This window comes from Tenrec ecaudatus, chromosome 9 (genome assembly GCF_050624435.1).
Source record: "Tenrec ecaudatus isolate mTenEca1 chromosome 9, mTenEca1.hap1, whole genome shotgun sequence".
Taxonomy (NCBI): Eukaryota; Metazoa; Chordata; class Mammalia; order Afrosoricida; family Tenrecidae; genus Tenrec; species Tenrec ecaudatus.
Window position 1 is genome coordinate 74,999,548 of NC_134538.1, and position 144,179 is coordinate 75,143,726.

Sequence of the window (144,179 nt, forward strand, 5' to 3'; positions counted from 1 at the left end):
CTTCAACACCTCATGAACCAATTCCATACTTAAAACCCTTTCCCATTGCTTGATTCCTACTCAGAGCAACTGTCTGTGGAGTTTCTTGAGTCTGTAAAGATTTACTGAAAGAGGTAGCCTCATCTTTCTTCCAAAGAGCAGCTGGTAAGTGAACCACCAACTTTGTGGTAGCAGCCCAACACTTCTCAAACAGTGTGTAGGTAGTTCCCACCTCCGACTGAAGACTAAACTTGCGTTAAAGCAGATAGCCTGGCACGTGCGTGTTAGAGTTGCGTGGAGGGCTTTGCCACTGAAACCAGTTGACAGTTGTTGATCCAATGAGAGCGCTTTACCTCTGTGTTGCAGTTCTTTCCCAGAGACTTCCCTGAGTAGTTTATGATGTACTTCCAAAGAGAGCGACAGAGATGCAAAGAAGACTAAAGTTAGGACCTGCATTCTTTGTTCAGCCCCTTAGTAAGGCAAAGATTAAAGCTTTCATCATCTCCCCCTAAAATGAAGACCTTGTGAGTACTTGCTCAGGCCTCTTCTAGCCAGTTCCCTGAGAACTAACAATTGCCCAGCGAAATCTCATGACTCTTCCATTGCACAAGAGTGAGTCAAAAAGTATTGCTACAGGACAGCCAAGCAAGATGGCAGTTACCATAGGCTCGGGTAATTCAAGGAAACCGGATACATGACCTTAAAATAAGATATGACCTAAATGCCCAGAATTACCCCCTTTGTAAGAGCTGTAAGGAAACGTAATATGAATAGAATGAACAGTTCTAATGGAGTGGTGGACCCAAGAGCCATCTCAGTGCTATCAAGTTGGCACATTTCACACAGCATCCAAGTTGTCCTTCAAGATCTCCAGCACCTAATGATGTCTGCAGAAAATATGAAACCGGGCCAGCCAAAGAAGGTTGCACACCCCGACCCCCAGCCTGGCCTGTTTCATTTAGAGAGTCTTCAATTTTCACAGTCGTCAAATACTTACGGTAGATACTTCTTGGAGACCTGAAAGTCTCCAAGAAAGAAAACTCTCATTCAAGAGCAAGTTATCTTAAGATGCTATAAACTATATTAATTTTTGTCCGTTTGAAATATGCTGTAACAAATCATCCTGTCAAGTGTAACCACTGTTCATGTAGGTGAACTCCTGAGATCAAGAAAATTGATCCCGGGAGAAAGGGGGAGCCCATCACAAGGTTAGATATACAGCCCACCCCCCCCTCCAGGGGGCCGAATATCAGAAATGTGGTTGAAGGAAGACAGTGTAAGACACAAAATAACAACAATAGTATATAATTGATCAAAGGTTCACAAAAGGGAGGGGGAAAAAGAGGAGCTGATAAGGGCTCAAGTAGAACATGTTTTGGAAATATTGATGGCAACATATATACAAGTGTGCTTAATACAATTGAATGATGGATTGTAAGATTTGTAACAGCCCCCAATAAAATGATTACTTTTTTAAAAAAAAGAAAAGCTGATCCCCATAATGGGTGGGGCACATCTAACTCAACTGTGAAAAGACCCATCACACAATCACCTTGCTGCTGATGATCTGGCTTGAGGCCTCTGCCCCGCCTCTTCCCTTCCGACCCTCACTTTCAGTTTAGGGCTTTGACTTGCTGTGGACGTGTCAGGTGGAAGGCGACTGCTGGGTGTCTTAGGGGCCCACACCATTCTAAGTCTCCTTCCCATTCCCACAACCACCCTCTGCTGAAGCATGAATGTAAAGCCGCTCCCCTCTGAAATCGGCCTTCAGTGAGGAAGTCAGGGCTCCCTCCAGCTCATTGAAGAGTAAGTGCTGCTTCCTCTTCCTCCTTCCAAAGTCCCTCCCTGCTCTGTCAACACCTGCCACCCTCCATGACCTCTTGCTTTGGCTGTGAGCCGTCAAACAAGGTTGTAGCCTTTGTCCTCCTTCACCTGCTTCATAACCACTGTCATTTCCTCTGCACCAGCCTGGGACATGACCATGGGGGCTTCAGCCCTGCCACCCTCTGCTGTCATTGTCAGCTGTGTGTTGTTTTAGCTCAGGTTGTGATGTGGGAGCAAGACACTCAACCGGATTCCTCAGACCTGTCAGCTCTGGGGTTAAACTCATAGGCCATAGGGAGACATTTGTAACACACACAATCCCTCCGGATGTTTTCCATTCTTGCCATTATTTTGCTTTTAAAAATGGAAGAAGTGTTATACTGGGCTCTTCTGGAGTCCTCGCCGTCATTGGGGTCTAGTTTGGTGTGTGATCACTGGGACAAAAAGAACCTAGAACTCGTGATGCGGCTATTCCGGTAGAGTAGGCTTGTCCCTGAAAATGGGTGGCCTTGACTGCCTGGCAAATTGCTGTTTCTGTTCAGGACCACTGGAGACTGCCACGTGGGTCACGCCGAAAGCCACACAACGAGTGTGCTTTTCTGACTGGGTTTTTTTCGGTTTTTTTCCTTGTAAAGGAAAAGCCCCTTTGTGGCAGCAGCTGCCAAGTCTGAAAAGCAATAGCTCTTTCCATCTATCTTTTTCTGAGGCAAATCTTCATTCTAAGGATTTAAAATCCCATAAGGAAAGTTTTAAGCAGCCTTTTTCTTGTCGGACCGCAGCCCAACTTTTTTTCATGTCATTACAATGAACGTATCCATGAACCAAAGAAGGTTGCTTCAAAATCAGAACACTTTATTAAACAAAAATATCACAATGTGAAGCTATTGTTTCACAACATCCGCCATCTAGGTCTATGCCCATCGGAATGCAAGGTTTCCGTCTCTACCCCTTCCCGCAGGGACTGTGCACTCCTCCACTGACCGCGGGTCAACGCAGCAGCGTGGGCGCCCTCACGGGACACACATCGTATTCCTTTTACACGTTCTCTGCGTTTGGGAACGTCAAGACGCCTGAAAAGGCGAGATCAGGGCTGGATGATGAATGGGTTGAGGCTTCCCAATACTTGGAGGACAGCCCTTGTTCCCCTTGGAGAATGAGCAGGTGCATTCTGACGTGGGAAAAAATTCCTTGGCACAACTTTCTGGACCTTTTTCTCACCAACGCTCTTTTCTATTTTCATAAAACTTCCTCCTATGAAGCCTTGGTGTCCGTGTTGTGTCCTGTTGCATCCCAAAAAGCAGTCACCATAACCTGAGCAGACATCTACACCTTGAATTGAACTGATCCGGCAGATTTTTGAGACTTAAAGTCTTCTTTTGTAAAAAAAAAAATCACTTTCATGCTTTAAAAAAGTCATTTGTACAAATTTTAGTTTTTTTCTTTTTAATAATTTTATTAGGGGCTCATAGAACTCTTATCACAATCTATACATACATCAATTATGTAAAGCACATTTGTACATTCATTGCCCTCATCATTCTCAAAACATTTGCTCTCCACCTAAGCCCTTGGCATCAGCTCCTCATTTTTCACCCTCCCTCCTTGCTCCCCACTTTCTCATGAACCCTTCATAATTTATAAATTATTTTGTCATCTTGGACTGTCCAACATCTCCCTTCACCCACTTTTCTGTTGTTCATCCCCCAGGGAAGAGGTTATATGTAGATCCTTGTAATCAGTTCCCCCTTTCCAATCCACCATCCCTCCACCCTCCCAGTATTTCCACTCACACCACTGGTCCTGAAGGGATCATCTACCTGGATTTCCTGTTTCCAGCTCCTATTGTGCCAGGGTACATCCTCTGGTCTAGACAAATTTGTAAGGTAGAATTGGGGTCATGATAGTGGGCGGGGGGTAATTAGGAACTGGAGGAAAGTTGTATGTTTCATCGTTGCTACATTGAACCCTGACTGACTCATCTCCTCCCCGAGAACCTTCTGTAAGGGTATGTCGAGTGGCCTACAAATGGGCTTTGGGTCTCCACTCCGCACTACCCACCTCATTCGCAATGATTTGATTTTTTTGTTCTGATGATACCTGATCCCTTCAACACCTCGTGATCACACAGGATGGTGTGCTTCTTCCATGTGGACTTTGTTGCTTCTGAGCTAGATGGCTGCTTGTTTACCTTCAAGCCTTTAAGACCCCAGACACTATCTCTTTCGATAGCCAGGCACCATCAGCTTTCTTCACCACATTTGCTTATGCACACGTTTGTCCTCAGTGATCGTATCATGGAGGTGTGCACCCAATGATATGATTTTTTTGTTCTTTGATGCCTGATAACTGATCCTTTCAGCACCTCACAGGGTGGTGTGCTTAAAGGCTTGAAGGTAAACAGTGATTGTGTCGGGAAGGTGAGCATCATGGAATGCCAATTTAATAGACAAAGTGTTCTTGCATTGAGGGAGTACTTGAGTAGCGGCCCAATGTCCATCTGCTACCTTAATCGTAAACATATAAATATATGCACATAGATCTATTTCCGCATCCTCATAAAAATATATTTACATATGTATATGCCTTTATTTAGACCTCTATAAATGCCCTTTGCCTCCTAGCTGTTCCCTCTATTTCCTTTGACTTTCTTCTTGTCCCACTATCATGCTCAGCCTTCATTTGGGTTTCAGTAATTCCTCTTGGTCACACCCTACCAGGCCTCCTACACCTTCCTCACCACCGATTTCGATCACTTGTTGTTCTCTTGTCCCTGGGTTTGTTAACACCACTTCCTCTTCCCCCACCTCTCCCTCTCTCATGTCACCCCAGAACTGTTGGTCCCGCTGTTTTCTCCTCCAGATTGTTCATCCAACCTGTTTTATTTAGACAGACCTGCGGAGATAATAACATGCACAAAAACAAGACAGAGCAAAACCAAGCAACAAAAGCCAATGACAAAAACAAACACAAGAACAAGAAAGAAAAGCTTGTAGTTAGTTCAAGGACTGTTTGTTGGCCTTTAGGAGTATTTTCCTGTCGAGTATGATGGGGTGTGGTGCTAAGCCCTGGCCCCAAAGTCTATTTTTGTTACTCCCTGGGGATTTCATTGCTCTGTTCTCCTTGCTGTTCTGTTGCACACCCTTAGTGTTTTACCTCACTGTGGTGGCATCAGATCAGGCACAATTCCCACACTGTGTCTTCAGACAAATTTTAGGTTTACTGAGGAGAGTCTGAAGATTCATGCTACCTATCCAAAAATATGATCTGATTAGTTTTAATCTATGTCTTAAAAATATAAACACGAAGACCATTATTACTGTGAGAACATGTCTGCAGTTATCCATTGGTCACAAAGACATAGTTAAACACATATGTATGAACTGAAACCCTACTAGCAATATATTATTTTAAAATGTATTATTAATTGGGATTTAATACATATATCATCATTCCATAGTTCAATCATATCAAGTAGAATGTACAATTGCTACCACAGTGTCCAGACATTCTTTTTTCTACATGGACTCCTTGACATTGTCTCCCTTTTACACCTTCCCCCAACCATCACCACTGTACCCTCCTCCCCTCAAACCTCTTATTCTACTTGCTGTCCCTATAGGTTCATCGATCCTGGTTTTCATATACTGAAAAATGAAAGAAAAGAACATATAACACAATTTCAATAGGGTGACCTCCAATGACACAAACACCTCTGAGGTACACTCTAATATGAACAAACAAAACAATGCAAACCCCAAATACAGAAAATTTTGGAAACTGGATCAGGTCCAGCTGCATCACAGGGATCTACTGACAAAGTTCTAACTATTCAAGTCGGATTCCTGCCTTTGATCTTCTGTACTCTCTCCCACACACTCTGCTTAGTGACCACTTCCCCCCCCCACCCATACCTCAATTTTAGATGAGGGGAGTTCTTTGGTGGCTTAGCAGCAATATATTTCGACCTCCCTTCATATCTCTAAAGAGAGAAAGACAAGGTTTTTTTTTTATTCCCACAAAGAGTTACAGTCTCAGAAACCCACAAGGGCTGTTCTATGCTGTCTTTTGGGGTCGTTATGAGGTCAGAATTGATTCCATGGCAGTGAGCCATATACCTGACCATATCACACCTTTGTGGCACTTAACATCACTGATACTTAAAATGTTTATATTGAAGTTTAGTTTGATTGCAGCCTAATTTAGATTTAAAGCTGGGATGTGACGTTAGACTTCCTGGACACGACTCCTCTTGCAGACGTATGGAGAGGACAAGTGCTTTAATCTACCTACCTGTGTCCCAATCTGCAAGATGGAGATTTCTATAAACCCTCTAGATTTGCGAGGATTAGATGTGGTAGTCTACATAAGGTCTAGTTCAAGTATAGTCATCTAATATTGTCTGTTATTCACTTATTACAGCACACACTTGCTGTAAAAGAACTACAACTCAATGTAAAGAATATCGGAATCCTCACAACTGGGCCAGTAGGCAACATTATGGTAAATGGAGAAAGGATTGAAGTTGTCAAGGATTTTGTCTTACTTAAATCCATGATCAGTGCTCATGGAAGCAGCAGTTAAGAGATCAAAAAATGTGTTGTATTAGGTCAATCTGCTGCACAAGACCTCTTTGAGTATGAAAAAGCAAGGACGTTACTCTGAGGACTAAGGGGCGTCTGACCCAAGTCGTAGTACTTTCAATTACCTCATATGCTTGTAAAACTTGGACACTGAATAAAGAAGACCAAACAAGAATTGATGCCTTTGAATTGTGCTGCTGGAGAAGAATATTGAGAGTACCGTGGACTGCTCAAAGGACAAACTGATGTCTTGGAAAAAGTATGCCCAGAGTGCTCTTCAGAGGCAAGGATGGTCAGACTTTGTCTTACGTGCTTTGGACGAGTCCCGGGAGGTGGCCCTCGTGTTTGGTAAAGTAGTGGGCAGCAAAGGCAGGAAAGGCCCCTCAAGGGAACGGATTGACACCGTGGCTGCAACAATGAATAGGCTCAAGAATAGGAACCACTGTGAAGCTGGGGCCAGATGAGGCCAAGGTTAGTTCTGTTGACACAGACAGGGCCACGATGGGTCGGAACTGACTCAGTAGCACTAACATCAGTAGCACCAGCCATTGTATCCCCCAGCCCAACGTCTGATGGAATCAATGAAATACAAACACTGGGAACTACCACCTTCTCTGAGGAGCCTCACATGGACTGGTGGTTTTAGCTATCTTCAGATCTTGGCTCTGAAGCAATTTTGAGCACTAGAATTCACACTTTTGATGAAAATGAAAACTACGGTTACAGACGAATGATTGCACAAAGACATCGATGTCCGTGGTGTGCTTAATAGACACCTGGACAAGGACACCATGCTTGGTCAGACAGGAGGACGGCAACAAGGAGGAAGAGCCCGAGGCGATGGACTGACACTGGCTGTGGGGATGGGCACGGTTTCTTCCTGTCGTGCACAGCCGCACTGTGACCTGGAACCGGCTTCACAGCACCTAACAACAACGAGGTTTACGAAATACATTAATGTCTTCTCTTTTTTTAAGATCATTTTACTGGGGAGTCTTACAGCTCTTATAATAATCAAGTGTATCGAGCATGTTTGTACATATGTTGCCTTTATTATTTTCTAAACATTTTCTTTCTAGTTGAGCCTTGGTATCAGCTCCTCTTTTTTCCCTCCCTCCCTACCACCCACTCTAGTGATAAATTATAACTTTTGTTCATATCTTACACTGAACGCTGTCTCCCTTCCCACATGGCTTCTGTTGTCCGTCCCCTTTGAGTGTGGGGATTACGTGTCTGTCCATTATTAAGATTGGTTCCCCCATCCTCCTTCCCTCTCCCCTCCTTACCCCTACCCTCCTGGTATCGCCACTCCCACTTCTGTTCCTGAGGGGTTTATCTGACCTGGATTCCATGTGTCATGAGCTCGTATCTGTACCAGTGTACAGGTTCCGGTCTAGCCAGAACTGAAAGGCAGGACTGGGGTCATGATATGGGAAGTGAGGAAGCCTCAAGGAACCAGAGGAATATTGTGTGTTTAATTGGTGCATACTGCACCCTAATTGACTCATCTCTTCCCGTGACCCTTCTGTGAGGGGTTGTCCATTGTCCACAGATGAGTTTGGGGTCTCTGTTCCAACAGATTAATGTTGTCTTTACATCATTTTTTCTAGCCCTGGGGGCTCAGTGGGCTAAGTGTTGGACTGGTATCGACAGGAGTAGCAGTTCCAACCCACCAGTAGCACTGGAGGAAGAAGATGACGCGTTCTGCTCCCAAAAAGAGTTACAAATTCTAGGGTCTCTGAGTAAATTGATTCCATGACAGTGCGTTTTCTTTGGTATGAAAAATGAGGGGAAAGATCTGCATGTTTTTGAATAACTAATCTTGAAATTCTCCCAGCTTCCCCCAGGTACAAGCTGCTTCAATCCTATGTTTCAATACACGTTTATTAGTTAAGATAAAAAATGCCTGAGGGAGTTGGGGCATGGGCCTTCAAGTGCTCAAACTCAGCTCTGTGTCCTGATTCTATGACCTGGAGGAAACTTCTCACTTTTCTTTTTCCTTTTTTAACTTCTCACTTTTCTAACCTTTATTTCCTCATCTGTAAAATGGATATTAACTTGAGAGGGGAAGAGAGAGTCCTATTTCTCACAGAAATGATAGCTAACAAATCAAACTCCCTGCTCTCAAGCAGCTCCTATCCCAGTGAGTGAGGCTGCCCACCCTCATTAAAAGGAGAAGAAAGCAGACGTACAAATAGGGCAAGTGCTGTGTAGAAACAAAGGCCAAGGGGACTATTTTAGGTAAAGGGATGTCTTGTTATTTAGGGCTGCTATAAAAGGAAATACAAGTGGATGATGTGAGCAAACATTTATGTTTCGGTCTAAAACAGCGGTTCTCAACCTGTGGGTCACGGCCCTTTTACAGAGGTCACCCGATTCATAACAGTAGCAAAATTACACTTATGTAGCAAAAACAAAAATAATTTTATGGTTGGAGGGTCATCACAACATGAGGAAGTATATTAAAGGGTCGCGACATTAGGAAGGTTGAGAACCACTGGTCTAAAAGAAAACCAACTCATAGTAACTCTATATGGCAGAGTAGAACTCCTTAGGGTTTTTTAGATTAAATATTTACAGAGTAGAGAGTCTCATCTCGAGTGGCTGGTGGGGCTAAACCACTAAGGTGGCTGGTAGCCAAAAGCTTAGCCAACAGTGCCATCAGAAGTCCAGATTCAGAGTGCTGGCTCTTGGGACAGATCTCTCTGCTCTGGAGGAAGGGCCTTCTCTAGCTTGTTTCTTTGGAGACCCCCAGGTGTATCTTACCCCACCCCTGCTTTGCTCCCTTTTAAAAGATCTTTCTAATCTCAGAAGAGATTGTTCAAGACACACTCTTACACTAATCATGCCTACACGCATGACAGTGAGAACACAATCCCAAACGGGAGTATAACCACAGCCATTAGAGGCTAGGATTTACAACCCGTATTTTAGGGGTACCCAATTCCATCCATTAGCAGTGGTATGAGATGGTTTCTCTGAAGAGGTCATGCGTAAGTCCAAGCCTGAAGGTCAAGGAGGAGCCAGTCATGTGCAGGGTTGAGAGAGTAGCATTCTAAGGAGAGGAAATGGCATGTGCAAATGTCCCAGGGAAACGAAAGTTTGGGGCATCCAAAGAACTGAAAACTAGTTTGACAAAAGGTGACAGAGTGAAACATGGTTTTACCAATAAGTGGAAATGGGTGAGTGGATGCATAATCAATTGACATCGAGTCCAATTCAAGTCATGATGGCCCCTATGTATCAGAGTGTACCTGAGCACCAAAGAGTCTTTGTGACTGATATTTCAGAAGTCAATCTCCAGGCCTTTCTTCTGCGATACATCTGGATGAACTAAAAAGTCTACTGGTTGAGTTGGCAGCCAAATGCATTAACTGTTTGACCACCTCAAGACGGAACATTTGGGGGGTTTCTCCTACAAAGGGAAGTCAGACCAGTGGGAGAGGAGGTTGCCACGCTAGCTCTTACTGACTTGTGGAGAATGGCCTGGACTGGTGGAAGGTAAACCAGTTCAAAGGTGTCTTACCACACCAACCTGTGTGATCCAAAGAAAATGATAACAAAATCCAAATATGAAGAAGGGAAAAGTAGCAGAGCTTAAATTGTGAATACCCAATTTGTAGAAGGCTATGGAGGATGGTGGGAACTCAAAACCCATCTGTAGTGTCTGGTCAGCTCCCCTCTAGTCACAGGTGAGGCACTCAAACAGCTTTACTATCAGAGTTTATTATAAACTTGATGTGGTGAATTGAACCATGGGTTAATATGATACTTGGCCAGATTACCTCTCTCTTGATCCTACCTGATTTTACTCCATGCTTAAATATTTCTCAATTGTTTCAAGAAAGAAACTTCTTCTCTGGCTTTTTAAATATTGTTGGTGTTTTTTCTTTCTGACTCTTATTTTTCTTTATATTATTGTTGTTGTTGTTTTCTTCTTTTTGTTTTGTCTTTGCTTTTGATAGTTTCTATTGGGTCTCCCAGTTTAAGAAGCACAAACGGTGTGTGCATGCATAGAGACAATAACTAATGCAATGGCTTATTGGGAAGGGGAGGAAGGGGGAAGATTGGGGCGCAATCAGCGGATGGGGATGGGGGAGACATCAGAGTTGATTGCGATGATGTCTATATACTCTTGTGTTGTTGTCTTGTATATACGGTTTATTTTGGTAGATACAGTGTGCTAAAATATAGAGAACATAAAATTGACCACTTTGAAGGGTGTTTCAGTGAAATTATATTCTCAAAGTTGTGCAATCGTTGCCATCTTTTTAGAAAAACAAAACTTTTGATCATCTCAAACAGAAATTCTGTACCCATTAAACAGTAATCTCATATGAGTATGGGAACATACATCATTGTTCTCAGTGTTTAGCTTATTTCACATAGTAAAATGTTTTTAAGGTTCATTCATTCAGTGGTGTGTATTAGAATTTTATTTTACTTTGTCTTTGAGTAGAATTTATTGAATGACTGTACCATATTTTGTTTATCCATTCATCTGTAGATGGTCACTTGGGTCATGTCTACCTTTTAGCTATTATCAACACTGCCATAGTGAACACTGGTATACAAGTACATATTTGAATCATGCATTCAACTCTTTTGGATATATGCCTAATAGGGAATATTTATATTTTAACTTTTTGAGATATACATTATCTTTAGAAGCAGTTTAACTATGGAAGTGTAGGATATGTGAATACCAGATCAAGAAAACTACTGGAAAAAAGAAAGAAAAGAAACTGAGATAGTTAAGGTTTATTGTGCCAACCTGGCTGATAGACACATGTGGGGTTAATTGAAGGATAGAGGGAAAAATGGCTGGGTGAGCCTCGCCTTTCTAGTTCTCAGGTCTCTTGCTTTCTGATGGTCAGACCAGGGTGCAGCTGCCTTAGGCAGTTCCCTGCTTTAGCTGGCAAGGCTCACTTCCTGCAAGACATCCCTGAGAAGAATCCACATGGACCTACCCCGATGCAGCCCTGGGTGCAGGAGCACCCGTGTGGAGACCCCTGCCAGCACTGAGATATTTACACGTTCACTGACTTGGCTTTCGTCCTGCAGTTGGCATCATTGTGTACGTTTTGTGAGATGGAGGAGGACTTTGTGGATTGGTGTTGGGCATATGGGTTAATGATGTTGGACTTGTGGGCATGGGCAGCACTGGGTTGGGATGTTTTCTTGTTGCACACTTAAACTTTATATAAAACTCTCTCTTATACATGAGTTTCTGTGGATTTGTTTCTCTAAAGTACCCAGACTAATACAGAAACCATACTTGATGTTGGGGGGAAAGTTGTTTTCTCCTTAGGCAAACATGACAGGATCACCACCTTCCAAGATTTGTGGTCCTGTGAGAGCTTGCTGATGACTCAGCCATGGGTGTTGATGAAGCAATGGCTGGCCTGCCTCTCTGCCTCAGATGAACAGACACTTGCTTCCTGTGCCCTGACTAAAGCTGCAGAAGACAGGAGCCTGAAAACGTATCGGTTTACTTCATATGCCCAGCCTCATCCTCCCCTCCTGTCTGAATAACTTGCCGATGTGTTAATGCTTCTTTGTAAACCTTCAAAGAATTGTGAACTGCCCCTTTGTGTAAAGCTGTCACTTGTTGCAGGCTATGTGTAGCAAGGCTATTTAAGCCTGCCTCTAATAAAGTTCGGATTCTGCAGGGACTCCTGCCCTCATGCATCCTTCATTTTCCTTTTCTCTCAATTTTCTCACTGCAGACTGTGCTCCTCTCGACCCTCTTAGATTTGTCAGGGAAACGCTGGTCTCTATTATCTGACACTGCCCTGTGGTTACCATGGGTGAAGGAGGAAGAATGTGTGCTTAGGGGGCACCGAGTTCATGTTAATGGTGGTGGAACAATTTGGAGAGGAATAACAATAATGGTTGTACAACCCAAAAAGTATAACCAAGGGCACTGAATTGTACATGTAGAAGTTGTTGGATTGGCAAATGTTTTGTTGTATTTTTGCCAAAATGGAAAAAAAAATTACATGAATAGCAATGAGTAAAGGGAAAAAATTGATTGTGGTAAAGATTGTACGATTCTAAACCCTATGGATCCTTTCACCATACTTGTCACATCTGTATGCTGAGCAAATCATCCAAGAAGTTGGGACCTCTGAGGGAAATGTAGCACCAGGATTGGAAGACTTATTAGGAACCTGTAATACATGATGCAACCTTGCTTGCTGAAAGTGAGGAGGACCTGAAGCACTGGTGAAAATCAAGGACTGCAGCCTTCAGTATGGATCACAACTCAAAGTAACGACAGCCACAGGCCTCACACCTGGACCAATCGGCAGTGTCACGATAAATAGGGAAAGATTGAAGTGTTCAAGGGTTTCGTTTTGCTTGGGTCCACTATCAATGTTCATGGAAGCAGCAGTCAAGAGATCAAACAACATATTGTATGGGGGGGGCGGGATCTGTTGTTTGAGACTCTTCTTTACAGTGTTGAAGAGCATACATGTCAGCTCGAGGACTACGGTGCACCGTGTGGGACAGTTCAGCCTTTGTGTCAACTTGGCTGCACCAGGATTCTCAATGGTTTGGCATTGAATACCTAGTAACACCCCGTGGCCCGACCAAACACAGAGTAATCACAGACAACCAGTTCTAAGTCTCCGTAATGGGATAAGAATAAGGTGAAATGCAAAGCCCTTACTCAGCTCTGAAATAATTATAAGGAAGTTTCTTTGGGTTGTGGCCTCCTTTTTTCTGGTGCTGTCTGTATCTTGCATCTGACTTATCAACACCTGGTGCTTTGGGCTTGAGCCATATTACCTGCCAATCCTGGGCATCATCAGCAACTTGTCATCTGACCTGCTGAGCATGGATTCATCCTCTTCTGCAGTTACCAGCCTGTGCTCTTCCTTCCTATCCTCAGCTCCCACAGCTACCCCAATTAGAAGCCGCCCCCACAATATCTGACTCAGAGACTTGGAACCTACCTGACCTAGGGCTTGCTGATTTTATAATCATTGTCTTGATATAAATCAATCAATCACTCTCTGTCTCTGTCTATCTCTCTCTACCTACACACACACACACACACACACACACACACACACGACTGGACAAGAATGCATTTGAATTATGCTGTTAGCAATGATTGTTAAAACACTGTGGACTGCAAGAAGAGCAAACATCTTTCTTGGAAGAAGTACAGCCAGCACGCTCCTTAGAAACAAGGCGGCTAGACTTTTTCTCATGTACTTTGGACATGTTTTCAGGGCATGTTATTACTTAGTAGAGAGGCACTGAAAAAGAGGAAGTCTCTCAACAAGATGAATTAACACCGTGGCTGCACCAATGGGCTCACACATAGAACAATTGTGAAGATGGTGCACGACTGGCCAGTGTTTCGTTCTGATGTATATAGGGTCACTATGAGTCGTAACTGACTCAATGACACCTAACAATATTATGTTAATGAGGCAGATGCAATTTGTAGAATTAGGTTGCTTCTTTTTAAAACAAATTTATTGGGGGTTTGTACAGCTTTTATCACAATCCATACATCCATCCATTATGTCAAGTACATGCGTGCCTTTGTTGCCATCATCATTTTCCTTTTTTTAAAACATTTTATTAGAGACAACTCTTATCACAATCCATACATATACATACATCAATTGTATTAAGCACATCTGTACATTCTTTGCCCTAATCATTTTCAAAGCATTTGCTCTCCACTTAAGCCCTTTCCATCAAGTCCTCTTTTTTCCCCTCCCTCCCCACTCCCCCTCCCTCAGGAGTCTTTGATAATTTATAAATTATTATTTTGTCATATCTTGCCCTGTCCAGCGTCTCCCTTCACCCCCTTCTCTGTTGTCCGTCCCCCCAGGGAGGTCACATGTAGATCCTTGTAATCAGTTCCCCCTTTCCAACCCACTCACCCTCTACCCTACCAGTATCGCCCCTCACACCCCTGGTCCTGAAGGTATCATCCACCCTGGATTCCCTGTGCCTCCAGCTTGTATCTGCACCAGTGTACAACCTCTGCTCTATCCAGACTTGCAAGGTAGAATTCAGATTATGGTAGTCGGGGGGTGGGGCGGGTAGGAAGCATTTAGGAACTGGAGGAAAGCTGTATTCTTCATCGGTGCTACCTCACACCCTGACTGACTCATCTCCTCCTCTAGACCCCTCTGTGAGGGGATCTCCAGTGGCCGACAAATGGATTTTGGGTCTCCACTCTGCACTTCCCCCTTCATTCACTATGGTAAGATTTTTTTTTGATGATGCCTTATGGAGGTGTGCACCCAATGATATGATTTTTTTTGTTCTTTGATGCCTGATACCTGACCCCTTTGGAACCACGTGATCACACAGGCTGGTGTGTTCTTCCATGTGGGCATTGTTGCTTCTGTGCTAGATGGCCGCTTGTTTATCTTCAAGCCTTTAAGACACAGACACTATCTCTTTTGATAGCCGGGCACCATCAGCTTTCTTCACCATATTTGCTTGTTCACCCGCTTTGGCTTCAGCGGTTGTGTCGGGAGGGTGAGCATCATAGAATGCCAATTTAATAGAAGAAAGTATTCATGCATTGAGGGAGTGCTTGAGTAGAAGCCCAAGGTCCTTCCGCCACCTTAATACTAAACCTATAAATATAGACACGTAGATCTATTTCCCCATCCTCAAATATATATTTGCATTTACATGTCTTTGTCTAGACCTCTATAAATGCCCTTTGCCTCCTAGTTCTTCCCTCTATTTCCCTTGACTTTCCTCCTGCCCCACTATCATGCTCCATCCCCACCTGGGTTACAGCTATACCTCTTCTTTACATTAACTTACCCTTGATCATTCCCTACCAGGCCTGCCACTCCCCCCTCACCACCAATTTGGATCCCATGTTGTTCCCTTGTCCCTGGGTTTGTTAACACCACTTCCTTACCCCCCACCTCCCCCTATCCCAAGTTCCCCCAGAACTATCGGTCCCGTTGTTTTTCCTCCAGTAGTTCATCCAGCCTATCTTATTTAGACAGACCTGTGGAGATAATAACATGTACAAAATAAGACAGAGGAAAACAAAGCAACAGTATACAACAAAGCACTGACAAAGAACAAAACACATCAAGAAAGAAAAGCTTGTAGTTGGTTCAAGGATTGTTTGTTGGCCTTTAGGAGTGTTTTCCAGTACAGTCTGTTGGGGCACCACATTCTGGCCCCAAAGTCCACTTTCAGCATTCCCTGGGGACCTTGCTGGTCCATTCCCTTGCTGTTCCGCTGCACTCCCCCAGTGCTTTGCCTCGGTGTGGTGGGATCAGGTCAGTCGCAATTCCTACACTGTGTCTCTGGTGCTGTCCCCTGTAGCACCATGGTTCAGTGAGGGGCATCATGTCTCATATGCCATCATCTTCAAAACATTTTCTTTCTACTTGAACTCTTGATATCAGCTCATTTACTCCCTCCCCCACCATCCCTCCCTCATGAACCCTTAATAATTTATTTTTAAAAACTTTTTGTTCATGTCTAATAGTGACCACTGTCTTCCTTCACCCATTTTTTTCTGTTGTCCATACCCCTGGGAGAGGGTTATATATAGATCACTGTAATCGGTTTCCCCTTTCCCTCCTCACCTTCCCCTTCCCCTCTTGGTATTGCTACTGTCATTATTGGTCCTGAGGGGTTTGTCTGTCCTGGGTTCCCTGTGTTTCCAGCTCTTATATGTACCATTGTACATGCTCTGCTCTAGCCAGATCTGTAAGGTAGAGTTGGGGTCATGATAGTGGGTGGGGAAGGGTAAGAAGCATTAAAGAACTAGAGGAAAGTTGTATGCTTCATCGGTATTATACTGCACCCTGCTTGAGCCTCCATTTTTACGGGTGCAAAATGGGAACACTGACTTCGTAGATGTTGTTCTTAGGAGACAACAAGTGGGTTCCTACTCAGGAACAGAAGCAAACCGCACCGGCCCCTGCAGCATCCTCACAATTGTTCTATGTCAAGCCACTGTGGCAGCCGCTGTGGCCATCTGTCTCGGTGCAGGTCTTCATCTTGCTGCCCCTCTATTTTACCGAGCAGGACGTCTTTCCCAGGACTGGTTTCTTCTGAAGTCCAAGAGGCAAAGTCTAGTCACCCTTGCTTTTAAGGAGCCTTCGGCACTACTTCTCCAAGACAGATTTATTTGTTCTTCTCAAAGTAACATTCTTGCTTTTCAACACTTTTAATAGGTCGTGTGCAACAGATGTATCTAATGCAAAGTGTTTCCATCTTCTGGAGGTTCTGCTGAAATCTGTTTACTTGGATGACCCTGCTGGTATTGGAAATGCTGGTGAAATAGCTTTCATCATTAGAACAACACATAAGCGCCACATTATGACAAACTGAGGGTAAAGTACTGGTATTAACAACACAGAGGCGAGGATGTATGACACACAGGATAATTACATCACATCACAAAATGGAAGGTTATTATAGCATAATATTGAGAATCGCGGCTGCGCCAATATGACACAATTCTGTAACAGTATCTCCCTGAAGCACACAAATTAATTCATAGCAAAGGGTGATCCATGGTGACCCTGCGGTTGATGATCTCACTTTATTCCCCTGTGTCCATGGGGTAAATGCCATCTCCACAGTCTGTCACGGTGGCAGTTACATAATCTAGTGTCAACTTGCAACTAAGAGTGAGGGATGAAGGTTAGCCTATCAATCAGGTCCCAGCTTGATGACCTCATTTGGAGGTGCTACAGATCTAAATAGCTCACTGGAGGCCAGACCCATACTTTCTGCTTCGTCTTCCTGCTGACAAGCCACATGGAGCTAAGCTAATGGAGCCAAAGCCCTGGAGCTGGAGGAGCTACTTGGAGACCTCTGCCAGTGCTGAGATGCTTCCACTGCCAATGGATCTGTACGACTTTCCACCCACTGGCTTATGGTCTTCCTGCATTTGGCATCATTGCATGTGTTGCATGAATCTAAAGAGGAATTTATAGACTGGTATCAAATATATGGGCTAATATTGGACTTATGGACTTGATTTGGACTGGGCTGGGATGTTTTCTTAATGTACAATTACTGTGTATAAGCCGAGTTTTTCAGCACACTTTTTTATGCAGTTCTTGTCACAAAATTAGGTGCCTCGGCTGATATTCAGGCTGGCTTATACTTGAGTATATACGGTACTCTTTATATAAAGCTTTGTCTGAAACATACAGGAGTGTCAATGAACTTGTTTCTCTAGTCTACGCAGACTAACACAGTCACCCTGTCTCATCTCATTAGATATCCTGATTCCCTCCCACCAGTCACACTTCCCCTCTCATAGTCTGACCCTTTCACTAAGCAAGGTAGGAAGACATTTGTTTCTATCCATCACCCTCAAGTTCCACCTGGTCTCATCTCCATGACTAGCAGGAAGGTGCCCCATGGAGCTCGGTTGGCTGACCTGGATAGGTTAAAGGGAAGCAGCAGCCAGGGAAGGAGGGGCATACCTTTAATCTCCTAGAGCCCAGGGGTCCCTAAAGTCACTGCTTCTGCAAAGAATAAACAAGAATATTTATGTTTAAAACGCAATTACATGTTTGTGTGCCTGCTTAAATGTTGCCATGTGTGACCCAATACGACAAGGTAGAACTGCCCCTGTATTTTTCTAAGTCCAAGTCTTTACAGGAGATTTCCAGGCCTTTCTTCCTTGGAGCTCCTGGGTGGGTTGGGTTGGAGTTTACACAGATAGTTTTCCACTCAACACTTCTTATGCAATCTGGACTGTGACACTGACCGCTGGCCCCATGAGGTAAAAGCACTCTTCCTACTTCCTCCCTGTGTTTACCATTTCCGTTCCTTGTCCTCCTCCCCAGTTTCTTCTGCCTTCTGAGTATTTTTTTTAAAACTAGTTTTATTGGCATACATTTCGCATATCGTACAATTTAATTATTCAATCCTATTAAGATTTGTGCAATCATCACCACAATAGATTTCAGAATGCTTTTTTTCTTGTACTTATTGCTTCCATCTCCCATCTTCCCCTGCCATCCCCTGCAATAATTATTTATCCAGTTACTGTCTCTACAGATTTTGCTATCCTGGATTTCATATACAGAAATCATACAAAATACAAACAGAAATCAAGCAAACAAACAAAAACTGTCAAGTGACTAGACAGAATATACAAAAACCTCAATTAATATTAAAAACGGAATCTTTTAAAATGGTTAAAAGGGAGACCAAATTATATATGACATTTGAACTTAACTACATCTGCCATAATCGACTCTCCAATGCCCTCTAGTAGGAAGGCTATTCAGATCCATGAGCCATGGTTTGAAGGTATCCACCTTTCTGTAAACTGTGTTCATAATTTAAGTTCTGATACCATTTCTTCCTTCAAATTTGGACTTGTATGATTTACAATCCTTTTATCACATAGGCTGCTGTGTTTCTTCCATGTGGACTTAGTGGATGCCTCACTGCTTGTTTTAGGACAAACCTTTCAGACCACAGATGCTATTCTCGTGGATAGGCGGGCACCGTCTGGCTTCTTCGCCACACTGTGGCACTCATCTCTCTGAGATCACTTCACGAGGGCATCAAGTAGGGCCATGCCACAAGAGCTAATTGTTCTGAGAAGAAGGCTAGAATTAAGTATGAGCCCAAATCCATCTATACATCTTACTCTGGTTTACTTTAGAGACACCATTATCATTTCATGACAGAGAACATAATAAATCATCTCCTTGGGAATTACCAACTTTTAAATCAGCAGCAAGCTATCCATCAGGCCATGTGCTGTGTGTGTGTGTGTGTGTGTGTGTGTGTGTGTGTGTAAGGTGCTCACCGCTGACTGAAAGGTTGGAAATTCAAGGTGCTTTAGTAAGTCTGATGATCTACTTCCCAAAAATCAGCCAAGGAAACCCTATGATGCACAGTTCTCCTCTGACACATGGGCGTGCCATGAATCAGAATCAACTTGACCATAACTGTATGGCTACATAGCCCTAGCGTGGTCATGATAGTACGGGTCTATGTACCTAGCATGGTTAAGGTAGAGCTATCTCTTCCCCACCCCCTCATGTACCAGTTCTCCCATTTCTCCCATTTTAACCCCGACCTTAGGGTCACTCTGACCTTGGTGCCCAACAGACGGACCTCTGAGAACTGTAGCACCTGCATTCCCTCCCCTCAGTCACTTGAGCCCTAGGAGCCAGTGGTAGTGGTCACAGTCACAGTAGGCTCACAGGAAGGATGGGGTATTCCCCACCCCCACCCCATGTTCCCTACTTCAGAGCTGGCTGGGCCCTTACTAGGCTCACATAGGGCCACGTGCTCACATCAAGTTCACACCTGTCACTCATTTGATCTCTTTCTCCACCCACTGTGAGGCCCTGGGTACTAACAGCTACCTGCTGTGGCTGGCCAACATCTCTGTCTCTGCTCCCTGAGGATTAGGCTGCCTGCATCTCTGGATGTTGTCCTTTCATTGGCTTCTCTTCCAACATCCCTTGTTTCCTTCCAGGAATCTGACCAATACACTCCCCTGTGTACAGTCCAGTGCACTGCTTCCAATTCACCGAAGTGCAGCCTGTCATTTCCAGCAGGGGGTGTGTGTGTGGGGGGGGGTGGGGGTGGTGGTGACTGCACGATGCCGCTTCGTAGGATCCTCCCCACCTTCAAATAAAATAACAACAAGCCAGAAGACAGAATTCAACATTTTATATCATAAAAAAAAAAATCCGTTTCCCAACATTTTTTGTTTCATGGAACGAGTGCACAGCATTTGCAGGGTTGCATCAGTACAAAATCATTTAAATTAGTCAAACAAAGCCGTTTGTTCAAAAGGAAATGCCCTGGATGACGTCAGGGGAAGTGGCACACCACTGTGGGCCAGGGGCCCGAGACAGCAGTGTGGAAACAGGCAGGCAGGGACTGTGGTCGCTTTCCAAAGACAGAGAGAGGTCTCAGCCTAATCCAGGTCACAAACAGCAGAAAATTGCCACTTGATTGATCTCAAAAGCAAGCCTTTGCAGATGGACACTGCAGGCCTGCCGGGTGCCATGGGCAGCCATCTAATGGGGCCCACTGAGGGTGAGAGGTGGGGGACCTTCCTACAGGACACAGTGAAATGAATAGGAAAGCGTCCTGTGACAATCTAGGGGGCAGCTGCTGAATCAAATTCTCTGCGCTGGTCTAAGACCTTCTTGGTTTGCTCCCCTGGTTTTCTGTCCAGGAGCTTCTTCCTAACCTCAAAGTCCCACTGCCCATCGGAGGACCAGCAGGGGGGGAGTCACTGGAAAAGCCGAACCTACCTGCCAGTGAGGGAGGCCGGGTGTCACCAGGTCATTGACAAAGGCTTTTTGTCACGGTTGCTTTTTGGGAATCGTGCCAATCATCCTTGCCCATCTGGAGAATTAAAAATACTAACAAGTTGTTTTTTTTTAAAGGGGCTGTCTTTACATAAATACCCTGGTCATTTCCCCCCTCTGTCCCACCCAAAATGGTTATAATTTGTTTTCCTTTCACTAACAAAGTGATCCAGAAGGCTCATAGGGCAGCGTGGCCTTTTCCATACCTGACAGGTCCCCCGCTAAGGCACTACACACTGGATTTGTTTATGACGACTACCCGTTGGCCTAAATTCTCACCGTGTGGGCCACCCCCACCCCGCTGTACACAGCAGGTACAGGGACCCATCTACCTGCTTGCTTGTTACTGATGCGCCCGCTGAGAGCCCCTCCCACTGCCCTGGCAACGTCCACCCGGTGGCTTGGTGTCAGGCCCTCCCGGGCACCACCGCCTGTGTGGAGGTTAGAGCTCATCGTGCTTGGTCTCCTGGTCTTTGAGTTTGAACTCCTCAGCCGTGACCTTGCCATCTCCGTTCCGGTCCTGGTTGGTGAACATGTTCTTCACGATCATCTCGGCATCAAAGCCAGGCGCGAGCTTGCCTTTCCCAGACGCCACCTGGGCGCGGATGTATTCTGAGAACTGGGGAGAGAGCAATCGTGCAATGTGAGGTACATGCATGCGGGGGGTGGGGGGTGGGGAAGGGGACAGGGTTGGATTTGTGATCTCCACTAACGCAACAGACACAATCTGGTGCCTCCCCACACCCCACACTGCCTTTTTTAACAGTGATATATATATATAATCTTGATAATTCTTTCTATTTATTTATTTAAATCATTTCATTGGGGGCTCTTACAGATGTTATAACAATCCATAAATCAATTACATCAAGCAAACTTGTGCATATGTTGCCATTATCATTTTCTTTTATCCTTTCATTGGTGCTCGCACGGCTCTTCTCACAATCCACACAGCCATTATGTCAAGCATATGTGTACATAGGTTGCCATCATCCTTTTCAAAACATTTTCTTTCTACTTGAGCCCCTGGTATCAGCTCCTTTTTTCCTCTCCCTCCCTCACGAATCCTTGAGAAATGAACAATTGCTATTATTTTTCTATCTTAGGGCTCAGAACAGACACGATCTTCTCGGGTTTTTTCTCCATCGTATGCCATGCCATTGCGGTAGGGTCGACGGGCTCCTGGCGACGTCCCATGTGCCTGAGTGGAAGGTGCTCACGGGGTTTTCAGAGGCTGATTTCTAGGACGTAAACCGCCAGCTCTGTCTCGTGAGGCACCTCTAGGTGGAGTCTAGCCTCTGAGCTTTAGGTTGGCAGCCAAGTGCATGAACTGTTCATCCTGTCCAGGGACTTTTCATCTCCATATGCGGGGTCAAAACTTCCAGATCCTGTAGGTCCCAGATAGTGGCTCTCTAAGCTGCTCATCTCTCCCCACCCTTCTTTCATTTCCCACCCAAGTCTGACCCCCTAACCATTCTGCCTTCTGATAACACTGCTGGGGCCACACAGTATTCATTTATAAACACAATAAATGCCTATGGCGTGTCTGCTGTCCACCAAGCACCAAGGATCAGAGATGGTTGGGATGGCTGCATCCACAAACAAACAGAACACAACACCCTGCCCCTGTAATGCTCAGATTCTAGTCGGGAGGGCGCAACAATGGAAAAGGACAGGATGGGTATGCAGAACCACACAGTGAAAGGTCATGGAATTTAGTTGCATAGAAATTGTTCAATGGAAACCTAATCTGTTATATAGACGTTCACTGAAAACACTAATAAATGGGGTTTTTTTGTTTTTTTTTAAGATCACGGGATTCTCCCAAGAACGTTTGGAAGCCCCCTGGCACGCTGTGTTAGAAAGGGAAACACTGCCAGAGCATGTGACTGTGCAGCCGTCATGTAGGAAGACCAAGAGCACAGCAGGCGACTGGGTTGAAGCACTGAGTTCAGGGTAAAACCTCAGTGAAAAGGGGACACTCGTAAAATGGTTTGAGGACACAAAGGAAGGAGCCAAGAAGTTAATCAAGGGACCCATTTGCCGAGCAGTGAATACAGCCTGTGAAAAGACCTGAGGTACACAGATCCCTGGCTTGTCCACAGAACAGCAAGGGGAGGGTGAGGCTGGGTGGAGACCTAGGGGGAGAGGCCTTAAGAAGGAGGTTACATTGCCCTTGATCAAGCCCCACCAGACCTCCTACACCCTCCTTGCCATTGATTTTAGATCACTTGCTGTTCCGCTGTCCCTGGGTTTTTAACACCCACTTCACTAAGAGGAATTACTGAAACCCAAATGAAGGCTGAGCATGATAGTGGGACAAGAGGAAGGAAAAGGAAATAGAGGAAAGAGCCAGGAGGTAAAGTGTATTTATAGAGGTCTAAATACAGGCATGTACATATGTAAATATATTTATATATGAGGATGGGGAAGTAGCATATACTTATAGGTTTAGTATTAGGGTAGCAGATGGACATTGGGCCTCCACTCAAGTTCTCCTTCAATGCAAGAACACGTTGTTCTATTAAACTGGCATTCCATGATGCTCACCTTCCCAACACGATTGCTGAAGACAAAGCAGATGAATAAGCAAATGTGGTGAAGAAAGATGATGGTACCGGGCTATCAAAAGGTATAATGTCTAATGTCTTAAAGACTTGAAGATAAAAAAGTGGTTATTTAGCTCAGAAGGAACAAAGCCCACATGGAAGAAGCACACTAGTATGTGTGATCACAAGGTGCCAAAGAGATCAGTTATCAGGCATCAAAGACAGAAAAATTTTATCATGATGTGCTCACTTTCCTGATATGATCGCTGAAGACAAATGGTTGCATAAGCAAATGTGGTGAAGAAAGCTGATAGTGCCTGGCTATCAAAAGATATAGCACCTGGGGTCTTAAAGGCTTGAAGATAAACAAGCAGCCAGTTAGCTGGGAAGCAACAAAGCCCACATGGAAGAAGCACACCAGCCTGTGTGATCATGAGGTGTCAATAGTATCAGGTATCAGGCATAAAAGGACAAAAAATCATATCATTGTGAATGAGGGGAGTGTGGAGTGGAGACCCAAAGACCATCTGTAGGCAACTGGGTTGCGGGCAGGAGATAAGCCAGTCAGGGTGCAGCATAGCACCACTGAAACATACAGCTTTCCTCTAGTTCTTTCATGCTTTCTCCTCCCCACTATCATGACCCCAATTTTACCATACAAATCCAGATAGAACAGAGCATGTACACTGGTACAGATAAGAGCTGGAAACACAGGGAATCCAGTACTGATAAACCCCTCAGGACCAATATTGAGAGTAGTCATACCAGGAGGGCAGGGGAAGGTGGGGGGGAGAAAGGAGGAACTGACCACGATGATCTACATGTAACCCCCTCCCAGGAGGATAGACACATTAAGTGGGTGAAGGGAAACATCGGTCAGTGTAAGACATGAAAAAGTAATAATAATTTATAAATAATCAAGGGTTCATGAGGAAGAGAGTGTGGCAGAGGGTAGGGAAAAATGAGAAGCTAATACCAAGGGCTCAAGTAGAAAATGTTTGGAGAATGATGATGGCAACAAACGTACAAATGTGCTTGACACAATGGATGGATGTATGGATTATGATAAGAGCTGGATGAGCTCCCAATAAAATGATTTAAAAACGGGGGGGTTACAATGAGCAGCTGTGAGAATTGGACAGGCCACTGTCAAGGCTTCAGAAAGATGGGACTGTGTGGGACTCTGGTGAGGAGGCACATGCCGATCCTGGCTGCTGTGTGGGGCATGGGGTGAAAGCTGGAAGGTTGGTAAAGAGGGAAATGCAGTCACCCGCTGAGGGGACAGGCAATAAATGAGGACGGTGTGAAGTGCAGATAAGAGAGCAGCAGTCCATTTCTGGATGCTTTTTCAAGGACAGTTCAAGAAGCAGGTCTTGGTAGACTTAAAACAGTTTGCTCTGAGTTACTAAACCTCAAGGTAAAGGTTGGCAGTTCAAACTCATCCAGCAGCACAGCGGAAGAAAGGCCTGGTGGCCTGGTCTTAGTTAAGAAAACTCTAGAACAATCCTACTCTGTAACACACAGGGTCACCATGGGTTGGGATTACTCAAGGACAACAGATCTGGTTTTGTTGGTGGGGAGGGTTATGAAAGAAAGAGTGGAAGCTAAGATTATGGGGTGCTGGCCTCTTGGAGGGTGGCCCTCTCATAAGGAGAATCTCCTTTCCCATCCTCACCTTCCTACTGACAGTGGCTTTCCACTGACCTTGGATGCACAAGACTCTGCACCTACCAGCCTTTGATATGCCAGTACGCTGCAACGTTGAGTGTGGCTGCATGAGTCTGAAGAGGGAGTTATGGACCAGTATCAGACTTATGGACCTGAGCTGGGCTGGGCTGGGACGCTTTCTTGATATAATTAATTCTTATTATAAAGCTTTTTCTTCTGCATAGATGAGTGTCACTGGAATTGTTTCTCTAGCCAACCCAGCCTAACACGAGGTCTGAGAGGAAGGGTGTCTTGGAAGTCACAGACAAAAAGAGTGCTGCCAGGGAGTCTGTCAGCTGTGCTGCAGTCCGAGGAGAACCAAGAACAGCTTTTGGGATTTGCAGTATGGCAGACACTAGCCACGTGGATAAGACCAAGTTCAATGGCATGGAGGGACAACTTCCCAACAGGAGTGAGTTTACAGAGAGAAGGGGGGCAAAGGAGTAAGAATGGAGTAAGATCTTGTAGGGATGGATACACAATATTATACAGTTGCCAACTTGTGTAAGTGAACTCTTGGATACATTATGGATTTAAATGGATAATAACACATTAATGTTAGTAACAAGTATTCCACACCAGTATGTTAATAATTGGAGAAACAATGAGTGGAAGGGGCAACCCCCCCCCCCACACACACACAAAGTCAAACTTGTTGGCTACCCCATGTGAGACAGAGTACAACTCTTCCCCAGGGTTTTGTTGGCTGCCCTCTTCCTCCTGAAGTGCCACCGAGTGGGTGTGAACGGCCAACCTCTCAATCAGTAATGGAACATAAACCATGTCACCACCCAGGGATCTGGGAGGAGGTGGGGGATATATGGGAGTACTGTCCTGTCCGATGAATTTTTCCATGAACTTTTAACTCCTCTAAAAAGAAGTCTATTCATTTAAAAGAGAGACAAAGAGGCAGACATCGGAGGGAGAGTAATTGGAAGCCAAGAGGACAGACGATTCTGAGAACTGCTGTAACAGGAGCTAAGAAGTGTTAAGAACTGGGTAGAGAAGCATTAAGAGAAGGGCAAATAATGGCATGCTTGCAGATGGGAGAAAACAATGAAGGAGAGGAAGGAAAGAGGGCTGGAGCGATGTCCCTGAATGAGCAGAGGCTGCAATTCACCAGGGCGCTGTCTGGACCAAACGCTCTCCTGGCCAATGCCGAGAGGGGGCATGGGGTGCAAAGGAGCAAGGCGGTGTATCCTGGCTCATCCCGCAGGGCAGCTCTGTGCCATTCCCTGTGCAGTTTCTTCTTTTGAAAGAGGGGATCTATGGTGGGCGGTCTGAACAAGATACTACCTGGGTCAATCCTTCACTCAGTGCAGGCACCCAGTGGGCACCAGTTCCTGGGAACTGAGTCTAATCCCTACACCTGTCAGAGGCTCAGTGCTACAGTGCTGTCTGTCACTGTCACAATTCGGGATAGCAGCCTTCCTCATTCTCTCTGAGTGGCTTCACATTCCAAACAGGCCCCTGGCTCCACGAGGGGATCTCCCTGGGCTCTTTCAGCCCCACTTCCCTTCGCAGGCCGATTACCTCTTCGAGGAGGACTTCTCCATTGCCATCCTTGTCAATTTCTTCAAAGAGGTTGGGTGACACCTCGTCATTCCAGATGAACATGTACCCGTCCGGCAGGCCCGCCACCAGCTCCAGCAGCTCAATGTCAAACACCAGCACAGCGCTGCCGGGCACTTCTCCATCTGACACGCCACAGAGGAGGAGGGAAGGCGGGGGAGACTGTCAGCACCCACAGCATGGCGGTCAGACCGTCTCAACCACCCACGCCACAACCCAGGGTGCCAGCTGCCTCCTGAGGAGACGCTGTTTCTTACGAAAGCAGGGACATGTAGGGAAGGCAAATACTGACTCAATAGTCATGACGTCAGCTTAGCCGTGGCTAAGGACTAGCGCAGCGTGTGCTGCACACAGAAAGGGCAGGTATCAGTTCAGGAAACGCTTGCTTCATTCTCTGTCAAAGGAACGGTGTCCCTGTCAGGACTGTGGACTGGTTCAAATGGGTTTGTTCAGTCCTGGCCAATGAGGTGAAATCAACATAGACCTGAATTTGTCAGATGTGGGTTTCACAGGATGGCGACCAGAATAGGAAAACTCCCAGACTCAGGTCCTAGAATGGAAGATCTAGAAGAGGCGTGAGGCCTTTAGGAGCCTGCTATGGGAGCCTGCGTTAATGCCAGGGCTGTGAGAGTGAAAAGATTTGAAGTAGCACACCTGGCTGCCACCTCTGATTGGGCACCGTTGTTTCTGACTCTGCTGGTCCAGAGACGTGGCTGCTGTGAAATATGCATGCTGCCTTTGTTTTCTAAGAGGGAGATTTACGTTCTTGCCGGGTGCTGATCTGTAATTTCTCTGGCGTGATGATCACTCCAGCACACCCACATCCAAACTCAAGCCTGGTACGATTGAGCCGGGAAGGACTGGCGGAAAGCCCTGGTACATTTATACAAGGGAGATTTAACAAGGGTGTGGAAAGTGGAATGAAAAGAAACTGGACTTTTTCCACAAGATTTTTTACAGCCCCTCAGATATATTAAGTGTCTGTTTATATGGAGTATAAACTGAGGAGATAGACTAATTCTTTGCCACGTGTCTTAATGAAAACAGCCTGATAATCACTAGGATAGACTACAATGGTAAAACTTCTTAATAAATCTAACAGCAGAACTTTAAGAATAGTACCTTAATAGGATGACTAGAGACCCATATAGGAGGGGCATTCAAAAAGTTCATGGAAAATGGAATAAAAAGAAGTAGGATTTTTCCACAAATTTTTAAGCTCCCTCCTATATAGTAGGATACAAATGAAGTTATATATATGTATGTGAATATGAAATTGTAATGGATATTAACTTAATATTTTAATTATATTAAAACTTATATATTACATACAATAAATTATATAATTATTTACAATATAACCAAATAAAACTCCAGGCATCGAGTCAATTCTGACTGATACTGACTGCATAGGTTTAACAGAACTACTCTACAGGGTTACTGACGCTGTCAATCTTTGTGGAAACAGATTTTAAATATTTATTTATATTCAGATTTATAATATAATTTAAATTTATAACATAAACTTGTCATATTTATATTTATTTGAATTTATCATATAAATCATATTCATAAGCCATCACATCACAATGATAAATTATCATATTCATGTTTATAATATAAACATTTATATACTTATAAATATTAACTCATCACATTTATGTAATATAAACTACACTTATCATTTCTGGTTTTGTTATACTCATAAATATAAACGAACAAAAAAGTCTTAAAGGGCACACAACATGATTTTTAATAGGTTTCTTCTGGGATTGGCATATGTTGGTTTTTATAGTTACTTGAGAAGAGGAAGGCCCAAGTACAAACTGCCTTCATCATCTGGGCCTTTCCTCTGCCTCCACTTCCAGAGCAGTATGGGAGGAAGGGATTCAGGAATCCCTGGGGGAAGGGTTCACCCTGGCCTTGGTGACAAAAACATTCAAAGAATCTTTTAAGTAAAAGATTTTATTTTAAGAGTATGAAAAAACTTTTGTTGGAGAGCTCACTGGCTCAGGAGGACAGCCAAGGCCTGGGCAGCCAGCTCTCCCAGAAGGCAGTTCGAGGGACATGCTCTGGGCTCCCTGCTAACTCACCTAGAACCTCCCCCAGTCAGGGGCTTAAAGGTCCCAAAGTTCTTTCACCAAAGCCCCTTCTTTCTCAGCAGGGTAGTGGGGGTACTAATGTGGCTACTCAGAATTCACTGAAGTCTTTCCACAAAAATGCGAAATAGTCAAAACTACAAACTCAGTTGGTTTTAAGTGAAACAAATATATTATGGCTGTCAACTGAGTACCCTCCAAAAGGACAAAATTCAGATGGTGAAAGCGTCCCAACACTGTTGGTCCTGCCTCTTACTCACCTACTCCAGCCTCCCCGTAGCCCAGATGGGGCGGGATGATCACCGTTCGTTTCTCTCCAACGCACATCTCTCGGAGACCCATATCCATTCCCAACACAACTTGTCCGGATCCCAAAACGATATTATACGTTTTGCCTAAATTCCACCTGAAAATGAAAAAGACTGCCTGATGAGGTCCCCAGCCCACCAGGCTTGAGAGTGTTCCCATGAAAAGAGCATAAGGCCCCTGCTATGGCCTTTCTGCCAACGTGCATTATGAGCAGCACCCTACACAGTAATCAGCCTGTCCTCTCCCCAGGTGTCAAGTTCATGACAGTCCAGGAAAGGTCCAACGTCCAGTGTGTGAGGCAGAATGGAACAGGATCCTTCTCTGTAAAGCACTTTATCGGGGGATATTTGGCAAAACTTGAGTAGAGTTTGAGGACTAGGTGGTAGTGCTGGACCAATATCAATAAAGAGAAAAAAAAAGAAGTTTTCAAGGATTTAATTGTATTTGGTTTTACAATCCATGCTCAAGAAATCAAATGGTGTGTTGCACTGAACACAGCTACAGCATAGGACCTCTTCAAAGTGTGAAGGGGCGAGACAGTCACTTGGAGGAGCAAGATGCGCGTGACTAACGCACACAAGGCAAGGCATGTCAACCACCTCCTATGCATTTAAAAGCTGAACACTGAATAAGAAGACTGAAGAGAAACTGCGGCATTTGACTTACGGTGTTGGTGAAGAGTGTTAAATATTGCATGGACTGCCAGAACAATGAACAAATCAGTCTTGGAGGAACTATAGGCAGAATGCTCGCCAGAAGCAAGGATGGCAAGGCATCATCTCACATACTCCGGACATGTTATCAGGAGAGATTGGTCTTTGGAAAGGGGCAGAAGAGCAGAGGAAACCCCTCAATGTAGTTTCCAGCTAAAAAAGCGGAAGACCCTTAATGAGATAGACTCACTCCGTGGCTGCAACAACGTTCTCACAGATAACAACCATTGTAAGGGCCGTACAAGACTAGACAGTGCTTCATTGTGGTATGCGTGAGGTTGCTATACATTAGAAAGGACTCTACAGCACCCGACAACGACGTAACCTCCTGAGTTTCATGGTTATGTTGAGATAGGGTAAGGTGTTAAAGGTTGACCTTCATTAGTAGTTCACCAGGCCTTTCTTCCTAGTCTGTTTTGGTCTGGACAACCCTCTACGAGTGACCCCGCCCACTATGAGTGACCTGGCGGTGTCTGAAATAACAGTGGCATAGCTTGCAGTGTCACAGACTCTCAAATGGACAGAACGGAGGAGAATGGTTGTTTTTAAATAAAATATGCACAATGAAGTATTCAGTGGAAATGTGGCATCGTGCTGGTAACATGTTCTTCAATGATATAGGGTAAAACATTTTTTTTGCACTGGTCTTATAAAATCTGAATTTATTTCAGAGATTAATTTACCCAATGTTCTGGTCATGGATTTTCACAAGAATTTTTAAAATTTAGAGGCTGGGGCAGGGGCAGAGTCCCCAATAAGCCAGGTTAGTGCTGCTCTACTTGTGCTGCTTTCTCTTATTTAAATCATTTAAAACTCTTATCACAATCCATACATCCATCCATTGTGTCAACCACATTAGTATATATGTATATATTTGTATATTCTCAAAACATTTGCTTTCTACTTGAGCCCTTGGTATCAGCTCATTCCCCCCCTCCCTCCCCATTCCTCTCTCCTTCGTGAACCCTTGATAATTTATAAATTATTATTATTATTTTTCAAGCCTTGCACTGTCTAATGTCTCCCTTTACCCCTTGTCTGTTGTCCACCCCCCTGGGAGGCAGTTATAGGTAGGTCATTGTGATCGGTTCCCCGCTTTTCCCTCTACCTCCCCCTTACCCTCCTGGTATGGCTACTCTCAATATTGGTCCCAAGGAGTTTATGTGTCCTGTATTCCCTGTGTTTCCAGCTCTTATCTGTATCCTTGTACATGCTCTGGTCTATCCAGATTTGTAAGGTAAAATTAGGGTCATGACAGTGGGGGTGGGGGGTGTGGGGAGAAGGAAGCATTAAAGAACCAGAGGAAAGCTGCATGTTTCATCGGTGCTATACTGCACCCTGACTGGTCTGTCTTCTCACCCACAACCCTTCTGTAAGGGGTTGTCCAATTGCTTATAAACTGACTTTGGGCCTCTACTCTGCATGCTGCTCCTCATTCACATTATGATTTTTTGCTCTGGGTCTTTGATGCCTGATACCTGATTCCATCGACACCTCATGATCACACAGGTTAGTGCGCTTCTTCCATGTGGGCTTTGCTGCTTCTGAGCTAGATGGCCGCTTGTTTATCTTCAAGCCTTTAAGACCCCAAATGCTATATCTTTTGTTAGCCGGGCACCATCAGCTTTCTTCACCACATTTGCTTATGCACCCGCTTTGTCTTCAGCGATCATGTTGGGAAGGAGAGCATCTCAGAGTGCCAGATTATTAGAACAAGGTGTTCTTGTGTTGAGGGAGTACTTGAGTAGAGGCCCAATGTCCACCTGCTTCTTTAATACTAAACCTATAAATATATGTACTTATATAAATATATTTGTATATGTACACTCCTATATTTAGATCTCTATACATGCCCTTTGCCTCCTAGTTTTTTCCTCTATTTCCTTTTACTTCCCTCTTGTCCCACTATTATGTTCAGCCTTCATTTGGGTTTCAGTTATTCCTCTCGATTATATTGTCCTTGATCAAGCCCTACCAGACCTCCTACACCCTCCTCACCATTTATTTTTAGTCACATGCTATTCCCCTGTCCCTGGGTTTGTTAATACCCACTTCCTTTCCCTTGCTTCCCGCTCTCCCATGTCCTCCCAAACTGTCATCCCCTTGTTCTCCCTTTGGCTTGTTGATCTCGCCTATCCCACCCAGACAGACACGCGGTGACAACAATATGCACAAACACAAGACTGAGCACAACAAAGCAACATTAGAAAATAAAACAATAGCTACACCAACAACAAAGGCAACAACAACAAAAAAAAGAAAAGCCTATAAATAGTTCAATATCTATTTGTTGTCCTTTATGAGTGTTTTCCAGTCAAGTCTAATGGGGCGCCACACCCTGACCCCACATCTATTTTTGGTGTTCCCTGGGGACTTCATTGCTCTGCTCCCCTCGCTGCCCTGTTGCAAGCCCCCAGCGTCTCACCTCAGTGTGATGGGGTCAGGGCGGGCACAATTCCAGCTGTGTGTCTCCAGTGTTGTCCCCCTGTGGTGCTACGGGGCAGTGAGGAATGTCTCATGGTGGGGCCGGCCCTTTGGTTCTCTCTATGCATTGGCTGCTCGCAGCAGGAGTAGTGCCCACTCTTTTCCTGCCCCCTCGTTTACTCCCATGCACTCTGACCAGACACGTCCCTCTCCTTGAGCTGTAGCTTCAGTGCTGTCCTCTGAAATGAATTCTTCTGGGGGGAGGGGTACTTGTGCTACTTTCTCATCTGTAGTGAACAACTTCACATGGGGAGAAAACATCTAAAACTGCCCACTGCAGTTCAGTAAGTAAACTCAAGTAAACCTGTGCTTACCTCCCTTACAGGATAGTCTGCCCGTCAGGGACGTTAAATTTGAAGAGGTCTTGATTTTGTAGGAAGGTGCTGTGGGTTTGCTGTGGGGAGAATCAGGTGCCAGCCCTACTCACGAGAATCTTTTATGGGGTGAAAAAAATGTAGACTGTTGACTACAGATTCATAATTAAGCATCAGTTGGCCCATGCTTACCTTGCCTACTGTGGGTAACGCAACACTGACCGGGGTTTTGGATTCAACAAATCTGAGTTTGAATCTTACTTCAGGCCTTTACTTGGACACGGGGAAAGGAAATCTTTCAGCGCCAGTTTACTCGTCCGTAAAGTGGAAATAATAAAACTTGCTCACCGCAGTGTTCTGAAGGGTCAATAATAAAATGATACACTGATCAAGTGCAGAGCAAGAGTCATAAATGGATGGCCAAGGGAGTATTGAGTACTTGTAGCAGCCTGTGCCTCTGGGGAAGTAACTGAGTTTAACGAGGACCATCGTTTCCATAATTCCCGATCTCCATGGTCCCCAAGGGACCCACACTCAGTCACTACTGAAAGCAAACCTCGGGGATTTCTATCACTTCGGAAGGGCAGCCCACAAACACAGTCCATGTCCAAAAAACAAGGCCCCGTGGTGTCTGGAGCCCCTAATGTCCACCACTGGGAAATGACAGGAAGTGGGAGTGACCGGTCTGGTGGGATACCTTCTTCCCAGCCTTCCCCAAAGCCTGGACTTCCAGAAGCTGCTTCCCAGGACCAGGCTGGTTTTCTGGGGACAGCAAACCAAAACAAGGTTTGCAATTGTCCTACCTGGGGCAAAGCGTAAACAACGCCAGCCCTGGCACAGGGTGTCTCTTTGGCCAGTGCCTGAAAGCGGGCGCCCTCCTTTGCTCCCCCCAAACTCTCCCCCCCACACACACAATCCTGGCTTTGTCTGCAGTACAGAGGCCCTCACACGGCCTGTGCCCGGGCACTGGCCACCAGGACCTCCCTTGGGACTACTGAATTTCAGTCTTACTTAATAGTAAAGAACTCATTTAGTTACCAAATCATTTATTTCTCCTTCCCCGGACCAGTATAAACACACACACACAAAACATGCAAATAGTTTGTTTGCATGTCTCCTCGCTGAAAACATCACTCTTTGTTTTTCCGCGGCGTCTTCCATCTATTTTTATCGGTGGATCTGGCCGTTTTTCTCCGCAGACATTCTCTCCTTATTCCTCCTGTGCTCTTCCCAGCTTCCTGTTCCCTCTAGGCTTCCTGCTTCCTTGTCTGCACCTCGCCCTCTCTGGCTTCCAGCCCACGCGCCTGTCCATTCTCGGCCCGAGATTGGTTAGCCCCGGGGCTCTTCCGCAGCGGTCCTGGCCCCGCACACCGGGAGGCAGGCGCTGCCATGTTTGCCATGATTTGGAAGAACCAACAGGGGCACCTGTGCGATGTCGGACAGATGCCTCTCAAGTTCCAAATGGGGTCCCCGGTAGAGAAAGGAGTCCAGCATCACTTGGCTCCAGATGTCACACAAAAATGCTGTGTTGGCAAAATGTTGTGTTACACAGCGTGCCTTTTCACAATGAAAGAAACGTGCTGTGGATCCAACACACCCGTCCCCCATGGGAAGCATTTGTGGAGTCCACTGGTAGGAACTCCTTTGCTCTTTCCAGCCACCCCACCATGGCCCCTTCATACCTGCCTTAGGAGTCCCTACGAGGAGCAACGACAACGGCAGGGCAGCAAACCACGGACCTCCTAGAGAATTGGCGGTCTGGGCGCTATTTTCACAAGCCCAGGTTCACTTGCCCCTCAAAACCACTCTGGGTTATGCTTCTTCCCCACCGCACTCCACACGTTTTTAAAAACTAGTGACTGGGCTTTCCCCGCAAGATTTGCTGTAACTCAATTAAGCACACAGGCACACTCACGCACGCACCGGGTGCCATTGATTCCAACTCAGAGTGCCACTACAGGGCAGGGCAGAGCTGCCTCACCGTGTTTCCACGGCTGAAATCCTTACAGACGCACACTGCCACATCTTGCTCCCAGGGAGCCAGCCGCTGGTGAGTGCTGACCACTGACCTTCCAGTGAGCAGCCAAGCATTCTTACCGCGGCACCACAAAAACGGTAGGGGATAGCAATATAAAGAAAGCCTGAGAGGGTTCTTTACCAACAAAAAGAAGATTCTATTAATTTGTGGGCACGTTTGAAGATTCGAATTCACGAAAGGCAAGCTTCTTTTATATCATAGTAAGTTTAAATGGTTGGTTCCCAGTGAATATATTTTCAGAATATATTTTCAGCCAACTAACATTTATCAAACGTTCCCTCGGTGTGACACTCGATGCTAAGTGTAGGGAATAAAAAGATGAATAAATACATTCTGGGTCTTTCAAACTATTCGGGTCGGTAACAGAGCTAGAAACAAAATTAGAAAACAAATACAGGCAGTAAAATGGGTTAGGGGCGTGTACACCAATCTTCATTGCAATATTGTTCAATGGCCTCAAGGTAGAAAAAGGCTCAGTGTCTACCAATGAAGGAACAAATCAACAAAAAGGTGATATGTATGTATAACGAAACATTGCACTCTAAAAAGGGAATGAAGTGCCAATAAATGTTACAATGTGAATGACCCCTGAGGACAATGTGCTATGAGGAAACGGTATGCCCCGTATGACTCCGCTGATGGAGCACATTTGGAACAGACAAGCACAGGGAGAGACGTGGGTTGGTGGCTGTCAGGGTGTGGGAGGGCGGGGAGGGGACTCTCAAACGGGCACACATTGGTTTGGTGAAAGTCAAATACCTCATTCTCTTTTTGTTTTCATCACTGCTACCACCTTTTATTATAATCAGTTCTTTATAAATCTGAGCTATATTTGTCTTCAAGGATTGGCAGAAGATGATAACAACAGCCAATTATGCACTATCTACAGCACCGGATACAGTACATAGCACTGCAGATAAGACGTATGCAAAACAGGATGGTCTTAAGTATGGTTCTTCATAAGCTGAACATACTGTAATTTGAGGACTTCATGTATATATTTTATCTTGGGGGGTTTGGGGGATGTTATGAGGTTATCAAAGTGTAATAAGTGATTCTCATAAAAAATAAAAATTAACTAAGGTATATATATATATATATGTATATGACAAAACATTTGCCATTTTAATAATTTTTACGTGTACAATTCAGTGACATTAATTACATTCAACATGTTGTGGAATCATCACCTGTACCTGTTTCTATTTGTTTTTCTCACCCTTAATTGAAACTTGCTGTCCCTGTGGGTTCATTTTTTAAAAGAGAAGTTATTTGAAGAGATCAGATTTTTCAGAAACACAATTTTCATGGGGTGAGCAGCAGCCCGAAGCAGAGGAAATCACGAATAGGAAACTCTTCAACTAATGGGCCTGGGCAGGGGTGAAGGCTTAACCCTCCTAGTGGGGAAGGAAGGGTGACCAGAAAAGCTCTTATTCAACACTTCCTGAGAAGAAGAGAAGAATTAAGGGGCCACATCAATTCTTCCCGCCCAGCTCCCACACTGCTCCCGAGTGAGCCTTACGTGGAGTCCAGCAGAGTCCCGTCCAGTAGGGAGGCATTGTAGTGATATTTGAGGTAGTCCCCTTTCTTACTCAGCACTGAGCAGTCGGAGGGCTTAGAGTGGGAGGTGATGCTGATGGAGTCCGAGGGGTTGTGGAAGTCGATCACGTGGATGTCAAACACCAGCACAGCTGAGCCAGGGATGTTCCCTAAAAGGACAGACACGGTGAATCAATGACCAAAGCCTCCAAGCAGTAGCGTCTATGTCTCCCTATACCATTCCTCACATCCCCAGCCAGCAACGTGCAGACCCAGATACACATTCCTACGGAACACTGGGCAAGTGGAGCTGGACGAGTCTTTCTTCAGGGTTACCTGGTCTTGTTTTACAAGCAGGGTGCAAATTTGTCCAGGGTTTCCCAGACAGTTAGGAACACAGTATGAACTACAATTCACGACAAGGGAATCCACCTCATGGAATCATTGAGCCTGAACACTTCCTGGCTAAATCCATCACCAATGAGGCAACCCAGCCTCAGTCAAATTAAAGTTCACCTGGCAGAGGTAAAAGGTGGAAGAGAAAATAATCTGCAGAGTGAAAATCCATCCCTGTGCCCTACCGTTGTGCAAGGGGGAAAAAATCAACCAATTTCACAAGGGAGAAAAGCTACCCAAGAGTGGCACACACGAGTACACTCCTTGAGATAGTTAGTTTATTGTGCCAACCTGGCCTGTAAACACATGAAGGGCGGAGCGACCAGGGTGCAGCTGCCTTAGCCAGTTCCCTGCTTCAACTGCCAAGGCTCACTTCCTGCAAGACATCCCTGAGGAGAAGACGCATGGGCCTACCCCGATGCAGCCCTGGGTTCTGGAGCAGCCGTGTGGAGACCCCTGCCAGTGCTGAGATGCTTACACATTCACTGACTCAGCTTTCCTCCTGCAGTCGGCATCATTGCATGCCTTTTGTGAGATGTTGGAGGACTTTGTGGATTGGTGTTGGACATATGGGCTAATGTTGGACTTGTGGGCTTATGTAGCACTGGGTTGGGATGTTTTTTTGATGTACACTTAACCTTTATATAAAACTCTTATATATATGACTTTCTGTGGATTACTCTAATGTACCCAGACTAACACACTCCTCCAAGTTCAGAGTGTCTTTACAATACATCCTTTTTCCTACACAAAACCATTACCATATATACTTGAGTATATACCTACGTGAATATATAAGCAGAGGCACCTCGAGTATTTACGGTTGGCTTATACTTGAGCATATACGGTAATATGCTTTTCTGTGACCTTAAAATTGGAAACTGGTGTCTTCCTCGTGAATAATGTTTACGGTTTACAAGGATCTTTTCACGATATTCTCTCATCCCATCCTTGCAGCATTGTTGTGTGAGGTCAGAATTGCCATCCATCTGGACCTACAACCTTCCAGCAATTTAACAACTGCTTTTCAGGGGGTGGGGGTGGCGGTAGGGGAGAGACCTTGAAGAAAAGCTTCAGTTGTGGAGCACTCCCCCAGACCATTCCAGAAAAGCTGCTGTCTGTGGTGGGGAGTTGGCGACCCTGCACCACAGGATCAGATCCCTGTGCTTTAGGTTTCTCCCCGGCTTCCAGGTGGCCTCCATGTGGATGCGACTTCCAACCTTCCCATTAACAACTTGCCTCACCCAGGGAAACCATTTCAGAAAAGACCAATGTAAAAAAACAAAGAAAAAGAAAATGTTTACGTAGTGTTCCTTAGAATCAAAGATGTATAATATTAGCAGCACAACAAATCAGATGATATAATTTGCTTAAAGAAACAACACAGCTATCGGCAGAATTCACAGAGAGATGTAGGAACACCGTCTGCTCCCCAACCTTACCTCCACAGGTGCTTGTCTGTCTTTTTCTTGTTTATACGCATACACTTTCTCCTACATAAATTCTCTCTCTCTCTCTCTCTAAATGAGAGCTCATTAAGTACCAGGCTCTCTTCTAAGTGCCTTACATGTATCAATTTACTGAATTCTCCTTACCATAGCACATCCCCAATTTACAGAGAAGAAAACCAAGGCACACACTCTGAGGCTGCCCAAAGTTCACAGTGTATTAGAGTACCTGATATTAGGTACCTGATATTCTAGAGTGGAGCGCGTTGTCGATGGGAGTAGGGACCGTCTTCTTAGACCAGACAATAGTGTAGCTTAGCTAGTCTGCCTTGAGCACTGCATGCTGTGAAGATGTCTCTAGATGAGATCAATGGACAACACCCCACTCAGAGGATCAGACAGGAGATGCAAGGCGACAGGGGAGAAGAACTTGAAAAAGGTGGGGTGAATGGCTGCACAGCTGAAAGCACCCACGCCTCCTTTAACTGAGGCTGGAGCTCTAGAGCAAGCCCAGTAAGCCGTGAGACTGAATTGCACCTGTGGAAATGGTTAAATTGGTGTATGCTCTGCTGTGTGTACTTGCAACAGCACAACAAAAATAGAGTAAATTATATGTATGTATGTATGTATGTGTACATATATATGGAGAAACACAGATGACAAACAAAAATAATACAGGCAGGTGACTAGCTCAGCCAGAAGGAAACTGTTCTTTCTGTGGTCACGGGTTGCCTGTGAGAGGTCTGAGATTCTTGTTTCGGTTAAGGGTTCTCTACATAGAAATAGCAATGTCCCTGTGGCACAGAAATCCGTTCTTCTGGTCTGTCCAGACTATACACAGGTGGGTTGAAAGCCTGCGGTCTGTTTCTGGCTCTATCACCAACTGGCTGTGTGGCCTTGGCCAGATGACCTGACCTCTCTGTAGCTTCTTATTTTATATAACACAAAATTCATTTTGAAGCTTGTATGGGATCAGGTATGAGTGGCACCCGACACCAGCACACAATGTGAGTCATTTTCTTCTCCTTCCTGGGAGTGCTCCACAGGGACCTGACGTGCAGGAAACCAACGAGGATAGGTGCAGTTTACACACCCTGTTGCCAGAACTGGCGCCCTGGTGGCGTAGCGGTTAGGCGCTGGGCTGCGACCCACAGGGCTGGCAGTTGGGAACCACCAGCCACTCCTCCCGGGAAAGACATGGCTTTCCACTCCCTTTAACAGTGACCATCTGGGAAACCCACCGGGGAAGCTCCCCCTTGTCGGTAGGGTGGCTACGGGTCAGTATTGACTCGATGGCGGTGAGCAGCGAGTGAGTGAGTGGGCAGAACTTTTCCCCCCAAGCAACCTTAACACCAGGGTTGTCAAAGCTGACAGCAGGGAGGAAGGCAGCGCTTTCCAGAAGGTCTTCCCCTTCCTCTGCAGGGAAAACAGCGGCAAGGACAGGAAGTGCTGATGGAGGCTGCAGCACAGCACGAGCGCGAGCCCAGCAACCCGCAACTTCACAACATGTCCTGAAAAACTGCTCGGTGCCTGGCTGCGCGGGTCAGTGATGAGGAAGCCAGACACCAGAGAGATGATTGGTCCTGGTGCCTTCCTTGAACCAGTCTTTCTAGAATGAGCATTCAGTCTGATGCAAGTCCTACAGAGAGGCCAGGGGCGCTGAGGAGCAGAGGGCAGAAGCTGGTCCCACAGAAACACTCACTGGTTTTACACATTAGGTGCCCTGGCATCGGGGCAGCGTGTGATTCAGAATGACGCAGCTTCATGCCCAGAAAATTTATGAGCCTCTGATGCTTTCCAGAGCCTTATATAATTTTCTGCAGAGTCCTGTCTCATACTTGATAGAAAGCCAAAAGGAGAAAAATAATCCAAGCGAATGTTTTCCATCAATGCATTCTCCCTAGGGGACAGATTCGCCTCTCGGGTCACAATGCACTAAGAATACTCCGAGAGCATGTATCTCCTTCTGTATATATATGTCGCTAGAAATAGAGATGCACGTGAGAGAAAGCAACAGAGCACAAGCACATCAAACAAGGTGACCAGGATAGGAGGCAAGACCTGTTGGATGTGTCTCAGGTTGCAATCTGCTGTGGCTTCATGAATTAAGAATTTAAGTTGGGGGGTAAAAAAAAATGTTTCTCCAAGGTGTACAATAGTTTCAAGCAACAAGATGGTTCCTGGATCACCGAAGCATAGGTTCCTAAACTTATTTGGCCTACTACTCCCTTTTCAGGAAAAAAAAAATTCCCAGTACCCCTCTGGCAATTAAAAATTCTGTACGATAGCTCATAATCCAGGGTAAAGGGTCTGTACCCAATTTTGCAGCCTCTCCTTGGGGCATTCCAACACCCCCAGGGCGGCATGGCCCACCATGGGAACATGGCAGAGTGACCAGGCTTCCTGTGATACATCAGTGAAAATCAGAAGTCAGTTAATAGATGAACGTGGACAGCAAGAATGTCATCAGCAACCAGAACGCACTGTCAAAATAAAGACTGTGTCCACTCAACACCTCACTGCCATCAAGCCGAGGCCGACTCCTCAGGACCCCTTTTGGGGTTTCCAAGGCTGTAACTGTTTGCAGGGGTAGAACGCCCCATCTTTCTCCCAAGGAGCGGCTGGTGGCTTTGAACGTGTACCCACTGCACCGTAAGGGTCTTTTATCAACAACTCCTAAGCAACGTAACTAAAAACAAGGTATGCCAGAAAACAAAAGAAAAAATGAATTGATTGTTCAGTAGCCACTAAAACATCTGTTAGCATGAACAGGTGCTCAAACTAGGTGAAGGCGGATGTGACCAAGTAAGATGTGAAGCGGAGTTCCTCTTTGTGTGTGTGTGTGTGTGTGTGTGTATATATATATATATATATAATACTTTCATTGTATATATATATATATATATATGTATATATATATATATAAAATACTTTCATTGGGAGCTCTTACATCTCCTATCACAATCCATACATTCCTCCAGTGTGTTAAGCACATTTGCACATATGCCGCCATCATCATTTTCAAAGCATTCTCTTCCCACTTGAGCCCCTGATATCAGCTCCCCATTTCTTCCCTCTCCCTCCCAAGCCTGTCCTCCCTCATGAACCCTTGCTAAGTTATAGATTATTTTTTCCATATTTTACATCATGCTCCATCACCCCTTACCTACTTTTCCATTATTTGTCCCCCTGGGAGGGGTTCTAGGTTGAGCCTTGTGATTGATTCCCATCACTATATATGTAGGTATGTATTTCTTTTTACCCACGTAGATTCATATATTCACGAACACATAGAAAGGTATAGCGATGTTTACCTCCTGAGTGGTGAGGTTAAGGGTGAGTTTTGTTTTTTTTGTTTATGTATTCTCTTCTACGGTCAATTGAAGAAACGGAAATCCTAGAAACTTCCATTAAACAACAATAACAAAGTGTGAAGGTACTGTTCTTCAACCTACCCTCCATCTAGGTCTCTACACTTCTGAAGGGGGGGTCGCCATCTCTCCAGTCCTCCCCCGAAGAGTTCCGTACCCTTCCGTCTGCACTGCGACAAAGTGGCAACCCCGGCATCCTGGAGGGGCGCCCGTCAGTTCCCTTGGAAAGCTTCTTTGAGTTTAGAGAACAAAAAGGAAGTCTAGGAGGTAACATTGGGGCTGCAAGGTGGATGGGCTATGATTTCACAAGTGCTCCTATGAACACTGCCCAACTCTTGAGAAATGAGATGGTGCATCCTTACGATGGAAAACAATTCATGGACACACCTCTCCTGGTCTTTCGATCGCCACTGCAGTTTTCCGTCTTCCCAAATCCTCACTGTAAGCCCCGGTGATTATCCTGTGTCGCTTGGGGAAATTTAACAGGATGTACTCTTCAGAACCCACCAACACAGTTCCACAATCACCTCTCTGACTTGCCTGGCACTGGCCCAGTGGATGCCCAGGGATCCACTGATTTAAACTCCGTTGTGGGGATAAGCCTGTGTGTGTGAGCTGAACACTAGGGGCAGTACTTTTCCCTTCCTTGTATCCATTATCTGTATAATTTTTAAATCGGGGTTTATTACTCGGTGATAGAAAATATTCTAAAGCTAGATTACGGCATGACTCCTCCGTGCAGCGACTGAAAATCGTCCGGTGGATGTCTGTGATGGCAGGTAAGCTTTACCTCAACCAAGATACTTCAAGATGGAAACACAGAGCAAAGGGAAGGTCTCGCAGCTGGCCCTCCCACGGCCGGTGGACAGTGTCAGGAGCAACTGGCGGGTCCGATGGAGCTATCAACTTCACTGCAGGTGGAAGAGTTTTTAGAGGAAAGGAAAACGGGCAAGGAACAAGGAGAAATACCATGGACCCTAGTAGTTACGTGCGCGCTGCGCTCCGTAAGGTCCAAAGTTTGAAAACACACCAGCTGCTCCTCCGGAGAAAGACAGAGCTTTCTACTCTCGTAGACAGTTACAGCCTCGGAAATCGACTCGATGGCAGAGAGAGAAATTCAAGCTGGTTAGGAATCCAAGTCTTAACCTGGACTTGAGTGTTTAGGCTCCTCGGAAGCCTCATTCCAAGCAGTGGGGAAGCAGCCCACAGGTAACAACACGGGGTACACAGTGCTCACCTCGACCCTCCTCTCCGTACCCCAAGTGAGGGGGGACCACAATCCTCCGCTTCTCTCCAATGCAAACACCAAGCAAGCCTTCATCCATCCCAGGGATCACATAGCCCTGCCCGATATACGTGTCAAAGGTGTGGTTCCGGGAGTAGCTACAAAAGAAAAAAAGGAATAAGGGGGTGATGAACCAGAGACACGGCAGCAGTGGACACATGAGCAGTTGGTCTCGTGAAGCCGCAGGGACACAGAAGTTTCCAGGCAGCAACACGGAGGACACGCAGAAGTCACGCTCCGGGGAAGTGGTGAATGTGAACCCTCACAGTGTGTGGGCAGTCATCTGAGAAACTGTCCCAGGAACAAGTCACCCCACCCCCGAGGCTTGGCCCAGTATAGGGATGTCATTAAGGCCACGAGAAGCAACCGCAGAGAAATGTAGCTAACGGCCACCAGAGCCCACTGAAGCCGTGTCAAGTTGCTGGAAAAAGTATCAAGGGTATCCCATATCAGAGACGCTAAATGTGTCCCCAGGAGACGAGCCCCAGTATCTGACGAGGAGCAGGTCTGTATGTGGGGCGTGAAGATTAATATTGTGATTGCCAGAAAAGGAGCCAGAACACTGAAGCCAATGGAATCCTTCTGCCTCTCCCACAGCCTAGATAAAATATCTTTGGGCTGAGCTATACTCCCCAAGCCTGGTTCAGGGGAGCCCTGGGAACTGGGGGGTCCTGAAGGCCACTGACCAGAGGTCCACTTAGGAGATGTAGGCGCTGTCTAGATTGCTAATGAGTGTGCTTTCTATGAATCCGTTTGAAACAGGAATCAATTTGCCCCAACCTGATGCCATAAAAGGATAAAATGTCAAGCCTGTGACCCAACCCTGGGCCACAATGATCTGCACACCTCACCTGAGATTGCACCCACCAGGTGCACGGATGTGGCAAAAAGCCTGAACCAGGCAGTCTCATCTGCTGTTAGCTCATCAGACACTGGCCAGAGGATGGGCTCAGTGAAGATGGCTAGTCAGGAGAGGCGGTGGCCAGGGTGCTGACAGGGCGAGCTATAAAGGGCCCTTCCTCACCGTAGCCCTCAGAGGCGGGCGGCAACGTCAAGGAGCGTGAGCCGGTGGTACTTAAGGAACAGATGACCGGCTCAGTCCATCTCCCTGAGCATCTTCCTCTTTTCTGCAACCACGGGCTCGACACAGCAACACTTGTGCAGACAGCGCGGGACCCCGCTGTGTTCCTTTCTGTTAGTATTAGGGGTCACTAAGAGCAGGGCCAGCTGGATGGCACTGACAACGACGACGACAAACACGCACAGACGGTTCTCCACACCCAAGAAGCAGGAGATCGGCGACATGTGCCTTCCAAGGAGCCTGAGAGTGAGGCGCTTCAAACCTCACCTCCTCACTTGGCCTGGGAGAGAGGCAAGGAAACTCAGAGAGGAAGAGCCTGACTTTCCGGGGTCTTCCAGCCACGGGCAGGGTTCTCGGCTTCCCTAGATTACCGCCTCGCCAGCAGATACTCGGCGATGCTGGCAACAGCCAGCGTACTGCTGGGTGGATTCAGGCGACAGGAGGCTCCCCGTGCGATGTGGCATCGCAAGAAGGGAAACCCAGCGGAGAGAGAGATGGCAGGAGCCTCCGAAGAAGGGAGAGGTGGGAAGAAAGGCTGACAGGACTGGCCAACAGAGGCTCTGGGGGCAGAGGGAGAGCAGACAATGAAGCCCGTGTGGGAAACAACTGGGAGGTGCACTGGGCTCACACTGAGGGGTAGCCCCAAGGGACACCTCAAAAGAGATGCCTGGATGAGAAGAGTGAGCTTGAAGTATGGCGATCTCTGCCGAGTTTAAAGAAAGCAAGTAACAGAAGATGCGCTCCATGGAAAAACAGTAAGTTCCAAGGCGAAATTATGGAGCGGGCAAGTTTGAGGATTACAAAGCTGTCATTGCTATCCCAAACTCATTTGTGAGTCTCAGAATCATTTCAGTCAAAACCCCAGTGGGACAAGGGTGTTGGGAAACGGGAGGGGAGGGATGAAAGAGAGATTTGATAAAGTCATTCTAAAGTTCACTTGGGGAAAAAATACTAAGAACACAGTTTTGAAAGTACAGAAAATAAGTAAACTATCATTCCCATAGAAAATAAAAATGGGAAAATACATACGTATGTTTCATTGTATATGCACAGAACTCTGAAATTAATAACAATGAATCCTTTCAGGGAGGGAAAGTGAAGGACGGAGGAAAAGAAATTTTTGTTAGATATCTTTAGGATTTTGAACCAGGTCAAAATCCAACAAATTGTGTTTTTAAAAAGATAATCATTTCTACCATGCAAATTAAGAGATTGTCATAATCCAAAGTCTGATGCTGGCCCAGAAATAGATACAGCAACAGAAAAGGATAAAAATTCTAGACAAAGGAATCCAAAAGTGTAAATAAGAGTTTGGCATACAATAAAAGTCATATTTTAAAGCAGTTAGGAAAATAAAAAAGCTATTCAATAAAGGGCGTTGGAAAAACCAGTTAGGTTCACCATCTGGAAAAAAATTAGGCTAAGTCCTTTCTGTCATATTGAATATCACAATAACTTCCAGATGGATTAAAGATTTCAATATGAAATCATTTATGAGCCTGGAAAGACTATGGAAAGTGGTTACTATCAGTTACCTCGGGGAAGTGAAAATGACAGGGGTTGATGGGAAATTATTTCATTTTCAGGATACATCTTTGGATGACTGCCCCTAGGAACGTGCTTCCTTTTAAGACCAAAGTTCTAATGGAGAATGTTTTAAGAGATAAAAAGGTAAAACCATTAAAGAGCCTGGAGGGAATGTAGAGAAATAATTATTTCTATCTTTTAGGAGAGGGACTAATTTCATAACAAGACGGGACTCACCAGGGAGAGGACTAACGTATTTAAAAGCATAACCAGCTTACATTTAAACTGGTCACAAAGCACAGGAACCAACATTAAAGTTCAGATAGGCAAGGAAGTGCAAAAACAGAAACAATAGCCGCTCATTAAAAAGTGAATATCTTTAAATATAAAAACCAAGTCAATGGCCATCAAGTCGGTTCCAACCCCTGGCAGCCCATGGCCATCAAAGCAAACTGTTCTCCACAGCGGTTTCATGGCTGGTCTTTGGGAAGCACATGCCAGGCCTTTCGTTGGAGGGGCCCCTGGTGGACGCTGACCTGCAAGCTTTCAGTCAGCACGGTGGTTCTCAACCTCCCTAAGGCCACGGTCCTCTCATACAGCTCCCCATGTGGTGGTGACCCCCAACCATAACATTATTTTCGTTGCTACTTCATGACTGTCATTTTGCTGCTGTTATAAATCGAGTGACCCCTGTGAAAGGGTTGTTCGAACTCCAAAGGGGTCACGACCCACAGGTTGAGAACCGCTGATTAGCAGCTGAATACATTAACCATTTGTACCACCCAGAGATTCTCTCTAAGCTGCTAAGAAGCTGTTGTCATTGAGTCAATTCCAACTCAGTCATCCTACTGGACAGAGCAAAACTGCCCCACAGGCTTTCCAAGGATGTAATCTTGACAGACACTATCACATCTTCCTCCAGCTCGTGGGTTCAAACTGCTGACCTTGTGGTTAGGAGCTAAGTGTTTAGCCACGGTGCCACTAGGCTCCTCTATAACATATAAACACCAGACTCACTGCATCAAGTCGACTCTGACTCATAGCAATCCCAGACTGGGTTTCTGAGACTGTAAATCTTGACAGGAGCAGACAGCCTCATCTTTCTCCTGAAGACCAGCTGGTGAATTTGAACTGCTGAACTTAAAGTTAGGAGCCTATGCCTAACCCACAGCACCACTAGGACTTGTTAGTGGAACATTATACAGATATAGTATATAGCTCTCTATGCATAGATAGCAACAAAAAAAATCCTTAGGTTAAAAAAAAACAACCAGGTTCAGAATAGTGCATAGAATATGCTGTATTTTGTAGAATAAATGGGAGAAAATAATATATGTATTTGATCACATTTACGTTATAAAAATACCATGCACGGGAAGAATAAACAAGACCTTAATAAAAGCGGCAAAGTCGAGGGAGCAGGGGGAGAAGGAGCAATGAGTCAAGCTCCCTTAGTGCACACTGTGTTTTGATTGTGAACCATGCAAATATTACTGTTTTCAAAGAAACAATGAAAAATTCAAGAAAAAAGAAAGAAATTCCAGGAGCTAATAAAACCCAAATCCAAATCCGAAGGAGGAAATGGGATCAGAGCTTAAATTCGGAACATCTAGTTTGCAGAAAGCTATGGATGAGAGTGGATGCCCAGAATTCATTGGCCGGGTCCCTCCATGGGTTAATATTGTCTCTGGTGAATCCCCTCTGACGATACAGTCCAGGGATATGAACAGCCTGGCTATCAGACTGAGAACATTGTAAACTGGATTAGGGCAGAGATGGTTAGGTTAGAATGTAACACCTTAGTATTTGCTCTCCCTTTTGATCCATTTGAAAGGTGTTTTAGTTTTTAATATTTTTAGCTTTCTCTTTGAGATTTTTGTTTTGTCTAGTTGCTATTGTTGGGTTTTCTTTGTTGGTTTGTTTGCTTCCTGTTTGTGTTTTGTATGATTCTCTGTCTATGAAATCCAGGCTAGGTAGAGCTAGAGAGACAGGAACTGGACAGGGGCGTGGCAGGGGACGATGGGGGGAGTGAAGAGTCAATGACAATGTTCCGAATTAGATTGTCATGATGATTGCACAAATCTTCTGAATATGATTGAATAAGTGTATGTGGAGTATATGCTAATAAAAATTTTTTTAAATAACCCCAACCCCCAGGTGCAGGAAAAAGAAATTATTCAAGTAACATAACACCATCCAAAAAGTCTTCGCTGGTGTTTGGATGACTAAACGACCTGAAGTGTCTTGTCTTAGAGAGACAGGTAGGCCGCTGTCCCTACTTGTCTCCTCTACAGGAAGCTAAGGAAGTGGCAGTCAAACAACACATGCCACTTGGATGAGTCAGACATACTAAATGCCTGCTGCCTGCTCCCATTTTGCATCCCCAGCCACCTGCATAAACTGCAGGCTGGGCCTGGCACACAAAACCAAACCACGAATAACAACTGTGTGTGCTCAGGAATAAGCCTCTGCTGCATCAGGACGGGAGATGAGCTCACCCAACTGGCTTTTAAAGTTTACAAAGTGCATTCATATACCTTTTTATCTTGAAGCACCTCTTTGAGAAAGGTGATGTGAGGGAAAGCTGAGGTTCAGGAGAGTCAAACGCTAGGACATCACAGGCAGAAACCAGAACCCAGGTCTCCTGGCAACAAGGCCCAGCTTTTTCCACTGGGCCTCCTGACCTCACTTCAGGCAGTGCCCCACATTCTGGACCCCAGAGTTGAGCTTGACCTTGGATAGTTAAGCACAGAATAGGATGTGTTTAGGTTAGGAGTGCTTCCCATTCCCTCATCCAAAGCCTTGAGGAAGTCAGGAGCAGGCCTTACCTGTTTTCCTTCAGACCCACCTGCCACAGGCCTCAAGAAGAAGGGGACCATGCAAACAGTCCATGAAGGAATTTAGCACAAACAGACACTGTGAGCGGAGATCAAAATACCGACCACAAACCAACAACCAGAGGTCTCCTCACCTGGAATCAAAGAAGGTGCCATCCAGCAGCGTGCCGTTGTAGTGATACCTGAGGAAGTCCCCACTTTGACTCCTCCGCTCACAGGTTTCGGGCACTACCTTCTTCTCGATGGAAATGCCATCCTTTGGGTTATGGAGGTCCAATAATGCAACGTCGAAGACGAGAGATGCCTGGCCGGGAATGTCTTTCCCTAGAGTGCAATGGAGGAAGTTGATGAAATCAAGACACAAAGCTCACATGGTATGTTAACGACACTTCAACCTCCTCCGGACTGGTGTCATTCATGCCGTGACATTGGGTGGTACCCCTTGATGTCTCTAATCAGGGTGTCTAAGAATGGACTGCAGGGTATAATCTGATGTCTGGCGTCCTCGGGAAACAGAAAACAGGCAATAACAGAAGAGACTGCTGTGCCTCTAGTTTAAATGCACATTCCCGCCTGCAACTCAAGGACACAACTCTGAGGGTTTCTGTTGTCGACAACACAAACCCCAGGCACTTTATAACACTAGTAACCAACCCAGTCTGTCTCGGAAGAAGTTCGGCCAGAGCGCTCCTTAGAGGCAAGGATGGCAAGACTTCGTGTCTTACACACTTTGGCCATGTTGTCAGTCCAGTCCTGGAGCAGGACATCATGCTTGGTGAAGTGGAGGGGCAGTGACACAGAGGAAGGTCCCCAAGGAAATGGACTGACACAGCGGCTGAAACGCTGGGATCACGCATGGGAACAATTGCACTACCGGGCAGTTTCGTTCTGTTGTGTATAAGGTCACTACGGATTGGGACCAGCTGGATGGTGCCTACCAATAACAAAGTAACCCAAGCTCTGATTTGGTTCTGGAGAACGCTACACACACAACATAGTCTCCCTGAAGCCAACAAACAAGTTTTGTAAGAGGCAAAAAGGGCAAAATTCAATCATTTCAGTGCATCCAAAAGAAGATGTGAAATTAAAACTAAGATAACAGAGGAAATTGAACCTCTGGTCCAAAGTATGATATCCCAAATCCTCATATTATTTCTCTGGTTTCTAAATGATTTTGCTTCTCTTAAAATTCCTTACGATGGTCATTAACTGAATACCCACAAGCAAACTAATGGACAGAGACCTTTAGCCGTTAGTCCTCCAGGCAAACGTTAATATTCCTCAGTCAATGATTCTAGATCGAGTGATGGGGTGAAAATTTCACTGGCAACAGAGCTACCTCGCCATATTGGCTTGCCGTTTATTAGACCATGCAAAGGAGTAGGTGTGGAGATGTGAGCCAGATACATAGCAAGCCTGCGCTCCTTCAACTGGCTCTGGTGGAACGCAGCCTTGCTTCTCCTTCCCTGCAGGGAAATGATGAAATCGGCGGAAAGCAGGCTGCTGAGTCAGCCTCTGGAACGCAGGCCATCCCTCCAGTGCTGTGCTGGTGGAGTGTTGTTTGTGTGCATGTGGGATACAATATTAATCCTTTATTCCTAAGGATAATTTAATTTGAGGAACAAGGAAACACTTAAAAGTAACTCCACGGATTTAATTTCCTAGCATTCACAGTTACTAATTGAATATATATGTCTATTGTTAATAGCTTGATTGAGATGTAATTCACACATATCACATGCTTACTTAAAGTGCATTCTTTGTTTTTATTCCCTTAAAGCAATTTTTTCTTTACATTTTAATAATTTTGCTGTTGCTGTGAAAGACACACCAAAATATATACCAATCCAACAGTTTCTGCCTATACAATTGAATGACAATGGTTACAGTCCTGGAGGTATGTAGCCATTATCTTCCTATTCTGAGTTATCCCCCCTCATTACTACCCACTCATTGATCTCTGAGGTTCCTATCTGACCTTTTGAGTTGCTGTTGTCAATGTCATCCCATTAAGATAGTTATTTAAAAACCATAATGCTTAAGGCACTATGGTAATAATTTATAGTAACGTCTCTAAACTACTGTTTGATTTTAAGAAGACCGTGGGGATATTTTAGGTTTAGGGATTAAAGATGACCTTTAAAAAAAAAATAAGCTGCTTCTCTTTCCTGTTCATTAGTGTACAAAATATACAAAACCAAAAGAAAAAAATTCATCCTCAAATCCATGTGGCTCTAACCCACAAAGATGACCTTTTTAAACCTTAAACCTAAACCTGATAGTTTTGGGGGTTCGGCTACCCTCCTTGGCTTCAGAAAGTCTAGAGCAGGGGTTCTCAACCTTCCTAATTCTGTGATCCTTTAACACAGTTCCTTATGTTGTGGTGACCCCCAACCATAAAATTATTTTCATCACTGTTATTTTGCAATACAGAAACACTAAACATGTTAATGTTTATTAAATGCAATGTATGCATTCATTGAGGTGATCATGTTACAGGTGAATCCAAAAGCCAAACTCGTTTCCTTTGTTCTACTGATGTGTATTATGTTGGCTGGTTTTAAACCATCCCTGCATTCCCAGAACAAATCCCACTTAGCCATGGTGTATGACTCTTAATATGCTGTTGGATTCTGCTCGATATTTTGTTGAGATGCTATATGAGGGTAAGTCAAAATGTACTACTACCAAAGCATAGAAACCTTTATGAAACTAAAAAGTATCAAAATGTCAAGTTATTATTACCCAGCCTGTCCTTCATCTAGGTCTTTATGTTTCTGAAGGCAACGTCTCCATCTCGCTACATCTTTCCTGAGGAATTCCACACTCTGATTTATACCAGGTGAAAACGGGAATGTTGGCATTCTTTGAGGGACTCTAACTGTGTTTCTTTGAAATGTTCTTTGAGTTTTAGGAAATAATGGAAAGCTGAGAGGGCAAAGTCAGGGCTGTAAGGTAGACGGGGTAAGGTTCACCACCCCGTCACTCCCAAATTATCATGGAACATTTGATACTCTTAAAGAATGATCGGGTGCCTTGTCCAAAAAAAAAATTCCTTGGTCCAATTTTTCTAGCCTTTTCCTCACCAGTACAATTTTCAAGTTCTTTAAACTTTATAATGAGCACCAGTGACTATCTACATCTATGGAAAGAGATGGTGGAGAAATTCAGTATGATCAGTCGGAACCAGGCCAGGGGCTGAGTGTGGAACCAGCTTCAACTGCTCATATGCAACTTCAAGTTGAAGCTGAAGAAAATTTAACAAGCCCACAAGAGCCAGTCTGACCTTGGGTCTATCCCACCTGAATTTGGAAATCCTCTGAAAACTAGATTGGATGCCAGTAAACACTAACAACTGCAGGCGATGAGATGACATCAAGGACATCAACCATGAAGGAAAAAAGCAAACAGGTCATAGAAAGACAGAAAAGGTCAACATTAGTGTCAGAAGAGACGGAACCTTGCCACTAAACGTACAGTAGATAAAGGCAATGGAAGAAATGATGAAGTAAAAAAGTTGAACAAAATATTCCGAAAGGTAGCTTAGGAAGACAAATTGAAGTATTACAACGAAATGGGCAAAAACCTGGAGTCAGAAAACCAAAAGGAAAGAACACACTCTGCACGTCTCAAGCTGAAAGAACTGGAAAAAATGCAAGCTGAGAGCTGTGATCATAAAGGATTCAACGGGCAAATGTTGAGTGATGCAGGAAGCAACGCAAACATTAAAGACAGGTGTGAATTGATGAAGGGAAAGGTACTATCCGACAAGAACGGGGCGGAGGGTTTACTGGGAGGTTTGATCAGTTAGTAAAGTTGTTGTGTATCTGACACGTAAATACCTACCTAATTCACAGGCATGCACACGTGCACACACACAGAAAATTGGACGATGCTCACCATTTAAGGTGGTAGCATATGATGGACAACATACGCCACCCTGACGGCATTGGAGCTTAAAAACCGGCATTCAGGAATTGACTGAGCACCAACTGAGCTGTTTCAATCAAGGAATGCAGTTATTGGAGTGCTCACTCATCTACGCCGAGAAATACAGAAGACAATGTCCTGGTCAATGAACTGGAAGACATCTATCGTTGTACCCATTAAAAGAAAAAAAAAAGATGGTCCAACAGAATGCAGATATTCCTGAAGAATATCATTAATACTACATGCGAGTGATTTTTTGCTGAAAATAATTCAAAAATGATTGCAGCAGAACATCAACAGGGATTCCAGTCCAATTCAGAGGAGGAAGGGCGTGGGGGTGTCATGGCTGATGTAAGATGGTCACAGCTAAGAGCAGAGATGATCAGGTGGTGGTTTCCCCACGTCCTATGCACGGGGCAAAGGCTTCGCACTGTGTGGCCCTAACATGCTGTATGCATAGCATTGACAGGAAGGGCGATTCCAGACCATTTAATGGCACTCATGCAGAACCTGTTCCAAGACCAAGAATCATTTGACTAGAACAAAAGGCTACTGACTGGTTTAAAATCAGAAAAGAGGAACACCAACGTTATATCCTTCCACCACACTCATGCAATGTGTTTGCCATGCAAATAATCTGAAAGACTAGCCTCTAAGAGGAACAGGGCAATAGTATTGGCGGAAGGCTCATGAATAACCTGTGACAGGCAGATGACACAGCCTTGTTTGCTGACAGACGAGAGGGCTCAGCACTTACTGACGAAGATCCCAAAAAACACAGCCTGAGGTGTGGATGACACCTCAATGTAGGGAAAACAAAAATGCTCATAATTGAACCGGTAACGTGTGGTTAACAGAGAAAAGCCTGACATTCTCGTGGATTTCATTTGACTTGGGTCCACAAGCAATGCTCATGGAAGCAGCGGTGAAGGAAGCAAAGGACAAATTGCAGTGGCCAAATCCACCCCGATCTCTTTCAAGTGCTCGAAAGCAAAGATGTCACCTCGAGGTGGGACCCAAGCCCTGGTTCTCTGCAGTCGCCTCAGATGCATCCGAAAGCTAGACAATGAATAAGGGAGCCGAGCGAAGAACTGATGCCTTTGAATGACCGTGGTGAGGAGAAGGAATCACTCATGAACGGCCAGACGAATAAACAAGTTTGTTTGGATGAAATAAAGGCAGGATGCTTTCAGAAATAAGGACGGTGAGATTTCATCGGAAGTGCTCTGGACAGGTTACCAGGGCGCATGCCTGGTACAGTAGAAGGCACGTGAGGAAGAGGAAGACCCTCATGGAGATGGCTTCACTCAGCGGTGCAACACTGGACCGCAAGAGTCGCACAGGACCGCACAGTGTTCTGTTTATGGTTTTTGAATCACTTTCCTGGGGGCTCATACAACTCTGATCATAATCCATACATACATCAATTGTGTAAAACACATTTGCCTATTCGTTGCCCTCATCATTCTCAAAACATTTGCTCTTCACTTAAGCCCTTGGCATCAGCTCCTCATTTTGCCCCTCCCTCCCCGCTCTTCCCTCCCTCATGAGCCTATGATAATTTATAAATTATTATTTTGTCATATCTTACACTGTCTGACATCTCCCTTCACTCACTTTTCTGTGGTCCATCCCTCAGGGAGGAGGTTATATGTAGATCCTTGTAATCGGTTCCCCCTTTCTACCCAACCCTCCCTCCACCCTCCTGGTATCGCCACTCTCAGCACTGGTCCTGAAGGGATCATCTGTCCTAGATTCCCTGTGTTCACAGTCCCTATCTGTAACAGTGTACATCCTCTGGTCTAGACAGATTTGTAAGGTAGAATTGGGATTGTGATAGACGGTGGGAAGGAAGCATTAGGAACTAGAAGAAAGTTGTAAGTTTCTGACTGGCTCTTCTCCTCCCTGCAACCCTTCTGTAATGGGATGTCCAGTTGTCTACAGATGGGCTTTAGGTCTCCAATCTGCACTCCCCCTCATTCACAATGATTTGATTTTTTTGTTCTTTGATGCCTGATACCTGATCCCTTCGGCACCTCATGATCACACAGGCTGGTGTGCTTCCATGTGGGCTTTGTTGCTTCTGAGCTAGATGGCCGCTTGTTTACCTTCAAGCCTTTAAGACCTCAGACACTATATCTTTTAATAGCCGGGCACCATCAGCTTTCTTCACATTTGCTTATGAGCCCATTTGTCTTCAGCAATCGTGTCAGGAAGGTGAGCATCATGGAATGCCAGTTTAATAGAACAAAGTGTTTTTGCATTGAGGGAGTACTTGAGTGGAGGCCCAAAGTCCATCTGCTACCTTAATACTAAACCTATAAATATATGCACATAGATCTATTTCCCCATTCTCATATATAAATATATTTACATATATGCATGACTTTATTCAGACCTGTATTAATGCCCTTTACCTCCTTGCTCTTTCCTCTATTTTCTTTTACTTTCCTCTTGTCCCACTATCATGCTCAGTCTTCATTTGAGTTTCAGTAATTCCTCTTGATTACATTACCCTTGAGCACACCCTACAAGGCCTCCTACACCCTCCGCACAACCAATTTCGATCACTTGTTGTTCCCTTGTCCGTGGGTTTGTTAACACCACTACCTTTCCGCCACCTCCCCCTCTCCCATGTCCCCCTGGAACTGTCGGTCTCGTTGTTTTCTCCTCCAGATTGTTCATCCAGCCTATCTTATTTAGCCAGACCTGCAGAGATAATAACATGCACAAAAACAAGACAGAGAAAACAAAGAAACAAAAGAAAACAAAACAACAACAAAAAGCCAATGACACCCCCCCCAAAAAAAAAAAAGGCCTGTAGTTGTTAGTTCAAGAACTGTTTGTTGGCCTTAGAAGTGCTTTCAGGTCATGTCTGATGAGGTGCCAAGCCCTGGCCCTAAAGTCTATTTTTGGTATTCCCTAGGGACTTTGTTGCTCTGTTCCCCTTGCTGTTCTGTTGCATGCCCTTGGTGTTTTGCCTCGGTGCGGTGGGATCAGATCGGGTGCAATTCCCACACTGTGTCTCCAGTGTTGTCCCCTGTAGGGCTATGGGTTAGTGAGGGATGTCGTGTTTCATAGTGGGGTCGGCCATACGGTCTCCTCTGTGGATTGGTTACTCTGAGTGGGAATATCATCCTCAAGGCTTGGTGGGCCAGGAAGTGCTCCACTCTCTCTTCCTCCCCCTTCATTTGCTCCCGTGTGCTCTGATCAGACCATGTCCCGCTCCCTGAGCTGCAGCTTCAGTGCTGTCCTCTGAAATAAATTCTTGTGGGGGGACTATTTTTTTTTAAAGATCATTTTATTAAGGGTTCTTACCAAGCATATTTGTACATATGACGTCATCATTCTTTTCTAAACATCTACTTTCTATTTGCGTGTTTAGATACCACTATTAGTAAACTTAATGAGAAACATTCTTTCATTTCTTTTCCAACTATATCACTCTACTTGTTTAAAAGCCTGAAGGCCTCCTTATATCTGTCAGTATGATTAAATGTGACTGAAATACAAATATGAATAATCATCAAGAAATTCTATTTATCAGTCAACTTCCTATTTTCCCTTCACAGTAAAACCATAAACAGGATACTAATCTTAAGTAATGGATTTAACAAAATTATGCTTTTCATTTGTCCACAGGGAGCTAATTAATGACATTGATAAAAAGCCATTACTGAGTATCTAACTAGGAACAGGTTGGCTGACATTACAATAGCTACAATATTGATGGCCACAATCTTTTGACTGTGTAGTTCAAAATCTCATCTCACAGATGGAGAAATGCAGCCCAAGAACAGCAAGGCAGAGGCAGAGGGGTTACTCAGGAATACTACAATTCAGGTATACCTTTTAATACTATGGAAATTTGCCCTCACTTTGAAAACCCATCCATCCAAACTCGCTGCCATATGGAACTGCCATTGTGGGCTTCGAACCTGTAAATCGTTACAGTAGTAGAAAGCCTCATCTTTTCCCCATGGAGTGGCTGGGGGTTTCAAACTGCTGACCTTGCAGTTAGCAGCCTAACTCATAGCTCCCTGTGCCACCAGGGCTCCTTGAACCAGTCTCTACTCACAACAAATTCTTCATCACAACCACAGGTGCAGCTTTGAAATCACTGAAGAAGTTTCATGTCTTTGCGGCACTGATGGTGGTGAAATAAGATCTGTTTGCATCTGTGCCAAATTACCTACAAATTTGACTTAAAGGCAGTTGGCAATGGATCTCGTTCTTAACTCGGGGACCGTTTATAAGCATTACTAAGCAGAAATTGCTGCAACTCAACCATCAGACAGATGAGCTAGCCCAGCGCTGTCCAGTACAACTTCCTGCAGTGATGGGCATGCCGTGTAGCACTTGGCCACGTGTGGTCACTGAATACCTGAGATGGGGCACTGTAACCAAAGAACTGTAGTTTTAAGTTTTATTTCATTGTAACTTAAAAGCAAATGGGCACACAGGGTTACCATATTGGACAGGTCTAACCAGAAAAGCTAGAGGATCTCTTGTGGCAATCCTCGAATGAACCTCTACAATACAGATAAGGGAGATGAGAGGGCTCCGAGTGCGCAGGGCTTACCATCTCCGTGTTCCCCATAGGCCAGGAAAGGAGGGATGGTGATGATTCTCTTCTCTCCCACACACATGCCCAGCAGCCCTTTGTCCATCCCAGGAATCAGCCAGCCAATCCCCACGTATGTGTCATACGTTTTCATGCGGTTGTGGCTGAAAACCAATGAGAAGGGGGAAAGCCCCACGTCACGATGGTGCTTCCAACTCAGTCCTCCTGTAAGGCTTTTGTTAACCAAATCTCACTGAAACCAGGAGCCCGCACCCATCCCTGGAAACAGGCCTGCATGGTTGCTTGCAAACACAGAGCAGTCGTCTGCAAACTTACGAAGAAAGGAAAAGCATGCAATGGAACCACGGTTCTCCTAAACAAGGCCTGTGTCCCATCTACCCAAACACCCTAGAAGGAGAGAAAGCCAGAGGGCTCACTGTTCTTCAGCTCAGCTCCTCATTCCCCCTGGTTTCACATCCATTCTTGCTTCCTCCCCTCCTTCTATGGGGCCATTATAAGAAGTAACCAAACATGGCATGAACCTACTGACAAACCGCCCTCACTTAACGATGACGTCTCAAAATACTGCGGCTTTAGATGGACACTGCTCTTAGATGACTCTAAGATTACAACAACCAAAGAAGGAGGGTTTGTTCTTGACCTTGACCTCTCTTTTACAAAATCATGCAAGATGCAAGGCACCCGCAGACCCTTCCCAGCACAACTGTGGAAGACAAGACTTACCTAGAATCAAAGAGTGTGCCATCCAAGAAGGTTCCGTTGTAGTGATATCTTACAAAATCGGATACCTGGGCTGTCCTTGGACAACTGGGGGGCTTGAAGTAAGTGTGAATCTCAACCTGGTCTTCAGAATTCCAAATATCCATCAAAAGTACATCAAAATGAAGCACGGAATCTGGGGGAATCACACCAGCTGGAAATCAAAGAGAGTTCATGCTGAGATGCGGCTGTCTTTCAGACCAGACACATACATACCTAGGTAAATTCCAAGAGGCATGGACGTGAAAAGGGTACCCGTGGGGCCCTGCTATGGAATTCTAGAAGGGAGCCATGCCCCAAGCAAAAAAAAACCAACAACGAAGAAAAAAATTCTCCCCTCAGTCAGGGCTGCATCCCATGTACCTTCTTTCACATCCAGAGGCAATCCATATAAGATGGAAATTCTAGCTGGGTGTGCATTCAGGGCTTCTAAGTGCCCACCTCCCCTCCCCCCCCCCCAACCTGGTCACAACCTTCCAAGGCTCCCTAGTCTGTCTACCTAACCAACTTGCAGATGCCCTGACTGTTTCTGCAGATGTGCTTACAAACCCAGAACACACACTTACACACACCATCACTGCAGATGTGCTTACAAGCCCAGAACACACACTTACACACACCATCACTGCAGATGTGCTTACAAGCCCAGAACACACACTTACACACACCATCACTGCAGATGTGCTTACAAACCCAGAACACACACTTACACATGCCATCACTGCAGATGTGCTACAAACCCAGAACACACACTTACACACGCCATCACTGCAGATGTGTTTACAAACACAGAACACACACACACACACGCCATCACTGCAGATGTGCTACAAACCCAGAACACACACTTACACACGCCATCACTGCAGATGTGCTTACAAACCCAGAACACACACACACACACGCCATCACTGCAGATGTGCTACAAACCCAGAACACACACTTACACACACCATCACTGCAGATGTGCTTACAAGCCCAGAACACACACTTACACACGCCATCGCTTCCATAGGCGAGCGTCGGGGGGATCTTCACGAAACGCCTCTCGTTGACGCACATCCCGACCAGAGCTTGGTCCATGCCTGCAATCAGCTGTCCTTTGCCCACAAACACGTTGAAGGTGGAGTCTCTGTCATAGCTGAAGCCCCGGGAGACAGGGTGGGGGGAGAGAGAAGCATGAGAAGTCCTTCCCTGAGAGCGCACCGACCTGTTGCTCTCAAGCCAGCGCCCACTCGGGCGACCCCGGGTGCGGCAGAGTAGAACTGTGCTCCACAGGCGTTTCAATGGCGGGTCCCTGGGGAAGCAAATCGCCAGGCCTTTCTTCTGTGGCACCTCTGGGTGGTCTCTCTTGAAGAAACCAATCTGTAAAAATGTACCTGTGAACAGAGGGAGGTCACTGCTTGTTCAAAAGCCCGTCAATGAAAGGGCATGTGTACGCTCAACACTAACCACAGGCTGCTGAGCTAGCGATGCTGGAAATGTCTTCACTGGGCAGGACCTGCAGTGTTGGAATGCTTACATGAACCTAAATATCACCACGAAGTCAAGTGAGTGAAGCATTGTCATAGCTCACCGTCGCGAAAATCAAAAACATTGTTAGGTTTGTTTTTACAAAATAGCTATAAATTCTTCCACTAAAAAAAAAAAAAAACAAAAAAACTACCAAAACTTTGCTCTATATTCTGTCACTGAACCTAAAAGCAACATTATAGATACTACAGATACTAATGCCCAAGGTAACTTACATTGTTCTAGGTCACCCAGTTAGATTAAGAGGAGCCCTGGTGGTGTAAGGGTTATGCACCGGGCTGCGATCTGCATGGTCGGCAGTTCAAAACCACCAGTAGCTCCAGAGGAGAAAGACTGGGCTTTCTACTCCTGCAAGCAGTGAGAGTCTCGGAAACCCACAGACAGTTGTTCCCTGTCCTTTATAGGCTCACTCTGAGTCAGCACGGACTCCATGGGAGAGAGCCTGGTTTGGGGTTTGGTAGTGAGGGTCACAAAGAGGCGGCGGGGTCTAGAACAAAGCAGACTTCACTCTCCTAGACTCAGTTCCCTGTGGAATAGAAGCAATAATCGTAACCATCCCAAGATTTGTACGACAGCGTAAGTGGATAGTGCTCCAAAAACTTAAGTGCTATACCAATATAACTCTAATTGTTACAGGTCATAGAAATTCCGCTATACCAATATAACTCTAATTGTTACAGGTCATAGAAATTCCGATAATGGTCTTGAAATGACTAAGATGTGTGCTTACAGCCTGACTTTGATGGCCTTCAGTCAGCAGATAAATAATAAAATCATATCTGTGACCCCATGCCCTCCTCATCCTCTTCACTGTCAGCTGAAGCCACCAACCAGACTGTGCCAAGGTGCCTTGGATGACCCAGAAGTACAAGGCATGACCTTTGCCTACAATTACCTTATAAGCTGGCAGAGAAGCCCACAGAATTTCAGAGACTTTGCATTAAGGAAAACACTGCAAGACTTGGTTTATAGGAGCAGAAATACTGGGAGTAATAAATTTAAGGGATTAGCACTGTTTGTTTTCAAGGCAAAGACATGAATAACCTATATGTGTATTTATTGACCTGCGAAGACATGCACATTATGTGAACAAAAAAGTGGGTTACAGAGCCACAAAATAGAAAAGAATCCCATTTTAAATGGTAGGTACCCAAACCAAACTGATTCAATTTTGACTCCTCACAATCCTATGGGGCAGGGTAGAACTGCCCCAGTGAGTTTCTGAGACTGGAACTCTTTACTGGAGTAGAAAACCTGTCTTTCTCCTGGGGAGCGCCTGGTGGTTTAAACTGCTGCCTGTGCATACCCAGGACTCCAAATTAGAAATTCAAAATTCACTGCCATTGAGTTGATGCCAGCTCACAGGGACCCTCTAGGGCAGCAGTTCTCTGTGGGTCGCAACCCCTTTGAGGGTCGAACGACCCTTTCACAGGGTCGTCTAAGAACATCGAGAAACACATATTTCTGATGGTCTTAGGAACCAAGACACGGCTCCTCTCTCTGTCTCCAGGCGGGTCCGCCCACACACAGATATGCCCACATATAAGTACCCAGCATGAAGACTGTTACCCATGCTACACCATGCTTCAAGACAAACTTTCATTTATTTGTCATTAGAAACAAATATTTCACAATATAAAATGACATACTGTTTCTGTGATGAATCACTATGCTGTAATTATGCTCAATTTGTAACAATGAAAATACATCCTGTATATCAGATATTTACATTATGATTCATAGCTGTAGCAAAATGACAGTGATGAAGTAGCAATGAAAATAATTTTATGGTTGGGGGGTCACATGAAGAACTGTATGAAAAGGCTGTGGCATGAGGAAGGCTGAGAACCTGGTAGAACTTGCCCTGTGCAGGGGTTTCTGCGACTGTACATTATGGGAGTAGCAAACGTCATCTTTCTCCCACAGCACAATGGATAGTTTAGAACTGCTGCCCTTGAGGTCCCAATGAGGAACCACTGTGCCACCAGGGCTCCTTCAAACTACAGATCCATGTAAAGAGAGAAAAACCTCAAGGAGATGCATTAAAAGATTATTTATGGTAATTGATAGGTTAAGAATTAATGCGATTTAAATTTCTCCCTCTTTCATTCTCTCTTAATTTAAAAAATCATCACACAACTTCATGCAATAAAATTATTTTCTGCCCCCATAGTTTTATTGCTTATAAGAGATATTTTATTGTGCTCTCTGTGAGAGCTGACACAGTGAATTAGGTCCCCACGTTAACAATTTTGACACACATTATTCAGTGCCGTTGGTTCCATTTTCACAGTGTGTCAGCATTCTGATTAACACACTCTGGTCGTCCCAGGTGCAATAAAGCTTTAAGTGCTGCTGGGCTTTCCCCATTAGGGTGTGCCAACTTTCATTTTGACGTCCACCTTTCCCTCATTTCCCGAAGGAGCAGCTTGGAAAAGCAGCACAATCCCATAGGCTTCCATTTCTCCTCCTAGTTTTACAGCCTGTTTTAAGAGTCTTCCTTTCTCCAAGGTCGATGAAAAGAACTCACGATTCCAACTTCACACCAACAAGGCAGGGGACAAGAGCACCAAGGCTTCACCATGGACTGAGTCATCGTCATCAAACTAGCCATCAAGTCCTCTCTGACTCCCGGTGACCCCATGTGTGTCAGAACAAAGCCGTGCTCCAGGGGGTCTCAATGAATAAAAACAGTCACTGCTGACCAATAGATTCCAGTTCTTCATGACCCTATAAGACAGAGCACTGCTCCCAGTGGGGTTCCCAAGCCGCAAATCTTTACAGGGACAGAGAGCCTCATCTTTCCCCCACGGATTGGCTGGTAGTTTCAAACTGCAGACCTTGCAGTTAGCAGACCTACACATAATCCAATACGCCATCAGATTTTTTAAAAAGTAGATCACCAGGCCTTTCTTCAGAGATGCCTCTGGGTACACTTGAACACCCAACCTTAAGCAGCCAACTGGGCTAACCGTTTGTACTGTGAAAAATGGACTAGAATTCAGGCTTTCAAGAATTTCCCAGGGACAGATAGCAATAACGAAGAGGCTGGACACTACAAACATATTTTTCATCCACATAACCTGAATGTAATTTCCAAAATAATAATGATTTATATTTAGAGAATACTTATGATGTGTCAGGACCTGTGGCCAACTAAGTTCTCCGTGCATCCTACCTCACCAAGTTCTCACACACTTCTGCATGAGCGCTCTGGACTGAGGTCTTAAAAGCTTCTGTTTGGCCATCTAAGAGGCAACCATTGGTCTCTCCCTGTCAGGAGGAAAGAAAAATCACAAAAAAAAAACAACCCAAAAGCACTGACAACAAGTTGATTCTGATTCATCCTGACCCTATAGGACAGAGTAGAACAGTCCCCTGTGAGTGGCCGAGACTGTAAATTTTTTTTTTAACAATTTATTAGGGGCTCATACAACTCTTATCACAGTCCATACATATACATACATCAATTGTATAAAGTACATCTGTACATTCTTTGCCCTAATCATTTTTTTCTCCTCTTTTCTTTTTTTACATTTTATGAGGGACTCATACAACTCTTATCACAATCCATACATATACATACATCAATTGTATAAAGCACATCCATACATTCCCTGCCCCAATCATTCTCAAAGCATTTGCTCTCCACTTAAGTCCTTTGCATCAGGTCCTCTTTTTTTCCCCCTCCCTCCCCTCTCCCCCCTCCCTCATGTGCCCTTGGTAATTTATAAATCGTTATTTTGTCATATCTTGCCCTATCCAGAGTCTCCCCTCCCCCCCGAGACTGTAACTTTTTAAGGGAATAGAAAGCCTCATTTTTCTTCCTTGGAGTGGCTGGTGGCTTCAAACTGCTGACCTGCAGTTAGCAGACCAATGGGGACCCTCCCTATCTGGAGGAAAGAATGACACAAGGAAACAGTCCCATGGACTAAAAAAACATGCAAACATCAGTCTCTAAGAGTAAGACCCTGAGACCAGAAGAACTAGATGGTGCCCGACTACCACTACTAAATGTTCTGAACAGGACTCTATTAGAAAGTCCTGGATAGAGTGGAAGAAAAATGTGTAACAACACTCAAAATCATAAAAGAAACCAGGTTTACTGGTCAGATGGAGACTGGTGGAACCCCTAAGAAGAAGGAACCAAACTCACCACCTCCTGTCTCCATGTTTAACCATACAAGAGCCAGGTCACCCATTCAAGGCCAGCATTTACCCAAGGACAGGGTGTAACAGAGTTAGGAAAGAGAAAAGACTGGAAACGGGACACCCAGGGAAGGAAGTAGGATAAGTGAGGGTACACTGAGGATTGCAAACAATGAGAAGAAACACAATGTGGCTGAATTATTGAAGAGGAAACTGATGGTCAGATCTGTAAACTTTCACCCAAGTTACAATTCAAAATTAAAAATTTTTAATAAATAAAGTGGGTACTGGTGGTTTCCAGGGTTATGCACTGGGCTGCTAACTACAAAGTCGGCAGTTTGAAACCACCAGCCCCTGCCATCAGCAGCTACAGTCTCAGAGACTCACAGGGGCAGTCCTACCTTGCCCATCAGGTCGCTTTGAGTCAGAATTGACTTGGGGCAAGGTGATAGGTAGGTTCCTTGGAGTCTAAAGAACTCTCCAAGGTCACTAAGTTCAAGGGGGGGAGGAAAAAGGTAGGGCCTGGGACTATCCAATGCTTACGCTCCGGCCCAGGGCCTCCTAGATGGTGCATGAGTATTGTTACCTCACAGAAATTAATTTCTTCATTTGACAGCTACTGATTACGATCATCAAGTAACAACGTGGCACAAGCAACACCCAAAAAATCACTTTCTGAAAGGAAAGGCACACATTTAAACACATGAGGATCTAACGAGACAGGGCCGGCCTTATCCATCCTCAAACTGCTGGCCATCTGGAAAAATCATTTTTCCGCACAAATCTATGCTGTGCAGCTTCAAGCCCAGTCCTGGTAATAAAAACGATTTCTACAAGCTCTGGGATAACGACTTATCCAGTGGCATCTGGCTTACTTACACCTTTTACAGTCACGCCAGTCGGATCCTGCAGGAAACGATGGCACACCCAAACTGGGCAATTCCAGAAAAGTTCTTAACAACAGAGCTGTGCGCAAAGCTCTCTAGCTGGCTGTCCACGGAAACATGGCGAATGGCGTGATACCTCTGGGGCCACCGCAGGGGGTGTGTTTTAAGGACCCAGCCATAGAGAGCGCAACTCAAAGACCCCTGAAGCTGGTACAGCACCTCTGTTCATAGGGTGCTGCCTAGGGTGACCCAACAGGCAGGGAGACAGGAGTAGACACCTCACCTCACTCCCCTGCCTCCTTCTGAATCTCATACTGATGGTGAGCCATTGGCTTAACCCGCACAGAAGCTGATGGCAAGAAAGCCGTTGATGTCAACAAGAATGTGCGTATGTATTTGGCATGGTGGTTGTAAATTAGTAGCAGTAGCGTCAGAACCTGTCTAACTTTGGGGAAGATGATGAGGCTAAAGATCAGCCCACAGCGGATCTCTGTGAGGCAGAGGAGAGACATACGACCACCCTCCAAACTTTTTTTTTTTTAATTTTTTTTAATTTTAACAATTTATTGGGGCTCATACAATTCTTTTCACAGTTCATATATATACATACATCAATTGTATAAAGCACATCTGTACAGTCTTTGCCCTAATCATTTTTTTCTCTTTTCTTCTTTTACATTTTATTAGGAACTCATACAACTCTTACCACAATCCATACATATACATACATCAATTGTATAAAGCACATCCATACATTCCCTGCCCCAATCATTCTCAAGGCATTTGCTCTCCACTTAAGCCCCTTGCATCCTCCAAACTTTTTACCAATTCTGACACCAGCATCCTTTCCCTAGAACTCTGTACTTCTCTGCTGGGCACAGTGCTGTGTTAACCATGGCCACACGAATGTCTAGACCACCCTTGGGGTGAAATGGCTTCTTTAGAAAGCACAGCTCAGGATCAGGAACAGCAGGCTGCAACTCAGGATCAAGACGCATGTGGGCAAAGTCTAGAAGGCTCCCTAAAGCAGAGAACACCTGTCCCCGTCTTCAGCGCAGGACAGCTCTCTCAGCTGCTCCCAGCCATGCAAGCGAGCAAGCAAACAGGCCCTTCTCTCTGCCCTGCATTCCCCTTCAGGGCGTCTACTCTGACCCCTCAGGACAGGCCTCTCCCAGGTTTCTCGGAGCAGACCTCCTCTTGGGCCCCTCGGGACAGGTTTCATCTTAGATCCCTCAGGAACAGACCTCCCAGATGGCTGAGCACAGGCTTCCTCTCAGGCCACTCCCACTAGATTTCTCCCAGGCCCCCGGAGGACAGGTCTCTCTGCCTTGGGGCTTCTTGCTTTTGCCATCAACCGGGCCTGTCACCACCCGCTCTGCTGTAGGGTCCCCCTCGAGTCTCCTGCTGCCTTCAGTGTTATAGTCCTTCACCCAAGTTACCGGTCGTCTCCGTGCCTCCCCTCCTCTCGGCTTCATCTTCTCGCCTCTTCTCCTGTTTGCTTTCCTTCTTCTCCCCTACTTTGTGTTTCTTCTTTCTGATAAACACCGTGCGCTAATCGATGTCACAGTTTCTTCTTTCTATTATCTTCTGTGTGGTTGGCTGCATATGGAAGCAGATTTCTCAGCAATATCAAGGCATGGTCCTCCCATGGGGGCCACAAAGGGGCCAGTCCCCTCTCAACGGGCCACAGGCATTTCATTTGCATAGTAGGCCATAGTCATACGTATTTTGCATAAGTGTCTCGGATAAATCCTTGCGAAGTGTGTAAGAGACAGATCACATGGGGCTGTAGCACAGGGACACACAAAGAATGTCAAACCACAAGCTGTTTATAGCTTCCGTGGAAATGTCAATCAACCTGGAGAAACGTACCAAAGTCTCTGGGGTAGAAAACTAGGCCGTTCCTTAGGGCTGGGGGGACAGTCTGCCAGGTTGATTTTGCACATGAAAGGACCTATCACCACCGTGGGTCAGTGGAAGATTTTTGCCTTCCACGTGGGAGAACAGGGTTCAAGTATAGGGCAGAGCATCTTAAGCACAGCCATCATCCGTCTGTCGGTGGAGGCTCGTGAATCTGAATGGGTTTCAGTGGCGTTTCCAGACTAACATGGACTAAAAAGAAAGGGGATGGCGACCTCCTTCAGAAACCCAGCTGACGGACACTTTATGGATCCCAATTGCAAACCACGGTGATCACTGGACGACAGCCCGCCCTGTGATTTGTCTCATTTACACCTTGCCAGGATTCATCGAGATACTTATGCAAAATTATCACTGTGGCCCACTATGCAGGGATCGGGCAGGGCATTGTTCTCTTTTGCCAGGGACTCCAGGAGCCGGGGCCGACTCAATGGTAGCTAAAGACAAGGCTATGCCCACGTTGCTCACACCAGTCAGCCTCCCAGAGCCGAAAGCAAATGAAAAAGGCCAAGGAGTGGGCTTAGAGAGGCAAAGAGAAATTACCCAGCACTTCCAACAATCTCTTTTCCACTCCACCTACTTATTTTTCTCCTCTGCTCATTCACTGCTTACAGACCCTTTAATCCCCTTCCCACCCTACCCCCTACCCCAACATGCTGCCTTCTCCTGCCCTGGAAGGGGTGAGGGAGGCAGCCACTGCCTCGTCCAATGATGCTCTTCGAAATATTGACCCAAGGGCCACTAAGACAGGAGACATCATGTTAAACCCAACAGAGTCAACTCACTAAGCTGCCTACATACATAAGCTCACTGTCTTGGGCCACGTTCCCCACGATAAATAACCCCCCTGTGGCTATAATCTCAAAGCATAAACACTACGGCAATGCGCGTTTCTAAACTTAGATTTAACTCTCCAGTGGGGTTGTAAGAGGACACGTGGTGAGTTTGAATACTTTCTCTCCCTAAATCCTCAAAGCTCATTCCTTCTTCAAACCTCCCAAAACTTCTTCTTCTTCTTTTTTATTTTTCAGTGCTCTTCTCACCCATCCTCGACAAATCCACTGCCGTTCAAATGCTGGTTCCAACTCAGAGTGACCCGAAAGAGCAGACTAGGCCTGCCCCCAGGGCTTCCAAGCCCGTGAATCTTTCTTCTTGTTGAGAATTTCTTTTTAAACTTGTGACTGTGAATTGGGTGCAGGTCGACAGAGCAGATCATCAGTCTCACATTCAGCAATTCACACACAGGTTGTTCACAGCCAGCAATTCACACACAGGTTGTCTCACAGTCAGCAATTCACACACAGGTTGTCTCACAGTCAGCAATTCACACGCAGGTTGTCTCACAGTTAGTAATTCACACACAGGTTGTTTCACAGTTAGTATTTCACACACAGGTTGTTTCACAGTCAGCAATTCACACACAGAGCAGATCATCCGTTCACATGAGGTAATTCACACCCGTGCGGGCTCACGATAGTCTACGGCCTCCCTGTGTTCCCTGCTCTTTCCTCCTTGCAACTTAGTCCTTGGGGACACGCTGCTCTTTCCATCTTGAATGGCGGACGTTTAGATCTGAAGGGTGACTGGGGGCCACTGTCTTGGAGTGCCATCAGTCTGTCTGACCAGTAAACCTGTCCCTTTGATGACTTTGCCAACTGAAACATCCATGGGTTCACATCCACGGAATGTTCCACAGTAGAGGGACGAGACAGCGGGCTTCTGTAAGCATGGACAGCGTGTGCAACCCGATGGGGCAGCTCTGCTCTGTCCCAGAGGGTCAGCAGGAGTTGGGTGAGTCTGGCTCTGGGGCTTTGTTTTTCATGAGACCTGTCAGGGGGAAGGCAGGCAATGAATGGCCTGGCAAACTGCTTGTCTGGGACCAGCTGGAAAAATGTGCAAAGTCTGCAGCGAAAGAGGAGAGGAGGCGAGGGAGATGAGGGAGAGGGAGAAGGCGGGATAGAGGAGGGGCCATGAGAGAGAATGCGTCCATTCAGATCTCCATCGAGGATCCGACAGGGAAATGTGAACCCTGGGCTGGGCTGGTCTCTGGCACCGTAAAAAATCATTATGAGGAAAATGTTGCAAAACAAAGTGAAGCCACAGTAGCATTGATGTTCTGGGTTTTTATTTGTAAGTCACTGCACAAGTTACAAGGTCAGGTCCCTACACATCATCCTCGTGTAATTCAAGGGCTCCGTCCTAATGAAATCATTGATAAGAAGTTGCAGTTACTCTCAATGACCCACAAATGAAAAATAAAAGCACTGCCAGCAGGTCGTCACAACGGGCACTGGGTGTGCCTGCCAACAGCCTCAGGAGATGGTATGAAGAATCAACCCCAGGCTGGGCCTTTGAGCCTCACCATACTACTACCCAGCCAGCAGCTTCCCTCCAACGCAGCATCGTTTTCCACAGAAGAGCTACTGTGCAGATTCATACCCTAAATGCTTCCTGCTTAGGACAGGCGTGTGCTGGCCAGTCTCTCTGTCACCACTGACCCTCTCTTGTCCATCACAGGTGCTGCCAGCCTACTGACTCTTCTTTGAAACGCAGTTCTACTGCAGGGTGAGCCTGGCCCCTGCTGTGACTTTCCTGACGAGGGTGGACCAGGTGCTCTATACCTGGCCAGTTGGATTCCCTCCCAGAGTCTTGAGTCGGGGTGGATGGCACATGGTCAGCATTGGGGGCAGGTCCCGAGAGGTCGTGTGTTGTGTGGGAAGCCTGCAGGGGCTTTCCCTTTGGAGGTGTGAGGATGCCCAAATGCATGATTCGGGACCATCTGGAGGAATCAGTCGGATCTCGCCAATAAATCCCTTCTCCTTTGGGGTTTTCTACTCCTGTAAAGAGTAACAGTCTTGGAAACCCACAGGGACAGTCACTATGAATCTAAATCAATTCGATGGCAGTGAGTTTTCTGCCTGAATCACGGATAGGTTTTTGCATTTCCCTCCACCACCACTTGAGGGCAGGGATTTGGTCTGTTGTACTCTGCAATCGCCACAGCAGCTGGAACGCGAGAGGAGAGACAGCATGAATGCACTGCGGAGACAAACGAGGCCCCCAAGAAGCTGATCCCTAAGACTCCTGCTCACATTGGCCGCTCTCTGATGAATCCACTCACTCTTCTGCACAGAATCTTCTCAAACGTACCAGATGATGTCTACATCGTCCAACCCGCTGTCTAGACCTTCCACGGGCCCTTTCTCACACCTCTTTCCAACCCTGGGTCTTTCGCCTCCAGACCCAAATTCGAGAGCTTCCTGCTGTTGTCTGAGCACACTGTCCCTGCCTAGGTCTCCTGAGACCTCCACCTGCTCTCTCTGGAACACCTTTCCTGCTTCAAGGAATGAAATCTCAGCCACACTCAAAGTATCAGTTCCTGCCCAAAGCCTTCCTGAAGGCTTCCACTGGAAACTCCCTCTCCAGAAGGGGGGGAGGCATCCACGTCTACTGCTCCTGTGGGAGACATGAGAAAGCTCTAGTCCTGCGTTCAGACGCCACGTATTAGCTGGGTGGCCAAAGGCATCCCACCTTTCCGGACCCTTGGCTTCACTCACACTCACTGCTTGTGTTTCACTACAGCCCTCGCTGCTGGCTTCTAATGTGCCAAATTCCTGACAGTGTGTCTCTCCCTCTTCACTGCTGGGAAGCGAGCTCCCTGAGGGCAAGGCTGTCTGCTTCACTCATTGCTGCATTCCTAGCACGGGGTGCTGCAGGGACAACCGCGTCCTCGGGTGTTAACCAAAAGGCTGGCTGTTTGAAGCCACCCCGAGACTCCAACTGAGAGAGACCTGGCAGTCTGGCCCCTGAGGATGACAGGCTAGAAAACCCCCTGAAGCGGTCCTTCTGTTACGTGGAGTTGCCACGAACGGGAATCGAATGGACTCAGCAACAATAACATCCCCAGCACCCAGAGCAATAGGTGGGCAGTAAGTAGTTGTTGATTGATTGAGTCAATGAATGAATGCATTGTAAAAAGGAGTTAATCTCTGTGAGTGAGCCTGATTCTTTTTTGTTGTTTAATCATTTTATTGGGGGTTCATACAACTCTTATCACAATCCATCCATCCATTATGTCACGCACCTTTGTACATTTGTTGCCCTCATCATTCTCAAAATATTTGCTTTCTACTTGAGCCCTTGGTATCAGCTCATTTTTCCCCTCCCTCCCCGCCCTCCTCCCTCATGAACCCTTGATAATTTATAGATTATTATTACTTTGTCATGTCTTACACTGTCCGACGTCTCCCTTCACCCACTTTTCTATTGTCCAACCACCAGGAAAGGGGTTCTATGTAGGTCCTGTAATCGACTCCCTGAGCCTGAGTCTTTTAGAGCAAACCCAAGCCCCCTGGGTGGAGGTGATGCTGGCTCATGGCGACCCAGTGTACTACCGAGCAGATCTGCTCCTCGTGGCGTTGCACCTGCCTTTCCTCTCTCGTGCCAATGGATGGGATCAGAGCAACAATCCTTGAGGCTAGTAAAATCCTGTTGCATCAAATTGATTCCAATTCATTGTGACCCAAAAGAAAGAAGTTCCCTCTAGGATTTCCAAAACCATATTCTTTACAGAAAGAAGCCACGGTGCCGTAGTGGGTACGTTAGACTGCTAAACTCAAGGTTAGCAGTTCTTCGAAACCAGCGGGCACTCCGTGGGAGAAAGAGGAGGCTCTCTGTTCCTATAGTGTTCTCATCTCAGAAACCTACTCGGGCAGGCAGTTCCGCCCTGTCCCACAGAGTCACTATGTGTTGGGATCTACTGCCTGGCAGTGAGTTGTGGTTGTTAAAGAGATCACTAAGAAAACCACTCAGTCACTTAGGTCAGCAGCATCAATACACATCATTGCAGTTTTGCAAAAAGTTTACAGCTTTTATGTGGGTGAAGGAAGACAACGGATGATGTATGATATGAAAATAATAATAATCATTTATAATTTATCGAGGGGTCATGAGGGTGGGAGGGTGCGCGAGGGAGGGAAGAAAGAGGAGCTGATACCAAGGGCTCAAGTACAGTGAAAATGTTTTGAAAATGATGATGGCAACTTATGTACTAATATGCGTGACACGAAGGACGTATGGATTGTTATAAGAGCTGTCAGAACCCCAATAAAATGATTTATAAAAAAAATTTTGAGGGTTGGGTGGAAAGGGGGAACCAATTACAGGGATCTGCATATAACCTCCTCCCTGGGGGACAGACAACAGAAAAGTGGGTGAAGGGAAGCGTCAGACAATGTAAGACATTACAAAACAATAATCTATAAATTATCAAGGGTTCATGAGGGAGGGGGGACGGGGAGGGAGGGGAAAACCGAGGAGCTGATACCAAGGGCTCACGTAGAAAGCAAATATTTTGAGAATGATGAGGGCAACAAATGTACAAAGGTGCTTGACACAATGTATGGATATACGGATTGTGATAAGAGTTGTATGAGCCCCCAATAAAAAGATTTTTAAAAGAGAGGTCTTAAAATCCGAAATCTGGTATCGCCTCTACCAATAAATAGCCCTGTTACTTTAAAGAAACCACTTAAAGTCTCTGAGCATCAAAATATGCACACACAATTTTTTTTTTAAGTTTACCGCTTCTAGATGGATCAAGTGTTTTGAGGAAGGTTGAGAAACCGCAAAGATGAGTCTAGAGAAGAGCTTCCTCGACTGGAGGAATCTCACAACTGCGGCTGAAGTCCGGAAACGGAAGAAGACGATTGTAGAATTACTATTGATGTGACGGCTACTGGCGACGGGGCCTCACGTGGCTCACAGCATTTCCAATTTCTGGTGAACATCCAGCCTCAGCGAGTGGTCATCTCCGTGGGGCCTAAAGCGCAGTGCTGGCTTGAACTCCTGCTCTAGCATTAACAGACTGCAATCCTGGGGGCATTAAATTCTGTGCCTCTTTCCTCACTTGCTAACGGGGATAATGGCCCGGTGGCTCACAGAAGGTGGTAACCAAAGGGTGGTTAGATAAATACGACATTCTCCAGGGCCCTGCCTCTGGGCAGGTGCCAAAGATAAATTTTGCCCAAGCTCTATGATCCTGGAAAGGAGTCCTGATGGCACAACAATTAAATGTTCAGCTACTAACCAAGAGGTTGCTGGTTCAAATCCACCTAGCAGCTCCATAGGGGAAAGAGCCGGCAATCTGCTGCTCCTATAAATACTGCCTCCAAGAAAGCTCTGACACACAGGGTCACTGTCAGTCAGGAGCGGCTTGACCACACCAAACCCCCAAGTTGGTTCCAACTGCTCATACTCCTGCATTCCATGGGGTTTCCAGGATTCGGAATCTTTACAGGCGCAGGTAGCCTCCCTCGGCTTTCTCCTGCAGAGCCGCTACTAGGTTTGAACCACCAACCTCGATGTTAGCAGCCTTAAAAAGGTGATATGAGGACCATCTCTGACCTGCTCTGGCTTCAGTAGGGAGGAGAAACCATTCCCACACCAGTCCAAGGGCCATTGTCACAGGAGAAGGTCAGGCATGGCTCTTTTACCTTATTCTGATGACGACCATCTTCCCAGGGCACTCTGCCACCTCGTTGCCTTTGGTATTCCATTGCAATAGCCACCCAGAACTCACAGGCCACACTCAGGATTGTGGTGTCTTATTAGGGAATCTAACTGGTTATCACAGGGTTGGATCAGAAAAATATTAAGGATACAGTCTCTGGTCCACAGCAGTGCCTCTTGTCAGCCAACAACTACACCTCTTTCTAGTCCTCAGCATCTTTGTCATGCGGTCTCTTGCCTCTGCCTCCGTGGGTCAGGAAGCCCACCTGTCACTCGGCCTCACTGTTTCACGGTCTCAGTGGGGCAGCTCCTCTGCTCGGTCTCATGGTCTCTGGGCCACGGCCTTTACTGCCTCCATCACAGAGGACAGGAATCTAGCTCTCCCTCTGCTGGTGGCTGTTCTTGATGGTACCCAGATCTTGTCTCTTCCTGCTTCTGAGATACCTCTTCCTTTTTTTTTTCTTTCCCCAATCCATTTTATTGGAACTTAATACAGATATCGTATCATTCCATAGTTAGTTCAATCACATCAAGCAGTAGTGTACAATCGCTGCCAAAATCCGTTTCAAAACATTATTTTCCTTCTTGACATCTGCTCGCATTTACCCTCCCCCCCACACCACCACTGTAGACCCCCGGCCTCGAAACCCTGATTCTACTTGCTGTCCCTAAAGGTTCATCAATCCTGTGTTTCATGTACTGTGGACCTCTGGGCCATGCAAGGGGAGTTCTAGGCAGGGGGATCTATCTCAGCGCCATCTTCCCAGGTCCCCGATGCCTCCTTATTACCAATATTGTCCTCTGCTAGTGTTTCTCACGCCTTATTTGCATGATGCGACTCAGTCCTTGGGTGGGAGGCACTGAGCAGTGGAGAGCAGAGGCATAAGTCATTCCACGCCACCACACAGTCCACCACTTATCCCAGAGCTCACTGAGGGCTCCTGGAGAACTGTCAGGATGGAGGAAATGCACCCACCCATTGGCTCCACAGAATGCTGCAAGCAACTGAGCAAGGCACACTTACTGATCACTTTTGCTGTAATAAACTTTGAACCCACTGCCGTGCAGTCAATTCTGACTCAGAGCAACTGTGGCAGTTACATAATCTCCTGTCAACTTGAGCAAAGGGGTGGAGTCTAGGTCAGAGCCAATGATGCCTCTTTGTGGGCATGGGCTTCTCAGGATTCTGGGAAGTCCTGTCTTCCTCCCTGAAGGCAAGGCGGGGACACACTCCCTCTGTTTCAATTTCCTGTTGACAAGCCACATGCAGCACGCTGACGACAGCCAGAGCCCTGGCAGGAGACATGTCCACTGCCATTGGATCCACAAGACTTTCCACCCACAGGCCTGTGATCTTCCTACAGTTAGCATCATTACATGTGTTGCATGAGTTTGAAGAAGAATTTATGGGCTAATATTGGACTTATAGGCTAATCTAGAACTTATAGACTTGATCTGGACTGGGCTGGGCTGTTTTATTGATGCATAATTGCTTCTTGATATCAAGTTCTCTCTTACTCATGTTTCTCTCTTTGTCTCTCCAGTCAACCAGACTAGCACAGCAACCCTGTAGGACAGGGTCGAATTGCCCCAGAGGGTTTCCAGGGCTGTAAACCTTATGGGAGTAGGTCACCAGGGCTTTACTCCTGAGGACCAGCAACCCACCTTTCAGTTAGCAGCTGGGTGTTTTAGCCATTATGCTACCAGGGCGCTTTCAAATGAACTTTAGGCAGCGTGTTTCCAGTTGATAACTGGGCTGATAACTGCAAGTCAGCAGTTCAAAACCACCAGCAGCTCTTTGTGGGAAAGACAGGGCTTTCTGCTCCCGTAAAGAGTTACAGTCTCCGAAACCAACAGGAGCAGTTCTCCCATGTCCTATAGGGTCGCTCTGAGCTGACATAGGCTTGATAGCAGTGAGGTTTTTGAGTTTCCTGTTTTATCTTCCTGCCCATCCTCTCTCCCTCAACCTACCATCATCTCCAGGTACATACACCTACTTACTTTTGACTCTCTCGTTTCACATTTAGGACAATAGTAAAACAGCTACTCTATTAACCTGGGCTTCCAACCAGCTCCGAGGCAGCAGAGCTGTCCATGACTGTTGAGCTGCAGAAAGTCTCTAGCTGGTCCTGTGTTTACCGCTGGGGCCTCGGCTCTTTGCGAGAAAGAAGTGACAGAGGTGGATTTTTAAGGGCGGTCCTTCCTGAAAGAGGAGCCTAGGCAGTAGTGGGAGTGGGGGAAGCTTGGTCACGCCTTGCCTTACTCAAGCACCCTAGAAGGACCAAGTCATGCAATTTGCAGGAAAGGCAAATTTAAGAACTTAAACTCACTGCCATCAGTCATTTCTGACCCACAGAGTAAAGCTCAAAAACGCACTGCCATCCAGTCCATGCTGACTCATAGCGACCCTATCGGCAGGGTAGAACTAACTGCCCCTGTGAGTTTCCAACAAGGTAACTTTATGGGAGTAGAAGGCTCTGTCTTGCTCCCACAGAGCTGCTGGTGGTTTGGGCCCAACACGTAACCAATAACCACCACGGCTCCTTTGATGACAAAGTAGAACTGCCCATGCGGGTTTCCACCTCTCTGTTTACAGAAGCAGACAGCCTCAGCCTTATACTCTGAGGATCGGCTGGTGGCTTCAAACTGCTGTCCTTGCGGTTAGGGGCCCAACTGGTAACCACCAGACTGCCAGGAGTCGGGTGTCACTCAGGGTCTAGCTGTCCCCTCTTCCTCCATGGGCTGGGTTGCTGAGCATCTCTGTCAAGCAGCTGTTAGTCTCCATACTACCCCAGAGTCACGCACCACCTTCCCAAATACCCACCACCAGTCAAATCTCATTCCACCTCCGACGCCCTGTCTGAGACCCCTATCATGATACTCCCAGAGCTGAACACCTTTCACACCACCTCCCTGCCCCCAACTTCTTTAACAGCATCCAAGAGCTATTCTGTGACCCAAACAGCCGGATCCAGCTTGGTGAGGCCCTTGACTTCACCATCCTTGCCTCCCAGACAGCTGATAACCAGACTCGCCTCCTAAATAAATGACTTTCCATGGCCATTGACACAAAGCAAGGCAGGCCACCACCATTTCTCAGAAGACCCCTTCCCGGCCCTCCACTCTATTCTTCTCAGGCAGGCCTCAGGGTCCTTTGTAAAATGCAAACCTGATCACTCCCTCCCTCCCCAGATGATAACTCTTCAGTGGTTTTCCATTGTCCTTAGACAAAGTCCAAATTCCAAAGATGTCTTAAAGACTGGCCTCAGCCTTCCTCTCCGACCTAATCGAATCCCTCTGTTTTTTCCCCTCTGCCTCCCCTCCTAGGGATTCTAATGAATAGTGACCCTATAGGACAGGGAAGAATTGCCCCTGTGGGTTTCTGAGACTGTAACTTCATTGGAGTAGAAAACCTCATCTTTCTCCCACAGAGCCGCTGGTGGTTTAGAACTGCTAATCTCATGGTTAGCAGTCCAATGCATAAGCCACTACGCCACCAGGGCTCATCCCACTAGAATGGCTGAAAGAAAAAAGACAGTAAGTAGAACCCTCATGCATTGCTGGTGAAAATGTACAGTGGTACAGCCACTTTGGAAGGCAGTGTGACAATTCCTTCAAGGGTTAAGCCATGTGACCTCAAAGACTCCCCATGCGACCCAGCAGTCCCACTCTTCATACATATACAAAAGAAGTGAAAACATACACTAGTCACACAAACACTTGTTCTAGCATCCCGTGATAATATAATAGCCCCAGACAGAAAACTCAAATGCTCCCCGCCCGATCAATCAATCAATAAAAGATCATATTGCCACACAATGGCATGCTGTGACATACTAGAATGTGGATGAGCCTTGACAACATTATGCTAAGTGAAAGAAGCCAGTGACAAGAGCACATACTGCTTCTCTTGGTGTGAAATATCCCAAAGAGACAAATCCTAGAGCGAGAAAGTGAGTGAGTGGTTGTCTGGGCTGGGGAAGGGGTCTGGTGGTGGAATGGGATAGCTATTGGGCTACTAAAGGCAAGCTCAGCAGTTTGAACTCGCTCTCCAGTCCAAACGGGTAAGATGAGCTTGCTCCCATAAAGATTTACAATCTCTGAAACTCGATGAAGCTGTTCTACACTGCTCTCTGAGGTTGCTACCACTCGGCGCGTATTTAACCAGTGCAGTGGGCAAGGCTGGGGAGAAAGTGGGGCGTGATAGCTAATGAGTTTGGGGTTTCTTTGTAGGGATAGTAAAATTGTCCTAGAATTAGATTGGGGTGAAGGCTGCATTGCTCTGTAAAAAATGCTAAAAATCATTGAACAGGTCAATTGTATGGTATGTGAGTTACATCACAGTAAAACTGTTTAAAACAAAAGAAACAACTGAAACAATAAGTAGAACAATGAAGAAAATTTTTTTTTTCCATTTCATTGAGCTTTTGATGTTTGTCAGGCAGCAGACTCAGCAGCTTATGTAGATTCATTCATTGTCTAAAATTCCAAAAAGGGTGGGGGGGGGGGCGAGCAGGGAAGGCTAAAAGGATTAAAGAAAAGACAGCTCTGTGAATGAAGGTAACAAAGTCTTGGGCACACAGCAGAAGCTCAACAAGTAGTTCTCTTTCCCAACCAGGTGATTCACCAAGAGATCTGGTGGCACAAACCAGGGCCTGGAACAGAAATCTCAGAGAGGGGAGAGGCCCACTGCTGGAGGAACAGCAAAACCAAACCGACTGCCATGGAGTTGATTTCAGACTTGACCGGAGCTGGCAGCCTCCTCTTGGTAGATTTGAACAAACAGCGTTGTGATTGACCCTCAAGCTATTCTGGAGGGAAGATGGAGAGAAGCGCTGAGATCTTGGGGGGAAAGTAAAGGATGAGCTGGCCAGGGGCGGGGCCTTCCGACAGAACTGGGGGATGGCTCCGGGCCCCCCTCACACCCTAGGATCTTTTCTGCTCTGGCAGGCCTCTGGACGGTCTAAGTGGGAGGGCGGTAAAACGTGGCAGTTACACTCAGGTTCAGGACTGGAATTGTCTGGATCAGAATCTGACTCCACCCCTAGAATATGCTTTTTGTTTTGCTTTGTTGTTTTGTTTTTCAGCCTTCATGGTCTGTTACCTCACTGGTAAAACTGGAGTCATAGGATTGTTGTAATTAACGCTGTGTAACGCACAGAGGGTCCCTGAGTAGGGCAAAGGGCTGGTGCTGAACGACTGGGGTAGTGATTACACATTTGGCTGCTAGCCACAAGGGCAGTCGTTCAAAACCACCAGCCGCTGGGTGGGGAGAAAGATGGAGCTTTCTACCCATGTAAAGAGTTAGTCTCAGAATCCACAGGGCCAGTTAATCTCTGTCCTATAGCGTCGCTGTGAGTCGAAATTGATCCGGTGACAGCAGAGTTTGGCTTTTGGTTTACTAACTTAAAAGGGAGTCCTGGTGGCGTAGTGGTCACAAGTTGGGCTGCTATTCTCAAAGGCCGCAGTTCGAAACCACCAGGCACTCCAGGAAGAAAAAACGGGTTTTTTTTAACTCTCCTATAAATCTTGAAAACCCACAGAGGCAATTCTACCCTGTCCTAGGGAGCCGCTATTGACTCGGTGACAGCGAGTTAACTGAAAAGGAGCCGTTTCAGGGGGCGGTGGCAAAGTGGTTGTATACATTGGCCTGAGAGAGAGAGAGAGAGAGAGAGAGAGAGAGAGAGAGAGAGAGAGAGAGAGAGAGAGAGAGAGAGAGAGAGAGAGAGAGAGAGAGAGAGAGAGAGAGAGAGAGAGAGAGAGAGAGAGAGAGAGAGAGAGAGAGAGAGAGAGAGAGAGAGAGAGAGAGAGAGAGAAACACACACATCTGGCAGTCTGTGTGAAGATTAGAGCCACGCAAACCCCACGGGGCAGTTCTACTGAGTCAGAACCGCATGGAGTAGAGCACGGAGTACTGAGCCCGGCACGCTGCAGTCGCTCTGTCACCGTACGCTGCAGCAGCTATCTTATCTTCTTCCCCATCAGTGACTTCAGTAACAGGGGGGTGGAAGCGGACCTCCTGGGAGTTTCATCCCGTGGCCATTTTATCTCTATTTACTGCGCTGGAGGAGAGGAAGGGCGTGATTTGTCTAAGCCCGAAACACAAGATTCAAATACTAGCGGGCGGGCGTCCCGGAGAAGGGGACCGCTGGGACGCGCATCCGCAGGAGACTGGGGTTTGGGGTCGCGGGCGCCTTCGGGAGGGAGGGGGAGGGGAAGGGGCGGGGCGGAGGGAGGTCCCTCGGGAGGGAAAGGCCTGCCCGGAGCCTGGGAAGCCGAGCGCGGGCGCCAAGGGCGCGGTACCTGGAGTCAAACTTCTGGCCGTCGGGGAAGGTGCCCACGTAGTGGTAGCGCACGAAGTCGCCGCCGTGCACGGTTCGCGGGCACTCGTCGGGCACGAAGCGCCGCTCGATCTGCAGCTCCGCGTCTGGGCCCAGGCCCAGGCCGGCCACGGGCGCCGCCTGCCCCGTCACCCAGAGCAGGAGCAGGAGCAGCGGCGACGGCGGAGGCCGGCAGCCTCGAGCCCTGGGCGCCATTGGGAGCGCAGAAGTGAGCAACGGGGGGCCGTCGGGGGATGGGGCGGCACGGAGCTGCGGGGCGCGCGGGGCCCGGCCTGGACGTGCGGCACCGTTTGCAAACGTGGAAAGACTCCGGGCCGGGCGCGAGCGGCACCCCCCACGGTCGCCCCCGCCCCGCCCCCCAGCCACATCCAAGCGCGGGGCGGGGCCGGGCTGCGCTCCGGGGCGGGTCCGCCGCGCCCGCGCTTCCCGGGCCGGGCCGGGCCGGCTCGGGTTTCTCGCCCCGGAGCGGTCTGGGAACTTCCGAGCGGACCCGAATCTGGGCCCCGCGAGCACTGCCTGGTGCCCAGCCCGAAATCGGGGACTCCTCCGGACTGGATGCCCGTGCCCAGCTTTTGTCCGCCGGGGCCGCGAGGAGCCTACGTGGCCACGGATCCAGTTACCCCTTACTGCCGGGAAAGGGACGGAATTTAAGATTTAAGAGAAAAAAAAAAACAACGAGAATGGAATCTGTATTAAAAGAACGTGCAACCATCCAAGAATGTTTTTCAAAAATAGAGAAAGGAGGAGGCATGCCCACATTTTTAGATGGTTGACTTGCGCTTCCCCAAGCCCTCACTGGATGCAGCGTGAGCTGCCCCTTCTAGCAAACGAGCAACCATTACACGGGGCCAGGGTTTAACAGAGACACGGTGCTGCAAGAAAAATGATCATGGTGCATAGGAATCATGGACGCCAATCTAATTTATAAATATTAATGCAAAAATAACAAAACGCGAACCAGGCGAATTCCACATTAAAGTGATACTACATACATCCTTCTGTGGATGAATGAACGAAGTCTCAGTAAACTCTGTAAGATGAAGATAATCAATAATCATCTAATTTTTAGATCCCAGGGGTTTAATGAAAAGCTACAAGTAATCCACATTAAATGTTAATTTTTCTAGAAATCAAAACTCAATATTATTCATCCTAATAATAAGACAGAGAAGAGGACCCCTTTAACAATCAAACGTGTGCCATACGTTTCAAAGACATTGGATAAAATTCAATATCTATTCAGATAGTGGATAAAATTCAGACTCTAAAAATAAACAGTAAACCTAGAAATCATGTTACTTGTCATGAAAGGTTAGCTATGTGTTACAGATTGGTCTTCGGTCTCTCCACTTTCCCAATTGCTCAAGCCTTTATCGTAAGTCACCTGGAAACGTCCTCCTTTGCTCTTCATATCTTCATATCAAACTTACCATCAGCTCTTCCCTTTATTATAGCACAAGTTGCTGTCTGTTCTATACATTCTGTCTTTAACTGTTCTCACTCTGCTATCTCGCTGATCTCTTCCCTGGACTTCAGGCCAAACCCAAATGCAGAATGCAGGCTACAAAGGAATAAAAAAGCAAAAAAGTTTTCTCCCTTTTAGGCAGAACTAGAAAAGGTTAAATTTCATGGTGGGAGGTCAGTAGTTCAAAAGTGTCAGCTGTTCTGGGGAGAAAGAGGACACTTTCTCCTCCTGTAAAGAGTTACAGTCTCAGAACCCCCCTGGGGGCAGATCTACCCTGTGCAATAGGGTAGCTGTGAGAAAATAATCAACTCAGTGGCAGTGAATTTGTTGTTTGGGTGTGTTGTGTTTTCTTTTTGAAAGGGAAAAGGCCTGGAGTGGATCTTGAACGGATGTTGATCAGCAGCTCAATCCCACTGGCTGCTAGGGGAAGAAATAAGGCTTTCTGTTCCGATAAGGACTAACAGCCTTCAAAACTCACAGGAGCAGCTCCACTCTGTCCTGTAGGGTCACTATGAGTCAGTGAGTTTTTGTTGTTGGCTGTTGTGGTTTGGATATTGAGTGAGCCGATCTTCAGACATTTAAAAAAAAGAAAGAAAATTAACATCCACCTCTACTGTTGCATTTTTAACATTTTATATATTTTTAATATTTTAATAGCATGTTGTCTGTCTCATCCTTTGGAAAAAGAGGGTTGTTATGAGTTGGAATTGACTGGAAGGCAGTATGTTTTTTTGTTTGCTTGCTTGTTATTTTGGTTGTCTATATTATTACTTTTATTACCAAAATACAATGTATTCATTTTTGTTCTTTACAGTATTTTTGGTGTAAACACACTACTTATTTTTAAATTAATGTGCAAGATAAATACCCCTAAGCCTATCACCCTAAGCTGATAGCTTTATTTTCTGCTCAGTCTTCCGGTCTGTCTACATAATCGAGATTTTTAGATATATCTTAGTATGGCTGTACTTTGGCATTCTATCTTCTTTAACTTGTGAAATATGAGTAAGAGGAGTAGCATCACAACCTGGCTTCAGAATCTGTTTCACTTCAGGTTCAACCCGAAGTTGATCAGAGACGCTTCCACTCTCCAAACTTTTTAATAATTCTGACACCAGCCGTATGCCCTATAGCACTCACTACTTCTCTGCTGGGATCAATAATTCATTGCAACGGCCACAGCAAACACACAGACCATACGTAGAGTTAAGTGGTTTATTAAGGAAGGAGCAGGGGGCAACTCAAAATCAGAATCAAAAGGCTGCAACTGCTGATCATGATCAGGAAGCATGTGTACAACCTGGGAGACTCCCCCAGAGTAGAAAGAGAAAACTCGTTTCTTAGTTGCAAGCCAGCTTTCTCAGTTCCTCTCGACTATGCGAGTAAGCAGACCCTTCAAGTATATTCATCCCCTCCCAGTCCTCCAAGGCCTCCCTCTGCCCCATCTCCCACAACTTCAGTCTTTTCTCCATTTATCATGATATTGTCTGTTCTTTTTGTCGCGAGGATTTTTGTTTCCTTACATTGAGGTAGTCTTTAATCTTCATCGCAGACTGAAGGCTGTAGTCTTTGATCTTCATCAGTAATCACAGGTTGTTTATTATCCTTCCTCCAATCCTGATGCTTCATTCATCTTCCTCTAGTCCAGCTTCTCGGATTATCTGCTCAGCTTGCCGATTGAGTAGGCGTGGTGAAAGGACACAACCCTAATACACACCTTTCCTGATTTTTCAACCACATAGTACCCTTGGTTTTATTCAAATGACTGTGTAAAGACTGATCTATGTACAGCTTCTGAAACTCTTAGGCCAATATTCTCTATTTTTATGATTCCTTGCTTCATATGGTACTTTAAAATTTTTTTCAAAACCATTTTATTGGGAGGCTAATTCAGATATCATCATTCCATAGTTCAATCACATCAAGCAGTATTGCACAATTGCTACCACAGTCAGTTTCCAAACATTCTCTTCCTTCTTGAACTCCTTAATATCAGCTCCCTTGAATCCCCCTCTTCCATTATACCCCCCAAGGACTCTTTTTTGTTTCATTTTTGTTTTAGTTAATATTTACTTAGTTAACATACTTATATTCTCTATAACATTATTTTATTTTTAAAATTAATTTAAATTTTTAATCATTTTATTGGGGGCTCTCCAGGAATTCTTATTCTACTTGATACCTCTATAGATTTCATATACTGAAAAATAAATAAATAAAAATTCAGGAGGATTACCCCCAAATACATCAGAAATAAACCCCAATATGAGAAAGAAACACACACGCATACATACACAGAAAATGTTGAAAACCAGGTCAGGCCCAACATGTATCAGAGAGGGGACTGAACTAAAAAGTTTTAATCGTTCAAGTCAGGTTTATCATCTTTCGGATGCACTCTGCCTGGTAACCAGCTCATTCCCATCCCTCCATTATGGAGAGAGGGAAATCACCACAGGCTTATTTCCTATTTAGATCTCACAATGTATCCTATGATTCTTATGTGGGTCAGGGTTGACTAGAGAAACAAATCCAGAGACATTTATATTTGTGTAAGAGAGAACTTTATATCAAAGAGTAGTTTTATAGGAAGAAAACATCCCAGCCCAGACCAGATTAAGTCCATACGTCCAGTATTAGCCCAGTGTCTGATACTAGTCTATAAATTCCCCTTCAGATTCACAAAACACATACAATCATGTCGAATGCAAGCCTGTGGGTGGAAAATCTTGTGGATCCAATGGCAGTGGAAGCATCTCCAGGGCTCTTACTGCATGGCTCCATGTGGCTTGTCAACAGGAAGGTGAAGCAGAGCAAGTGTCTCTCTCCTCCAGGGAGGAAGACAAGAAGTTCCCAGAATCCTCATAAGAAGGCCATGCCAAAAGGAGGCATCATCAGACTGTGACCTGATTGACTGGCTAGACTCCACCCCTTCATTCTTTTATCAAGTTGACATGAAATTGTGTAACTACCAAGGAACTTTCTTATTCATCTTTCTATTATCTAAATCTTCCATCTTGCACATCCTGGTCATCAGCATCCCATCTCTAGAGCCTTACGCAAAAATAAAACACCCTTCCTGCTGGATCCACATGTAAAGTCCTTACATCAGTGTCCTCCAACTAACCTCCAACCCAAGAATCGCCAGAAAGGAACACATTATCTGACACTTTGCCCTCCTCGAGTCAATTGCATTTTAAGTGGGAGGTGCATCTAGAGAACATCCGGGAGAACATGACTCAATAGCCAGACCACGGGCAGGGAGGAATGGGGAGAAGTCAGAATGCTGGAAGTATAATGGGTCAATAAAGTCAGGTGTCCCCAATTCAGGGAGTCTGGTATTTTGTCATGAGAACCCAAGCTGCTCCTTGTCTGTACAGACAATAAAATCCCTTTTTTCCTCTGGCACACAGTAGTCTCTTTATTTCCATCGGCTAATAAAGGAGGACTCAAATCCATAGGTTAGGCAACAATAGTTCTACATGAGCCCAATGAAGTGTTCTGGATTTCCTATTCTTAAAAATGTTATCCGCTTTTCCGCGCTACCCGGAGCAGGGTCCATACGGCGTTGTCCTGGTTCCCATCGTACTTAAAGGGAAACGTTAACAATGTCCGGAACCCGTGACGTCCTGCAGATGAAGGAGGAGGATGTCCTCAAGTTCCTGGCTGCAGGAACTCATTTAGGTGGCACCAACCTTGACTTCCAGATGGAACAGTCCATCTACAAAAGGAAAAGTGACGGCATCTACATCATAAACCTGAAGAGGACCTGGGAGAAGCCTCTGCTGGCTGCTCGCGCCTTCGTTGCCATTGAAAACCCTGCCGACGTCAGCGTCCTATCTTCCAGGAATACCGGCCAGCACGCCGTGCTGAAGTTTGCTGCCGCCACTGGAGCTCCTCCAATCGCCGGGCGCTTCACTCCAGGAACCTTCACTAACCAGATCCAGGCAACCTTCCGGGAGCCACGGCTCCTGTGGTGACTGACCCCAGGGCTGACCACCAGCCCCTCTTGCGCTAACTTGCCCGCCATTGCTCTGTGTCACACAGATTCTCCTCTGCGCTATGTGGCCATTGGCCATCCCGTGTAACAAGGGAGCTCACCCAGCAGTTCCCCACTGAAGACTGGAGCGCTCAGCCCGCAACTGAAGACTGGTCCGCAGCTCCCACCGCTCAGGCCACCGAGTGGGTAGGAACAGCCACTGAGTGATCCTAAACTGTTCTTCCATGGAGATTAGGTTGATGGGAAATAAAGACAATTTTCTAAAAAAAAAAAAAAATGTTATCCATAGTTTTCAATGATCCATACAACCCAGAGTCTTTGCATAATTAATAAAACTCAAGTAAATATCTTACTGGTAGTCTTTACTTCCAACCAAGATCCACTTCACATCAGCAAAGATGTCCTTCATTCCACATCCTTTCTTGAATCCATCTTGAACTTTTTGGCAATTACCTGTCTATGTGCTAATAAAACAAGTTTTTCTTAATTGACATAGAATTCACATGTCATATAATTCAATAGTTGAATCATATGAAGAATTGCACAATTACCACCAAATAAACTTTAGAATATTTTCTTCTTTCTTGTAGTTATTGTCGTTAGCTCTGAATTTCCCCAAACTCCCTTGCTATGTCTCTATAGATTTATCTATCCTGGATTTCCTGTACAGAAAAGACATACCAAGACACTGACAACAATGACAAAATAAAACTGAGAAAAAGCACAAGTGAACAGAAAATATTAAAAACTGGAGCAAATTAAAAATGGGTCCAGAGAAAGACCTAATGCTAAGGTGTTACATTTTAACGCACCTGCCATAATGGACTGTATACTGCTCTGTCTGATCGCAAAACTAGTCACACCCCTGGGCTATGGCTAGAGGCTCAGCCTTTGTGGGGATGTGCAAATAGATTTGGGGCTTTCACTGTCATCCATAGCCTTCTGCAAGCTGGGTGTTCTGAATTTACGTTCTGATAACATTCCCTCCTCTGGATTTGGATTTTATTATTTCTAATCCTTGGACCACACAGGCTGTGTGCTTCTGTGTGGACTTACTTGACATCTCATTTAGATAGCTACTTGTTTTGAAACAGGTCCTCAATCACTGTTCTTTTTGAAAAGTGGGCACCATCTGGTTTCTTCACAACACTGTGTTATAGCACCAGTATCTTCAGTTATCTCTCCATGAGGATGAGTATCCAGTAGGGCTATGTCAGAACCAATTGTTCTTAAATCAGGGCTAAAAAGTAGTGTGCACCCAAAGTGATTCAGATAGCTATGGTTTCTATAAGTCCCCGGTTTGTTTTATAGACAGCATTATCATTTGATTGGAGGATATTGTAAATCATCCCATGAGGCATACAGTAATTCTATTGATAGTATCATTAATTTAGCATAAAAAAATTCTCTCACTGACATCAAGTTGATGCCAAATCATATTTAAAACACTGTTGAGAAGAGGAAATTATGCATGTACAAGCCAGCTTTTTATACCACAATTGCTGGTTTGTACCGTTTAAAAGCTTCAGTGACTGGACACTAGTTATACAGTGAGTGCTGGGGAAAGGGACAAGCTGTCAGTACACTCATTCACAAAGACAAAATCACGCTCGCTACACCAACACAGAAAACAGCAAAGAGGGCGTGAAAATAGCAAATATACGGTTGTCCCACGCCACCATACACTGAGCCCCTTCAAAGGAAGAGATCCAAACCAAAGCCCAACTGCCACCAACTCCATAACCTTGAGATCTGCTTCTCACACTAGGGCGTTTCAGCCTTACGTTCAAGGGCTTATTCCAATTCCTTAAATCTGCTACAGGTGAGGTTAAGGTGAGGTCGAGGGCACTTAGTGGGGTTTACAAATCGGATTCTTCTAATTCAGCAAGTTTAAAAATTATATCCAGCAAAACTTGTATTTGCATTAAAACAGGATATAGCCTGGCACTCTCTGCTGAGCTGGTCCCATTTCTATGGTTGCATCACCAACCAGCCTAAACCTAGTGGCATAAATAATCCATATTTTATGATCACTCGTGACTTTTTATTTTTAAATAAAAATAATATTTTATTATGCAGGCATGGCTTGGCGGTTCTCACTGGGGTTCTCTCTTGTGATAGCAGGCAGACCCGCAAGCTGAGCAGAGGCGAGTGGGAGTTGTGTGTCTGGAAGCTGATCTAGCCTCTCTAGTTAAGCCAGTGTTGGCATTTTCCCATCGGTAAGTTTGGACTTCCTCAGAGCACAGGGGCTCCAGAGCACTTATGCAGCTTACATTGTTGCCACTGAAGACTCTGGGAGAGAATATCCCCAGTGAACAAGGAGGAAGATACATGGCCTTTCCTGATCTAGCCTCAGAAATTAGTCAACATCATGTCTGCTGCTTTCAACTAGTTATAAGTAAGTCACTAAGATTGGTCCGGATGACAGGGAAGGAGCATAGGCTCTCCATGGAAGCAATGTCAAGGTCACAGGGAAGAAAATTACATATTATTGTTGCCATCCTGGAAAGAACCTCATTTATAAAGCACCATGTCAAATTATTAATGTATAGTAGAGTCACACCTTTCCAATGAGCTTGATACTGAGATCTGACTAGAACACTTTTTCCCTCTTATCAGGACATCAAAGAGGCCAGATAGACCATCACATGTTTCAGGCTGAGCATGAAATCAGAGCACAGGGCCTTGGCTGCTGTTGAAGGATATTTCCTTTCAGTCTGGTCAGTGTTACCCCACTCCAAATAGTTCGCCTTTCTCTACAGACAAGAACACTCCTGTGTGGGTGTGTTATTGGGCAACACTGGATAAAGAGTGTCCAGTTTTTTTCTTGGTTCTTCATTCCTAGTCTCCATAGACAATCTTTTTCTGTATCACAATTAAGTCAAGTTGCATGCACACCTTCCTGAGAGGACCATGCAATCTTCTCTTTCTCTCTCTCTCCCTTTTGAGTTGTCCCACTTAACAGAATGCTAATGTACATCAGTTTCATCCCTACCTTTATCTTAGTCAAGGTTCTCTAGAGAAATACAACCGATCATATATATATATATATATGTATATATATATGTATATGTATGTATGTATAGAGAGAGATTTATTTCTGAGAACTTGGTTCAGGAGATTGTAGAAGCTGAAAAGTCTAAAATTTATAGGTCAGGCCCTAGGCTGGAAATTTGGGTCATCTTGTGTCCCAAATTAATAGGAGAGTTGGTGGGGAAGACAATTGGACAACAGGGTGCCTTGACTCTGGAGACAATCCTCATTTGGGAAAACCTTAATGATTAGTAAGGTCCACTCATATTATGAAAGGCAGTTGGCTTGACTTAAGATCAACTGATTTCAATGTTAATCACATGTAAATCTTTCATAGCAATATCAATATTAGTGTTTGACCAAACAACCGGACATCACAGCTCTCAGCCTTCAGGGTTCCTGAATAGAAATTAGGAGGAGTCTGGCCAATCTGCAGTGGTTGAGTACAATTGAACATCAGAAAGGGAAGTGTTCTGTGCTTCTCAGGTGATTCCCAATCTGTAAACCAGATGATGAAAGCTCATTGTGGATATCCCTCATTCAAAAACCCTTCAGCTTCTTTTCCCAGTTACTTGGTAAACATCAGGACATGGTTCAAATCCTGGCTCCTCACAGGACATTTCCTCTTACATACTTCTTAGAATTTCCCACTTCTGCAAAAAAAAAAGAAACAGAGGAAAGCAAAGCTATGGATAGAGAGATAATCATAGGTGTAGGATACAAAAAGACTGTTCCCCAGCTCAAATCCCCCAAGTATAATGTTAGACCTAGGACACTGCTTGCAACTAATGGTAAATGATTGTCAAGTTATCTCCCTGAAGACACCAGCCATCCAGAGCAAGCAGACACCATTGTTTCTCCCACAATAGGTGGGGCTCACTCCCTGCTGTTGGGGTCAGTGGATTGCTTCCCCTGAAAGCTTAGGCTAAATCAAATCTCCAGCTCTAGGGCAATCAAGGTTAGGCCACCATCATGAATCTAGGATCTGCCCATCTTGTCACATGTGTACCCTCAATCCTTGCCCTTCCTATAGCATGTACATCCCTAGATCGCCCCTGTCCCATTACTGTATTACCTATAGCACACCCCCTTCCTGTGATGCATGTCTTTACCTGTAATCAGGGGGTTTACACACCCCCAAAAGCTATATAAGCCTTGGTTAGCACTAGATCACTCTCTCTCCTGCCCTGTACCACCAAGAGGAGCTGAGGTGAGCAGGCTACTATGAAATGTGTCTGACTTCTGTGTTTTATTCTCTTTCCTATTGCTCTCTTTTGTTTGTTTTTCCTATCACTTTTACACTATATGACTTTGTTTTAATCTTTATATATCTCAACTGTACAATTGTGCTTACTGAACCCGTGATTAGTTGTGGTGTGCCGGCTACCCCCGCACATAGGTGTGCACATATATAAATACATTAATCCATAAAATAGAGGTATAGGCCTATGTACATATATTTATATGGCAATACACTGAGGTAGTGGACAGACTTTGAGCCTCTGCTCATACCCTCTCTCAATACAAGAATGCTTTGTTCTAACCAACTGGCATTCTGAAATACTCATCTTCCCTGACACGATCACTGAAGGCAAAATGGGTACATAAACAAATGTGGTGAAGAAAGCAGATGGTGCCTGGCTATTAAAAGGCATAGCATCTGGGGTCTTAAAGGTTAGACGTTACACAAGCAGCCATTCAGCAGTGAAGCAACAAGCCCTCGTGGAAGAAGCACACCAGCTGGTGTGATCATGAGGTGGCACCAGGGCTGGGTAACAGACATCAGAAGACCCATAACAAACAAACAAAAACATATTATTGAGAACGAGGGGAGTGGGACAGAGCAGAGACCCAAAGCCCATCTGTAGACAATGAGATATCCTCTCACAGAGGGGTCCCAGGAAAGGGATGAGTCAACCAGGATGCAGTAAAACACCGACATTTCTCTGGTTTCTTGAGGCTTCCTCACCCCCGACTCTCATGACCCCAGTGGTGCCTCTCAGTCTGGACTAGCATGTACACAGGTACACACAAGAGATAAAAGCTCAAGACACATGGAATCCAGGAACAGGAAGGAGAATAGCGACAACAGAAAGGTAGGGAGAAAGGGGGAAGAGGAGGGAAGGAAGGAGGAACTGATCACAATGATAGGTATATTACCACACACACCCCTCCAGGGGGGAGAACAACAGAAACCATGGGGGAAGAGAGACAGCGGTCAGTGAGAGATATGAAAAATAATAATAATTTATAATCTATCAAGGGGCCATGTTGTGGGGAGGAGGGAGAGAAGAAAAGAGAAGCTGATCCCTAGGGTTCAGTAGAAAGTAAATGTCTAAAAAAGAATGATGGCAAAATATGTACAATTATGCCTGATACAATTGATGTGTGGATTGTTATAAGAGTTGTAAGAGCCCCAATAAAATGATCTTTTAATTAAAAAAAGTAAAAAGAATGTCCCACTTTATAGTTGAGGAATCAGGAAAAGAGAAACTAAGTAACTCTCTCATACTTTTCAGGCTACTGAGAACAAGATTTCAACCCTATCTTCCTAACTGCGTTCAAGGCCACAGAAACAGTAATCTGAGAGCACTCATTGAAACAGAAGCACTAGTGATGTAGTGATTGAACCCTTAGCTACGAACTGAAAGATTAGTGGCTTGAACCCACCAACCACTGAACTAGAGAAAGATGTGACAACCTGTTTCCATAACTGTTTCTGCCTTGAAAGCACTTTTTAAAAACCTCACTCCCATTGGGTCCATTCTGACTCACAGCGACCCTATGAGCAGAGTAGAACTGCTCCTGGGGGTTTCTAAGACTGTAACTCTTTAAAAAAATTCTTTTTAAATTTTTATTTTGGGGATAACACAATACAGCCCACCCCCCACCCCCCCCGCCAAATTTTGCAGTTGGGTTTCCCACATTTGGAGCAATCACAGATGCCAGCACACCCAGAGCGCAGTGAGTGAGCCTATCCTGGGGAAATTGCCTTCATGGACATGATCGCTCCCCTGCCAGGTCACGCTTCATGGAGTCAAAGGACCCATCTTTCTCCTGAGGAGCAGCTGATGGGTTCAAACTGGGGCACTTGCAGGAAGCTGCCCAGTACACAACCACTACACCCCCAGGCCTACTGGGAAGCCTTACTGGGCAGTTCTACTCTGACCTCCATGGTCTCTATGAGCCAGAATTGACTCAATGGAAATAATTTACAAATAATTTAAATATAGTCGGTCTGTGGCAGGAAGATATGGAAACAGTAAATATTCCTTGAATGAATGATTGGATTTATAGATACTATTCATAAAATAGTGTCAACTAATAAAGGCCAATGGTTCAAACCCACCAGCCACCTCACAGACAAGAGATGAGGCCAACTGCTCCCTTAAAGATTTGCAGCCTTGGAAACCACATTTAGAGTGACTATGAATTGGCATTGACTGGATGGCAGTATCCTTAATTAGCTGTTTGTTTCTTTTTAAAGTTACTAATAAGTGTAACAAAATGTGAAGTATCTTTGAATTTCACTAGTGGATGACGTCCTTGCCAGCACCCCTCAGGTTGGTGTGCCGCGATGTCTTGCATTGCTTTGATGCAGAAAGCTATGCCATCAGAATTTCAAATACCAGCAGGGTCATCCATGGTAGATTGGTTTTAGCAAAGTTTCCAAATTAAAATGTACTTAACACTCCCACTGACATCAAGTCCATACTGAGTCACAGCAGCCCTGTGGGACAGGGTAGAACTGCCCCTGAGAGTTTCCGAGACTTTAACTGTTTACAGGAGTAGAAAGCCCCGTCTTTCGCCCATGAACTGCGGACCTTGCAGATCCCAGACCGACGGGTAGCCACAATGCGACCAACATATTAGGAAGAAAGAGCTGGCAATATATTTCTGACAACTAGCCAATACAAGCTCTGTGGATCGTAATGGAATCGCTTCCCCGTGGGATGCTCTAGAGAGGTCCCTGCTCAACCCACCCAAGGGTGCTGAGGATGAAGGGCCTGGTGCTCTAGCTGGGTAAAGAATTCAGTCAAGAAAACTCTATGGAGCAATTTTACCCCGTAACATGTGCGGTAGCCATGAATGGACCAGACTCCTGGCAACAGCTTGCTTTGATCTTGCTGTACTAGAGAATGAGCCCTCTAGTGGTGGCAACAATGGACTTGAACATGCCACAGGTGAAGATGGTATCTTCTGTTGTACTTGGCTTGTTAAAGAAATTTTGAGGCAACTCAATGGCAGCTCACAGCAGAAACGTTAGTTATCTGTGTGTAGAAATTACCTCAAACTGTAGCAGTTTAAAACAACACACACTTACTATTGAACATTTTTGGAAGGTTAGGACTCAGGAATGGCTTAGCCCAGTGAGTCTGGCTTAGGGTCTCCCATCAAGATTCGGTCAGCACGTCAGCCAGGGCTGCGGTCATCTCAAGGCTTCCTCGAGGCTGAAGAATCTGCTTCAAGCTCACTCATGTGGTTGCTCATCATGGACTGTTGACTGGAAGTTTCTGTTGTTGGCCATATAGCATGTCACTCTTCATCCTCGGACTTCCCGCAGGGAATGGCTGCTTCCTCTCAGTGACTTTTTATTTCATCTCATCAGTTCTGTGCTTTTCCCCCCTAGGACAATTCTAATATGTTGTCAGAAGCAAATAAAGTATAGATTATGAAGACATAACCCTTTCCCATCCAGATCCTCTGGATTCCACCAGTGTTGGGAAGGGAGAGGAAGAGGAATGGGAAAATCCAATATGGAAGCATATATATATATACCCTGTTTCCCCGAAAATAAGACAGTGTCGTATATTGATTTTTGCTCCCAAAGATGCACTAGGTCTTATTTTCAGGGGATGTCTTATTTTTCCATGAAGAAGAATATGGTACACATTTATTGTTTTATTAAAAGAGACCTTGGACTTCCTGTCTGCTCCGGGTGTATGGGGTGCCCGCTGCTGCAGTCCAGAGTCCAGTTATGGTAGCTTTGGGGGGCCTTGCTTTGGGGGAGGTCTTATTTTCGGGGGATGCCTTATATTTCAGTGAGAAGCAAAATTGTATTTTCGGGGGATGTCTTACTTTCAGGGAAACAGGTGATGGGGGCGGGAAATGGGCAGTTGATTATAGGGCAAAACTTTCAATAATATTTATTGACAGTGGCAGTCAATAATATTTATTGACACGCCTACCAGAATAATGCATGTCTTAATAAAGCAAGGAGGACATTAAAATAGTAAGTATAGGACAGTCCTGTCCCATGGAAGTCACAATCTTTTAGAACTTAATATCAGAAGTCATGTACCACTTCTGCCTTACCTATGCTATTGGTCACACAGACCAAAGCAGACATTGTGGAAGGGGACTGAACATCAGATGTTACTATTTAAACTCGGGGTTGATGCAGAAGACCCCAGGTTTTAGAAAGAAACATAATATTAAGAACAGTATTTATTAAATCCAAAACCAAACTCACTGCTGATTGATGCTGATTCATAGTGACCCTCTAGAACAGGGTGGAATTGGCCCTGTGAATTTCCAAGACTATAATTCTTTACTAGAGTAGAAAACCCTGTCTTTCTCCCAAGGGGCAGCTGGTGGTTTCGAACTGCCGACCTTGTGGCTCATAGCCCAATGCCTTACAATTATGCTACCAGGGCTCCTATTTATTAAATGAGTAGTATAAAATGGCTAGCCTGTTTTCTTATCATGGAATCTTTGGGAGGTGCAAAATGTTAATGTGCTCTGCTGCTAACTACTTTCAATTTGAGGTTTGAATCCATCCAGAGGTGCCTCAGAAGAAAGGCCTGGTGATTCACTTCAAAAAGAATTAACCCTTGAAAACAATTTTGCTCTAACCTACCTGGGGTGGCATGACTGGGGTCAACTTGACTGGAACTGTATTTTAGTGTCCTTGGTACTTCATTAAAATCTTCTTGAATCCTCATACAATTTTAAGGTATGTATTGCCTTTTTCTTTTTTCACTATGAGAAAATGGGTGTAGAGAGGTTAAGTAACTTGTCAGAGTCATATATTTCCTGAATCACAGATTAAGGATTGAACCCCATCCGGTGCTCTTCCTGAATTAAGCTCTCATTTACTATGTTGGCTTCATGGTTTGTCTTTGTGGTGGGAATGGTTGGTGCTCTAGTCATTGGTCTCTCTCGTCTCCTTCTCCCTAGCTGAGAAAATCCAGGTTTTGTACAAATAAAGAAAAGCAGCATGCTTAGAGAAGGTGGGTCTTGCTCGCTTCTTCCCCACCAACAGCCTCTGACAAAAACTAGTCACAGCAACCTCATTCCTTCAGCCAAGCGGTTCGCAGGGGGAACTCTGCGGTGGGTTCTTGGAAAGGGTTTTCAATCTGATAAACAGAGAGAAGAGAGGTGAAAACTCACTCTTGTCCGTCCTGCTCACACTAGGTAAGCCATATCACTAAGATAACACGGTGGTTCCTGAAATTGAAAGTGATACAGGGAAACGGTTGACTGGGTGGGAAGAAGTCAGTAAAGCTTAGTAGCTAAGATAATTGATTATGAAGCTAGACAACTGGTCCTTCTACTTACAAGAAGTGTGATCGAGGGTGTGTTACAAAGTGGGAATAATAGCAACAACTTCATGTATATGTAAGGACTCAATGAGCTAACATATATGGCACATAATAAATCCCCACCAAGCACTACTTATTTTATTATTACTATTATTAATGGTGCAAAAGAAAGTCGCAAGGTACACAGAGGCTAGTAGACACACAATCCCTTTAGTGAGATCTACAGTTATGACCAGTCTACTTTGCTAGGTCACCAACTATTCTGGTTGCATTCCGATCTGTTAGGACATCACTGCATGTTGCTGTTTCTACACTGCTCTTCACAGAAACTTTCTGAAGTACGAAACTGCTCATTATCCTCTGAGAGTTCCCTATTCTCTTTGTGGTGGAGTCCAAGCTTAATATATGATGCACTTTGTCTTTGTGGGAAGCCCTGGTTGCATACTGGGTTATACATTGGGCTGCTAACCACAAGGTCAGCAGTTTGAAACCTCTAGCCTCTCCTCAGCAGAAAAGGGAGGCTTCCTATTCCTGTAAAGCGTTGCAGTCTCAGAAACCCAGGGGGCAGTTCTATCGTGCTCTAGAGCGTTTCTATGAGTCTGCACTGACTTGTCTGCAGGGAGTGGGCACTCCCAGTGCTCTAGGGCTGCTGTGACAGAAATGCAAGAGGGTGGCGTTCACCTTAGGGTGCCGGCGCTAACAAAAGGCTTCCTCTTTTTGTCACTTCTAGAGGAAGGTCCTGTCTCTTTTCATCTTCCATGTCTCAGTATGCCATCTATATCCCCTGGTGTTTGTTTCCTATGCTCCTTTAGATCTCAGAGGAAATTGATTCAAGCACATCCGACACTCAAAAAAACACACCAAAAAAAAAAAAACCCAAACAAATAAAAAAACACCAAACCCAAGCACACTGCCATCAAGTCCCTGCTGACGCACGGTGAGCCCCTGTGGGTTTATGAGACCGTAACTGTCTACAGAGTAACAGCCCAGTCTTTCTCCCGAGGAGCTGCTGGTGGTTTGCAACTGCCCATCATGTGTGTCGCAGCCCATGGAGTAACCACTGCACCTCCAGGGTTCCTGACATCCTACGCTAATATGGCTTTATTAACACAATAAAGACAATCCATTCCTAAATAATATCATTACCACAGGCTAAACCAAAACCAAAACCCACTGCCATTGAATTGGTTCCAACTCATAAAGAGACTAGGATTTACAACACATATATTTCTTTGCAGGGCACAATTAAAAGCACAACACCCTTCATAATATTGCTTTCCTCTCCAGATGTCCTAGACTCTCCCACTGATACTCTGTTCCTGCAATGGCCAATGACAGCAGTCCCTTAACACATCCTAATGAGTGCTGGATAGGAATTCTCTAAGACACCGTGGAGTCGACAAGCCAGGAAAGCGACTTCTACAAGTAAAAGATCGGGTTACATAACCCCTCCTCACTTATCAGCATGTCTAGATTCCAAAGACCAGTCACATTGTGAAAATCAGCATTATGAGACACCAAAAGAAAACCACATTGGATTACAAAATGGAGGATGACAGTGTCAGTATATATAACTGCCAAATTACCTCATTCCGTAACAGCCAAACCATTGAAAATCATGGCGCAGCCAAGTTGACACAGAACCTTAAGCGTCACAGGCAGCATTACTCTTGCCTTGCACCTGGACATTTGTTCCTGCCAGATTTACATCATTCATGTGGAGAACCGTTGGCAGGTGCATTTTGTATTACAGCTGGAACTTCTAAACATCAGCTATTGTGATGGTTGATAAGTGAGGGAGTAGATGCGTCCATGACAAGAGAAATGAAAGAAAAGTACAATGAAAATATATCATAGTGAAACCAGCCAGAGTTCATATAGTCCTCTAGACAAGGGGTGTCAAACTGGCGGCCCCCGAGGTAATTTTTTGTGTCCCACGATGCTCTGAAATAAAATGAAAATAGAAAAAATCGCTTAGGGGAGATCGAGGCAATATCGTACACACAATTCCCCCGTTAACCCTTTAAAAGCTGAAGACGAATCTACACGTGGCCCAGTGCCTTCCCTGGGGGCCTGCGGACGTGTCTAAACGCGCTGACTCAGTTCCAGTGACGCTTGGAAGCCATATGTCTGCCACTCTCAGTGTCAACTAATGTAAACAGATTCCAATAGCAAAAAGGTTAAAAAGAGCCCTCTGGGTTGTGCTGTTATGAATCATACCTAGCGGCAGCACTAGTTAACATTTTTAGAGGGAAGTCATTATGATTCTGCATCACATTTGTCAGCGTTCCAACATTTTGTGTTTTTTATTAGTTACTTTGTTATGTTTTCTGTTCACAACATAAGAGGTAAGTGAAAACTAGTAGGAGGAAAGTGCTGGCAAGTTTTGGGTAAAAATAATAATTTTAGTTTTATAAATACATTAAATAAAATGAATGTTTAAATAAAAGCAATTATACAGTGTTTTAATTATACTATCCACATTCCTGAATCTTCACTTCAAAATATAAATTTAAAAAAATTTGTAATGTGATGTGGCCTGTGTGAATCGCCTGTTGCACCAAATGGTCTGCATTTTGAGTTTGACACCCCTTCTCTATATTATATAGAGAGCAGTGGTTCTCAACCTTCCTAATGCCGCGTCCCTTTAATGCAGTTCCTCATGTTGTGGTGACCCCCACCAACTACAGACTTATTTTCGTTGCTACTTTATAACTGTAATTTTGCTACTGTTATTATGAATAGGGTGACCTCTATGAGAGAGTCATTCAACCTCCAAAGGGGTCGCGACCCACAGGTTGAGAACCACTGCTCTAGCGTCTACCGCTTGACCCCTTGCTGTGGTGCTCTTCCTCTTCAGCCCATGCTTTTCCGTCTTTTCTGAGAAGTTTTGTGGCAGTTACATAATCTCCTGTTAACGTGAGTGAAGGGGAGGTGTCTAGCCTGTCAATTAGATCGCAGCTTAATGACCTCATTTGGAGGCAGGAGGAAGATAAATAGCTCACTGGAGGCCAGACCCACTCTCTCTCTCTGCCTTCCCTTTCCTGATATTGAGGCACTCGAAGAGCTGGAGAGCCACATGAGATATGTGCCAGCGTTGAGGTGCTTCACTGCCACTGGATTTACAAGATTTTCTGCCCACCAGCCTGTGTTCTTCCTGCATTCGGCATCATTGCATGTGCTGAGTGATTCTAAAGAGGAATTTTGGGACTAGTATCAGATGTAAGAGCTATTATTGGATTTATGGACTTAATCTGGACAGGGCTAGGATGTTTTCTCAATATACAATTACTCTTGGATATAAGACTCTTTCTTACACACATGAGTGTCAATAAATTTGTTTTTCTATTTGACCTGGACTAACACAAGCTTTATTCTCTCGCTTTCTTTTTAAATTATGGTGTGTGTGTGTGTGTAATGAAACACTTTTCACTTCAACATTTTTTTACCCATGCAGTTCAGTGACATTACTTATGTCATTATATTGTACAACCAAATTCACTATCCATTTCCAAAAATTTTCATCCCCTTTAACAGAAGCTCAGTGTCTCCAAGTAATGATTCTTCTCTACCTTCTTTTTCCTACCTCTGGTCACCACTAGCAAACTTGGTCTCTAGACATCTTCCTGTTCTAGGTATCTCATATAAGTGGGATCATGCAGTATTTATGCTCTTGTGGCTGATGTTTCACTTGGCATAATGTGTCCAAGTTTCATCCATGTTGTAGTATGTATCAGAATTGATTCATTTCTTGGTCCACTTGTTTTTCCTCTGTAATCTCCCAACACTGCAACTGTTGGTCTGTTAAGAAGGCCTGGTGACACAGGGTGTTTGCCTACTAACTTCTGGTTGAAAGTTCAAATCCACCAGCCACTTTGTGAAAGAAAGATGAGACTATCTGCACCTATGAAGATGTACAGTCTCAGACACCCAAAGGAGCACTCCCACTCTGTCTTACAGAGTTGTATGAGACAGAATTGACTCAATGGCAGTGGGTGAATTGACTTACTTAGATTGCTCCTCAAGTATTCTCATTCCTATATAAGTTTCTAAACCTCTGTACCCCAGGTTATGAGGAGAAATAGTTTTTGAATGAATTATGTCCATTTGGAAATTTTTTATTTGGGTAATAATTAATTGGCACAATGTAATTGATTGCATTATAGATATTAACCACATTTTGTCCGTTTTTGTTTCCAGTCTTTTCCTCCATCATTTTTTGTAGTTGTGTGTATCCTTTTATTAAATGTCATTCTATGTATAAACCCATTGCCCTCTAGTTGTGGCTCAAACTGACCCAAAAGGACATTTTTATGGGAACGGTCTCATCTTTCTCCTAATGAGTAGCTGATGGGTTTGAACCACTGACCCTCCTGTTAGCTGCTCTATGCTTAACCCACTGCTCCACCAGGGTGCCTTTACCCTATGTATAACCAAACGAAACCCACTGCCATCCAGTTGCTTCTGACTTCTAGTGACCTGTAAGACAGGGTAGAACTGCCCCCAGGAGTTTCTGAGACTAACTTTTTACGGGAGTAGAAAGCCCCATCTTTCTCCCTCCTCGATGTATACATTAGTGTAATTGCTACCATAATCGAGGTACACAAATGTTTTGTCACGGCAAAGGATTCCTCTCAAGTTATCCTTGAAAAACAATGTTCATTTTAGCTAGATTTTAGATGTCTTTTTATGGGTGTCTTATTATCTTGTGTTGCTCTAACAGAAATACCACAAGTGGGTGGTTTTAACAAACAGAAATGTATTTTCTTGTCATTTAATAGGCTCAAAGTCTGAATCCAGATCACGGGCTTGAAGGGAAAGTCTTTTTTTTTCTTTTTTCCTGTCAGCTCTGGAGGAAAGGCTTCCCTTCAGCCGCTGCTTCCTGGTTGCCTGGGGATCTCTTATGTCTTGGCATGTATTTGACCCCATCTCTCCTCTGTTAACATATTTCATCTCTTCTATGTCTCGGAAGAATTTGACTTAAAACACACCCTATGATAATCCTACCTAATTAATATAGCAAAGACAATCCATTCCCAAAGGGGATTATAACAACGGGGATAGAGGTTAGGATTCACAGCATCAGTTTTGCAAAGTGGGGTGGAGAAACATAATTCAATCCAAAATAATAGTGAAGCAAGATAGAGAGGATATATTGAGTACAAGGTCTGGAACAGTTCTGGAATGTGCTTCTATTAGAAATGGACCTGAAAATTCTTCCCCCAAACACAAGATTTAAAATATAGGTTAAAATAGTAAAAGTAAGATTAAGAATATAGGAAGGCTGAATATGACCCAGAAATGGTTAAGCAAAGAAAACGCTCAATTTTAGAAAAAATTTAGTTACACTTTTATTTTTCCAGGAATCATTTGTGTTCTTGATCTTCTAGAATCGTGGCAATGTCTTTGGAAGATACGGTTTCATGGTCATTGGAAATTAATTAGAAGAAAAGATGCCTTGTTAACCAAAAAGGAATGCTTGAAACAAGGTCATGTGCCTTGTTTTGGATATGGATCACAAGGGAGATGCTGTACATTCCAAAAACAGTTTGCTCAACAATACTGATTTGCAATCTCCCCAGACAAGACACTGTCCAAGGCTTCCTAGGCTGCCTGCTAAGTTCCATACAAGAAGCATGGTGGCATTTTGGTCCCTGAAGCTGATGTTGGCCGCTGTAGAAAGAAAATCAAACAAAGGGTCAGCCTTATCTGTCTGTACCAGCCCCTTCTTCCTAATCATTCCGACCCCTCTCTGAGACTCTCCCCCCCCCGCCCTCCCCAAAAGGGAGTGGGAACTGAACATGTCAGTTATCTAGTAATTGTTCTGGGTTCTTTTGCCAGGAATTTATGGTATATAGCTTTGTCTGTTTGCGAAAGAAGAGATTTTTGTAGGAAATTTCATTCTGGCTGGCATGAGATGGTAAACAAGTGCAAATATTTGAAGATACATGTTCTTTTCCAAATTAAGATTATTTTAACCCAACAAAAATATTGGCTCCTTGGAAACCACAGAAACATCAGTCCGTGTTTAAAGTGTTAAAAAGGGATGCTGTGACAGTTAGGTTTATTGTGCCAACTGGCCAATAGGTAATAGGAACATGTAAGCAGAGTTTGATCAGGGCACAGCTTGATTGGAGGATGTCTGAAATAAAGACAGCCTGCATCCCGGCTCTCTTTTGCTCCCTCGTGACTGGACCATCGTGCTGCTGCATTAGTTTGTCCCCTCCCTCAACCTGTGTGCTACACTACCTGTGGGCCAAGTTAACCCATGGATCCAGCATGAGGCTCCTTTGAGACCTACTTCACCATGCTGCTGGTGTGTACATTGCTTGAGGTTGAGGCTGGTAGATGTGTCACCATGCTTGAGTTTGAGATCCCATTGGGACCTGCTTTGCTAAGCTCCTGAGATACTGACTGTTGCTGACCCACCCTGCTGTCCGATGCCTGCAGGAGACTTTGCTTTCTTGCCTGATGGTAAACTCAGCTCTCTGCTTCCTTGATCTTGGGCCCAGAAGCCCACATGAGTTGAAGGACTTCCAGTCTATTAACTGTTCCACAGAAATGAGTTGAACTGAACCCTCTGTATTGCTGTGTGGACTAATTAGCTGCTATATTCCTTCTCACTGTACAAACCACTATATATATATATATATATATATATATATATATATATATATATATGTGTGTGTGTGTGTGTGTGTGTGTGTCTGTGTCTGTGTGTGCGTATATATATATTCTTTAGTGTCCTAGTTTTGTCTCTCTAGGGAACCCTGCCTAACACAGATTTTTAAACTCTTTAGAAATAATATATCTGATAAAGGTATAATCTCTAAAAATATAGAAAACAATTCAACAACAAAAAAGATAAACAATCCAATTTAAAAATGGACAAAAGCCACGAACAAACACTTCATCTAAGAGGACATTCAAGCAACCAATAAACACATGAAAAGGTGTTGGCCGTCATCTAAAATACACTAACCCACTGCCATCACTTCTTTTTTGACTGACAGCAACCCTATAGGACAGGGTAGAACTGCCTCTCTGGATTTCTGAGACTGTACCTCTTTATATGAGTAGAAAGTCTTGTTTTTCTCCCACTGAGTGGCTGATGGTTTTGAATTATTGACCTTGTAGTTAGCAACTACTAATACCACACCAGTAGTTCGTAACTACTAATACCACACCAGGACTATCAGAGAGATACAAAACAAAATTACAATGAGATACCATCTCACCCCTAAAACAATTGTAAAAACAAAACCAACAAAGGCTGGTGGGGCTGTGGGGAAATTGTAACCCTTCTCTACTGCTGGTAGGATTGTAAGTTGGTTCAACCACTATGAAAAACGGTATAGCATTTCCTCAAAAAGCTAGAAATACCCTCTAATCCATTCTTCCAACTTTTAAGTCTAAACCTTCAAATATTAAACTATTGACACGGATAGGCATGTGCACATCTATGTTTATTGCAGCATTATTCACAATAAGGAAAAGATGGAAACAACCTAACTGCCCATCAACATATGAATGAGTAAGTAAACTGTGGTATATACACTCACAGTGAATCCTTGGTAGTACAGTAGGTTATGCATTGGGCTGCTGAATGCAAGGTCAGTCATTCAAAACCACCAGCCACTCCTAGGGAGAAGGATGGGGCTTTCTACTTCCATATTGAGTTGCAGTCTCAGAAACCCATAGGGACAGATCTACACTATAAGGTCCCTAGGAACTATAATCCGTTCAATGGAAGTGAGGTTCTTTGTTATTGTTGTTTGTTTGCTTGTTCTACATATACATAGTACAATACCATGAACTCGTAAAGAATAATGGTGAATTCTTAAAATACACTATAATGTGGATTAATCTGGGCAGCATGCTGAATGACATAAGTCACCCACAAAAACAAAAATTTGTATGGTCTCACAACTTTAAAAATACAAGACTAGGTGTGTGTGCAGAAAGCAACAATCTTTGGTGGTTCCCAGGGATGAGAGGAAGTGGAAGAGGTAATTACTCTCTAGATAGTAGACACCAGTTAATTTTGATGATGAGTAAGGCAATGATGAATAAAAGAGAAGTCAGTACAACTTGACCAAGGTAAAAGATGATACTAAAGAGTACTCAAGAATCAGGGATAATTTTTGTAAAATCCATAACATATACAATTATGAAACAATAGTAATAACAACCCAAAAACTGTGTGGCTACATAGGTAGATATGTATGCGTATATGTGCATTAATTACCATATACGAATATATAGGTACACATGTATAAGTGTCCTGTTGGTAAATGTATATACATGTGTATGTGTGCTGCGCACACACACATGTATACAATAAAGCACATAGGGTGCATAGTTATAGACATATCCTAGACATAAGCAAACATGGGATTGGCTTACTGAGATTGTCAGATTAGGATCATCATATTGGGGTGCAAGTGACTCAATTGTCATAACATAGCTCATAAGATTCCACATCCTATGTTGGTGAAAAAGTACGTGGGGGGCTGTCTTAAAAGCTTAAGAGTGGTTATCTAAGAACAATCCCTGGTCTCTGTGTGCCTGGAACAAAAGAAAAAGAAGGAAATCAAACATTCAATTAGTCAAAAGCAAAGACAAAATTAGTCAACATGGCATCACCTACTTTGAGACCAGAACCAGATGATTCTCCAATTACCACCTCTAACTCTTCAGATGAAGGACACAACAAATGGTCCCAGAGATAATGGGAGACACTGAACCATTTCGAGAGGAAGCATATAATCAGAAGGAAGAAGCCCAAGCTGAATGGCATTAGTGGAAAACAAGGCTCCAGGAACGGACAGAACACCAATTGAAATGTTTCAACAAGTTGAAGCACTAGCTAGTCTTTGCCAAGCAATTTGGAAGATAGGTCCTTGGCCATCTAACTGGAAGAGATCCATATGTGTGGCTATGTCCTCTCGCCTACAAAAAGTTGACTCAACAGAATCTGGAAATAATGGAACATCATTCTTAATAACACAAGCAAATTAATTTTTTAAAAGAATTTTTCTATATTATAGTTTGCATCAGCTAGCCGGGTTCATTTCAGCTCCTTCACTGCCAGACCTGGGGGCAGAGACTGCTTCAGCTTCTCGGCCTTCTCCTTGTCGGTGATGACCAGGGTGTAGAGGTACCTGCTGCATCGCACGTTGAACTTCACGTTATCCTTGTTCTTCTTGATCTTCACAGACTTGGCGTCCTTTCGCCGCGCCGTGAGCAGGAAGTCCTTGATCTCTTCGATTTTGCGAGGCATGGCGACGAGGCGTTGACTGGCACTGGCCGGGACACCGCAAATTAATTTTTTTTAATGAACTTGCTTGTCACTAAAGAATCCAAGTCCATTTCACTTTTCCTTTTCCTCCTTAAAACAAACAAGCACTTTTTTAAAAAAGCCATTCAGACCATTATGTAAGTTTGAGGGCTCTGGAGGAATATTTTTGCTTTGGTTTTCTAAAAAGACACATTGTATATAAGTATACAGCCCGTTTCAAGAAATGAAGTTAACAATATCCCATATACTCCATATCCCAACACTCCGTATATGGGGTTCTTTGTTTGTCCTATCCCCTCCACCCATTTTCCCTCCCTCTTCCCCAGTACACTGTCCCTCCCTTCTCCCTCTCCGCCCCATCTGTCATCACCTGAGTCATCAAAATCTTGTCTTTTTATTATTATTAATCATTTTGTTGGGGGACTCTTACAGATCTTTAGCAATCCCTAATTCATTTGTATTAAGCACACTCGTACATATGCCAAGACATGTTCTTTCTCCTGGAGCCCTTGGTATCAACTCTTTTGTTCTCCTCCCTCCCCCATTCTCTCACCCTCGTGAATCCTTGATCAATTATATATTATTGTTGTAACACTATCTGTTGTCTCCCTTCACCCACATTTTTATTATTTGTCCCCCTTGAGGGTGGGGATGTTATATATTCAACCTTGTGATCAGTTCCCCTTTTCTCCCTCTCTCCACCCCCCCACCCCCCCACCCCCCCGCCCCTCATGGTATAGCTACTCCCACTACTGTTCCTGGTGGATTTAATCTGTCCTGGATTCCATGCATGGAGAACTCTTATCTGTACCAACACGTGTGCTCTGGTCTAGCCGGTTTGTAAGGTAGAACTGGGTGGTGATAGTGGTGGGGAGGAAGCCTTCATGAACTAGAGGACTGCTGTGTGTTTTGTAGTGCTATCAACCTCCTCTCTTTTGGTGTCTAAACCATGGTTCTTTTGTTTGTTTCTCCTTATAATAGTGGTGTTATAAGTATTTATAAGATTAACTAAGTTTGCTAAACATAATGTTCTCTAGTTTTGTCTATGTCTTGCAGTGTTTAAGAAAGTTGTCTGTGCTTTATACAATTGATGTATGTATATGTGTGGATTGTGATAAGAGGTATATGAGCCCCTAATAAAATGTTTTTAAAAAGTTGTCATTGTTTTTTTATTGATGCATAATATTCCATTGCATGTACCAGACGTTGTTTATCAATCACTCTATAACTGGGATTTTTATTTGTTTTCATTTTTTACTAGTATGGAAATTGCTGCAATAAACATAGGTGCGCATATGTCTGTTTGTGCTGTATTCTTTCTTTCTACAGAATATAAACTCAGTAGAGAAATTGCTGATTCCTAAGGTACTTGTATTTGCATTTGTTCAAGGAAACGTCATAGTGATTCTACAATCCCACTAGCAATGTAAAAATGTTCTGCTCTTTCCACATTCTCTCCAGCATTTATTATTTTCTGTTTTATTGAATTTTGCTAAAAGTGTTGGTATGAGGTAGTATCTCATTGTTTTAATTTGTATTTCTCTTATTGCTAATGAACACAAATGTTTCTTCATATGGTTGTTGGCCAGCTGAATGTTGTAATGTTGTCTTTGGTAAATTGTCTATTCCAGACTTGTGCCCATTTTTCAGTTGGGTTATTTGTGTTTTTCTTGTTAAGATGTAGTTTTCTACAGATTTTGGAAACTAGCCTTTATCTGATGTATGATTACTGAATATTTTTCCCAATTTGTGGGTTCCCTGTTGACTCTATTGATGAAATTTTTGATGTGCATAAATGTCGTATTTTCAGTAGGTCCCAGTTCTTCATTTTGTCATCTATAGTGTGGAAATTTTTATTATATTCAGTAGTATGCTTATGCCCTGTATTAGGGTCCTTAAGCTTGTCTCTGCTTTTTTAATTGATGAAAAAATTCAATTACCATTGTGTGGTTTACATTAAGGTCTTTGATTCATCTTGAGTTTGTTTTTGTACATAGTATGAAATATGGGTCCTGTTTGATTCTTTTGCAGGTCAAGATCCAGTTTTTCCAGCACCATTTGTTGAAAGGCTCTCTCTCTTCTTTTTTAAATATTTTAGTGTTTATCAAAGATGAGGTGTCTATAAGTGCATGGTTGTATTTTCTGGGTTCTCAATTCTAACCCAATGATCTTCATAACTATCACTGTACCAGTACCACGATGTTTTGATTACTATGGCTATGTAATAGGTTTTAACGTTTGGAAATGAAAGGCCTCCTACTTTTTCTTTCTTTTTTACTTTAATTTTTTTAAATATTGTCTTTTTTCTTGGTTTCTTTCCTTTCCATATAAAGTTGGTTATTAGTCTTTCCATGTCTTTGAAGAATTGTGGTGGTATTTGGATCAAGATTGCATTGAATTTGTAAAGTATTTTTGGTAATATTGACATTTTCACAATATTTGTTTTGCCTATCCAGGCATATGGCAGCTTGTTCCATTCGTGTAGGTTTCTTTTGGTTTCTTGAAGGAATGTTTGGTAGTTTACCTTGTACAAGTCTTTTTTCTCTGGTGAAACTTAGTTCTTTTAATATCTTCCTTGGTATCATTATTTTTAATAAACAAAAATCCAACCGATTTCTGCATGTTGGTCTTATAGCCTGCTTGCTAAACTGCCAAATTTTTCAGTTAGTTCCAGCAATTTGTAATTGAATCTTTCATGTTTTCTACATATAGGATTATGTTGTCCTCAAATAAAGAGATTTTTATTTCTTCTCTGCTATATGGATACCTTTAATATCTTTTTGATGCCATTTGGCTCTAGCTAAAACTTTCAGGACTATATTAAATAAGTGGTGATAAAGGGAAATCTTGTCTAGTTCCTGTTTGAAGATGCAATATTTTCAGTTTCTCTCCATTAAATGAGATGCATGCTATTGGTTTTACATATATGACTTTTTTATGTTGAGAAATTTTCCTTGTATTCATATTTTATCAGGAATAGATGCTGAATTTTATCCAAATGATTTCCTGCATCAATTATATAATCATATTGTTCTTTTATGTAGTGAATTACATTGATTATTTTTTAAATCTGAAATCATCCTTGCAAATTTGGTATGAATACTACTCAATTGTGATTTTTTTTATGCTTTGTTGAATTCTGTTTGCTAGAATTTAATTCAAGATCTTTACATCTATAGTCATTAGAGATTTTGGTCTATAATAAATTAGTTGAGTAATATATTGTCTGTATATTTATGAATAGTTTATGTAAAATTGGTATTTATTCTTCTCTAAATGTTGATAGAATTTCCCCCGTGAAACCATCTGGACCCAAATTTTTTGATGTTCAGTTTTATTTATAACTAGATCTATTTCTTCTCTTGTTACAGGTTTGTTACGATTTTCTACATAATTCTGTGGTAATTTAGGCAATTCATTTCTAGAAATTTATCCATTTCTTCTCGAGTTTCAATTTGTTGGAGTACAAGTTTTCATAGTACTGATTGTATTCCTTATCTCATTTACTTCTGTTGTAATATCCATTTCATTTCTAATTAGAATTTTTTCTTTGTTAGATTTGCCAGTGGTTTATTAAATTTGTTAATCTTTCTGAAGAATTGACTTCTTGGCTTATTGATTCTTTTCTATAATTAAAACAAAAATTTCAGATTCATTTATTTCTGCCCTAATCTTTATTTCTTTCCTTCTAGTATATGATAGTGTGTTTTGCTGCAATTTTTCCAATTATTATAGTGTTAAGGTGTTAAATTCTTTCTTCCTTACTGAGATGTGCAGCTTTTACTATAAACTGCCCTCTGAATCTTGCTTTTGTCATGTCCCAAAGGCTTTTTGTTGTTGTTTCTTATCATTTTATTGGGGACTCATATAACTCTTATCACAATTCCTACATCCATCGTGTCAAGCACATTTGTACATTTGTTGTTGCCTTGTCATTCTGAAAACATTTGCTTTCTACTTGAGCCCTTGGTATCAGCTCCTCATTTTTCCCATCCCTCCCCGGTGTCACCTCCCGCAAAGGTTTTGATATGTTGTATTTTTGTTCACATTTGTTTCAAGGAATCTTTTGATTGTGTTACTTATTTCTGCAACTATCCTGTGGATCTTAAATAAGTGTTCAATTTCCATGCACTTGATTTTGGGGGGAGTTAATCATTCTATGGTTGATTTCTAATTTTATATCACTGTGATCTGAAAGCATGGTTTTTATTATATCAATTTTAAAATTTTACTGATGCTTGCTTTATGACCTAAAATGTGATCTATTCTAAAACAGCTCCCATGGGTGTTGGAGAATAAAGTGAAATGAACTTTTGTTGGGAAAAGTGTTCTACACATATCTATAAGCTCATATTCTATGTTATTTTTTCTGTATTTTTAATTTTTCTTCTTAGTTGATCAATCTTTAGTTGAAAGTGATTTATTGAAATTTCCTAGTATTATGTTCTCTTTGTCTCATTTCTCTAAGAATTTGATGAACATATTTTGATGCTCTTTAATTTCATGCATATATATTAACTATGACTTTAGTTTCTTCAATTAAAGCTTTCAAAATGATATAGTGATCATCTTTATCTCTCATTATGTCATTAACTTTAATGTCCCTTTTGTCTGAGATTAATATTGCCATTCCAGCTTTTTTTTTTTGGACTGCTGCTAGCTTGATATATCTTTTTCATCCTTTGATTTTTTTTTTTAGTCTATGTTTATCTTTATATCTAAGATGCATTTTTTGTAAGCAGTATATTAAAAGTTCACGTTTTATCTGTTAGTTTTTGTTAACTGGTAAATTCAGTCTGTTTATACTCAGTGTTATTATTGGTAAATGGGTTGATTGGTGTCTTTTTTTTCAACTTTTTAAATGATTTTACTGGTTTCATTTTCATGATAATTTTTTGTGTTGTGTTCTGTTTCTTGGTTGTTGATACTTCTTGTCAATACTCTGATTTTTTGTTTTTTATTTTGTTGCTTGTTTTGCTTATGTGGTTTTTCATCTTTTTGTTTGCTTGGTTTTAATATTTTTCTTTGAAGGTTTTTTTTTCATGGGTTTGTTTCCAATTTCAAAAGTATTTTTATATTTTGTGAATGGTTTGATATCTTATCCATTTGACTATTGTCTACTCTGTTCCCTCTGCTCTCATTTATTTATTTTTATCTTCATAGTAGAATGTTGTATGATTCCTCGTTTTAATTCGCTTTGTTTTATTTCACTTTGAGTTCTGCTGAAACAGTATGTTTTCTACATTGTAATTTATTTTCTAATATGTTTAGGCTGCTTTCTGTTGCTGTTATAGATTTTGTCCATAGAATTCCTTTTAATATTTTTGTAAAGGTGGTTATATTTTTATAAATTTCCTTAGTTTTTCCTTATCTCTAAATATTTTTATTTCTCCCTCATGTTTGAGGAATAATTTTGCTGGGTATACAATTCTTGACTGGCAATATTTTTTTCTTTCAGGATTTTGAATTTGTTGAAGATAAATTTTTAAATGGCTGCTGTAGTACATCAACAGGGAACTGGCAAAAATCCAACCTGTATTCACAAGAGGTCATGGAACAAGGGGTATAATTTCTGACATCAGTTGGATCTTGGATGAAAGAAGAGAATACTAGAATATTTGCTTGTATTTTATTAACTCTACAAAGGCATTCAACTGTGTTAATCACAAGGTATCGATAATATTTATGAACCTGTGTAAAGTCTAAGAGACAGTCATACAAACAGAACAAGGGAATACTTCAGGGTTTAAAATCAGAAAAGGTTTGCATCAGGGGTAGATCTTTTCACCATATTTATTCAAGCTCTATTCTGAGCAAATAATTTTAGAAAATGGATTAGATAAAGAGGAATTTGACATCCCAGATTAGAGGAAGGCTCATTAACAACCTAGGATATGCAGATGACACTATGGCGCTTGCTGAAAAGACAACTTGAAGCACTTACTGATGAAGGCCAAGTACTGCAGCCTTTAGTATCGATGGCAGCAACTCAAAGTAAAGAAAACCCAAATCCTCACAAATAGACCACTAGACAGCATCGCGAGCAGTGGAGAAAGGATTGACCAAGAACTTCATTTTACTTGAATCCACAATCAATGCTCATGGATGTAGCAGTCAAGAAACCAAAAATGTACGGCATTGGACAATCTGCTGCACAAAACCTTTTTTAAAGTGTTGAAGAACAAAGATGTCACGTTGAAGACTAAGGCGTGCCTGACACAAGCTGTGGCATTTTCAACCATCCTGTACACACCTGTGAATGCTGGAGAGTGACTAAGGAAGACTAGAGAAGATTTTGCCATTTGACTTATGGTATAGACAGAGAATACTGGAAGTACCGTGGACTGCCAGAAGAACAAACAAATCTGTCTTGAAAGAAATACTGCTAGAATGCTTCTTAGAACTGAGGCTTCGTGAGTGAGATTTCATCTACTTTGAATGTTATCAGGAAAGATCATTCCATGGAAAAGGAATCATGCTTGTAGAGGGTCAGCAGGAAAAAAAAGACGAATCGATACACACTGCAACAACGGGCTGAAATATAACAATCGCGAGGTTGATGCAGACCCAGGCAGTTTCAGTCTGGCGCACATAGGGTTGCTATGAATCAGAACTAACTCAGTAGCACATTAAAAAAGCAAAATAGTGTGGATACAACTTACAGACAGTATGTGGGACAAAATAAACCAAAAGGGACAAATATTTTATGACCTCATGCATACATAGAGTTAAGAAACAGAAAATATATAGACCAAAGTTTAATCGTGTTTACTGTGTGGAAGGTAGGGGCAAAAAGGGAGTTCACAATGATAGAAAAATGGCACGTATAAAGGACTGCACAGTTGATTGTTGGAATTGCTGTCAATAAGTAGTACACCTATAAAACATTGAATTAGCAATAGTTGTGTAATAGATGTATTGACAACAAAGACAAAAAAAAGTAGCTGCTGAAGCTGCATATATATACCCAAACACTTCATGGGATTTGGTTCCTTCTTTTGGAGGTACAGTCATGGTTTTATGAGATGACCCAGTTAATTAGCCTAATAGTGTGTTTAGTTCTACCTCCTAGTTCATTGCAGAGTTTTCAAAATTTACAAGTGGTTATCCACAACACAAGTTAGTCTCTGTGCCTCTGGAACACCTGAGGAAGCAGGAGAGTTAGTAAAAGAAAGATCTGAATGGGTGGCTAGGTGTCACCATGAGACCAGAATAAACTATTCCTGATCAAAAGCGGGAAGGGGAGACACAGTGCAACATTTCAACTTCTCCAGGATTCTAGGTTTACTGATCTATGGAGAGTGGGTGAACCTCTGAAATACTGCCCTCGAGTAATCTTTAAAACATACAAACATATCTTCTGAAACCATCCTAAAAGGAAGTAATAATTTAACTAGTGAAAAAAAGGCCAACTTTGAGCTTTATTCTGCTTGAAAAACTATCAATCAAATTGAGAGTAGTAACTTGAAGATTTAGATGGAAGGGGCAAGTTATGCTAAGGAGGGAGGAACAACTAGGAAGAGGATGAGAATGGTGGTGGTACAACCTGAAGAATGTAATCATGGTCATTCAATTGCATATGTGGAAGCTGTCTCATCAGTGAATGCACTGTCATATATATTCTCAAAAGTAGCAACAATGACAAACATAATTATGGTGGCAAGCACCCTTTTTCTTTTCTTCCTGCCCAGAACAAGCACATGATGGCTAGAAGTGTTGCAGACATGTGCAACCATGAAGTGAATAAACATATTGACCTATGTTCTTGAGCTGTTGAAGCAACTGCATACCTACAGACTTAAGAGCTCATATAAATCCTTATTGAAGGCAATGCGATGAGATCTTTACTTGTAGTCAAATACTTAACTGATACAAACATCAACATTACTTTTAAAATCTTCTTTTTCATCCTTACAACTCATTCCTTCTCCTACAACCAGGATGATGCTGTGGAATAAGCGTTGGGCTGCTAATCGTAAGGTGGGAAGTTCAAATCCATTAGCCACTCCTTGGAAGAAAGATGAGGATATCTGCCCCCTATACAGATTTACTGTCTTAGAAATCTTATATAGGGTCACTGTGGGTTATCTAGGCTTTAGGGTTACTACCGTCAATTTGATCTCATGTAGACATCAGAAGAGCATCATGTTCAAGGCTGATATTTATCGAGCTAAACTTGTTTAATGATAACTTTGTGGGAGTTTTCTCAAAGTTTATAGATTATTTCAGTTCAGTATATTGTTTACTTAATCTCCATTGATCTAGTAAGTCTGGTTTCCACAAAAATTTTACATTCTGTTCCTTACTCTCCCTTTTCCAAAATGCATTTATTTGTTCCTTGATCAAAATGATCGGTTGTGGGGCAGCAACCATTTCTTCGCATCTCATAGTAATGGGAGTAGTTAGCCTTTTCCTTTTCCCAAATTCTGAGTGTCTTTATTCTTTTACTGCTCCAGGCAAATTGAGACAAGGTGAATCTTGGGTGGCTGCTTTCGAGCTTTAAAGACTGTAGGCACTACTCACTGAACTAGAATAGGAACTTTTTAAACCAGCTTTAGGCAAACTGATTAGCTAGACTCAAGAAGCTATCTATGACCCATTAGTAGTAGTGGCACAGCTGGCTATACACTGAGCTACCAAGGCCAGTGGATGAGGCAGACCCCTCCGGTAAAGATTTAAAGTCTTGATTTCCAAAGTAGTTCTACCCTGTCCAGTAGGATCACTGAAGTGGCAGTGAGTTTTGAGTTGTTTTACCGCTTAAATCTTTAGATTTGCTGAATCAATCTAGTTTCCAAGTTCTACTGTAAAGCATCCTGTATCAGTTCCAGAAACAAACATCCAGGCCAGTGTGGCATGCTTCCTATAGGAAGTGGCTCCCACAAGTATATGCTTTGTTTATAATTAGTCATCGACATTCTCCTGGTTGAGTTTGTGCCAAGGGTGGAAGTTAGGAGTAGGAAGTAGGAGGAGCCCGTGTAGGCATTTCTGACAAATTTTGATCCCTAAAAAACTTCTATCAAGTGAAAAGCACAAGCCTACAACCTTCTGCTTGTTAACAAGCTGTACCAAACCCACCAGGGTGGGCCACAACCATTAGCTGATACAAAAGCTGGTTTGGGAAGCAAAACGGAAGCTGTCCTCAGAAACATACTGGCGTGGAGGAGGGGTTGGGGCGCCGCCGCACTGCAGCATAAAGGTTTCACTGGCCGAGGCTCCCCGTCGCACCCCAACGGGTGCCTCCCCATCAGCGCTGCGTTGAGATTTTCCTTGGCCTTGTTGTGAGCAGGACCAGAAGCCTTTCGTGATGAATTCGGGGGACCCAAATGCGCTCTGGAAATGGAAGGTGTGTTTTGAAGAGACGAGGGTGAGGCAAAATCCACTCAGTGATTCGCTCAACGTCCCTCCAACCTTCTTCCCCAGAGCTCAGGCCGCCCCACTCAGGCCCTCTTCCCCAGCCGGTCTGCAAGTCTGAGCCGAGAAAGGAGCGCGGGTCTTGCTAGCGCGAAAGCAGCCCGCGGCGTCAAAGGCGGTGCTTGGCGGTCGGCTAGTCGCTTTTCCCAGCCTTGGATTTCTCGCGGGCCTCCCCTCAGCCGGCCCGCCCGGGCTCTCCGGTGACCCTTCCCGGGAACCCCCTTCACCAACGCTTCCCCGTCACCCCGACGCCCCCGCCCAGCCTGCGCTTTCCGCTTCCCTCCTCGCGCCTGCGCGGACCCAATTGTTTTGGCTTTCCGGTGGGCTCCTGCAAAGGAAAAGGGCGGGGGGAGCGTGGAGTGAGGGCGGAGGAGGAGTGGAGGGGGCCGCGGAGGGGAGGGTGTCTCGAAAACCCGGGAAACTGCAAAACTGCCGCTTCCGTCGGCGGGCGCGCTCCGGCGGGGAGAGGAGGGAAGCGGGGCGGCGGGCGCGCGCGCTCGGCGTGGGCCCCGCACGCCGCCCGCGCCTTCCGGCCGGGCCGACGGGGCCGCGCAGGGGGCGAGCGCGCGGGGGCGGGGCGGCGGCGTTAGCTGCCCCGGGGCTGACGGGGCGGCGCGGCTCCCGGGGGAGGAGTCTGGCAGGAGTCGGGCCCTGAAGAGAGCGCCCGCCGCCGACGCCGCTTTCCGCGCCGGACCGGCCGAGCGAGGGAGGGCTCGCGGGGGAACCGGAAGGGAGAGGAGACGGCGGCGCCCGCCGTCCTCGGCGGGAGGCGGACTTGAGACCCGGCTGGCTGCGGCGGGAGCGCCACGCCACGCCCCCGCCCCTCAGCCGAGGGGCCCAGAGTCTTGGGGGCCGCCGGTCGGACCCGATCCCACCGCCCGGGACCGAGGGACTCGGGTGAGGAGAAGTCGGCCGCGCCGGGCGGGAGGAAGGGCGCGGGCGGGGGTGGCCTGCGGCGACCTGTGGGGAGCAGGGCTGCGGCGGGAGGGGCTGGGCCCTTTGTGGGGCGCGGGGCTGGGGGCGGCCGTGGCGGCGGCGGCGGCATCTTTCAAACCTGAGGTGCTTCCGCCGGGGGCGGGGGAGGGGCGCGGGAGGCGGCGCCGCCCTCCGCAGCCCGCGGTGGCCCCGAGGCGGGCGGCTGCTTTCCCGGCGGATCCCGAGGCCGGGGCTGCGGGGGCGTTTCCGGTCGGCGGCGCCGGGACCCCCGCGGGCGCTCGCCGCTGCCCGAAGCGCAGCTGCTTCCCTCCAGGGCTCCCAGGCTTTTCGCGAGATGGTGGGCGGGGGACGCGCCAGCCCGTGTGTTGTTGTTGTTGCTGCTCCTCGCTGGCACATCTGGAATGACCAAGAAAGGTCTAGATGCACCGAGGCTCCATTAATGGCCTTCGCCCGAGTCACACGGACCGCGGGAGCTGCCCCTTGCGACGGAGCACCGTGTGCGGTGTTTACCGTCGACCGGAGTCGTTCACTTAGTTGAACTCCACTCCCTCGCTCTGCCCTCCCCAGGGCTTGAGAAGCCGTGGCGTGGAAGAGCCTCCCACAGTGGCTGTCGGGCGTTATTCGGCGTTAACGTTCTCTCCCCGCTCCGTCCGGGCTTAGCTAGCGAAGCGCTCGCTTTAGAGCTACCACGACCCAAGGGCGCAAAATAGCCACTCAACAGGCCACATCGAGATCGCTGTCGAGATGTGTAAAATCATGTCGCCGCCACGACGGCTTGCTCCAGGTGAAAATAGAAAAGCAAGCCCATGTATTCAAAAATTAACTTGCAAGGAAACTGGTTGTGTGGAATCCCTGTCTTCTCCATCAGTTAAGCCCTGTAAAGACCGGAGGGGACAGGCTGGCCGAGTGTTTTTACTTGAATCTGTTCGCCTGGCGCACCGAGCTGTCAGGCATTGGAAAACAAAACCCTATGGAGCCGTGTGGGCTGACCAAAATAATCTTTTCTTCCATCGAGGGAACTAATAAGGATCGGGCTGTTCCACCCTCCTCCTGCTTCTGGGGTTTTTGGCTGATCCCCAGGAGTAAGGATGCAAATCTCTTGCTGGTGTGAATGGTTTATTTCAGTTAACCTTTGGTAAGGACTTTCCCCCTGACCTAATGGCAATTGGAAAAGCCAAACTCAGTTGTTTTCCTATCTGGGTGATGTGGAATTTTTTTTTGTTATTTCTGCCTGGCTGCTAACTAATGTCATGTTTATTTTTTCACTTTGATCTTTTGTTTGTCCGGTGTTTATTTGGAGCCTTTTGAGACTGGGCCCTGAGGTCCTCAAGGGTGATTGTCAGTAACTGAAGACTCTTTACCTCCCCTGCTCTCTAGTCCACATGTTTCCAAACAATGATGTTTTCTTAAAACAGGGTTTGGGAGGAAGAGTTTAGGAGTACTGTAACTTCTCTTTTTGCTCCTGTAAGAAGCATTACCATAAAATAGGTTAACTTCCCAGGGCCTGCAAAGGGGTGGGAGAGAGTAAAGGTACTCATTAAATTCTTTTCCTCCATAGTTTGCCTTCCTCTTGGTTAGGAAAGTGTCATACGCTCCAAACAGTACATGATAAGTCCTAGGAAGTTAAAAGCTTCATATCTTAAAAACACAACTTTTGTTTCTTCCAAACATTTTAGGAATATATCTGGATAACATCCCCCTCCCATTGCCCACATTCCTAAGACAAGAAAAAGGATAGTCTTGCTGTCATGAAATACATGAATGTGAGTTCCAAAAGCCCTCATCTTTTTTAGTTTGGTGGTGTTTGGATAGCTCAGAACCTTATAATTGACAGGTTATCAAGTAATTTAACTATAAACCTGGTTCTCTTGCCAGGAATTTGTAGTAAAGCTTTTTCTGTATGTGCAGAAGGTATTATTGTAGGATATATAATGAAAATAGTAATGATTTAATAAAGGTTTTTAAATGTTAAAATTTATTTTTCTTTTGGGATTATACATCAGAGTATTTTTAAAATTTTATTTTTCTTTGTTGAGAATGTACATCACAAAACACCAATAGTTTCTGTCTATATTTTAGTAACATCGATTATATCCTTCCATTTGTGACCCATTCTCACTTTGCTTTTCTGACTTGTTTTTCCTTCATTAACATAAATTCACTGCTCCCTGAGTTCCTATCCAATCTTTCAGTTTAATTTAGTATAGATAATTCTTTAAAAGTGTATAATGCACGGTGTTGACATTAGGATACCTTGGAGTATTTTTGATTTCAGGTTTAAAGATTATCTCAGAACAATAGTTTAAGAGGTTCATCAAGCCTTTGTGGTTTTGGAAAGCCTGGATTTCAGGAGAATTGGAATTTTGGTCTTTGGTAGTCCCCCACTTTTGATCAGGATTCTGCTATAGAATCTTTTCCCATAATGTTTACTAACGGTAGCTGGTTTTCTGTTCTGGCAAATGAGGCAGTTGTTTATGGAATTAGTTAGTCATACATTTCATATACTCTTCCCATTGCTCACTCTATGAATAGAGACCAAGGTTTGTACCTTGGGTGGCCTTTTGCAAGATATTAAGGCACTAAGCAGCCAACCAAGAGGTAGAATAAAAGTACTGAATACATTATTTGGCCAATTAACTGGGATGTCCCGGAAACCATGACCCTAAACCTCCAAAAAACAATTCCCATGAGATGTTTAACTATACAGAAGCTGTCTCCATAGTTACTGTTTTATTGTAAACATAGCTATCACAAGTTTTTCCAATTCAACTTTTTATAGTTGTGCAACTTATTGACAGTAATTACAGTAATGGCCTGTGCAAGCCTGTCTGTAGTGTGACTTCTCCATCATTTACCACCTTTCGCCCCCACACACCCCAAGCATCTGATAACCACTAATAAACTGCTCTTTTTACATTTGCCTTTTCTTGTCTCTGTTTTTCTTGAAGTGAGGTCAGATAATGTGTCCTTTAATGATTGACTTCTTTTGCTTAGCACTATGTCTACCAGCCCCATCTACACTGTAGTGTAGCAAGACTATTTCTCTTACTGGCTGAGAAGTAATTGTACTACATTTTGTTTATCCATTCATCTGTTGGGTCATTTAGGTTGCTTCTGCTTTTTGGCTATTATGAATACTGCTGTGATGACACAGGTAAGCCTCTTTGAGTCTGCTTTGAAGTCTCAAGTATATGAAGGGGTACCCCCCCTAAAAAAACAGAATTGAGCCAGGCGGAGCAAATCTTCTGTACCCATTTTTCCCATTAGGCTAGCATCCAGCAACTTGCTCTGCGTTAGTGCACCCAGTGGTGTAGCCTGGGAAGGTTCTCTCTGGTCACAGTGAATTTTTTTGTAAAAGCAGTTTTGCTTACGAGAACAGTATGCGGCTGTGAAATTTTGTTTTCTACTCAGGGAAAAATGCAGCACTGTTGTGATATTATACGGCTTACAAGGATAGCGCTATTGGAAAAACTTAAGTGTATGAGTGGTTTTCTCATTTCAAAAAAGGTGAGCTGTCGATTAATGACAAACCTTGTTCTGGATGTCCATCAACTTCTGAATGGGCGAAAATGTTGATTCTTAGTGCATTTGAAGTTCATTCCATAAGGTCAGACTGTTAATCAAGCTTTCTATTTAGAGGTTCTGAAAATATAGCATACAGTGTGCGACAACAAAGGCCTGGTTTGTAGTAGCTGGGGGACTGGTTTTGCCACCACAACAATGCACCTGCTCACGCAGCCATCTCAGTGTGCCAGTTTTGGGCAAAAATCAGCATGCCTCTCTTTGCCCCGTGCACCTGACTCACTTGAGCTTGTTCAGTGGGACTTCTTTTTAGTTTCCGCAAATGAAGAGGGCCATGAAAGGACAGCAATTTGATGGTGTAGCAGAGGTGAAGAATAAAATGGAGAGTGCTGTCAGCCATCCAAATAGATGAGTTTGAAAAATGTTTCCAAGAATGGAATCACAGGTTTGACCAATGTATTAAGTGTAATGGAGCGTACTCTCAAGGTGATAAAGGTTGTTTTATAAAACAATTTAAATACATAGTTTTAGGAGGGGGGGTGGAATTTCTGGGTCATGGTAATTCTTAGTTTTTTTGTGGAACCATCTCCCTTTTCTACAGTAGCTGTACCATTTTACATTCTCAACAGCAATGGATACTCAAGTCCTGTCAATTCAATTCTGACTTACAGCGGCTATATAGAGTTTCTGAGACAAATATTTACAGGAGCAGATAGCTTAATTTTTCTCCCAAGGAGTGGCTGATGGCTTTGAACCACTGACATAATGGTTAGCAGTACCAAAGCTTTACTGACAGTGCCACCGGAACTCCTGAGCAATGAATAAGATTCCTATCTCCCCATATCCTGTCTCAGCAACATTTGTTTTTAATCTTGCTCTAAAACCCCTCTGTAATCTAGATGATTACAACTCATAGTAACCCTGTAAAGAGTTTCCAAAGCTAAATATTTAAGGGAGCAAACAACTTCATTGTTCTCTCATAGAACAGCTGGTGGATTTGAATAGCCAGCCTTAAGATTAATAGCCCAATGCATAACCCACAGGGCCACCCCCCATTCTAGTGGGAGTGAATCGATATCTCACTGAGGTTTTTATTTGCATGTTTGATGGACAAACCTTTTCACATGGTTGATGGCTATTTGAATGCCTTCCTTGGAGAAATGTCTAGTCAAGTTTTTTTGTCTATTTTGTGATTGAGTTAAGTTTTTGCTTTGAAGTTTTACATATATTTTGCTCATTAGATTCTTGATGATATGAACTAGAGCACTTTAAAACGTTTCATGAAAAAATTCCATTATATTTCAGTTCCATTTTTCAACAAACTTTGTGAAGCCTCTTCGTGTAGTTTCCAAAGATATGCTCCTAGTCTTTTAAGTTTTTTGGTAACCTCTTTTGAGGAACAAAGTTTTTATTTTTATGAAGTCTCTCACTGATTGTTTTTGTCTTTGCTGTTTGTGCGTTTGTTGTAATATTAGACAATCCATTGTTGAAAGCAAGGAATTGCCTCTGCTTTTTCTTCTAAGAGTTTTATGGTTTTAGTTTGCACACTGTAGTTCTTAATCCATTTGTTTTTGTGTCTGGCGTGAGGCAATCATTTGTTTCATTTTTCTGTATGTGGAAATCCAGTTTACCCAGCAATATTTATTAAAGTGATTGTTTTTCTCATTGAACACCATTGTCAAATACCTGTTGACCATGTGGGGTTTATTCCTGGACTCTAAATTATATTCCATTGTCTTTTGTGTCCTTTGTTATAGACACATGTTTCTATGACTGTAGTTGTATAGCACATTTTAAAATCAGGTTATGAGAGTCTTCCTACTTTATTCTTTTCTAACGATTTATGGTCTCTTATGAAATTGAGAATACGTCTCTGATGAAGGCTGTTGGAATTTTCATTTGGATTGCATCGTATCTATAGATCTCTTTGAGTAGCTTTGACATCTTAACACTTGAATTTTCTAATCCATGAACATGGAATACCTCCTCAATGAACTAAGTCTTTTTTGTAGTCTAAGTCTTCTTTTTTAATCTTTTTTAGCAATTTTTTTGCCCCCCAAAAGAAAATGCATTCGTATTGGTATGCCTTCTTTTTCCTCCTGGAGTCTGAAAGAAAAGGTTTTATTGGCATATGCTTCCTATCACCCAGCTTAATCATTCATATTAAAAGTGCAGTCATCACCATAATTAATTTCAAAACATTTTCTTTTCATACTCGTTAGCTCTCCATTTTCCCCCAATCTCTCCTGCCGTGACCCTAGGTAATTATTAATCCAGTTAACTGTTTCTATAGATTTACCTATTCAGAAAAACCATACAAAACGTAAACAGGAAACAACACTACCAAAGCAATAACAATGACTAGACAAAGCAGTGTTTATAGTCTTCCTTCATGCCTGTGGTTCAATTGATCATTCCTAGGTATTTTATTCTCGTAGATGCTATTGTAAGTGGAATGATTTCCTTAATTTCTATTTAGATTTCTTCTTCTTGGTCTTTAGAAACCCAAATAATTTTGTTTGTGGTTAATAGACTCTTTGTGAAGCCTTTTCATGGAATTTCCAAAGATAGCTTACATTTATTTTCTCTACCAAACTCCCATACTATCAAGGCTTGACATACAGTAACCTCCGTAGGTAGGTGTTGGCAATCTATTAAGTATTCATCTTTTACCTTTAGTTTTAATCATTGCTAAATATCTATTCCCATAATAACTTTGTGAGTATGTGTGGCTATATGGGACATATTTTCTATTGTGATTTAAAAGATAATTGATTTGGTAGAAAATGAAGTTCTGAGTAAATAACGTTTTACCTTACCCCATCTTTCTCCAGTTTTCTTAATAAGTTACTTGGCAAAGCTGAAAAAAAAAAAGAAAACTGTACTGACGTATAATACCCCCTCCCCCTGGAGGATGAACAAGAATAACGTGGGAGAAGGGAGGCAGTGGGTAGTGTAAGATATGAACATAATACTAATTTATAATTTATCAGGGGCCCATAGGGTGGGTGTGAGGGAAGAGGGAGGGAAACAAAGAGCTGATACCAAGGGCTCAAATGGAAAGAAATTATTTTGAAAATGATGATGGCAGCATTTATACAAGTATGCTTGATACAAGTGAGGTATGGATTATTATAAAGCTGTAAGAGCCCCCAATAAAATGGTTTAGTAAAATTAAAAAAAAGTGATATCTGATATGTGATCACAGATGGCATGTCCTTTATGTAATTCTTTAGTTTTTTTAAATAATTTATTCATCAAATGTGTACAGAATCTTATATTTGATATGAATTTACTTAGGGTAATGAGAATTAATAACCCTGATAGAGCCATGCAGTCTTCGATGTGACAGGAAGAAGAAATTTAGACCTAAACTCAGAATTAACCAGAGATGAAGAACTTAGCCTAAACTTTATCTAACTAGTAATTAATCGTGCTTTCAAAAGACACCTATGTGCTTGTTTTCTAATGGATATTTGTCACAATTCTGGAAAATTGTATTTGTGTAGTACAGTGGTTGAACAAAAATCTCAGGACCAAATAGTGTTTTTCCAAACGTTCTCAACTGTTGTGGATTTTCAATAACTTGAAAATAAACTCTTCCCGGCACCAGTATTTTGTCCTCACTAAGGAGAAGCTTATCCCTTTTTTGAAACGAAGAAAGGCTTGTTTTATGACTTGGATCTTCCAGGTTTTTATTTCGTTTTTGTGCATTGACATCAGCCTTTTCAAGATAGATTTCCATTGAGATATTTTGTTTTCATGATTTATACAACCCAAGTAGTTTAAAAACTTTGAATGACCTACTCTATGTGAAATCCCATTCATGTAGTGTGAAAAGTATATTGGAATCCCTCGATCTGCTGTAGGTGTGTGGGTTTAGTAGTTGAGCGCAGTAAGAAAAACAATCACAAAAGTGCATGTTGAGCTCTTTCAGAACTTCATTTAATCTTTAAGCAATTGAAAAGATGTGTATTTTTTATTCCTCTATTTTACAAATGAAGAAATTGAGGCATAGAGAGTACATAAAAAGGGTCAGATTACCAATGTGTTGTAGAACTAGGCTTTCAACCTAACCGCACAATTCTTGCTCTTAACTTTTTGGCAGCACACAGCATCCAGAGTCATTGGATTCTTTTCAACAATTTTCATTCTATTTTGACTTTTTTTTTTTTTTTGGCATAAGGAGATATCAAACTCGCTACTATGGTGTCTATTTGGACCCATAGTGACCCTATAAGACAGGTAGAACTGCTTTTCTGTGTGAAACTGTAACTTTTAATTTTTTTAACCATTTTATTGGGGGCTCGTACAACTCTTATCACCATCCATCCATCCATCCATCCATTCATCCATTGTGTCAGGCACATTTGTACATATGTTGCCATCATCATTTTCAGAGAAACTAACTCTTTATGGGAGTAGGAAGTTCTGTGGAGCAGCTGGTGGTTTTGAACTGCTGATCTTGTGTTTAGCACCCCAATGTGTAACCATGTGTAGCCAAGGCACCTCATTGCAAGGACAACACTTCTTCAGATTTTCAGGTCATACAGAGAATGACCTAACTCCTTGCCTTTTTATTACGGAGATCACTTTTATCAAGGTTTCATCCCCACCATATAGTGTTGATTCACATTATTCACTGCAGTTAGTCAATAGCTAACTTTGATTTCTGTGTGCTTCTCTTTAAAGATCGATACATACTTACTTCGCAAAAGGGCAAGTAAAACATTACTGTTCTTAGGGTCCCAGTTCATAAGTGCCTGGGTTTATTTCAAGCAAAGCATTTAAATATGTCTCTACAATTTGTGGATGACTTCAGACAAGTTCTCTCAGTAGTACACTTACCTGCTTGTCTTACTTAGGATGCCTTTCCAGAAAGAAAGAAAAATGTCACGGGGGAAAAAAAAATCAGTTTTAAAATAAAGGATAATATCCAAGTTTTAACACTCAAATGGATATTTTCCCATATCACTGAAGCTGTGCAACAAATTTACAGTACTGTTCTCATACATAAAACAATTTTTGGATGGATGCATTTAATGTAAGAGAAAACTTTCAAAATGAGCCAGTACAGGGAAGACCATCAACCTTGATGAATGAAGAAACTGGTAGAAAAAGACCATAGACTTACTACTCATGTGATAACTACTGAAGTTGGGGTCCCTCACATGGTTCACGAGTTTCCGTTTTAAGCAAACATGCTGGCGTCAGCAAGCTTTCCTTCTTGATGGGTGCCAAAAGTATTATGTGAAAGTCAGCTACCGCCAAGGGCTGGTCTTTCTTTTATTAAATTGTAACTTAGGCAGGGAAAGAGTTAATCTTTCCATCAATCTTTTAAGCAAAATTGAAGCTATTAAAGAGGTTATGGTTATGGAATGAATATACCAATATGGTCCAAAGAGCAAGATCCAGTCGAGGAGTGGCTACTGAGAGGATGGAGTAGCTGGGCCAGTTAAATTGGAAGCAGTTAGGTAGGCATCAGCTCAGAAGGTTATGGTAACCTTTTAAATATATCTAAGAGGCAATAATCATGATAGATTTTCTTGAAGGATATAGGGTGGTTTACAGGGGCTTATTGAAGATGTTAAAATCAAGAACAGCATTGGTGAGGAAAAGGCCAGGAAAACCAAGCAGTCATTTTTTGAAGGGTAAAGGGGCTATCTCCTATGAGAAGTTTGTTGTATGAACCATGCACCCACCCACCCTACAGTCCTGACGTTGCCTCTTCACACTTACTATGGTCCCCAAATTCAAACAACATTTGAAAGGAGTTTGCTTAAACTGCCCTTTTTTTGTGTAAATCAGAGTATAATTCTTTGTGGGAAAGATTGGAGAGATGGAAACACCATCTTCAGACATGGATATATTGAGAAACAATAAATAGCTTCACACGATCGTTGTTTAATAAAGGTTTTTAATTATTTTATAGCAGTACTTTTTTGACTTACACTCTGTAGTAAAATTGTTTGTTTTTTTTTTTACTTAGACTCTCATTTTTTAAGGAGCCCTGGTGGCTTAGATTAAGCTCTGGTGGCTAGATCCAGTCATCCTTTAGTTTGAGCCCACTAGCTGTGCTGCAGAAGAAAGATTTGGCAGTCTGCTATTAGAAAGAATAAAAAGCCTTAGAAGTCCTGTGTCCTATAGCAGTGGTTCTCAACCTTCCTAATGCCGCGACCCTTTAATACAGTTCCTCATGTTGTGGTGACCCCAACCATAACATTTTCGTTACTACTTAATCACTGTAATTTTGCCACCGTGACAGGGTCGTTTGACCCCCAAAGGAGTCTCGGCCCACAGGTTGAGAACTGCTGTCCTATAAGGTCCATGTATCGAACTCAGTGGCAATAGGTTTTTGGGTTCCATTGATTTGTTAACATTGAGCCTTAGGTTCAGCAACATGACTGATGCCCAAATGAAGCTCTCTAATGTATTTTCTCTGTAAAGCATACACCTTACACTATACTTGGGGACCATTGTGACTAATGAAATCAACAAAAATGCAACAAGAAAAATGTGGCATGGAATGGACCCTTAATGCAGTTCTCAACCTGTGGGTTGAGACCCTAAAACCATTGGAACACACTTATTTCCGATGGTCCTAGGAACTGAGACACCGCTCCTTTATCCATCTCCAGGTAGGTCCTCTCACATGCAGATACGCCCACATACGAGTACACAGCGCAAAGACTGTTACCCATGCTACAGCAGGCCTCAAGACAAAATTTAATTTATTTGTCATTAGAAATCAATATTTCACAATATATAATTGCATAACGTGATTCATCACTATAGTTATGTTCAATTTGTAACAATGAAAATATAACTTACATATAAGATCTTTGTATTAGGATTCATAACTGTAGCAAAATTACAGTTATGAAGTAGCAGTGAAAATAATTTTATGGTTGGGGATCATCACAACATGAGGAGCTGTATTAAAAGGTCACGGCATTAGGAAGGTTGAGAACCACTGCCTTAGTGCATGAGACCAAAACAAGAGGTCTTTTGGTCAAGTTCAACTGGGACCATTCTTGTAGATGACTCAATTTTTTCTTGCTCATCTAGGCCTGCCTGCAAATGACCACAAAAAGCACTTAAAATATGATGATGATGGGGTTACAAAAGACTTTTTGTCAGTAGGAAAATGTATAAATATGGAATTCCTGAATAATCAGGATCATTTGAGCTTTCTGTATAGATCATATTCACAACCCGCCTCACCATCCAGTTAATTGCTGGTGATAACCAACTTTACATTCAGAAGGTACTGAAGTCATTATTTCCTTGGTTCTCTAAATTTTGCCTGGTTAACACTAGACAAATTTGCTTCTCCTTTTAAATAAAGTGCATCTAGGCTGCCTCTTCACCTCCCCTCAAAAAAAGCATACAAAAGGAAACATTTCCATCAACATCTAGAATCTAAATGTTATATGGATTTTTTTTTAATTTAAAGAAGGAATTTTCCTGTGTTGTACCTTTTGCTAGTCAATCTTGATTCCTTTTTTTTCAAGTACATATAGTCAGAAAAATTATTATTTCCATTTAATTATGAGTATTAAATATTTGCTCTGCAGATTTACTTTCAGGGAAGTTTTGATTTTTGCAGCCTAAGAACTTAAACTCCTATCTATATGGTTACTATAGTTGACCAGCTTCAATTTCTAGAATACAAATACTTTATGAATTTCTTACTTTGTGTTGAAATTGAAAGACAAGGTTAAATCTACGAAGATTTATTTTAGATAGTTACATTAACCCTATAATGCCTGAATTTTTAATTTCAGGAAAATTTTTTGTTTACTTTCAGAGTTAGCAATATATTAATATATAAATTTAATTAAATGTTACAAAAACATCGCACTTGGCGTTATAGGGCTAAGAAGGAGGAAAGCCTGTTGAAATAATTTTCTATAAGAAGTGTGATACATTTTTTAAGTATTCTTTTTTTTTTCAATGAAATTTCAAATTAGTAAAATTATATATGTCTCTGAATTGTTTAATCCTGATTAGCATTTAATAACAGTATTTGCTTGAAACTTGTGTGTGGCAGATTCTAGCTCAACATATTTTTGGAGATTTGAGTATCCTAGAGAAAATATATTACATGTAAAATTTCTTATTATATTTTTTTCTCAATCATCTCTACTATTTTATACATATCCTACTTTTAACAGTTCAGATAATCTTTGCAGTATAGTATTTTATTTTAAATTTTGCTACTATTTGCTGTTATTTTTGCCATGCCATCAAGTAAACTAAGCAAGAACATGCTCAGCTTAGAAAAAAATCTTAAGGGATAAGAACACTTCATTTTTATTTTAAAGTCCATTGCTTTACTAGATTTTTAATTTCATTATATTTGTTTATGTGACCCCATTTAATTTTTATATGAATTGATATGTTTTTATTCTGGAATATGTTTTATTTCCCAGCTTTAGCATAAAGAATTTTTTTATTAATCCCATTGTTTTGTTGAGTTGTGGTTGAGACAATTTCAATTGCCCCTGGCGAGCCGACTTTAGAATAAAACAATCGTGGTCATTTGGCTGCAATCTTTCAGAAGCTGAAGCACCTCTGAGTTGGTTCAAACTGCCAATCCTTCAGTTAGTAGTTGAGCACGTTTGGAACGCCTTATACAAACAAGGGACTGCTTAATCTAAACTCGCAGTTTTCACTGTGGACCGTGTTCTGTGTACCACTTCCCTTTTGATCTCGAAGCCCTTGGGTACCATGAACTGTGGCATGGAACAGTGATTTCCCACTCAAGGCTCTTGGTCCTTGTGTCACAAGTGTCTGCATAAGCATTATATTATGCACATCTTCAGAATTTTCAATGTATCGTGATATTGTTGTATTTGATTAATAGAAAATGCAATCAATTAGAACCTATTGTTTTTTTCCCCATTGTGTATTTTTTTTTCAAATTATTTTTGGGAGGGATGTCTGTTTTAAAAACTTTAATAAAGGATATTCATGGATCTCTAAAGTACATGCAACTCAATCTTTAGAAAAGTTTCAGAAATCCACTTAACTAGAAGGATTTAGGGAAAGCAGTTGTATGATTAGGAAAGATGTTGAAATACTTCAGGTGAAAAGTGGACACACACATACATGTATGTTCAAAAGTGTTGCTGCAAAATATAGAAACACTTAGTAAAAGAAAAACAAACAAATCTATTGTTTCTCAGTGTGTTTGCCATCTAGGTCCACACTTTTCTAATGACATTGTTTCCATCTCTAACCCTTACTGAAGAATGTGCTGTTGTATTCACAAATGCCAAAGCAGGAGTTTTGGTATCCTTGACGGATTCAAATCGTTTGTTTCTAAAAGAAGCATAGCGTACTATTTTTTTAATGTTTTAACAAATTACTGCATTTATTAATAAAATTCAACAGGTTTGAAAAAGATTAGATGAACCTGGTGGAATCCTGAGAGATTATGGTCGTTAGTCACCCTTCAGGTCTGGAACTGAGTTCGCCTTCCTGTTAGAATAATCACCATTTAAGATCAAAGGGCAGCATTTACTTCAGGTCAAAGTTCAGAGGGTTAGGAAAGAAGGAAGGATGAAAACAGGAAACATGTTAGGACTTGGATTAATGATGGTACATTGTGGGAAATAGAAAGGGTGAGTTGAAAAAACTATATGTACTATTGAAGGTAAAATTGATGATCTGCTCTGTAAACTTGCATAATAAAATGTTTATTTTTTTCAAAGAGGGATTGAAAAGTCTACTGTGAACCACTGTTAGCAAAGAGGCTAAATGTCAACTGCCTTTCATAAATTTATACTATAATTTATGACAAAATGTATGAAATTTCTTACACACATTTCTGCATCAAAAAGTTGGGAGTAAAAGATCGGGATAGTTAAATTTCAAGAAAAATGTTTCTTCACTCCTGCGTGCCTATTTCTTTGGCCTTTTGACTTTTGAGATTGTCTCAATTGGTTTTTTAAACACCATTAAATGCTTTAAAATGAGTCATGGTTTTGGGGGGCCCAACCTTGAGTAAGAGTAATTGCAAATGCATTAGGTATTTAGGAGCTTTAGTGGTTGGCAAAGAGTTCTGTTGATGTAGTGGTTACACCTTGGGCTGCTAACTACAAGGTTAGTAGTTTGAAGCCACCAGCTACTCGAGGGAGAAAGACGGGCTTTTTGCTCCCAGTTATAGTCAAGCCTGTTAGCCCGACTCTTCTTCTAGCCAGGAGGTCTGCTGCACATTTTTCATTCACTTGGAGCATGCTGCTGTGCCTCTGACTACTCCCGAGTGACACTAGCCTGCCCCACACAGGGGTTTGTCATGCATTGCCCGATAGCCCACAGCACTGGTTCGTCTCCTTTTCTGTCTGGCCGCAGCCCATGACATGCTCCTCTGTTTTCAAGACCCTTGTGGGAAAGGATGTGGTTGTGGAACTCAAAGATGACCTGAGCATCTGTGGAATGCTCCATTCTGTGGATCAGTAGCTTATCTCAACATTAAATTAACATCAGTGTTACAGACCAGAGAAATACCCTCACTTGTAATCAGTGAAGAACTGCTTCATCCAAGGCTCAGGAGTCCACTGTGTGCACTTGCCAGCAGATGAGGTGGACAAACAGTTGATCCTAGAATTCAACAGAAATGGTGATGGTTCTTCCACTTGCCTTCCTTTACCTCTTCCATTGGTGAACTTTAACCTCCTATCCAAACCGGTGCCCCTAACACCCAAAAGTTTGTGTTGATTAATTTTTAGTAGTGAAGACTTTTTGTTTTGAGTTTGTTAAAGGATGAGTGGATGAGGAGAATAAGAGTAGGGATCAGCTTAGACTTCACTTAATACCATCGTGTCTAAAGGGGGAGGGTCAGTAGAGTGGGGACCAACAAAAAACCTTCCCAGTCCCCCAGCCTCAGCCTTTCTTACTGCTCCTGGGAGAGTGTAGGACAGCCTCTTAAATCTCCCCAGAGCAGGATGTGGTTTTGTTTGGGGATGAAAAGAATATAACCCAAAGGGGCCATAAAATTTATAATGCAAAAAAATTTTACAATCTCAGAAACTCACAGGGGCAGTTCTACCTTGTCCTATTGGGTTGCTGTGAGTCAGCATCAACTTGATGGCAGTAAGTTTCTTTTTTGAGTGGTTGATAACCTTCAATTTGTCTACTAAAAGTACAATCGGCACTTGGTAAATATTAGTGGAAATTTGTCTAAGTAGCCATTAGTTTATAATAGAAATAACCATTTTTGGGCCTGAGAATTGATCCATTTGAGATACAGATTTTACAGCTACCAGAATGTATAATTAACTTTGAAGCTAATTTTACATATAAAATGAAACATAAAATTATAATTGTTGAAAGGGGGAAATTAACATTTGAAGGTTGTTGGTTAGTCATTGAAATTTTATGTTTTTATTTCTAGTTAATGTCTTGTAAAGTCTTACGTTCCCAGAGCAATGAAGTATATTTTTGTTTTGAATTGTTATACTAGGTAAATGTCTTAAGTATATTTGTTTGGTGTGATGTCAAAGTTACTTTTTCTGCCTATTTTAAGATTAAGAGAATTGTTACTTTGTACAGCTCACCATGAAGAAAATGTACCCTGGATTACAGGGGAAAGAAGTAAGAACCAAGGATGTCCTAAAAGCAGTGACAATGGGAATTACTTAAAGCTGGCCCACTATGTAATTTTCTGGAAGAATAGTTTTAACATACTAGTTATTTACATGTAATTTCTTCAATGTAGTAAAATCCAAAAAAATGGACACAAAAAGTCACTGCAAAAAAACCTGAGTAATATATGGTTAATGAAATAATCAGACTGAGTTTGTATAGCCAGGCTGCAAATTCTGGGGTCCAGTAGCGTTAACTAAATCCACCCTGACTGCCAGTTGCTGTCACCTGTTTTAAATATAGAGTGGGACAATTTTGAGACCTGTAATTGGAGTTGCAGCTTTGGTTTATTAATGTATATATACGTTCTATAAATTTCTAGAAGTAGAATCAATGGGTTAAAAGGTGTCATGCATCTACATTATGTGTTCAGTAAGACTTCAGTAGGAGCCTTGGTTGCATAGTGGATTATGTGCACCAGCTGAGACAATTTGCTCCCATAAAGACATAAAACCTCAGAAACTCAAGGGGCAGTTTAATTTGTTTGGTTGTTTATAAGACCTCACTCTTTCTGAAATTCAGAAGTCTGAAAATCAAGTCATTTTCCAGCAAAACTTGGTTTGAAATATCATGAGACTATATATCATCTTTTTCATACCATTTGTAATTCCTGCAGCAAAGACATTAATGGGCTCAATTATGGATTGCTGCCTCAGACCTACTTGTGTTTTGTTTGGTACATGATTACATATACCATATTGCTGCTATAAACTGAAAAATTATAAATTCCACAGCATATTTTCCCAATAGTTTTGAATAAGTGAATATCAGTGTCAATTTATACCAACCAATATTTTTTAGAATGCTTGTTTTTCCTAAACCCTGATAATTCTGGACCTTGCTGCATCAATGTGGAAATAGCCAGTGATTTTAGTATCCTTAGGTATTACTAACCTTAGAGATTGTAGCAGAACTTAGATTTGCAGGATGACTTTCAGATCTAAAAAAGCAAAGTCATTACCTTAAGTGACCTAAAGTCTCACTATCCTTTGCACCTGTTTTGGTTACTTTACATAGTTAACTTGGCTGGAAGCTTCACAGTTAATATCAAGTTAGCTGTTCATGTAATAGTATAGTTTGGCCGGAAGTAATGTGATCTTCTTGACATAATGAAAGATACTTAAGGGAGGAAAAATATTGTTGACTTCAATAATTTATAAATTTGATGTCAAAAGCACTTGACTTTCTAATTATGAGAACTAAGGATCATCTAATTTATCATAACTAACACATTAGTAGCATTCTGTTTGGGATTCCCCTCTCTTTTTTCCAGATTTGTAATTCCTTTGCCATGTGTTGGAAACACTGATTTCCAAATAACATTTTTAAGTTAAACAGCTGAATTAAAGTTTAAAGCTGGAATTCTCTTTAAAAATTCATTTTGTTATAAACAGTAAAACATCCAGTAATCCAAGTTTCTACATTGACTTTGATTATAATCTTTAAGTTGTACTACCATTCTTACCCATCTTTTCTTAGTTGTTCCTCATTTACATAAATGCATGGCTCTCTGAGGGTGTGATTCCCATTTTTCAATTTGCTGTATGAGGATCCATATAGAGCTTGTAAACTTGAATTAGTACACACACACCCCTTTTAAACTAGTGAACCTAACTATTATATGGTTGTACTATGACTGGAATATTTGGGATTTAAGGTTTAAAGATTATCTCAGGAAAATAGTTTCAGAGGTCATCAAGCATTCATGGCTCTAGAAAGGCTGGTTTTCAGGAAAGTCTGTAATCTTGGGGTTCTTCTATGGAAACTTAACAAACTGTTCAGTAGTGGTAGCGGAGTACCGTCTAGTTCTGGTCTTGTGGCAGATAAGGCAGTTGTTCATAGAGGTAATTACCGTATATACTCATGTAGAAGCCGAGTTTTTCAGCACATTTTTAATGCAGTTTTTGTGGTGCAATTAGGTGCCTCAGCTGATATTCAGGTCAGGTTATACTCGAGTAAAGATGGTTGCTTCACATTCCATATTCTCCTATTGCTGAATTTCTTGTTCTGTTGCACCAAGTAATTGTGCCTTGCATGGTCTTTAGCAAGCATTTAAGAAACCAAGCACTATGCAGTTACATAACTAGGAGATAGAAGCACTATATGTATTATAATTAATATAATGTTAATTATAATGTCTCATGAAATTATGTCCCTAAACATCCAAATCAAAGAACCAATCCTCTGAGGTGTTTTTGGTTGTATAGAAGCAACTGTAGTAGCTACTCTTTTGTTATGTATCTCCCACAACTTTGCCAGTTGAACTTTTTACAGATGTATTCCTTCCTATTCACAACAGTTACACTAATGTACTCCATATAAAGGTGCATTTCCACATCCCACCCCCTCACTTCACTGGCACTGAGTTGACTTGAACTCATAGCAACCTAAGAGGACAGAGTGGAACTGCCTCTGAGTTTCTGAGACTGTAAACTCTTTACTGAAGTACAAAGCCTCATCTTTCTCCTCCAGAGTTGCTGGTGGTTTTGAACTCGTAATCTTGTGACTTTGTAAACTCATTATGCCACCAGGACTGTAATAACCACTAAGAAACTTTGGTCTCTATATATATATATGCTTTTTATCTGAGGCAAGACAATATATCTTTGTGATTGGTTTATTTTTCTTAGCATAATAGCTTCTAATTCCATACAGTGTTTTTCTTTATCATAGCTAGTTTCTTATTTGCACTTGGGTCTGTTGTAGGTTTGTGATATATTTTAATATTGGTAGGGCCATGAGGGTAAACTTGGCACATCCTCCCAAATGTCAACTATTTTTGTGTCATTCTTACAGATGAATCATTCTGCTAATGGAATTTAGATTGGAAATCCATGAAAATTAGTATAAATTTGGTGAATACTTGTAATTTATATAATGTGGAGTCTTATGTTAGGAACATATCTCCATTTAATTAATGTATTTTTCAATTAAATTATACATTTTATGTTTATATTAATAAAGAACTTAGAGAGGAGCCATTATATAAAGAGATACATAAGATTGAACAGCAAGTTAAACAAAATAGCACTTATACTTTGGAAATAATTTGCCATATACTTTCAAAATAATTTGAATTATCTATATATCTTAAGAGTCGATAACAAAATGTACTTAAAGTGTAGCTACAACATGAGATTTCTGTAGAAGAGAAGGCCTCACTCCATCTCAAATTATCATGTGTTGCTTTTAAATGGTAAACAAAGAGAGCTGGCTTTGTTGGTAATCTTAACTATTTTTAAAGAATTTATGAAATACGATTGTTTATGTGTTCCTTATTTCCTGGGATGTTGTTTTGTATAGCAGACAAAAAGTTTTCTTAAATTTGTAGTTAACGTTCTACAGCCTATATTTTAAATTTGAAAGAGTTTGATAATGTTCATTTATTTATATTTCCTTGTTATGGTAATGTCTTAAGTTGCACTTCAAATACATAAAACTTGTATTTAAGGCTCACATTTTAAGCACAGTGTAGTCTGAAAATGAACTGGTCTACACACTCTAACTGAGCTTTTCTTTTTAGTTACGTCAGAGGATCCACTGACCATAGGATGTTGCCACACAATCTACCTCTTGTGTTACACTATTTCATGAGCTGCAACAGTGGAAAATTTGAATCTGATGTCTGCAGGCTGTGTTGAAAAACTTTGAAGAAGCTACATAACACAGGATGACCTCGGAGTGATTCTAAGCCTATAACAAGATAACTGATTCATCAGTGAATGTGCTGGCCTTGGTTCTGAATGCTGCAAATAACAGCACATAGAGTCTCTCCTTTCTTCATTTCGGAAGCATTCACTTGACCTTTCATCAGTTAAGGGTTGACATTTCTAATCTGTCCCGGAATATATTAATGGAATACAGTCATGTCCACTCAAGACGAGAGGCAGATCAATACTGAATATGCTGTGTCCTTGTTGGAACAGTTAAAACTGTTTTATGAGCAGCAGCTGCTTACTGACATAGTGTTAATTGTTGAGGGCACTGAATTTCCTTGTCATAAGATGGTTCTTGCAACATGTAGCTCTTATTTCAGGTACGTACTTTAATCTTTGATTAATTTGTAAATGCACATAATTGGCTTAATGTTGGGAAATAGGAAGAGTAAAGGTACTATTTTTTCTTTAAAGAAGAAAACAAATAATTTACTCAAAATTTTAAATTAGGTTATTTTAAAATAAAAGGGGTTATTGCTTATACTCTTGTTACAATAGGTTCGATAAAAATTTTGAGGTAATTGATGCTGTTTAGACAGGTTTAAAAACTTTAAATTCTTTTGAAAAAGTGTATTTCTTTTTTCACTCTTTATTGGTTATGACTATTGTGTGATACCATTTTAGCTTTACCAGATTCCTTGCCAGATATAGTCAATAATTAACATTGTCGCTCTAGAACCTCAGAACTTTGATTTTGAGAAATAAAGCTTTAACTTTTCATTTCTCGACTTTTTCGATAACTTCATCTTTTTAAAGTAGTTTCTCTTTATTTTCAGTTTTATTAAAAGAATAGAAAACTAGAATTTAGAAATTTCTTGATGTGTATTCTGCCTGCTCTTAGGTTAAAATTTTTATTTAGTATTTTAAAACATGACTTAGAAGTAGACTGGTATATTTCTATTACAAATAATCGCTTCCATAAATGGAGACTCACAATGAACGTTGTTCCTGCAGCCTCTTCAGTGGCGGCTGTAGACAGAGAAGGTTTACTATGAGCTCTCGTGACACTTCACGTGCTTCATTGTGCGCATCTCATGGTGATTGCAGAAGCAGGGTCTCAACTGCCACTACCTTCATTGTGCTACAATTGTTTCCAGTCAAGCTTTGAATTGGCCATCTAATTTTATATGCTTGTCTGAATTAGAAGGGTCCATTTGCAAACATTGGCTCCAAAATCTGATGAATTATCAGAGTCCTCTGGAATTCTTTTACAACTTAGACATTCCAGGAATTGAAACCTGAAAATGTGGTTCAGCAGATTTGGGCTAGGGAATCAGAATTAGTATCTTTGAAAGCTTCGCAGGTGAGAGAGAAATGGATAGTTCATATTTAAGGGCTGGGCTGCTTGATTGCAGTTGAAAATGGAGGTTGGTTGCACAATATGGTGAATGTAATTAATATCACTGAATTAGATGAACACTTAATAGGTTAAAGTGGCAAATTATATATTTTGTGGCATGCTTCATTATAATAAAAAGAAAAATTTCAAAACTTCCCAAATGATTGGCAGATATTCTTGAGATCTATTGACTTAGGTGGTATACAAAATCCAAGGTTACAAATTTAGTCAAACCCTGAGTTACCTTTTCCCTTCAGTGGCCGAACTTTGGAGATCCCAGGCACTGTGCCACGACCCAGGAGGTCTCAGAACAGAAATAGACACATTATGAGGCCAATGACCTAGGTTTTATGTAACCAAGACCCTCACCATACAAACCAAGGAATCAGATGAACCTAATGTTTTTTATCTTGATCTGTATTGTAGTGTCTGTGTAAATACTTAGTTCCTTTTTACATCTGAGTAGTAGTACACTGTAGGTGTATGTTTTCACTGCGAATGGCATAGTGGAATAGTCTGATACATTTGACATTGGATTATATTTTTGTCTCCATCAAAAGTCTTCAAAAGTTACCTGCTAACAAATGCTTTGAATAAACATGTAGTGTTACTTAGTCTTCTTCGTCTTATTTTTATTTGACTCCTAACTCTTACTGCTTATTTTCTCCCTTCCTTCTGTAGAGCCATGTTCATGAGTGGACTAAGCGAAAGCAAACAGACACACGTTCACCTGCGGAACGTCGATGCGGCCACTTTACAGATAATAATAGCTTACGCGTACACGGGTAACATGGCACTAAATGACAGCACTGTGGAACAGCTGTATGAAACAGCCTGCTTCTTGCAGGTTAGTTTTCTCATAAGTTGTATATATGACTTCTTACATTTTTTCCCTAAGAACTAATGTTTCATAAATGATGTCTTATTGAAGATTTTACTTGGTAAAATTTTTCTTCTCTTTGAAAGATATAAGAAAAGCAGTAAGATTGGGGAGGGAGGAGGGAAATGAGCTGATATCAAGGGCTCAAGTAGAAAGCAAATGTTTTGAGAATGATGATGGCAACAAATGTGCTTGACACAATAGATGTATGTATGGATTGTGATAAGAGTTGTATGAGCTCCCAATAAAATGATTAAAAAAGTAAGATTTGATCAACCAAAAAACTAGTTTTTGATTGTAATTTAACTAATTGATAAACAAAAACAAAATCAACCTATTGCCATCAAATCAGTGCCAACTCATAGTGACCATAAATTGCTCCTTTGAATTTCCGAGAACGCCTCATCTGTCTCCCAAGGAGCGCATGGTAGTTTCAAACTGGTGACCTTTTAGGTCACAGCTCAGTGCATAACCATTTTGCCACCAGGGCCTCACCTTATTGAGAATCAAAAACCAAGCTCTCTGCCATCGAGTCAATGCTGACTCATAGTAAAATGTGGTACTTGACATACTTGCCTACAATTTATTTTACTATGTTTTCTGTCAAACTCTCTTTAAATTTGAAGATAATAGAAGTATTTTTCATTGCTTTCTATGTTTTGGAATGACACTTTCAGAAAAAGGTTAAATTTGGGAGCATAGTTCATGATGGATAGCAGGTTCTTAATTGGGTGTTCAGTGAATGAATGACACTAATCAAATACCTGTACCGGAATGTAAGTACATAACTCTAGAAACCAGAAATCAATCTGTACCTTTTTCCTTTCTACCATTGTGTAAAGTGTAATATCCTAGTGTGTTTCCAATTCCCAGGAAAGTGGGGTCTTGGTAGTATCTTGATGGCTTTAGAATCAAAGACAATAGCCACGTAAATCCTAGTTTGTGAAGGAATACTGCTTACTGTGAGCACAGTCTGTCTATACTTGTTTTAAAGCCAAGAATTATCAGATGTTTTTCAAAATTACTATTAATTTCAAACGAAATTACATTCTAGAACATTTTGTTACTGATTAAAATTAACACTGTCCCCCTTTCCCATGCCATACTAATGAATTATGTGTATTAATGCATGCACATCTCATTACCACCAATCGATTCTCACTCATAGCAACCCTGTAGGACGGGGAAGAATTGCCCCTGTGGGTTTCTGAGAGTGTTACTCATTACACGAGTAGAAAGCTTCATCTTTCTCCTGCATATGGGCCAGCAGGCCCAAATGCTAAGCAATCCTCAGCCTTTTGGACTGAATTGCCTTAGATAGTATAACAATTGGAATTACTTTCACTACAAACCACTCATGAAATCTTCATAGTGATTGATTGAGGTGGACTACTGTTTTCCTATATTATACAGTTAAAAACTGAGATTTATAGGTGATGCTACCTGTCTTTATATGCAAGTACTGGCCAATTATGTAACCTGGCTAATCACTCTGAACTGCTCTTTAACACTTGTGTTGTTGAATACATAGTAGGTAGTAATTATTCTATTGAAATTTACCTTCTTATAAAACAAATTTAGAATGGCTCTAATAGGTCATTTGACTATAGGTAATTTATAACACAAGCCAATGTGTTCATTATGCCGTTGATTCATTTTATTAGTACTGTAGCTAAAATAGACCAAAAAAAAAAACAATACTGTATTTAGTTACTGTGCGTGGCTTCCTTTTTTTTAGTGTCTCCTTTGTCCAAATAAGAGAAAACCGTATTTCAGCTATCTACAATAATCACTTGTTGTACTTTGACTATTTCCAGTGCTTTCCTTTCATTTGATTTCTGTAAGAATATTTTTTAAGCCTAGAAAGTAAAGCTTGTGCATGAATTTCCCTCCCTTCCCTGAAGGCTATGTGGCTTTTTGTTATTATTTTAGTGTCTACTTGATGCTGCACTACTAGTTTCTAAATAGGACAGTTAACTAGGCCATCGGATAGGAAGAAACAGTGAAAACTCTTCATAGTCTTATAATTTTATTATTACGAGGGGACATTATCTCTTAACCCAAACATGTATGTGGGAAAATAAAAATAAATAAGTTACAGTCTATCTTATCGTTAAGCGTCCTATAGCAATACAAAGTTTGTTAAGTGCTTAATGACTAACCAAAAATTGCAACTTCTAAGAAAGGTCTGATACTCTTTAAAAGGACAAAGCCTTGAACATTCAATGGAACCGTGCCCACAAGGTTGACAAGAGTGTGAATTCACATGACAGCAACTGGTTTGGTTTCTGCTCCACCCTACCCTTATCAGCCATTTTTTCTTTTCTGTTTCATTTTAGGTAGAAGATGTGTTGCAACGTTGTCGAGAATATTTAATTAAAAAAATAAATGCAGAGAATTGTGTGCGGTTGTTGAGTTTTGCTGATCTCTTCAGTTGTGAAGAATTAAAACAAAGTGCTAAAAGAATGGTGGAGCATAAGTTCACTGCTGTGTATCACCAGGAAGCTTTCATGCAGCTGTCACACGACCTACTGATAGACATTCTCAGTAGTGACAATTTAAATGTAGAAAAGGAGGAGACTGTTCGAGAAGCTGCCATGCTGTGGCTAGAGTATAATACAGAATCAAGATCCCAGTATTTGTCTTCAGTTCTTAGTCAAATCAGAATTGATGCACTTTCAGAAGTAACCCAGAGAGCTTGGTTTCAAGGCTTGCCGCCCAATGATAAGTCTGTGGTGGTACAAGGTCTGTATAAATCCATGCCGAAGTTCTTCAAGCCGAGACTCGGGATGACGAAAGAAGAGATGATGATATTCATTGAAGCATCTTCAGAAAATCCATGTAGTCTTTACTCATCAGTCTGTTACAGTCCCCAGGCCGAAAAAGTTTACAAGCTCTGCAGCCCACCAGCTGATTTGCATAAAGTTGGAACCATTGTAACTCCTGATAATGACATTTATATAGCAGGGGGACAAGTCCCTCTGAAAAACACGAAAACAAATCACAGTAAGACAAGCAAACTTCAGACTGCCTTCAGAACTGTGAATTGCTTTTATTGGTTTGATGCACAGCAAAATACCTGGTTTCCAAAGACCCCGATGCTTTTTGTGCGTGTGAAACCATCGCTGGTGTGCTGTGAAGGCTATATCTATGCAATTGGAGGAGATAGTGTAGGTGGGGAACTTAATAGGAGGACTGTAGAAAGATACGACACTGAAAAGGATGAGTGGACGATGGTAAGCCCCTTACCGTGTGCTTGGCAGTGGAGTGCAGCAGTGGTGGTTCATGACTGCATTTATGTGATGACACTGAACCTCATGTACTGTTATTTTCCAAGGTCTGATTCATGGGTAGAAATGGCCATGAGACAGACTAGCAGGTCCTTTGCTTCAGCAGCAGCTTTTGGTGATAAGATTTTCTATATTGGAGGGTTGCATATTGCCACCAATTCTGGCATAAGACTTCCCTCTGGCACTGTAGATGGGTCTTCAGTAACTGTGGAAATTTATGATGTGAATAAAAATGAATGGAAAATGGCAGCCAACATCCCTGCTAAGAGATACTCTGACCCCTGTGTAAGAGCTGTTGTAATCTCAAATTCTCTGTGTGTGTTTATGCGAGAAACCCACTTAAATGAGAGAGCTAGATATGTTACCTACCAATATGATTTGGAACTTGACCGGTGGTCTCTGCGGCAGCATATATCTGAACGAGTACTGTGGGACTTGGGGAGAGATTTTCGATGCACTGTGGGGAAACTTTATCCATCCTGCCTTGAAGAGTCTCCATGGAAACCACCAACTTACCTTTTCTCACCAGATGGGACGGAGGAGTTTGAACTGGATGGAGAAATGGTTGCACTACCACCTGTATAGCTCGGAGTTCAGGGAGTGCACACCTACAAAAGCAATTTCTTTCAGATGGATTAGTACAAGGCTGATTCCAGTGAGGAGGAAGTGAAAGATGTCTCACATGTCCTACTTTACCAAAATGCTATACCACTCCATTATCCCCGACAGCAGCCACCGCTGCTCCCCTCGGTAGTCTCCTCTAGTTCCCGGGGTCTGCAGTTTCCTTCAACAACTTTACAGAACGCAAACCTTCAAGGAAGTGCTTCACGGGGTTGTGGAGGCTGGCAAGTCCCAAATCCGATGTTCAGACATCCATCTGGAGGAATCTTGTCATTCACACCAAGTTAGACTGCTGTCTCATGGCTATAGAAGCTGCTGAGTCAGGTCGGGTGGAGGCAAGCCAGAAGCAGGGTCGAGAGCAAGAGAGCCAACTTTGCCAAAGTTGCTTAGTTCACATCAAGATGGCTGCCGGAGTCCTTGGCCATCGGTCTTTTTAGGGTGGTGACTGCCATCTGACTGGTGTTTGTCACCAGGTGACTCACTAGTCTTACGCACATGCTCAGTTGGGAAGGGGGCTCAGAAAGATGGCATCTTATGCACGTCTGAGGTTTTGATGGAGTTGTGGTTTTTGCCTTCTGACATCAAAAAACTAGGAGTGGAGAATCACTTCAGCACAATTTGGGCAGTCCAGGTCTAGTCTCAGCCAATTTCATGACCCCAGCCGCCTCCTTTTCTGAATTAAGCAGCTGGTGATTTGCCAATTAATAGAAGAAGAGCTTAAAACCAGCAGTTTGTGTTTGAACACAGATGTCAAAGATGATGGCTGATCTGCAGCCCATAGCCCCAAGAAAAATGTGGGTGATGACTTGAGTCATACCCTCTAGTAAGGCGCAGACTCAAAATACAGCCTACTTTCACCCTGCCTCATTAGCATAACAATTCCACTCCCAAATGGAACGTAAGCTAGGAGGCAAGGACTTAGAGTGCACCACAAATGTAGGACGAGGGTCAGAAGTGCTATGTGCAGTCATCAACCACAACACCTGATCTATGAGCTTGGATTTTTTTTTTTTTTTTTTGCTTAACTAAGAGAGTCTATGAAAGGTTTAAATGAGTACATAAAAGTCTTTATCTTTGATAGATTTTATTTTTATGCCCTACTTAATATTTGCATCAGTATAATATATATCAATGAATTACAGAAAGATATACTTCCATAATATGAAATAGATTATCCAGTAATTGAGAAACTTTTGTGTGTATCATGAGAGTTTGAGAATCTGGTTTATCTAACAGATTGTTAGCTCTGTGTATGTACAGCTCAGAAAGCTCACTTACATAGTCTCCTGTTCCTAGTGTGGTCTATGACACTATGCTGAGGTTATTGCAGTGTATGGATTTCATTCCTGTGCTTCTGTTCTGAAGTCTTGGAGTATAGTTTTTTCAGTGTAATTAGTTCAGCTGCACTTAACACTATTGTCCATGTTGGTAGAGAAATGCTGTCTAAATCCTATTCTATAGTTGAGGAAGTTCTTCCTTTTAATGGTATTACACAGGGAGAGCTATGACTGCAGGATCAGTCTAACTATACTATTAGGTGCATGTATTCTCTTTTCACTAACTTAAACTCTCTCTCTAGAATACAGGTCTTCCAGTCAGCTGGTCACTTACCAGGTGTGGACTAAGTTGCTGGGCTCGCAAGAAGAATTGCCAGCCCCTCATTGTGCGGGTCTGTGTGGAGCTTTACTCAACGAATGCCTCCACTTCTGTATTACATTAACATTGGCTCATGCATATAACTACCTGCTGCTGATGTGTTTCTCCATCTTAAAAGATTTAGAGTGGGTTAACCAGGTCATTACGTCGTTGTTAATTTAATAACAAGCATTACTGTAGAGTGATTGTGTATAGTATCCGTCAGTTGTCAGAGTGTGTGTGTGATTTTTTTTTAACCTGTAGAGTGTGTGTTGGGGGTGGGGTGGGGTGATAGGATGAGGAAGATGAGCTGTTCAGGAATTCTCTGCACTCGCCGTGCAGTAGAGCAGATAACTAGTGCTGCTCTGGCATTAATCCCAGGAACCACTAGCAGTAGCGGGGTGCCGCCAACCTGACATGAGCACAGGTGCTTCATGGACAAACATTACTAGCATGTTCAACTGCATAATGTTCTGGCACTGTATTTTGAATGACATTAATTTATTAAATAAATTGTATATATTCAATGTCTCTTTTTTTTCTTTTGTGATAAAACTGATACAACTATGCATTTGCTTTGGAATTTACCGGGCCACTTAGCTTGATTAGAGGGGATTTCAGTATTTTGTTTGCCTTATGTGGATTTGGCTTCCCCATTTTATACTTTCATTTGGGCCATGCTAGATTATTATAAACTACAGGACAGACCAGTCCCTGGAAACGGCCATCATGCCTGGTAAGGTAGAGGGGGGAAGTGAAAAAGAGGAAGGTCTTCAACATGATGGATTGACGGTGGCTGCAACAGTGTTCTCAAACATAAGCACAATTGTGAGGTTGGCACAGGTTTGGGCAATTCTTCCTTCTGTTGTACATAGCTCCTAATAGCAGCAGCAGCAGCACCTAAGAGTAGCAATCAATAGGCCAGTGACTTTTAAAAGTCTAGGGGGATTCCTAGCCCTCTTCCCACACAGATTGACCCAGAATCTGGTAGATTGACCTAACTTTATAAATCTCTACAGATGATTCTTTGATACAGTCTCAGTTGAGAACCATTGGGTAAGCCCTTAAATAAAAAGATATGATTCTAGATTACCAGTCCTTGATCATGTTTAAAACTTTACCTTTCCATTGCTAACAGAGAGAGAGGCCCAGACTCCTTAGCTCATTTAGGGTCCTCTAATTTTGCTTTAAATTTGCCTTTAAAGCTCTCACATTGTTTCCCCACAACTTCTTCATCTAATCAGGCTTTTGCAATACTTCCTGCTTTTACTTATTCCTCTCAGAATGGTCTTTTCATCCCAACTCTAGTTGCAGTGTGTAGATGAAGGCTTCCCCTAAAGCCCTCTACACCTGTGCTGGGTAAAGCATTTACATCTTTAGTACCTTGAATCTTAATTGTGTGGTCATCCTGAGTACAAAAGGACTCCAAAATTCATATGAAACTACAATTAAGAGGTAAGACATAACTTTATATCTCAACATAAGCAAAACACTTCTGTAAGCAATAATGCATGCCATTTAAACCCCAAAGCACACTTGTTGCCATCGTGCCAATTCTGACCTTATTAGAACAAGGTAGAATTTAGTCCATCTCTAAATAAAGAACTGGGGGTCTTAAGAACTTAGCCATGTCAGTGCAGTCTTTAATACATTAGTAACGGAAGAAAAATGGGTACTCATCAAAAATGTTTTAAAGAACAGGAAATGAGAGTTGGGAAGAGCTAACCCAGGCTGTAAGGTGGATGCCCCAATTGATTTGCAAAATTGCCCTTGGTTTGATGAGAGGAATGAGCAGGAGCACTGGTGAAGGACTGGGGAACTTTTCCCAAGCATTTTTTACTAAAGTTTTGACTTTCTCAGAACACTTTGATAAGGGATTTTACTGGTCTTTAGCCTGTCCAAGAATCAACAGGCACAGTACCTTGTGCAGCATCAAACAATCAAACCGGTTGCCATGCCCTTTGCACTTAACGAGCCTGCTTTTGTGTTGACCACTTCCACCTCTTGGTAGCCATTGCTGTCCATGTGCTTTGTCTTCAGGATCAAGACAAGTTTCATCTGTTAAATTCTTACAAGAAATGCTTCAGGATGTTCACCCTGCTTGTATAAATTTACCGCAGAAAGCTCTGCTCTAGTCCGCAGCTAATCAGACCGCAACTGTTTTGGCAACTTACCTAGCTGAAAGTTTGTTGAAGTTTAATTTTTGAGTAAGCTGAACCAATTGAGAGAGATGTGGCATTGGCCGACAGATCCTCCTTAGTGCCTCAAACTAGATTCTATTCAAACATAACAGGTGAAGACAAGTTTATTTTGGTACATAAAATATTCGGAATACACCCATAGTTTTTTCATTTTCTGTGAACTTTTTGAAGGCCCCTTGTATCCTTATTGGCCCTTATGCTTTTCTCCCCAATTTTTTTTTTTTTTTTTGTGGTTCGAAGTAATGACTCTGTACCTAATTTGAATGAAACAGGTACATGCACACGGCCTTAGGGAGTTTGAAAACATCAAGCCTAGCATACCAAGTTGTTTTTATTCTCATAAAAAATTCGGCCAGTTGCATTTTTTCTTCACTTGTGTCCATCAATCTTTGGCCTGTCACCATAATATTTCTGCTCTTCCTTTGCCACTATCTTAAAACTCCTTTGTGCTGTTCTTTTAGATGTATGTGGCTGAATCTGAAACCGATTTAGCTATAGCTGCCTTTGTAGCTGGGTGGCTGAGCACTCAGAAAATCACATAAATGCGCAAATTAGAGCCACGTGTAATTCACGGGCACCAACCTCAACAAAGTCCTTACTAAAGTTTGATGTTGCTTTATCATTTGAAACCTCTGGTGTCATTAAAGATGCCCTTTCCCAACTTTATTAGCAAGTCCCTTCCATAGGGGAAACTCAGATAGCCATGACTAAATCTGTGGACCTACATCCACTAGTGGAAGTGTTCAGGAAGAATACATCATCATCTTTACTTGGAAAGTAGGGGTAAAAAGATTTTGTCCTTGTTAACCTTGAGGATTTTTCTCCATGATTCACCTGTCTTCCAGACTTAGAGTAGAACCCTGTCAGCAACTTGAAGATTTCTGGTGCTCTTCAAGTATAACAAGCAGTAAGCAGTCCTCCCTAGCCATCATTTTCCATTCCAGTTAGATCCTTCTATAAACATCACCAAACTTAATATATATACTCGAGTATAAGCCAAGGTACCTAATTATTACCCGGGAAACCAGAAAAACTGATTGACTCAAGTATAAGCCTAGGGTGGAAAATTCGGAAGCTATTGGTGAGTTTCAATAATCAAATGAAAATAAAATTAGTGTCCCATGCGAAAGCAAACTGTTACCCCGAGCCATTTCCTGGCTTTACCCCCGTGGGCTTCAAGGCACTGAAGTGGGTCGCATAGTGAAAGAAAAAATTACTAAAAATTGAGACATCAGTGGGGTAATGTATTTAAATATTTATTTTAAATAAAAAACAAAAGGACAAGCCATTTAGCATTAGTAAACCAGCACATTAAGTGGGAAATAGGTTCAACAAAAACAATAAGGTATCAACAATGAAAACCTTAAGAGTACTATTCCCTGAGGTCAATCAGCAACCAAGCTAACATGTAGAGTTAAAAATCCTTCAAAACTGGATTCCTCATCATCGTCTGTATCCCAATGCAGAGCTTCAGCTGGTGTGAGGTCATCATAGACGCTGTCCTCACTGAGATCGCCGTCATCACCATCACTGCTATCATTTTCATACAAAGCGCAGTCTTCACTGCCATCCATAGCATTACTAATACTACATTTCTGGAAGGCATGTGGCACCATGTCTTCTGGAATGTCTTCCCATGCATCTCGAACCCACTTTGCTATGAGCTCTGTCAGGCTTCATGAGATTTCCTCCTTTTGTTACTCGGGCTTGACCGGATGACATCCATTCATGCCACATCCCGTGCACACGGTCTTTAAAAGGCTTATTCAAAGATATATGTCATAGGACGGCTCTGATTGGTTAGATGTGAGTAAACAAACATGCAAAGCCCTGCAGTGTCAGCGGGGCTTTGAAAACAGAGAAACCACAATCACCCACGAGATAATGGGCTCATCCCGTTACCTTGGGGGACCCCAGCGAGGTGATAAACCTCGCTGGGGTACCACTGACCTGTGTATAAGCCAAACCCGTTTTTTCAGCACATATTTTGTGCTGAAAAACTAAGCTTATACACGAGTATATATGGTAGTTAGCAATTT

The 144,179-nt window shown here is 43.2% G+C and overlaps 2 protein-coding genes and 2 pseudogenes across 3 annotated transcripts; 2 read left to right on the forward strand and 2 right to left on the reverse strand.

The window, feature by feature from the left end:
• Positions 1 to 20,045: 20,045 nt before the first annotated feature.
• Positions 20,046 to 78,917, reverse strand: FKBP9 (FKBP prolyl isomerase 9). Its single transcript, XM_075558206.1, has 10 exons — positions 78,556 to 78,917; positions 58,249 to 58,394; positions 57,218 to 57,407; positions 56,492 to 56,637; positions 48,114 to 48,303; positions 42,487 to 42,632; positions 36,018 to 36,204; positions 28,898 to 29,043; positions 26,500 to 26,663; positions 20,046 to 21,329 (listed from the first exon to the last, which is right to left on the reverse strand). The coding sequence occupies exons 1-10, from the start codon at positions 78,786 to 78,788 to the stop codon at positions 21,153 to 21,155; spliced, it is 1,725 nt and encodes a 574-aa protein (XP_075414321.1). The 5' UTR covers positions 78,789 to 78,917; the 3' UTR covers positions 20,046 to 21,152.
• LOC142456013 (small ribosomal subunit protein uS2-like) lies at positions 78,508 to 84,177 on the forward strand (annotated as a pseudogene).
• Positions 84,178 to 102,684: 18,507 nt separating this feature from the next.
• LOC142456406 (large ribosomal subunit protein eL38 pseudogene) lies at positions 102,685 to 102,930 on the reverse strand (annotated as a pseudogene).
• A 9,187-nt stretch (positions 102,931 to 112,117) lies between these two features.
• On the forward strand, positions 112,118 to 140,453 carry KBTBD2 (kelch repeat and BTB domain containing 2). Of its 2 annotated transcripts, none has more exons than XM_075558208.1 (4): positions 112,118 to 112,280; positions 131,982 to 132,494; positions 134,195 to 134,360; positions 136,733 to 140,453. In XM_075558208.1, exons 2-4 carry the CDS (start codon positions 132,325 to 132,327, stop codon positions 138,266 to 138,268), a joined length of 1,872 nt encoding a protein of 623 aa, XP_075414323.1. In that variant the 5' UTR covers positions 112,118 to 112,280; positions 131,982 to 132,324; the 3' UTR covers positions 138,269 to 140,453. The 2 variants fall into 2 exon arrangements, with proteins under 2 accessions (XP_075414323.1, XP_075414322.1); XM_075558207.1 differs by lacking the exon at positions 112,118 to 112,280 and adding an exon at positions 112,963 to 113,245.
• Positions 140,454 to 144,179: the final 3,726 nt, after the last annotated feature.

What these genes read in the sequence shown, in the direction of transcription:
- FKBP9 (XM_075558206.1), bottom strand. Translation starts at nt 78,788, where the DNA reads ATGGCGCCCAGGGCTCGAGGCTGCCGGCCTCCGCCGTCGCCGCTGCTC. An exon ending in GTACGGAGAGGAGGGTCGAG is followed by an intron (nt 36,205 to 42,486) that starts GTGAGCACTGTG and finishes CTGTCCTTTTAG; the next exon opens with GGAACATCCCTGGCTCAGCT. An exon ending in GAGAAGTCCTCCTCGAAGAG is followed by an intron (nt 21,330 to 26,499) that starts GTAATCGGCCTG and finishes CTCTCTCCCCAG; the next exon opens with TTCTCAGAATACATCCGCGC.
- KBTBD2 (XM_075558208.1), top strand. Translation starts at nt 132,325, where the DNA reads ATGTCCACTCAAGACGAGAGGCAGATCAATACTGAATATGCTGTGTCC. An exon ending in ACATGTAGCTCTTATTTCAG is followed by an intron (nt 132,495 to 134,194) that starts GTACGTACTTTA and finishes TTCCTTCTGTAG; the next exon opens with AGCCATGTTCATGAGTGGAC. An exon ending in AAACAGCCTGCTTCTTGCAG is followed by an intron (nt 134,361 to 136,732) that starts GTTAGTTTTCTC and finishes GTTTCATTTTAG; the next exon opens with GTAGAAGATGTGTTGCAACG.